The sequence below is a fragment of the Perca flavescens genome, chromosome 21 (genome assembly GCF_004354835.1).
Source record: "Perca flavescens isolate YP-PL-M2 chromosome 21, PFLA_1.0, whole genome shotgun sequence".
In the NCBI taxonomy this organism is placed as follows: domain Eukaryota; kingdom Metazoa; phylum Chordata; class Actinopteri; order Perciformes; family Percidae; genus Perca; species Perca flavescens.
This window is the reverse complement of record NC_041351.1, coordinates 13702893-13847071: the sequence shown is the minus strand read 5'-3', so window position 1 is coordinate 13847071 and position 144179 is coordinate 13702893. Positions and strand designations below refer to the sequence as shown.

The window sequence follows — 144179 nt, the reverse complement described above, 5'->3', positions numbered from 1 at the left end:
ATGAATGGAAATTACTAAACTGGGTTTTTTTTTTTTTTTTTTTTTTTTAATGGTGTAATATTTAGGTCTATTTGAACGGTGTATCTTATTATTTCTTTGAATATTATGGAAGTAGGCGGCCGTATAAATCATCAGCATGGTTCTGTGTTTGACCCGTTGGTATAAATCCCTCAATGGAAGGAAATGGCCTCTTATTTGTACTTGGGACAAACTGAGTGTATAGCATTTTGTGTGGTGGCCATGTACATATTTTTCTATTTGGAATATCTGCTTTGCTGACCTTCCAACACTTAAAAAAGATTAATTTATAACATCCAAATACGGCATTCATTTTACAATTCTGAAGCCATTTGACTCAAACCTCTAATAGCATTTGTGACCCAAGCCATTTGTTAGGTGGAGAACACACTTTTTTTAAATACATAATTATTTTGCTCTTTTGCACAAATTCATTTGGTAGTCATCGATGGTAATATGTATTTTCACATACAATGGGTGGATTTACAATACAATGAGAAGAGGAGAATATAAGTCATTAACCAACGGGCTGTTGACACTACTACTTAATTCAAAACTTAACTTAGAAATGGACTGATTATTCAATCCATACTGATGAGATTGTAAAAATACCTCAAGCAAATGGGCTGTGGTCACAGTTTAGCCCTCGTCAAGGTCTCTGTGAATAGAAGATGTTTTCTTCAACACAGAAAATTAACTGCAAAATCAAGTAAACGTACCTGTCGATCCCACCGACCAGGTGATGTTGAGGTTAAAGTTGTTGGATGCATTAATGGACATGTCCAAGTTCTTGTTAGCCTTCAGATGGAGAAACATAAATGTAGTTAAATATAAGACAAACTAATAATATCACACAAAAAAAAAAAAAGAGCATGAGCAAGAGCATCATTATAGTATAGTACATCATAAAAGCAGAGATATTATGAAGAGGTTATGCAATTCAACAAGGACTAAAGGAGCCTTAAACAAGGTTATGGGCTGTTCCAGACTCCTGGTGCAACTGTCTAGCGTCTTGATAAAAAAACGATCATCAACGTTAAATGTGGCAGCGTATGACTCGATCGTTACCTGCTCAGGTGAGGCCATAAAGTTGATGGCAGTGTAGTGATTATCATCTTCCTGGATGAGACTGAAGGTGAACTGGTAGTCGATCAGGAGATTGTCTATTTAAAAAAAAAAAAAAAAAAAAAAACAGTCATATCATTCGACAGCAAACTGAACATAAAGAGGAGTGGGAACTTTCTGAAGGATATACACCATCTAAGCTGCCAGCTGTGGACTACACTACTGGAGACTGCTATGACAGAATAAATATAGAGATGTACGCTATGTGATATGATCAAAAGAAACTTCCAAGTGATAGAATGATGGAGACAAGTGAAATCAAAATGTCTGTAATCAAATCCAATGACGGCAATCAGGGTGTACAATTTTCTCATCAAGCAGAGAACGAGTAGGAACACCTGACTGACAGTGAACTTGAAAATTTCCCGTGCAGGGATTAATAAAGTATCAAATTATTAATTAATAGTGGTCACATGGCTGCATGAATTCACAACATACTGGTATCCTCAATCACATTTGTACCATGGATGTTTGATTTTTTTTGTTTGCAAGTAATAGGGCAGTAGATTATTACATTTCCAGTTTTAGCAATACATAAAGACAGAATAATTGATCCGTCAACCTCTTTGTATAAATCCAACTACATGGATTAAAATGATTTCTTACGGATGCTCGGGCCAAAATGGGTGTACATCATTTTGTCTGGGTGTGACAAATCGTGCAGTAGAAAGGTGGGCCTAAAAATGATGTTCCTGTTCTAAACTTCAAATATTAGAGATCTAGTCTGACCTTTTAATGCTAAATATCATAATGGATATTTGTGTGTAAGAGGACATCAACAAACAAAATTGTCACATATAAATTTCAGGACCAAAACTAAACTTGTCGCCTGACAGTTTTCTGTTTGACTGCATGCGTGGTTAAGTATGCATGTGGTAGTCAAAGGTTTTTTTTTTTTTTTTGAGGCCTTTATTTTTCACAGGACAGATGAAGACATGAAAGGGGCAAGAGAGGGGGAATGACATGCAGCAAAGGGCCGCAGGTCGGAGTCGAACCTGCGGCCGCTGCGTCGAGGAGTAAACCTCTATATATGTGCGCCTGCTCTACCAACAGAGCTAACCCGGCAACAGTCAAAGGGTTTTAATTGAACAGTTTGGGAGATAGCAGAAGTGAGAAGTCAACGAATACACACTGTGAAGTAGCTGGATGACGTCACAATGAGTGGGGAATGTTAATCCTTGCTCAATGGCCTTTCAGACAGTCAGGGGTGTCATGTTTACAATACTGCGTAACAGAGCTAAGAGAAGGTCCCAGTGGTGTGCAGAGGTTAAAGCAAGCTCCAGGCTTTTAGTTCCTGTCTTCCCCTCATTGAGCACGGTGTCAGGCTGTGGCATTTCAAAAAAGGGACAAAAACCTTGGCAAAGGCTCTGTTGTCAGTGGCGGAGAGTTGAATGAGAGATGTACTGCAGCACCGTGAAGGACACCACGTCGTGCAAATAAACACACAAAGCACAGACACCGACATGTACAGTATACCGAAGAATACTGGGCGTAAACTTTGTCATTTTTTTATGCCATAATGCAGCCGGCTTGTCGATACGTTTTCATTGTACTGCAGTGCACACTCAAGTCCAACTAACATTTAGTCAACTTTCCAAATTAATGAAAAAGGTGGTGGCTGATTGAGGGAGTGAGTTGAGACAAGTGGAGAGTTTTTACTCCTCCGTCTCCTTGATTAGCTTAATCACTCACTCCTTCTGATGCACTTGACATTTTCACGACAAGTCATTCTATCACTGAACAAGCGCCCCTGGTGCCAAAGTGCTAAAATGCTCCATCTGCCCTGAGAGGAAGAGGGGGCAGGGAGAGAGAGAGAGAGAGAGAGAGAGAGAGAGAGAGAGAGAGAGAGAGAGAGAGAGAGAGAGAGAGAGAATAGCCCAAAATAATTGAGGTGTGTGCGTGTGTGCTTATGAGTCGTCTCTACAGCAAGTAGCCGTCCAGCGCAGAATTACTCACAGTAACAGGTTCCTCTGAGTGGATTGCCAAGGTAACGGTTTTCTGAGTCACATCTGCAGTGAAGACAACAGAGAGGAGAAAACAAGATGAAGAAGAGCGCTAACAGACTGAGAGCAAGAATGCTTCCTTATCAGGAGCAGTGTTTGCCAAGTGCCAGCGCATTAGCTCCTGCTGTTGGCACTTCATCAGGTCTCTAACTTCTGACGAAGAGGAAATAATCTGATAGTTTGCTAAAGTTAATTAGATTTTGTTTATCAAAGCAACACAGTGACATGCAACACATTGTATGTACCACCTGATCACACAGTGGCATCTAAAAGTAACGTACTAAATTTAGTCCCTTAACGTCCTTTGAGCAAACAGCCCAATTTATTTACAATAATTCCTACTTGATTATTTGAGATAAAAAAAAAACAAAATTGAGAATCAGAGTTTAAGGATTCAGACTTGATAATCAGGGCATAGGGTGAACATCTTCACAGCGCTCACAGCACATTACTTTGTTTACCTTACCAAAATGATCGTCTCATTACTTTTGATTCCCCCGTCGATTCACAGCCTTGTTACAGCTACATTTTTGGAGATAACCCACAAAAGATCAGGGATAACCTTGTTCTGGAGTGGAGTTTAGTATACACGGCACTAAAGTGCAGTATATTTCTTAACCAGCGTTAGAATCTCAAACAACAATTGACAACAAATGCAATGTTGAAAAAGAACTAAACTTAAACAAGAACATGAACTACTTCAAAATGCTACAAACAAAGTACCAAAATAATTCTTATCAAGACTACATTTGGTCAATGACTCTAGGTCATTTCTGGCATCGGTTTACATCTGCATGGACCAAAGCTCTTCAACAGAAAGCTTGTACAGCAGCGTGTGATCAAGATGTACACAGGAGGCATGACAAACATCAGGAGGAAATGAGACAGTCTGCTCTGTAGTACTCGGAGTACAATGATATGTCATGCCTTTCTTTCACTAAACTGCGCATCAAAATAATGCACCATTGCATTTCTTATTATGCTGTTCAGTCTGTTGGAGTTATAGACTCTTTTTTTTTTTTTTTTTTTTTTTTTTTTTTAAACACAAAACTAATTTAAAAGCATTTAGCAACCATTTTCCACTGTAACATTTATTAACGTATACATGAAGCACACAGTAATAAAGGGCACTGATGGTTTTCATGCGGAAAGAAATATACAGTTTAATTTCCCCTTTAAAGAGCCAGTGAAGCAAAAAATACTTTTTCTAATTCTTATGACAACACAACTATTAAACCACGAGAAATAAGAAGCAAACAAAAAGTAGTCATTTCCAGAAGAAGAAGAAAAAAAAAAAATATGAACTATAATTACCTCTGCCTACCCATGGTTTGTGTTTGTTGCAAGTGTGAAATGACTGTAAGCCCAGGGTCAATGAATCTATAACTCTAGCTAATGAGGGTCCAAACATGGTGTGAAAATTGGACAATTACTAGTTTCCATTTGCTTCCAATCCATTGTCGTTGTTAGTTGACAAACACTCTAATTTTGAAGGCTCGGACATCGCCACTGTCCTCACAAATGGCAAATACAAACATTAACTGTCTATTGACAATGATAAGCCACTTTAAACCTTTCCGCCATTCACTGCTAGACATTCTGTATGAACTTGATTCTCTAACAATTTAAGATGCAGTCTCTATACTGTCCTTCAGAGTTGGATTAATACATTTCTAAAGAAACCGTCAGACTTTTTCCTGTGCATTTATTAAATAGAAGAATGTACATGGGTTTCTTGGTGTCCTGTAAGGTCATGCAGTTTGCTTAAACCACTACAGTTTGACACTATACACAATTTTTACACAGATAGTGTGGCATGACATAAGCCAATATAGTCTTGACTTTCAAATGAAGTGCTGCCAAGCAAAACCATTTACCATCCATAGAGTGCAATCAACTGTTCCATTGGTTTTATCAGGCTCATGGCTTTCCAAAGGCCTGTAATGATGAGGAACATATGGCAGTGTTTATTGGATTAGTGTTCAGTGTTCTTTATCTCCTTTTTAATGCATCTCCCCGCTCTGTCTCGCAATCTTTAACACTCTACAATTCACGCAGAACTACTATGTCATCCCTCTGCTGTAAGAACTAGATATGCACCAATAAAGTAAAAACGGCGTTAAAACATACATGTTATCTATTATCACGCTGATTTTGTGTCACTGTTGTTTTTATCTCACAGACAACCAATTAGAGTTGTTAAAAGGTGAATATCAGAGGCGGTGTTGAGGAGTCAGAGAGGACACCCAGCAAAGAGGGAAACGGAGGAGTGGAGCAAACCAGCTGAGGGACACGAACGCTGCTGAGGAGGAGGTGGCCGATAGTGATGTTACAGTGAATGACTCTCCCTCTAAAAATAACGCAACACTGCTTGTTTTGTAGCATTTTGGATTCACAAGACAGACGGCATTACGCAAAAAAAAATGTCAGTCAGATGTGGGTAGAGATGTGTTCCAACACTCTAAATATCACCAGGAAGTGATACAGACAGGGTGTAGAATAAAAACGTTGTAATACTGTAATTTGAGTTTATATTAACAATATTAATTGGCCGGATGAAGAAGGATTCTGCCTCTATATCGAACCAGCAAGTCCTGAAGGACAAGCATCGGTGCTCTGACTGATCTAATGGGGGCAGGACACTGGGCTGGGGAGGAGCCAGCTCTGCTGCTCTCATGGTTTATATTAAATTGGCAAAGAAAGGAGTGCTTTTTTACCACGGTACAAAGGACCGAGGACAAATGCCGCCACAGGCTTTTGAACCTTGCAGAACATCACTCTTGGGGCATTTTAGCTGCCTGGCATTTGCAGATGGTAAAGCACAAACGCACCCACACGCTCATCTTGAAGTGTATAATACAACTGCCCTACGCTGTATCTTAATTTAATCTACACCTGCATGCATGCGTGCACACATCTGAACTTCAGGCAATCCCCCTCCACTGTATCTTAATTTGATCTACACTCAACTTGGAACCTTTGTCTGTGCTTGTGCACACACTGGGATTTAACAGGACACACACACACACACACACACACACACACACACACACACACACACACACACACACACACACACACACACACACACACACACACACACACACACACACACACACACACACACACACACACACACACACACACACACACACACACACACACACACACACACACACACACACACACACACACACGCTATGAACAATGTCCTTCACACATACGCAGGCCAGAGCAGGCACATACGTGTACACTCTCAGAGCTACTCTGTTACCTCCAGCACAAGAAGGATCCTGAATAATGAGCACTATCACAGAAAACATTTCCCTAACCGCTCTTGTTTGACTCATCAATGTAACGCAGTGTGGACCTCATCAATTGTTTTCAAAAACAATTCTATTTTGCACTGATGCACATTTCACTTCATTACTGCAGCTATTATTCGGAGGTACTAATGACGTCGGTGGTCGCGGTGCATGCATGTGTGAAAGAGTGCACGTGTGTACTGTTGTGCACATTGCGGAAAAGACAGAGTACCCTTGTGTGGAGGTCTTTGTGTAAGGGTTACTACTGGGGGCGGTAAAGAGTGAGTGGCAGACAGGGGTTGGGGGAGACACTGATTACGTGTAATGAGATACTAGAAATTACATTACAAAAAAGGGAACAGCAAACACCCCAACTGTTAGTCAATACATACACGCACTAATTAGATTACACTTGAATAAAATTGAATACTCTAAAATGTTTGAATGTGAAAATGCATCTTGAGTTTGAGATTAAAAACAGCACTGAAACAGCGGTTGTTGATAATGACAATCTAATTAAAGTGTAAATGGGACTGAATTAGCAACATATTCTGGTGGTTTATGTCGCTGGCTAAATTTGAAGCTGATAATCAGTAATGGGCTGCAGGAACCTTTCCCATTAACTGGATCCAGAGCTGTATGGGCACATCCACCCTCTAAATGGCTGATGATGATCAGCCTGCTGCTGCTTGGCCCGTTCTGATACGCCCCTCTGATTTCGTAGGGTAGAAACAGAGTCATTTGTGTCAACTGTTAGCCACCTGCTATCCGTGTGTTGCTCTGCATTGTACCGCACTGCATTCCATCTGGTGGCAGTGGCGTTTCCGTCATTTGTGCAAAGCGCCATTTATTTACTGTCAAAGTCAAGAGAAAAGCATTGAGGTCTCACTCTCCTCCAGCCTCTCCCTCCTTCTGAGCACTTCATGTGTTCTCTCACTCAATGGATTTTCTTGCACATTGTGAATATGTCTCCAAGGCTTTGACGTCAACTACCTTGTAGTGTCCAAGAAAAAAAACTTTGTTGAAAAACTTTGAGTCTCTATAGGTGACACGCTTTCTTTTTCGGTTCCAATACGGTGGTCGTCAGTACTTAGAATAACTACCACGTATTGGCTCCTGCAGGTATTGATCTGTGTGCACCTGATGATTTCTCTAAGAAAAAAAAACAACATTGCCAGATATTGGGTGTTTATGACACCTGAATACAGGTTGGACTACAGTTTAGATTGACCATCATAGTATAAAAGTAGAACAATGTACTGTACATGTAATCATATGAAAATGCTTCAGCTTATGTAACTATATATTTTCTAATCACATACACTTTTGTTCTACTTAACAGCTCATGCAAACACATGATTTACATACAGAGCACGATGCCTCTAACATGTTTAGCCACATGTGACCATGTATAAATTGTGTGAACATGTGCAGACTGCGAAAACTAATTTCCCCCTGGGAAAACAAAGCTTAACGATTGAACAACTTTGTTTGAGATTTCAACCCGAAAGATTAAAAGACACCAGTGGTGCTATGGAGTAATGTTTTTAGGAGTGGTCCTCCGTTTTGTTTTGCAGGAACATGCGGAGATGCCATTCCACAACAGCGTAGCCATATGTCAACAAAGGCCAAAAGGAAGCAGACTGGTAAAATAGGATGTAAACTACCCACGATTTTAAATGTTAAAAACCCTTGACAAATGTTTCATGAGGAAGGAAATTCATTCATTAGTTTGTTGTAGACCTCAGAGATACACCCAATGTGTTTTGGTGAGAAACTGATCATGCAAACAGAACTTTTGTTTGTTTTTAAGAAAACTCCACAGGGGGGCATCACGACTACTGTATGTGCTGACTTAACGGTTGTCATTGTATTCAGCGAGAAGATGTCTCAATAGAATCAGTATGACATGTGCAAAAACGGACTAAACTTTAAATGTTTTTTTTATTAACAAATCAGATTAATTTAAATATGGTTTGAAATGTGTGACGTAACACTGGAGATGACAAACCTAAACACAGACCTGAATATGCAATTTTGATCCAGTGATAGAGAGACTTTGAGGACATGCTTTTCGAGAGAGAGAGAGAGAGAGAGAGAGAGAGAGAGAGAGAGAGAGAGAGAGAGAGAGAGAGAGAGAGAGAGAGAGAGAGAGAGAGAGAGAGACTTCAAGGCATGTGTGTGGGTGTGTATGTGCATTAGTTTTTGCCAGTGACCCCTCGATAACTCTAACTGCATTAGGGGTATTAAAAGCATCAGAGTCCATTCTGCTTACAACTGGGAAAGCAGACAGCTAAGTGGAGATGGTCCTCCCACACTGGGGGGAATCCACTGTGTCAGCGGAAATCCTGCTGGAGGTGGAGTTTCTGGACAATAATGCCAACTGATGTTTTTTTTTTATACCGCCAAATCATTACAATATCCAATCCTCCACATGAGAAGGAAGATGGCTGCTCTCAGTGATCAGAAATCAATGCCCATGAACTGTGACCTCACAGTCTATGAAGCCCATCATATAATTAAAACAAAGGGGGGGGACTGAAAACCAAATCAATGTCCATTTAATGTGTATATACTTATTTTTGAGTGTCTTTCGGACTAATTCATGGCAGCACTAATCAAATATGTACAGTATTAAGGATTTGTTTAGTTAAAGTTAATCTTTAATATCTGCAGGGTGGGTTTTCATCTCCATTTCATAACAGAAGCTCTGTTCATAAATATGTGGAAATCGCTGAACCAATATTTAGTTTTTTTTAGGCAAAATATCACAAACAGCACATCACACCCTCCCATATGTATCTGTCTCGCTTGTCAAAATGAGTTTCCCTTAAAACAGCTGCGAGCATTTCGTCATGGCTAAATCCCGACTGATGACTGTCCCAGTAACAGGCAGCCCAGAGACTTGCTTTTGATTGGCATTACCTCAAATCAGAGGATTTCAGTCGGAACATCTCTCAGTTGACCTCTCGGTTGCTTGAACTTTTGGAAAAAGGGTATGTAGATGCTGAACTCATAAAACTAAACTCATGTGGTAGTAAACAGCTATACTATGAAATGCTGGAAAATGCAACCACTTACAAGGCACTTTGTTTTTGCATGTGTGTGTAAGCATGTGGTCGGAGTACTCACAGCTGGCACTGGTCTCCTTTGATCCCCTTGGTGGTACAGAAGCACTTGCCAGTTAACACCTGGCACACACTTGCATGACCATTACACTTACAGGCTGGAAGGGGCGACAAAACACAGATGGAAAATAATTGGGGGGGGCAGAGGGAACAGAGACATTGTTGATTGGCATCAAACAAAGCTGAAAATGTGCATAGAGTGAATATTTGGTTTGTATGTGCTTGCACGTTTAAAGCTTTGAGTTCAGGATCTCCTGAGGGCACAATAAAGCCTACACTTCTTGTCGTAACAGTTGTTTTCTCCCACTTTACAGCACTAGGCTAGCAGTTTCCCATTGCTTGCAGTGTTTGTGCTAAGCTAAGCTACATATATCTCTTGTGCTGTACTGAAAACTCTGAGATGAAATTGATATTGATCTGGGTAGGATGGTAAACAAGTGTATTTCCCAAAAGATTGGCTGAACTTCAAAGATCTGAGACATGATGGAGAAAATATGCCCCCCCCTTAGATAGGACATCACAATACCCACTGGGCATGTGTGTGTGGAATATAAAAAGTGCAGCAATAGATGTGTGAATTGGCTCCTTAAGTGCTACTCGTGGGGCAGCCTTTCAGGTTTGCACTTGCAAAAAACTAACCCATTCCTTTCAGTTGACTGAGCTTTAAAACACTGAGAAGGTGTTTTACAGAAGGGTCAGCGGACACAGTTCTAAACCTCCTTCATAGCACCCAAGATGGTAAATTAATATTTCAGGTGACAGGAGTGCTTTTAACTGCGTATCATAGCACTTTCTCCTACATTTCTTCTTATTGACAGCTGGTGATACAAGGATTTAGTTTACTGTGTGCAAGTCACGCTGGGTAGGAGGGAAATGCCTAATGTGCATAAAACAAACACTGAATATGCAATCTATTTGCATGCACTCATGGCACATAATGATTTTGAGTCATTTCGCAAAAGAATAAGCAGAATATTCCCTTCACAGATGATCACCTGTCTAGTTTCACTTTACAGGCTACAGCTATAGCCATAGCCTATGCATTAGCAGACGGTATTGGAGACCGTAAAGCTCCAAGGTGGGTGGGTGGGTGGGTGGGTGTGTGTGTGTGTGTGTGTGTGTGTGTGTGTGTGTGTGTGTGTGTGTGTGTGTGCGTGTGTGTGTGAGTCAGTGTGGCAATTCAAACAATAGTCTCCATGTAATTTCTCAGGAATGCTATTCCAGTCTTATAAAAGGGACAGGGAGCGTGGGTAAATCTCCTCTTGACAAGAAAGCTCTACCAGTCTTCAGTAAATCTCCAATTTATTTAATAACTGTTACCAAATTCACATAAAATCATTTTATATTCAGTTTAATGACCTATGCTAACATCCCAATGTTTACAGCCATTCTCTACATTAGATTCAGCAAACATTAAGTATGTTTGCTTTAAAAAAAAAAAAAAAAAAAAAAAAAAAAAGAATGCTGTATAAATTATGGCTTGCAGTCACTCCAGAAAATGTATTCTGCACGAGACACGGATAATAAATCTGCATCAAATGCGATATAAAAACTCAATCAAAAGGTTTTATTGAGTGTGTGTCAGTCTGTAATTCCAAAATCAAAATCAAGATAAATTACGCATTTCCATTTTCAAACCACAGAAACGCAAGAAGTCAGTATTTGGCCTTCAGCGTTACCTCCACTTCCCACAGTATACCACATCTGCTCTACACTCACTCTTATATCAGGGAAACCCAGTTGATCTTGACATTTCCTTGTCTTTAGTGAGAGTGGTATTTTCAACTCAGTTGCCACGGCAAAAAGAAACCAACAGAGACCAGATGTCTATTTTACCTTTAGTTGTTTTTCTGGGAACACTTTATGAAACCAACATGGAAGAATATTCTATCAAACTATTAATCAAACAGGACAGACAAATTGTCACCAATTCCTCTCAAATAGTGTCCTCTGTTAGTTAAGTTGCGTTATTACTGCATGTTTATCACGGAACATACTAATTAGAATTCAATAAGTAGATAATATTTCTCTAAGAGTTTAATTATCTTTTTTTAGTAGGTCTAGTCAAAATAAAATAAAATAGAGAATGTAATTTGTGTTGTATTTGTTTAAATTTAATGATTGTTAACTGAAATGAAATGTATACAGATGATTGGAGGAAAGATTAAGAGGGTTAGAGTTAAATCAATTGACTCCATCACCAAAATAATAAGCAAATTCATTATGCCGTATGTGTGCAGAATAACTCATTTCTGTGGCGATGCGGCACTCACCCTGGCATTTGCCGCCATTGGTTGGGTCTCCATGGTAACCCGGCATGCAGGTCTGGCAGTGAGGACCAGTGGTGAGGTTACGGCACTGTTCGCACACACTGCCGTTCACACATGTGCTGTGGCCATTACACTGGCATGCTGACAAAGAAACAGAGAGGTTATGGATTAATGCAACAGCAGTGTTGGAATACATTTCACTGCTTTAACTTTCTGTATTTCAACTAGATATATGTGAATATGAAATGTCAAATCTTAACACATTAAGCATCTCATGGCTACCACAGTTAATGTATCCTTATTGTGGGTTATACTGGGGGGGCAGAGAGCAAGCTAACACAAAGTGGAACGAACATGGATTTTTTTTATGATTAGGAACAGGAATGAATGAGTGAATTAACATGCTTGCAGTCACAATCATCTTCATCTGCCTACAAGTCAGATTTACAGATGCATTTTTGAATAGTTTGAATCCAAGCCACACAATCATGTTGATCATGCTCCCTGCAGCTAATTAAAAAGCTTGGATTTGACACCAGCCCAACAAAACGTACACTTAGGGGTTGTTGTTGTTATTGCTTCTTGGAAAAGCAACAGACCCATTAGAGCTGTCAGCAGCTCGTGTATGCCATGTCATATTAATTGCTATTTAATCAGACTTGACTTTTAAAATATTTTTAATGGCTGCAACTTTTAATGAAGCTGCATCTATGTGTCCAATTGGAAATAATTAGTTACATCTAATGGAAAAGTATATAAAATAACAAATAAGAAGAGTTTCTTTTATGTAAGACTGATTCGTAAATTCATCTTGTTTGCATTGGTTTTTCACACTGTAAATATGGACTGTTATAATTAATTCCATCACTGAGAATGAAAACATTAAAATGCCAAGCTTTACACCTAAAGGCTTACATAAAAACTACATGTTCCTTCAGATTTCTCAAGGTTTTTTATTAATATCACTGAGCCACTGAGCACACCGCACAGTCTCATATTACAACTAGCTCTGAGTAGATCATCGTCTTACATGACGTGGTTGTATGGACTGGGGCTTGATGACTGCATTAAATGGCATACTAGCATAAGATTGCATAAAGTCAGCAGGGAGGGATTAGTTGCATAGGGAAGCTGTAACAGGAACCCTTGACAAGAACATTTTTTTAAACTTAAGACGTGACAGTTAATAGGTACAGTAATAACATCCTCTCAAGAAGATACACTTATGACGCATGATCTGTAATTTCAGTAAGACAGGACAGGAAGTGGATTCCTTACCAGGGCAGTGAATGAAGGCCCACTCGTAGCCCTTGTCTTTGGGGCAGATGCCTGGCTCAAGGATCATGTCCTGGGACTGGACCTGCTGGCCCTGCTTTGCCAGTCTTTTCATCGGCCCCCGGTAAGAGCCCTCCATGCACAGGCCCTTCCCTGTGCTGCTGGGATCTCCACACCAGCCACACTCAGGCTGCTCCAAGCATTGGGAACATGTCCGCAGGCCTGAACAGTTCTGAGCTGAAGGAGAGATGAAGAGTGAGTGACTGGTATTTCTTAAAACTATCATATTGGAAAGTTTCCATTACTGTTGCACTCCTTTGCTCTCTTTTTTTATATAATTTAAACCCCAAATCACTTTTTGTCTGTGTTTATTATCCTTTGTTAGCCAGATTTGTCCATTTCTTTTCATTTTAACATGTATTTACCAGGATAGTAACCTTAAAACAAACAGCAGAAGGCAAATTGTAACGACTAGGCCCAATGTTGCCGCAAATAAAATCCTGAGGGATGTTGCTTTCAGGATTTTATTTTGTAGGATTTCAGGCTTTTAAACACACAAAATCAGTAATTTCCTAGCCTTTAGCAGGACATGCAGATTAAGGAGCATGAATGTGCTTTGCACTGAAAACACAAGCTCTAGTCTGCTGTCAGGACAACGGATTTGAGGGCGCATAAGAAGATAAGAAGCAAGTGTTGAGCATTTAACAGTTGATTGAGAGCTGAAAAGGCCAAAGAATGATAAAACAAAATGTATCAGCACACAAGGGCCAGTGAAAGGTTTGTTATTTGAGCAAAGTTCAATGAAAGGCTTAAATGTGATGTGTGAAGTGGCACCTCGCTCCAAACTCAGAAACCCAAGGGAGAGATGCTGTTTTGTCAGTTGGGGGACGAATTTTCGGGCCACTAAATTGCTTGACAAGTTCCAGCGCCGCCACTCGCCTACCAGACAGACACTTCAAATGGGGAAAATGCCACTGCTCTTTTAAGGAGACAAAAACTTAGTGCTTTTACCTCAGTTTGTGTCAAAAAATCTCCAGCTATTCTGCTAATGGATGTGAAACCATGACACAAGAACAATCAGCAAACAGTAAGGCCATTTAAGTTTGTTTTGACGACTGATTTCTAGTGACTGATTTGTTACTAGCATACCATTCTGAGAAAAGAAGCAGCTGAAGGAGGACTTCTGTCTTGCCACAACACAAAAGCATGTTGAAATAAAAATTCTGTGTGAACACGAACAACATAAATTGGATAGTGGTTGTGACTAGGTCTGTACAGCAAAATGTGTGTCGCTTCATCCAGTGTTAACAGTTTTCACCAGCCGAGCAAATATAACCTGTATTCCTGGCCCCTATTCTCTCGACAACACTGTCAAGTCTAAATTTATTTATGAAAGCTTTAAAGTGCATTTTAAAATGTAAACAAGTTTAACGTCATATTTAGTCACAAATGGCATCAAAATATGACTTTTGAGGAAAAACTCTAGAAGCTCAGATTTTATAACATCAGTTTATTGTGAATTCACTTTGCTGTCCAACGCCTCCTGTGTTACATTTACTTGAATCTGTGTCTGCAGGCTGTTCACTGCTTGCAAAGTGTTACAAAGATCATTGATCAAAATGACAACTTCACCACTTCAATATCTTTTCTGTACATTTCTTTTAATTCACTCTGCAATCAACAGATGACAAATGTTGCTTAATATCACCAAGTACCCTTATGAGTATGTGGAATTGTAGCCATATGCAAAGAATTTTACTTTTTTAATTGCCCTCCGCAGCTTAAGAAACGGAGGATGCAGTCACGGCACGGCCTCTTAAAATATGACGGAATCTAGTTTTTAATGACCAAAGCATACTTGTGAATATTGTGATGGCAGAGATACAGAATTATATTTTACCAGCACTACCTAATGGCTTCTTTTAATATAAATACAGTACAGAATAACAACTAATGACTATTTTCAAATCAGTTAATCTGCAGATTATTTTCTCAATTAATGATCCCTCCTTCCCCCTATAAACTGACAGAAGAGAAAATGTGAATTACAAATTATAAATTCCCAGAGCCCAAGGTGCGTATTCAAATAGCTTATTTTGTCCAACAACAGTCCAAACGCAGAGAAGCATTGCACTATCATATATGACACATAAAACTGGAGTCTGTGAATGTTTGCCATGTCTGCTTGAAAATTGACTGATACAATAAATCAATCATCAGAATAGTTGCCAATTACAGAAACAGTTTGCCATTTTAATCGACCCATTGTTTCAGCTCACCTATTGTACTGTGCATCTAGTCACTTACAGCGTAACTGCAGGACCTAAAACAGTGGAGTTGATGTAGTATGGAGCACACAGCCCAGTCCTACTATCAAAGATCAAATCAAGGAGCAAGCAAAATGCTGGGAGGAAAAAGGGAAAGTCAACTCCACCTTGCATCTTTTAAATTATATCTGAAGTAAATGCAGCTTCAAGGGATTCGCTTTTTCTGACCTATGTTGATGAAACGGATAGACAGAGTGTTCATAGCAGAGATGTGATGTTGATACATTTGGTCTGAATGTTTGATCTGGTAAGATAAGAAGCTGAAGAGGTATTTTGGATTACTACTTAACATGACAGATAGAAATCACTAGAACTGCTGTTGAAGGCCATGAATAAAGAGTGCTTCATACAGCAAAGCAACAAACTACTACCAAGTAGTAGTAACTCCCAAATAATAACTACTTGTGCAAGGTCAGAACTGCAAAATTAGACTTTCTACTGAGAGCAACACATACATCACAGTCTGCCCTTCCAAAGCCTCCCTGAAGGTAATGATACTACAGGGCATTTTATCCCAGGTCTATGGTTTTAAGTACATGTATGCAATGTACTCCGCATAAAGAAAGCCTCTCTATGCACTGAAAATGAGGAGGAAAGAAGTAAAGTAAGAGACGTAAGTGGTGTTTGAAACTTGAAGGAGCAAAGTTAGAGCAAACAGAAAGAGAATGTATAGGATACCCTTCTCTGTCATTCAAGCCAAAGGGGACAAATATCCACAGTGTACAGAAACGTCTCTGAGTTACCTAACACCAGCTGACACAAATGAATTTGAGACTGCACCCTTCAGCTCCCTAAATTTGTTACTTGCTAAACTGATCTGAGATGTTTTTACGATCTGACACAACTGTGGATATCATTCATACATCACGCAGCACAACCTTCAGGTGAGGGATCCCTCTGATCAACTTAGCAATGTGAAGTGAAAAATACTGTCAACAGTTTAACCTCCGTATGTGTCCAGTGCTTATGTTATTTACTTTTAGATATGATGACAAATAAGAATAACAAATGAAGCAGATGTGTTGTTGTTCCAAGATATCATTTCACATTTGAATCTAAGCCTATTATCCTATCTATCCAACTCTTGACAGATAATCACTTTTTCCTCGGGTGAATCTTTTCCTTAATCCTACTCCAAAAACTACAATAACGTTCATATTTACATTACTGTATATGCAGCTATTCCCATCATACTTATCTTCTCATTCGCAGAGGGAATTTATTTGTAGGCTTCTCTGTAATTGTTCCTTGATACGTGACTGTCTTTAAACCAAGTAAAGCGAGATACTGCTTAAGAGTCCATCAGTAGCATGGTCAACAGGGAAATCAGTTGGGGCGACTCTATGCGAGAGAGCAATTGGGGATTGCAACCCAAAAAAAACTTCCCAAGCGAATCAGAGGAAACTAATACCATTTTCCCTCTGACACAAACACCTTCCACTTTAAGCTGTTTTCCTCCCTTAACCTCCTTTCTGGCTGTGATGAATATTGATGGTTTACAGAAGGCAACCTGGGAAAGCTTATTGCCGGCCACCTTAATGCCAGACTATAGACTCAAAGAAGCCTCATCTAGATTACGGTAAGTAAAAGACACTTACCCACACAATCACCAGTCTGCCACTCCAGACACTGGCCATAGGGGAAAGAGATAACATAGGCAGTTGAGTCGACACAGCGCTGCGCACTGCCGCACCACATACACTCCATGGCCTGGCTGGTACAGTTGGCACAATTGGTGTGCATCGAGCAAGGCTTCTTACAGGATGGACGGGAACTCTGGTTGGGGTTTCCTGGACAGGAAAGGACAAGATAGAAGGAAAGGATAAGGAGTCATTTTCATACCATTCCTATGTAATGTTACACTGTTTGCCAACAGATAGATCATAGCCATGTAGTATACGCATGCATGCATGTGAGCGTGTCTTACCGGTAGCTTTTTCACAGATGAGTCCATGGGCAGTGGCAGTGCATGGATTGGCCCTCAGGCCTGACACCTGAGGCTCCTCCAGGTATGCACAGAAACCAGAGTCACTGGGCTCGCCGGGCAGCCAGCGCAGGCTGCCGTTGGTGAAGGGAGACATGTCCTCCCAACCCCAGTACGACACGTTGATTTTTCTCAGGCCCACCCAGGGAGACAGCCGCTGTGGAGACACGGAAAAAGGCCGGACGAGTCACTGGGTATTCAAATGTAGGACAAAATATCGCAACTCTGCCTCCCCTTTCTGCTCCATCATGCCATTTAAGAAATGAACGGCTACTGCAGTTACACCTGGGAACCAAGAATGACATTAAAAGTCTACTGAAAATAATTTCACAGATAAGAAGACTTATTTGCCTTCAGGATTCAACTTGTCAAGTAATGGGGAAATGGCATGTCAAGGTTCTGTTTGGAACAAACACACGAGTTTCAAATCCAGCAGACTGACAACAAATGATATCCTCATGAATACAGCAAGCATGACCAAACTAAAATCAGCAGTAGACTCCACAATTTTCTTTGCTTTGGTGAGATTAGAAGCTGAGTGTTTCACATTAAAAGATGAAGAGACTTGAATTATCATGTTAGGACAATTTATATTTCTTTCTATGAGCAAATCGTAATTTATGAGTTATATTTTATGAGCCGTTCTCAACTGTATTGCTGGGCATACTGGACATCTCAAGGCGCAGCATAACACAGTATGGGTCTAAAGCATTTGGAGCCTTGCTAGCTCAAACATGTAAACTCGAGGAGGGACAATCGCCACAAACTTATACACATTTTGAATTTGTGTCACCAATTTCCATTATTGTGTTGATATATTTGTGCATAAAAAGAATTGCTTAGAAAATAAAAGCAAAGGAATTTCGAAGCTATACTCTGACCAAAGTGAAAACTAAAAGCAAGGCTATGCCTTAGATAAGTGCTTATGATTGTTCCTACAGACAGTGAGTCATGTGGCCCTGGTGTGTTATATAAAGCAGAAAAAAGAAACTGTGACAGCGTATCTCAGAAACTAAAGCCGAGCATTGTTTTCTACTTGTAATTGCATCATAGTCAAAAATAAACCATACACGCTGTGGCACTGCCAAATGGAAAACAATGTGATGAAAAATGGTTGAAAAACATGAATTACACAAGCTAAAAGCAGGGCCGCAATCAGACAGAAAACCGAGCTGTGCACAAGTACAAAAGTGATCAGGAGAAAATCATCTCAGAATGTATAACTCATCAGAGTTACAGACAGATAATCTTTGTTCTCTTCTGTCAGCTAAACACCAAGTTGTAAGCCGAATACCCAATTACCCGGCATCTGAGGATAGCTGAAAATATTTCGGACTGAATTTGACATACCGTATTTACTGCAGGCTTTTACATTTACCTTGTCTTGTTGCTGGAGCTTGTTTAGTTCCTCAAGCACAAAGTCCACTTGTTTGGAGGTGGTGAGTGAGGCGATGTTTCCATTGAGGTTCTTGCAGTAGTGTTGGGCATTGTCATAACTCTCACGGCTGGAGTTGATCCTCAGACAGGCCTCCCCCACCTGGCTCCATCCCTCACTGCACTGCTGGGCTGGGAAAAAAGAAGTATGATAAGAAGATGTATGAGCCATGGGCTCAAGACATGTTAGATGGTAGTAAACAATATTGGTCTACTCTCCCCTAGCTTTTACATGTGAAACTAGCCATTTGGTGCTAAGAGGTTGTGTACAAAAGGGTTTTTAGGTTTTTATTGGCCTTCTGTCGGCGAAAACAACGCTATGAGAGCAGTGCGAGTGAACCAAAACAGTAAATGAGCAATGAGCTGAAAACCTGTTGTAAAGCTACGCAAAGCTGAGGGGAGTTGCAGATTCAGGTGATAATTCTGTGTAGGTTCATCACTGAGAGGGACCCATTTCACATTGTTTTCACCTTGTCATTTGATACATACACACACACATATACATACACACACACACACACACACACACACACACACACACACACACACACACACACACACACATATATATACACACACACACATACATACATACATACATACATACATACATATATTATATATATATATTTTATATATATTTATATATATACATATTATATATATATATACATATTATATATATACATATTATTCAATTATTTAAGCTTTAAATTCAATTACACTTTAAATCATTAGATAAATACTGCTCAACAACATTCTTCATGAAAAAAAGATTGCAAGTAGAGAACATAGCAGACTTCCTGCAATCTGCATTTATGACTATCTGCTTCCTTCCAAATCACAGCGGACTAAAGATTTAGGACTGTGTGTGTGTGTGTGTGTGTGTGTGTGTGTGTGTGTGTGTGTACTTGTATGCCTTAGAAAAAGGCTGTTAATTACTGCTTTTCGTAAAAAATACGGTGGGTGCTCATATAAATGTGTGCAAGTACATGCGGACGCATAGTGTGCAAATCGTGCCGAGACTCCCCTTCAGGCATCAGACATACACACAAACACACATATGAGTTGAAACTCCCACTACTGCAACAAGCCCTTGGGCGACAAGTTTTTACAAACTGAAAAATATGGATATAGTGACAGCAACAATTCTTGAGATTTAGCCAGTCAACAATTGGGAGGGGGAGTAGAGGGTGAGAGTTAAAGTAAATAAACTGCCAAGCCTGACAAACAACATCAGGATGACACCTTGAAAGTACATCTCTGCAAATAGCAGATGCTGTGTTGAAGTAAAATGTACAATACAATGTACAAATCCTAATAGCAAGGTTTAATGATTATTCGCTTCAGGTCTGAATGTGTGGAGTCATTCAATCCACTTAACACAACATGTCATCATTTCACAACACAAGTGACTGTTTTATGTTATGAACCGTAAACTCTCATCATATTTTATCCATGAGATTAAGAATAAGGTTCATGTACAATCGTAAGTTCTACACTTAAAGCAACAAAAAAACAAAAGAGTAAACCTGGACATCTTCTTATGCACGTGTATAAGTCCAAAGCCTTCAATAAGTGTTCGTATGTGCGTATGAAAATGTGTGTTGGGAGCCTAACGTCTATCTTACCAGGCAAAGCGTGGCACTCTGACTGATTCTGGTCCCACTGACAGTTGAGATTCAGCGAGCAGCTCTTGCAGTTGGCAAGCTTGCTGCACACATGCTCGTTCCGCACTGGACACTCAGTGAAGTTCCTCACGTTCTACAGAAAAAGAAAGAGGAGAGAATAGAAAACACAGAAGGACGGTTGACAGATGCTTTAAATTTAAGATAGATCCAAAAAGTGTGGAACTGTTGAGAGAGTGCATGAGAGTTAATATATTTCACCGCTAAAACACAGTCCTGTTTAAACTATTAGGAGTAAAAAACTAAAATGTACGACATGTGGACAGTATATACTCTTTCTAAACAGAGACACCATAATAACCTGAATTATCACTTGATTTCAACAGTGAAGATGACCAATATCCCAAGCTTACAAACACAAGTGTGTTTCTGTGTGTGTGTGTGTGTGTGTGTATATATATGTATATGTGTGTGCGCGTGCGTGTGTGTTTCAGGAGACCAGAAGTGCTCTGGCGCCCCCTGTTGGACGACTCACAGAGGTACAGTTGCTAGAGGCAGAGATGCACTTCTTGTCATCACACCACTGGCACCCGTTGGTGTTGGCTGTACAGCTGGCACAGTCTGAGAACCGGTAGCACCGCTCATCCACTGTGACTAAAAACATATAGGGAGAGGGACAACAGAGTGCAGTAATGAGTGTACTGTATATAGTCCAAAAATCATATATTTTCTGGAATACATAAGATGTATCTATATTTAAGTAGAGGGAAATAGTTCCTGAGGAATATAAAAAAAATACACATGAAACTAGTTGATAACCTAAAAGGAATAGCATTCTGTTGAAGTAATTAAAAGTTCATTATTATTGCTAGTCAGAGCTAAAACCACAACAGCAGTCATTTAGAATAGCAGAGAGCCTAAATGCCTGTGTTGTAAGTGTGGAAGAGCGGATAGGAAACATTCACTCTGCAAAAAAAAAAAAAAAAAAAAAAAATGTTCTCACCAGGTTTAGGGGGGCAGAACGAGGCAGGAGTGAGGCTTCCATTAACCATGCTGGGTTCCCAGGGAAGACAGCGGCCTCGACTCCAGATGCAGCGCACCCCCGGCCCAGCCTTCACACACCCTTCCTCTGCCAAGAAGGCCTGGCAGCTGGGGGGTCGGTAAACAAGCACATCGTTGAGCAGCACGCCGGAGAAGCCCCCAAACACATACATGGACCTGGCAAAAAAAACGTGAGAACAGAGTGTAAACAAGAAGGCACAAAATAAGAGACAATAAACTTGATTGTTCTATTTATTTCTACTTAATTCTCTTCAGAAGGGTAAAAATCACTCTACAAAATGCTCAACAAAGTAATAACTATAAAAGGCAGTCAAATGTAATGTGATGTCGTGACCTTGTTTAATAAGCAGCCACAAGATAAATGTACTAAAAACTTGTAGTTTGTTTGAAGCGTCTGTCCAGTGAGCTTTTAGTCAGACTGCAGATTCCATAAGCGAGACTCACCCGTTGCTGACCACAGCAGAGTGACCAAAGCGGTTGACATCCCTGTGCAGGTCTGGCTTAGGCAGGAGCCTCCACTCATCACACGCTGAGGAAAACACAAAACCATATGTAAACATCTGGTTTGTCTTCGTGCTTATGACATAAAGAGAAGTTTTTGACAATCGTTATTCAAGTTGCTAATAACACCACTGGAGAGGTCACCATTCAGGTGGCGTGATGTTGAGAATAATATGAGTCCTACCGATGTCATACGCAAGGAAGTCAGCAGAGAAACACTTGGCCCCGTTGCTGAGTGATGTGTCGTTGTGTGTGTTGCCGCCGAAGATGAGCAGGGTGCCGCTGAGGAGCACAGCTGAGTGCATGTACCGTGGAAAGCTACTCTCTCTCAAAATAAACCTAAAACATATGCATGACAAGTGTGTCAAGGGCAAGAGTAATGACAAAACACGTAACAAACAGATTTACATACACCGACGTGAATGCATAATGAGTAAGTGTTGATTTACCATGTCCGGGTGTTAACCTCATAGCGGTAAAGGTCATCAACAAGGCCGTACTTGTTGGCAGGCAGTGCCTTATAGCCTCCATGAATATACACACTACCGCTGGCGCTGTCATACGTGCTGCTGTGGCCGTAACCTCCCTGGGGAACGGCACCTTTGGTCTCAGGCACCAGCCACGTGTTGGACCCTGACAGGAACACATATACAGGAATCTTTTATTGCAGAGAAAAAAAAAAACTTACTCACTTAATCACTTGGAGACAGCTGGGCTCTTCTCCCTTAAAGTTTTGATATTATTTGGCAAAAAACAGACAATGCACTTTATAGGTTTTGATTTAAATGTCATAGATGGCATGCGATAGGGATAGAATATAAAATATAGAGCGCTCATAGAATGAGAAACAAGCAGTCTCTTTAAGCTGTGACTCACTCAGACTATACTCCTGAACGTTGCTGACATAGCTGTAGATGGGGGAGTAGCCAAAGATGACCAGCATAATGGCCTCGCCCCCGTCTAGCGAGACGCAGTGGGCCGAGTGACCCTCCACAGCGTAAATCTGGGCCGGTGGGCCAACCACAGGGTTTCTCCGCTGCCACGTCCGACTTGGTATGTTGAACACCCACAGCTCGTCTGTCACATTCGCCCAGCCCGCCTCCAGTTTCCCACCAAACATATAGATATCATCCTGAGAAAAAGAGAGTTAAGTGTTTATACACGCATGCAAAGAAGCTGATGCATGCAGTAATACAAGTGAAAGGAAAGTGTGTCAAAACATATGGATAGAAAATGTACCTTACAAACACGCCTGTTTCGTTGTAATTCCTTCATCTACTTTTCAGTTTATAGAGCCGTAAAGCTTGTTCATGATGAAAAACCAGAATGTTGCAGACGTACTGACAATACTAAGATTTTTTTCTAGTAATCATGGATATATGGTCATGAGAAAGAAAACATGTCTCTAAGCTTTGTGCTTGAAGACATGTAGTTATTTGAAGAGGACATACTGAAAATGAGCAACTTCCATTTGAAAGCGACAGCTGTGGTTTCCTTTTTGTGCGAGCAAACTTTTATTGCTCTTTCTCCCCATCTAATTCTCCCTCCCTCCTGTTAATATTAGCTTATTTTAAATTCCATCTGTACCCAGAGAGGTTGAGGCATATGTGCATGTGTGTTTACCTGGTAGGCAGCAAGTGAGTGGCCATATCTTGGCACAGGGCCACTATTGATGGGAACTGTGTTCCAGATGCCACTCTCCAGGTTGTAGCTGCAGAGCAAAGCAACAGAACATTACACTTTAATGCATGACCTTGTGCTGAACATTAAAACGCATTTATCAAACACTGCACACATGTAGTTTGTCCTTCCGTGACACATAAATCTAATTTTACCTCATGATCAGCTGATGTAATCACAAAAGGGAGCAGTTTCCTTCATGTCAAAAGGTACCGCTTCCAGTCACAAAAAGAACTTTTGTTTAGCAAGAGGTTTCGCACACTGATAAACACGGGAGAATTCCTGTTTGTAGCCATTCACTATACAACAGCTGGTCATGTCAACGCACACTGCTCATTAATTCAAAATACTTTTGGAGCCCAGGATCAATTTTCCTCAGAAATCACAGCACCTGATGTTGAACAAACAGATGGATCAGAAGGAGAGCACATGTCCAGGCAATTCAGATTATTTAAATCTGAACCAGGACATGACTCAGCACAGATGTCAGCCTTTTAATCAGCCAGTCTGCATTTTATCTTAGTACACTAAATACTAAATTCTCAATTTCTCAAGTAAATCACCACCTATACTTTCACAAAGCACAACATTGAAAGATTAACTCCCACACTTGCCAGTTTTGACAAAGCGAAACAGGTGGCCCTAACACTGGGTTGGGTTTTCTCAAAAGATTGGTGAGCGTTAGTATTCTGAGAAGCCACAAACTTTTCCGCACATCCTCCTTTAGTAGTTTTGCTTAGTGAGCATTCAAAGTGAGGGCATGGTCAGGACTTAATCTGAGAATGCAATGGACTGGACAAACTACCAAATACCTCTTTTTCATTTCATATTTTTTTCATTCAAAAACAAATAAACAGACATTTTGCTGTTGGAAAAATCTATACTCTGGAACTTACTTGAGAATCATCTGGAAGGAGCTGTAGTTGAAGGTGTATCCGCCCACCACCCACATGACCTTTTCTTGCACCACAGCCTTATGGGAAGCTCTGCCGAGTGATGTGCCAAACGGCTTGATGCTTGGTAGAACCCAGAAGGACTCAGTGGAAGGTACAGTTAGAGAGCAGTCTGGGCCTACAAGACAGGATGAGAAAGAAAGAAAGAACAGCTGATAGCTCATAGCTGCACTATTGTTTTTTAAAAGATAATTTTGTGGGGAGATTTTTAGGCCTTTATTGGATAGGACAGCTTAGACATTAAACGGGGAGTGAGAGAGGGGGGAATGACATACAGCAAAGGGCCACAGGTCGGAGTCGAACCCGGGCCCGATGCGTCAAGGACTGAGCTTCCGTATATGGGCGCGCGCTCCAACAGCTACACATGCGCCCCACTATTTTAAGACAAAGAACTACATTTATCGGATTCTGAATGGATGGAATTTTTCAGCAGCATCGGACACATTTTTTCAATCCTACTCAGTGAAATAGCAAACATGCCTCTCTCAAACCCAAACAAAAGCATAGCCTCTCCTTAACCGAACATGACAGACAGGGAGGTGTGAATATGTTTAACTGTGTGTGAATGAAGGCCGTGCTGAAAAAGCGCATGCTTTTGCTAATGATTCTGTCAAGTTTCATCACGTGAATGCATTTGGTTCCCTCCAGCTGGAGGCTGCATAATAACGCTCTGTCACAGGGCTTATCGGCACGGTACCAATCAGCATTAGACACAAAACAACACAGCTGTGCACCCTTGTCTGCTAACACAGTCTCTTCATTACATCTTCCAACATGATCATTTTTACAACCTGTGATTGCAAAAGTATGTTGCATATGATTCATCACTCAGTGTTTTGAATGTGGTGAAATGATTCAAAAATACTTCCAATTCACTATGTCTTTTTCTATCGTGTGTCAATGCTGAGAGTGTATGTTGACAGTGAAATAGCAGATACCAAAAAAAAAAAAAAAAAAAAAAAACACGTAATGCCAGAGCAATGAAATATTACTTGGTTTGGTTTAAGCCAATTCTTCGCGATCTGAAAGTTTGCAAACATCTGTTGGGTTTGGACAGAGCTGTTACCTTGCCAGCTGTCATTGCAGACGCACAACTTCTCCCCAGTGAGGTCGCAGTAGCCGTGGTCGGGGCTGCCGCAGTTGTTCCTGCAGTACGGGATGTCACAGGCCTCGCCTTTCCAGTACTTGTCACATTCACAGTACACTCTGCTGGCGGCCGAGTTACCAGGGGTGCACTTCCCATGGCCAGAGCAGTTATTTGGACAGGAGTTTATCCTAGACAGAAGGATGTTTTCATTTAGCCAAACACTGTATGCGCCATTTAGGCCACTCGCAGACCTTTACTTGGAGACTGAGGAAGATTAATGAGTACCATCTAGTGGTTGGCAAAGGTGCGGCGGATAAAATGATTAGTAATAAATGAAAAACTATCAAGCAGGTCATTGTTCATTAACAGTGATTGTTGCTGTGGGTTTTAGTCCAGCAGAAAAGCACTTGTACCAGCCTTCTTTTTTTTTTGTTGCTGAAATGTGGGATGCAGAAACAAGTTACCATCCATCAACTAGCTAGGAGAATTAAATGCACCACTGTAGTTTACAATAAATTAGACACATCAATGAAAACCTGAGAAATGTCTCTAACATAGGTAATGGCCTAAAACACAAGCTGAGCAGGAATTGGTCCCTGGTCAGGACTCCAAATCTAAAAATATAAACAATGTGAGGTTTTTATATGTTATGCTTTGCTTGTAGTTTAGGTTCAAATGGAGAGCCTGGATAACTTACGAGTAAAATATTTCAAATCCTGTCAGGTTATATGCAGCATCGCTGAAAAAGTGCAGTAGTGCATAGCCTGAAGTTGTCTCAACCTCAGGAACCGTCTCATTTCCTCGTATCTCTGGCACGATGAGGCCACTGTGGAGAAATGCAGACAATTCACTGGCATCACTTTCTTACAATCACAACTCTCAACAATTCTAAGTTACAGTTACAAACCAATAACTCTGCTAAGTCAAGATAACCAGACACATGCTACATTAAGTGAAGAGTAAATTAAAAACAGCTTGAAAATCACGTCTCGCTCCTGTCTTAAAAAAACATCCATCTAACCAATACCTATTTATGTATTAACCCTAAAGTGTCAATCCACTCTTTCGCTTTGGAGTTTCTTACCTGAAAACAGCAACCAGGGGGGCATATATCGAGTCTCCATCGTAGACGTACATATGGTCCCAACTACATTCTGTGGCAAAGTGGTTAAATCTTAACCGGAGAACTGCATTTGGACTGCAGAGGAAAGAATGAAATCATGGTTTAGGTTTCAAGGAGGGACATTTGAACAACATACACATTTGGTTTCCAAGTCACTGCAGGATTCATATGTTGTTGTTCCCAAACATTTTTTAAGGAACCCAGGATGATAGGGTGGCCTCCCTTTTCTTCCTGGCAATAACGTTTCCAAACAGCTGTCATTGCAGTGACTGTGGTTGCCATGACAAGTTAAAGCATCAACTGGTACAAAGATTCTTGCGCTCTGGAAGATTTCTAAAATGTAGTAGTCAAACCCAGCTCAACAGACAAACATTCAGAACCTACTACTTTGTAAGCAACAAAAGTACACTTCCTTCAACAGAGATGCTGATCTTTGTTTAATTGCATCAATCAGTTTACGCTGCATTATTAAATTTGCCCGTGCATGTTCAGCTTCAGTAGAATATACCAATTTAGAAAAAAAAATACTTACTAGCCCTCAATGAGCCAGGTGCACTTTGTTTTGTACTTGTAGTTGATTGGACCATCGGTGAGGTATCCTGAGGGCTCCGTCAACCTGAAAGATCACAGAGGCGGGACAGTTAGCACAGGAATATGTTGCCTCGAGTACAATGTGGAAATACATTTGAATCTAAAAAAACTGATTCTAATGGTCATTCCATGGATTGGTATATGTATACATGTAATTATTGGGCTACACATTAACTGTATTTTCTTGCTGGTCTGGATTTTATTTGCAGCTAGGAAAGTAGCATTTTAAGTTAGACCTAAAAGTAGAGGAAACAAGAGCATCTTTAACCACAAGTCATCTAATTTGCTGTGTTGCCTGTCTGAGACATCAAATACATGAATAAAAAACAAATGTTGCTATATTGTTGTTTGGAATCTCTTCTTTCAGAAATAGCATTTCATGAATTGAACACTGCTTTTTAAAAATAGGGAGTAAGTAGATCAGCCTAAGTATATGTTGCTTCTTAAAACCATCCTCACACTCAGCTTTAGAAATGACAATCCTTTTTTATGTCCCTAAAGCAGCCCTACAGCAGCATAACACCCAATCAGTGGTCAAACTGTCCACCTGGTAAAAAAAAAGAAAAAAGAAATTGCATTTTGTAGTTCAGAACCAGCAGCATGGAACAGACATCAATATGTTACTGTTAATGATTATTTGCATGTCCTTGTGAAACACCCAGTCTAAGGCAGCTCTGTTGTACTGGGGCAAAGTCTTCTATAAAAGGTGAACTCATGTGTCCAACTTTAGTGAGCCTAAGGTCAATCCCCGTCAACCAAAAAATTAAATCATCTGTGTCTTAAAAAGGTTCCCCTGCTCCGTTCTGGCCTTGCCTCAAGTCTGACACTGGAAATTATTTTCAACAAAGTATTCTTCACAGCAGTGGGTCACAATGATAAACAACTTCTGAATGGACATTCATCACTGTCCCATGTTACAAGAAATTTGTAGGTATCCCACCCACAAAACGATTGCGATGAGGAGACAGATTACCCAAAACTAGTTTCCCCACACAGTGATGCTTTTTTTTCTGGTTTGCAACAGATTGTATTTTGATAAAACTCATTACTTCATGAATCCACAAAATGAGAATCTGTCAGTTGATACCGTTCAGGCCTTGATATCACAGAAAGACAGAGTCCCTGGTTTCTTTATTTCTGACTTTGAAAGCTTCACAAATACATACTGGGCTCTCGTGGGTGGTCTGAGTAACACAGTAACTGAACTCTATTCCCTTTTTATGTCCCCGTCAGCTGTTTTGGATGCATAACATGAGTGTACAAGTATAACATTAATTTCGATTCAGAGGTTTTGAAAGATAATGGCCTAAAGACAGTTCTAATCTCATAAAGATACATATATGCATACTGATGAAGTATGCATAATGTATGGTATGATCCTGACACTTTTGTGTGTCAAACATTGTTTTGTATTTTGTTTACAACTCACATCAGGAAAGCGTATATTATAACAGATATGCTTGAGGTCTAAGATTGATAGTCTTTATGCAAAGTCTATTGATCGATATAAACACCCAGCTGCACGCAACAGCAATGAGTTAGGGCAGTGTAGACATCCAAGAATGAATAAATGTTTTATGGCGCACTTTGGACTTCCCAGGGAAATATTATCCTGTGCGGTCCCTGAACGTTTCAAGGCTCTGTGTGTTCCCGCAGTCCATGCCACTGTGATGTTTGGTCCTTCTCCATTTGAAATCAGACATTATAATGCATCATAGACAAGAAAAATTATCCGTGATGCCGAATTAAACTTTCAAGACAGGGTTTCACACTTGTTATGAGGGAAGCCACAACATGTTTTTGCAGCAATGTGTAATTGATCATGTATTAACCAGGGTGCATGCTTCCATTCCACTGACTACAGAGAAGCTAACAGTTAAATTCTCACATTTCAGTGGTTTATTTCTAGGTGATGGGAGGTTATTCCCTGACAACATGCCTAATGACAACCCATACAAAACCTCAGACACACATCAGGAGCAACGGTAATTACTGTGATCAAAGCACTTCTGTACCTGAGTGCGCTTCAGGTGTACTGAAAAGCCATTAGATGTTCCTGTCAAGTGCCACACTCAAGATTATCATTATATAGCAGTTTGATGTTTTTCTTCAGTCACTTTACATTATTTTTCTGCTTTCTCCTAACAATTACCATATGTACACACATTCCTTAACTCATTGCACCTATTAGGGGGTTGACATAGCATTTACCTGTGCTGATAAACACCCATATTTTTCCAGTTTAGGAACAATAGACATAACCACTATATAGGCTGCAAGGCATTTTCAAAATTAGTTGCAGATGTCTTCTCAAAGCCACTATAGGCTTGTTTCTCTGGCAAAAGCTTAAGCAATTTATGTCTTTATGGATTTTATGTGCAATCGCATCAGGCCGTAAGTCAAAATAACCGTGCACGTTAGAGGCTTGGTTTTCTGGTCTATGCTCACATGTGCAGATTGGATTGTGCAAGATAATTGCACTCATTCCTTTAATCAACATCAGACATGTGGGTAATAATGCATGTCTATATCTCCAGGGAACAGGGATAAATCACAAACAACTAATTAAAGGACTGATGGAGGCTACAGGCAAAGTGAGAAATTTTCACCAAACAATTCGTTGAATCAAATTAATCAATCCACCAAAATCTAATCTGCAACTTTTTTGGACTAATTGTTTAAGTCAACGTTAAAACAGTGTTCCAGTTTCTTAACTGTGAAGATGTGCTGATTTTCTTTGCCTTTTGTGGTAATAAACTAAATATGTTGTAGTTTTCGACTACTGCTAGTCGAAAGCAACAGTGTTGAGCCCAACAGGTCTGTTGAGGCTGCTAGCTCATTAAAAACTATAGTTAGGAGTTTGGCTGGTTACTGAGCACGTAAGTGTGTAAAGGGGTTTTGTCTTGGACATGTGAGACCGTTATTAACTGCAAGCCATCTCCCCAAAAACTAGGTGCACTCAGGTCTGTTTGCTGAGTACCAGTGACGTAAAACAGCCACTTCTGGATCATATTTGATCTTGACTTACTTTAGGTGGCTCAGATGATTTTAAATCTAAATATGATGAGAATTACTAAAACAAAGACACTGCATCAATCTGATGTTGATCACAGATTACATGAGATGTAGTGCATGGCCACTTACTTGAACCTTCCTTGGCAATGCTGGCACTGGTCTCCAACCCATCCACGATCACAGATGCAAGATCCGTTGATACATTTTCCAGATAGACAATTCTTGTCACACGGTTTTGCCGGGGAGGCGTGAGTGAACAGTACAAAGTAAAACAAAACATAGACCACCAAGTATCTGTTGATGCCCCGCAGATCGCTGTGGGTGGCTAATTTGGGTCCAAAAAGAAGGAGTTCAGTCTTACATTTCCCCCCAGGATCCATTTTTCTGCCAGGACGACCAAGCCGAGTAAAAGACCGGGGCCTTTAGGTCTGCTGGAGAAAGCCTCGGCTATTCAGGTGGTTTGAATTATGACAAAGAAGTCCTGCATATTTGTTGAGCGTTATGCATACCCACATTAAGGCTTAGCTACGCCTGTTTACAAAGCAAAACGGCTAAGAAAATGTAATGTTATCAAAGTGTTAATAAAGGCTGCTTGTTTAACCGCATGCATACATTTGGAGTGGGAGGAATTCCCTTCACCCTACCTCTTGTTGGAAGAACCTACCAAAAAAGCCGACCATCGATTAAAGCTAATTAAGCAGCTAACTCGTTGAAAACTGTTACTAGCCAATACATCATTTGTTAGCATATGTAGCTTATTTGTAGTTTGGCCTCTGCTAGGTATAGTAACGTTACAGCACTGATTCAAGACCCCTCTCTTCCAAATGCCATTTCAGCAGCCATTTTAACGCGTAAACAATCCTTCAAACTGAAACAAGGATGTACATTTTAACATGCGATGGTCCTTCCTCAAACCGCTGCAATTTAGCTGAATCTTTGCCACAGAAGAACAAAGGGGTTGTGGTGTTTGTAGCCCTGGACCTAGTGCGAAGGCTGCCGCAGTCAACATGGATGTGGTGTGGGAACTGGAAACCTATTCTTGCCGACCGGGGGGCACTGAGCAAATACTTTGCACTGTTGTAAATCCTACTGGTCTATTCCCACAGCAATGTAGGCACCTTCAAAAGTAGACTTCATTGACAGCAGTGTGTTGTGGCGTCTCCTTGTATTCCAGTGGGGAAAAACACCGCTGTTACTCTCAAAACATCACAAGAACTGCCTGGCAGCGATGGATTTGCTAGCGCAGCGACACTAGACAGTTCATCAGGTTGGAAAAAACTAAACACATCATGCGCATGCGTACTGGAAATGGGTTTTATTTAAAGGTACAGTGTCAAAAAACAAAAAAACACCAATTCTATGCGGCATTTAAACGCAGGATGAGTTTTTAAGTTACTCAGGTCAAGGATGTCCACTCCAATACACTCCAAGCATACATTCGGCGACATTGTGTCCTTTTACTTTTATCTTGAAATGGAAAAAATCTCACAAGCAGAGAGAGCACTTTCTTTTTTGATAAGATAAGTTACAGTGGTAATGGAACTGACTCATTTGGTTACATCTTCCTTAAAGTCATACAGAGAATATTTTATGATTTTACGCTCTGTGTAATGGTTTTGTGTTCATATATCATAACATTTCATTTTGTTTTTAATTAAGTAATCAATAAGACCAGCTTTTTACTCTTCCTGCACATAAATTTCCATTCATTTTGTAGGCTATATAATTAGTTTGATTTCAGCCTGTGCAAATAAACAAAACTGATTTAGCCTCTATTGTTAAAATGTACAGCCTATTACCAATACATGAAAAGTAGCAGTAGGTGGTATCTTGCAAATATTGAACCTATAACCTATTAAAACAATACATTGCAAATAGCCTATATGTAACAGTAGATGTAAATATCAGATACGGGCTCTGCTGTTTAAGACACTCTGTGCATTCCGGGTTGTCAGTCCAGCCAAACAGTAAAAAATAAAAAATAAAATAAAAAAAAGATCACACCAGTTATGCTATTAAGTGAAATAAATAAATAAACAAAACAAAATAAAAATCTGTATATATCTTACATTCATACTTTTTGCATTCTTGGCTCTTAATGGCACATCATTGAACACTGTAACAGGGAAGTGATAGTGAGGATGATAAAAATTGTCAACAAATAATAATAATAATAATAATAAAACCATCACCTTATCGTGGTGGAGAGGTTTGTGTGTCTCTGTGAACCTGAGGGCTGTGTTGTCTGGAGCTTTGTGCTCCTGGTAGGGTCTCCCAAGGCAAAGTGGTCTCAGGTGAGGGGCCAGACAAAGAATGGTTCAAAAACCCCAATGAAAAAGCTAAGCAGAGATGGAGTGACCCTGCCCGGAGGAAGCCCGGGGCCCCCGTCTGGAGCCAGGCCCAGACGGTGGGCTCGTCGGCGAGCGCCTGGTGGCCGGGTTTGCCACGGAGCCCGGCCGGGCACAGCCCGAACAAGCTACGTGGCAACTCCCTCTCCATTCCATGGGCCCACCACCTGTGGGAGGAACCGTTGGGGTCGGGTGCGATGCCACATGGGTGGCAGTGAAGGTCAGGGGCCTCGACGGACCAGACCCGGGCAGCAGACGCTGGCTCTGGGGACGTGGAACGTCACCTCTGTGTGGGGAAGGAGCCGGAACTGGTGCGGGAGGTGGAGCGCTACCGGTTAGATCTGGTGGGGCTTACCTCTACGCACAGTCTTGGTTCTGGAACCATACTCCTGGATAGGGGTTGGACTCTTTTCTTCTCCGGAGTTGCCCAGGGTGTGAGGCGCCGGGCGGGTGTGGGGATACTCACAAGCCCCGGCTGAGCGGCCGCTGTGTTGGAGTTTACCCCGGTGGACGAGAGGGTCGCCTCCCCACGCCTGCGGGTTGTGGGGGAAAACTCTGACTGTTGTTTGTGCATATGCACCAAACAGGAGTTCGGAGTATTCGGCCTTCTTGAGACCTTGACTGGAGTCCTGCATGGGGCTCCAGTGGGGGACTCCATTGTTCTGCTGGGGGACTTCAACGCACACGTGGGCAATGATGGAGACACCTGAGAGGCGTGATTGGGAGGAACGGCCTCCCTGATCTAAACCAGAGTGGTTGTTTGTTGTTGGACTTCTGTGCTAGTCATGGATTGTCTATAACGAACACCATGTTCGAACATAGGGATGCTCATAAGTGTACCTGGTACCAGAGCACCCTAGGCCGAAGGTCAATGATCGATTTCATAATCGTTTCATCTGATCTGAGGCCGTATGTTTTGGACACTCGGGTGAAGAGAGGGGCAGAGCTGTCAACCGATCACCATCTGGTGGTGAGTTGGGTCAGAGGGTGGGGAAGACTCTGGACAGACCTGGTAAGCCCAAACGTGTAGTGCGGGTAAATTGGGAACGTCTGGAGGAGGCCCCTGTCCAACAGACTTTCAACTCACACCTCCGGGCGGAGCTTTTCGTGCATCCCTGTGGAGGCTGGGGGCATTGAACCCGAGTGGACAATGTTCAAAGTTTCCATTGCTGAAGCTGCAGCGAGGAGCTGTGGTCTTAGGGTCTTAGGTGCCTCAAGGGGCGGTAACCCACGAACACCGTGGTGGACAACGGTGGTCAGGGAAGCCGTCCGACTGAAGAAGGAGTCTTTCCGGGATATGTTATCCCGGAGGACTCGGAGGCAGTTGCAGGGTACCGAAGGGCCCGAAGGGCTGCAGCCTCTGCCGTGAAAGAGGCAAAGCAGCGGGTGTGGGAGAAGTTTGGAGAAGACATGGAGAAGGACTTTCGGTCGGCACCAAAGTGCTTCTGGAAAACTGTTCGCCACCTCAGGAGGGGAAGCGGGGAACCATCCAAGCTGTGTACAGTAAGGATGGGACACTGTTGACCTCAACTGAGGAGGTAATAGGGCGGTGGAAGGAGCACTTTGAGGAACTCCTGAATCCGACTAATACGCCCTCTATGTTAGAGGCAGAGCTGGAGGATAATGGGGGATTGTCGCCGATTTCCCAGGCGGAAGTCACTGATGTAGTCAAACAACTACACAGTGGAAAAGCCCCGGGATTGATGAGATCCGTCCAGAAATGCTCAAGGCTCTGGGTGTGGAGGGGCTGTCCTGGTTGACACGCCTTTTCAACATTGCGTGGAAGTCTGGGACGGTGCCAAAGGAGTGGCAGACTGGGGTGGTGGTTCCCCTTTTAAAAAGGGGGACCAGAGGGTGTGTGCCAATTATAGGGGTATCACACTTCTCAGCCTCCCTGGTAAAGTCTACTCCAAGGTGCTGGAAAGGAGGGTTCGCCAATAGTCGAACCTCGGGTTGAGGAGGAACAATGCGGATTCCGTCCTGGTCGTGGAACAACGGACCAGCTCTTCACTCGCGCAAGGATCCTGGAGGGAGCCTGGGAGTATGCCCAACCGGTCTACATGTGTTTTGTGGATTTGGAGAAGGCGTATGACCGGGTCCCCGGGAGATACTGTGGGAGGTGCTGCGGGAGTATGGGGTGAGGGGGGTCTCTTCTCAGGGCCATCCAATCTCTGTACAACCAAAGTGAGAGCTGTGTCCGGGTTCTCGGTAGTAAGTCGGACTCTTTTCAGGTGAGGGTTGGCCTCCGCCAGGGCTGCGCTTTGTCACCAATCCTGTTTGTAGTATTTATGGACAGGATATCGAGGCGTAGTCGGGGTGGGGAGGGTTGCAGTTTGGTGGGCTGGGGATCTCATCGCTGCTCTTTGCAGATGATGTGGTCCTGATGGCATCATCGGCCTGCGACCTTCAGCACTCACTGGATCGGTTCGCAACCGAGTGTGAAGCGGTTGGGATGAGGATCAGCACCTCTAAATCTGAGGCCATGGTTCTCAGCAGGAAACCGATGGAATGCCTTCTCCAGGTAGGGAATGAGTCCTTACCCCAAGTGAAGGAGTTCAAGTACCTTGGGGTTGTGTTCGCGAGTGAGGGGACAATGGAGCGGGAGATTGGTCGGAGAATCGGGCGCAGCGGGTGCGGTATTGCATTCAATCTATCGCACCGTTGGACGAAAAGAGAGCTTAGCCAGAAGGCAAAGCTCTCGATCTACCGGTCAGTTTTCGTTCCTACCCTCACCTATGGTCATGAAGGCTGGGTCATGACCGAAAGAACGAGATCCAGGGTACAAGCGGCTGAAATGGGTTTCCTCAGGAGGGTGGCTGGCGTCTCCCTTAGAGATAGGGTGAGAAGCTCAGTCATCCGTGAGGAGCTCGGAGAGAGCCGCTGCTCCTGCGTCGAAAGGAGCCAGTTGAGGTGGTTCGGGCATCTGGTAAGGATGCCCCCTGGGCGCCTCCCTAGGGAGGTGTTCCAGGCACGTCCAGCTGGGAGGAGGCCTCGGGGAAGACCCAGGACTAGGTGGAGGGATTATATCTCCAACCTGGCCTGGGAACGCCTCGGGATCCCCCAGTCGGAGCTGGTTAATGTTGCTCGGGAAAGGGAAGTTTGGGGTCCCCTGCTGGAGCTGCTCCCCCCGCGACCCGACACCGGATAAGCGGACGAAGATGGATGGATGGATGGATGGATAATAATAGTAATAATAACAATAATAATAATATTAAAGATGTCACAAAATAGTCAGGACAACTTGTGTTTGGGATCCAAAGAGGTAATTTTCACAGCTACAATTGCCTTGAACTTAACCAAAGCAGAGAGGCTGAACTGCATCTGCATTTGAATTGTATAAGATTTACATTTCAATATGTCTGGTAAAATGATGCTCTTATCCTACTTGAGGTCCTGACACATCTCAGGAAATTTCAATAACTGACACTAATGGTTGGAGAAAGAAATCAGAAACAAGGTCAAGGCAGGCACTTTTCAATAAATCTCTTATCATTCATGTGTTTGAGGAGGCTCTATTGTGGCTCTACGGTACCCTAACATCAGATGCAGTACATCTCTCTGAGAGAGCACTTATATCTTTGTTTGAGATGAGGCTTGGGTGCTGCCTGCTGCCAGCTGCCAAGCTGAGGAGTCTGACAGATTGGGACGTTGGTGGAGTATGCAGTAATATAAAGCAGCAGAGAAATGTGAGATGTGCTTCAGTTTGTGTGTATCATGCTGCCGATTCAATGGCAGATGGAGCACGGCATAGTGTTGGGAATGAAAAAAAGGCTTAATTCTTCTACTGCATTTTCACATAATAGTTCATGTTTTACTCAATACAACAGACAAGCCATCAACAACTTTCAAGTATGCACAAAGTCAACATTAATATTCTTAATTTTTTGGTTAAAAATATTTTTTAAAGATTAATTTATCTGGAGCTGTCCACACTTCTACATAAACGCCTGCAGGTGGCAATGTTGCAACATACAGGCATGGAGCCACAAATGCAAGACAGTGGGGAACTACAGCGTTATGGTTTATATTCATGCACAGAGGTTACTAATAACATTAGTGATGGCTCTGTTGTATCCAAGTGTCACAGTATGCCATAACATGGGAGACAGTCCTTGAAACTGAAGCAACTAAATTGAATTATGCCATTGTTGTTTGTACTATTTACAGACAGTACAGGCCAAAAGTTTGGACACACCTTCTCATTCAATGTGTTTCTTTATTTTCATGACTATTTACATTGTAGATTCTCACTGAAGGCATCAAAACTATGAATGAACACATATGGAATTATGTACTTAACAAAAAAGGGTGAAATAACTGAAAAAATGTCTTATATTTTAGATTCTTCAAAGTATTTTGTACTTTGCTTTTTTTGATAACTCTACAAACCCTTGGTGTTCTCTGAATGAGCTTCATGAGGTAGTCACCTGAAATGGTTTTCACTTCACAGGTGTGCTTTGTCAGGGTTAATTAGTGGAATTTTTTCCCTTATTAATAAAAAAGCAAAGGGTGGCTACTTTGAAGAATCTAAAATATAAGCCATGTTTTCAGTTATTTCACACTTTTTTGTTAAGTACATAATTCCATATGTGTTCATTCATAGTTTTGATGCCTTCAGTGAGAATCTACAATGTAAATAGTCATGAAAATAAAATGGAAACACATTGAATGAGAAGGTGTGGCCAAACTTTTGGCCTGTACAGTACACCTCTGCTTTTTCTGTGACATGTTGAAATGTGTTCTCAGGAAAAGGCCTTTGACTTTAACCACTGTTTTTTCCATATCTATGCAAAAGTTATGCCAAAATAATATTCCACCACGGCTACAAATCTTGTCAAGAATTTCCATCTAATAGCAATATTTATAGCCTACTAGAAGGGATTTTTGTTTTTCTTTGTTTATTCAATCTTTCTTTACAGTAGATCGTCTATTGAGATACAAGTCTCTTGAGAGAGTCGAAAATGGCAGCACAGTTATGTTATGAGCCAACACAGACACTATAGGATGAAGTGTAAGGAAAATAGGATGGGAGGAAAGAAATAAAACTTTAAAAAGAATTGTTGATTCAAAGGAATAGTTTACATTATTACATTATTTCATTAATGTCAATTGTACAGCTCAGCTCCTTTTGTAAATTTAAAACAGTCGCTCAATTAGCTAAAGACGATCTAGAAATAAATCTTGTAGCTGCGTTCCAGACACAGTAAAAACAACTAATGGAACAACTGCTAGGGCACCGTGACACACGGTGTCACATGTTGTCATCTCACCCACAGTGATTTTGCTGAGATATAGAGACTTTTCTGTTCACAGCTGGAAGACTTGTGATTTTTATAGAGATAATTCCAGGGAGTACTGGATTGTACTGTACCTCAAAAGTCATTGGAATTGTGCAGCATACATCCTGTTTGACAGACTTGATTAATCTTTAAGAAAAAATAACTTTAACACAGTATTGGTTACAAACAAGTAAAGCAACAAGTGAATCATCTAAATACCTGTCCTCTCCTAGATCTTATTTAAGGCATGACTGTTAGGACATTTGACTTCTAAACTCTCTCTCTCTCTCTCTCTCTCTCTCTCTCTCTCTCTCTCTCTCTCTGTGTGTTCCCCAAACAAAACCCAAGATTTAAGCTGTCACAACAAGTATCACCTTGATTTTAACGAGTCATCCGCACACTTTGAAACCTGAAGAACCCTTGTTTATTTTCCACAGAGGTTACCATGAACCTGGGCACACATAAACTAAAAACAATATTATGGTGCTATGACTTAACACTCTTCTACTTAAGCCACGGGAGAGCCTCTTGACGTTTAGTCAGGTGCACGCACCTCGGTGGTGCAGGGAAACAAGCACCATCGCTACAAGGTGTAGTGTGTCTAAAGCCAGTGCCCTCTGCATTCTTGGTCAAAATGTTCTTAAAACAACAGGGAGGTACAGCAGAGTCAGTGGATTCAACTTTCTTTGGAAATTCCCAGACGTAACAGTAAGAGGTTTGGACTAGAATTAGATGAAAATACCTAAATAAATGGGGGGTCTCTTTTCAGGGGACCGGTGGTGCATTATGTGTCTGTGTATATGTGTGCAAACATGAGAAAGGGCCCTGAATCAAAGAGGGTCCAGTGTTAATTTGGAGTTGAGTCAGTGACCCTTGTCCTCTGATTCACAGCTGAGGAATGCTCTTTGTGCTCCAATCCACAGCAGAAAAGAGGAGGGAAGCCCACTCTGCAGTTGCACCTCTGACTCAAAAATGTAATCTTGTAAAGTTCAAGTGTGTCTGACCCACTCAGAAACACCTACACACACATACCTCACATACACAGGCAAGCATGATGACCGTAAATCATTCGAATCTGAATGTTCAAGACCTTGAACCACCCGTAAAGCCAGGGGCTTCCAAAGGTCTGCTACACAATAGGAATTCCCCTGCTGGATTAAAAAAAGACAGTTATTCTGCTGTGGACAGACAGACAAAAGAAAGACCACCCTTATTGCACTCATGCTGAGCCATCATGCCTGACTCACATTCACACTTTCACCATTTGCTCAAGGCTATACGATGAAGTGTAAAAAAACTGTGACATCACCCCTTGGCTTTTAGCTGACCTGTGAAGTCTGAACAGAGATTCAGACTAATAAACACACTTCCAAGGCTAAGAACTGAATAATTATTGTACATTGTAGAAGGTGAACATATTTGTTCAAGTACAAATTGTCTTTTGTATTTGTGCATAACAACAAAAACAAATTATTGAGCAAGGAAGTTCCATTCTTGACCTTAGAAAGTAGTTTGACACACACTGTATTTGATACATATGGTATCAGCCATGGTTACAATAAATGAAGACACAAAAGCAAGCAATTTCTTCAGATTGAAAACTAGCTGTGCCAACTTTTTGAGGCAGCTTACCATCCTGAAAACAGACCCTGTGGAGTTTAACATTTAGCTGAAAAGAGGTGTGAGGTATGAGGACTTTAGGAAGATTATTCAAAATGCATCTTTGAGACCTTCACAAAGAACCCAGAGCAGGCTCACATTATCGGCTTCAGTGGCTACCAATGAATTTAAGAATGTTCTTATTACTAAAGCTTTTTATAAATTGATGTATTGTTGATCCACATAAGGCCACAAGATTATATAAGGGTTTCTGTTTGTCATCAAGTCTGTTTTGTCTCTGATTCTGAATTATAGTAACTTTGTTGCTGTTTAAGTATTATTATTATTATTAGGTCTACCATTAATGCACAAAAATAATTAAGGCTACATGATAGGTCTCATTTTATATATATATATATATATATATATATATATATATATATCAAGTATATACAGTGTTATATGACATTACAATGTTTTGGCAGGTTTTAAAGTAGACAATTTACAGTATAATGTTAATATGATTGCAAAGATGGATACAAACTTGCATCCTAATAGGTTTACACTAATAACACTTCCCATATGAACACTTTTTTTCTCAGGCACCGAGTTTAAGCTACCACATAGAGAAAAATCATGCCAATGCACAAATCACAGTGAGTTTAGTTTGACTCACAACATTGTATTTTCACATGAGAAAATGTCCAGAGGACAATGCTGCTTTTGTAGCTCATATTCACACGCAGAGGCACGCACATACACTGCTAAGAAATTGCCATCAATGCTCATAAATAAAATTGTATCAATAAGCAAAGCAAAAGATATATCCCCCAGTGGCAATGTTTGTATCTTTGGAGAAACTGGGATTTGACGTACAAGTTGAAATCAAAGCAGGGAAAATATATAGCACTAGATTTAAACAAGACCCTCTCTGAAGTTCAGACAAACTAGTCATGGGAAAGGACAGGGATTCTCATAGGATTGTCGGCAGTGTGTGCATTACTGAAAAATAGCAATGACGCTAAATAATAGCTGTTAGGTTTTTTTAAATGGCATGAGTTCAAAAGTCTTTTCAGAGATCTTTAAATCTTGGCACAGAGAGAAGGGCAAAGAGACATCCCCTCAGATGAATATACTATTTACGATAATTCCTCATCAAACTCATGAGGCTAGAAAGGCAGGTTTTGCATTTGGAAATATTAAAGGTCTAGGGAAGAACCTCCATTTGTCACAATTTATTGCAAAATGTCAGCAGCAAGCACTCACAATACTGTACAGCAGGGAAGTCCTCATTTCTGATCTCAGCCTCTGCTGTGTTGAGTTTGGATCTTGGCTTGGCTTGTCTGACCCTGATGACTGGTGACTGGCCAGTTCTGACCATTGAGCTAGGAACCGAAGCACCCTGTGACCCTGACTATAAAAAGAAACAAAAACAAGAGGATAGATGAATATGTAAGATGTTGTTGAAAAACTGAACCCTCTTTCATGACTAAAAAATTACACTTTTTTTGTGATTAACAATTTTTTATTATATTAAAATACATTAATATATTAAAATATATATATATTATCATACAACTTGGCTGAGTCTTGCAGCTGTGCGGGTTCGATTCCGACCTGCTGCCCTTTGCTGCGTGTCATCCCCCATCTCTTTCCCCCTTTCATGTCTATCCACTTTCACTGTTTAAATAAAGGGAAAAGACCCCAAAAAGTAATCAAAAACAAAACAAAAAAGCATACAACTTGCAACAGGACCCCAAGTGGAGGCTTTATACAAAACACTCGCATGCACGTCATGCGTTCATCTTCTGGAGCATGTTGCGTTTCTCTGCGTCACATTCCCCTCATACCTCCACACGGTTCTCCCACGGAGGTGCGTGAAAGAACAGTAGGCTATGTAGGCTATACTCTCCCAGTGTTTTTAAGAAAGCCACTAACTGTACATGGGTAATGCTATCTGTAGCCTGCCATGTACAAAGTGTTGTCCTCAGACACCATTTCGTCTGTTACTGTCTGATCTGGCGGTCATTACCCCTAACTTTCGGATGAACTGTGTTATAAATGACAAAAATGCAAAAAAATGTGACTAATCCTTACTTGTGACAGAAATCGCGCAATTATTTAGTACCATCAATCAAAGATGTGTTTGTTTTTAAACCAATATTTAAGGGTTCATACATAGCAGGAAACAAACATAATCGAACCTGATTAGAAGATAACAAAAGTAGACAGACGTCCTAGTGAAAAGTGAAAACTCTTCCTCACTTTGTTCTGGGACCCATGGGAGTCTCTGAATGACCGAGCTGCAGTGTGGATGCTGCATACGGGAGGAGGTGCGGCCAAACTGGATTAGGAAGACGAGGAGAGCGCTGTTGTTGCGTCAAACCTCAGTGTGTCTGGTCTAAAGCCAGCAGCCAGCCACTCAGCGGGTATTGGTGAAAACGGGAGCGACTTGTCGGCAAACTTTTGGCATTGTTTGTTTTTATGAGAGGAGGAAAGCAAGGGACAAGAAGGTGAAACAGCAAGGGAATGGAGAAGCACAAAGGTAAAAGGAGGATTTTTAATTTTTTTTAAACTGGGTCAAAAACATGAACTGCTGACTTCTCGAGTGTCTCCATGTCCTCGCTGACAATGCATCTTTATGAGAATGACTTTACAACTAATGCAACCGTATTTAAAGATATATGTTTGTTTTGATTTGTTTTTTTAAATACACCAAATTAGGACATATAGATGTTGGCTGCATTACAGTGATTTGCATGTTGCCAGAGCCGGGTAGAAAGACACCTAATCTGATGTTTTGGCTTCCAAAAACAAAAAAGGTTTGGGATACCACCATGGACATATAGGCATCTACTGTACATCTTGATTTTAGCTGTGTTTGGTCAATGCTGAAAGGAAACATTGTTTCACACATTGGCTTGGACATGGTCACCTGCCATTAATACTGATGATTCAATTTCCTGTGTGGGTGGGAAATAGGTAGCCTACCAAAATAGACAGACTGTTTTAAGAAACTAGTAAGCTGCCTTTGGGCAATCAGTCAGTTGAACGCACCCTCTGAATATGAAGAACTGCCTTGCCATCCAAGTGGGCTCTATAAAATAGTTACACTGTGGCCACTGATGAATTGCAATAGCAGCAACATTGTTCTCGCAGCATTCCTCATATTCCTGTGGTTATTTGCTCACGAGGGATGAGCAAGGCCGTTTAATACTTCCTGATTGACATAAACAAAGAGTTTGAAAGTAGTCATTGGAATGATGCAGTTCACCTCACATTGCTGTCAGAAAGAAAACTATTTTGCTATTAGATTTATTATCAATACTGTTATTATTATTTTATAATTTGCTTATACTGTACTCCATTAAAATAAACCCAGATTATGTTTAGCTAACTTTCCTGATATTCTGATTGCTCTTATTAATGTGGCAAGGTGTTTGAAAAATATTTTCTGCAATAATTGCTTTAGATGGGATAAAACTGGGAGGCCTTGTTGCCACTACGGCAGGGCCACTGTGTGTTGGACGTTCCCCTTGTTGAGCTGCTCAATTTGATAACAGTAAGTCGACATATCAGAACGACAATCATAACAACACACTAAAACGCCATATAACAACGACAGAGTGAAACGACACAAAGCAACGACACACAGTCATGACACAGTCAGCATCGACACAGCAAGACGACACAGTCAAATGACAAGGAGGGCAACAGACGACAGGAATAAGTTTAGTTGACAGACACATGTTTTGTCTTGTGAGTGAACAGTAAGCATAGACATAGACATAGACACATTGACACATAGACAGTAGACATTGACATAGATATTGGCACATAGACATAGACAGTAAGCATGTTGACTTAATTTTGGCACAAATGGAACCCTATATTGGATCACCACAATTTGAAATTCTTGCTGCAGCATTCCTGTTCTCCAGCTGACCAGACAGTCAAGTCTGTTCACTCCCACACTCTGTCAAAATAAATGATAGCCAGTGTTGCAATTTGTTTATTCATCTATCCGTCACGCGTTGAGCTGACACAATAAATCGATGAATTAATTAGAGATCTGCATGTTTGAGTCATTTTCAAGCAAAAATGTCAAATATTCTCTGGTTCCAGCTTCTTAAATGTGAAGACGTGTAGCTTTCTCTCTGTGTTATATGATTGTAAATTGAATATCTCTGCGTCTTGGTTATTGTAATGGACTTGTTCTTCTTTCTGACATTTTATAGGCTAGATTAAACCCTTAGTCGACTGAAAAAGTAAGATTAATCGATAACAAAAAGTTGCAGCCCTAATCACATGTAATATATCAGTATACATCGATTGATGCATTTTACGTAATGTCATGTTTCAGAATTTATGAGATTACATTGATTGTCCACCAGGGGAGCTACATTGTTCACTTGACTGTCTCCTTAAAGGTCCCATGGCATGAAAATTTCACTTTATGAGATTTTTAACATTAATATGCATTCCTCCAGCCTGCCTATGGTTCCCCAGTGGCTAGAAATGGCGATAGGTGTAAACCGAGCCCTGGGTATCCTGCTCTGCCTTTGAGAAAATGAAAGCTCAGATGGGCCGATCTGGAATCTTGCTCCTTATGAGGTCATAAGGAGCAAGGTTACCTCCCCTTTCTCTGCTTTGCCTGCCCAGAGAATTTGGCCGACCCATAAGAGAGAGACATCATGGCTTTCAAACGAGCAAAGTGGCTGTTGGTCAAGGCCACACCCCACTCTCCACCTTGCCCCCCCCACCCACCCTCCTCTCCTCCTCAATAGCTACAGACACAGAAATGGCACATACTAAGTAAAGCTCACTGTGGGACTGGCTCTAGTGGCTGTAATTCTGCACCAAGGCTGAATTTCGGGAAAGAGACTTCAGATATGGTATTAGGGGACCACTAAGGCCTATATAAAAGCATCCAAAGATCACCATGTCATGGGACCTTTAACACTTTTGATTGTTGAAGCTAAATTGGAATGGACTGCCTATACGGCATGTTACTGTATTTTAAAAGAAAGGTTATCATCACAACATTAATTTGTTTCTAATCAACTCATTAGGCTTTGAAAGCTTAGAGAATGGTTGCACTTTTTAAATCTATTGGTTTTAGATAGGAGCTCCAATTATAAGCCCCAGACATTTTTGCAGGGCATGTAGAGACCTGAGTAATGAGGATGTAATTCATAAAAGAAAGGGAGAGGGCAGGTGGAGTGATGAAGGGAAGGATCCCACACCTGGTAGTTACATTGTGCAGAGAATGAGCCGGTGTGTGGGGCTGAAATAAGGACCAGAGTGTACTCTTTTGGCAGCTGTAAGCAGCAGCACCAGGCCACTAAATTAGATATACTGTAACAGCCACAGGCAGCCAGTGGAGGAAGTACAGTGAAGGGAAACCTGGGAAAATTCAGGGAAACCAATGACAAGGAGACGCATTGTTTAGTATCCTGGGCATGCTCCGTTTTTCCTCAAACCTGATTTATGCAGGTTTCATTCCAAAGAAACAACTTTCAGCAGCTCATGTCACAGATTCTCACACCTTCTGCCAGAGATAGGGATCAAATTACTGAAACCACCTGGAGCTGTGTATGGTTTGAAAGACCTTTGGGCTGGGATAGGACATGTTTAAGGATCATTGTTGCAGCAGAGGACTTAAAGCAGCTCAGCAAAGAGATAATAGGAGCATTTTTCTATGCAATTATTGGCTCACTGGCTACTTTCAACCGTAATACATATATAATAATTAAAAGTGTAATTTCCCTAAATATTCGCATAAAGGGAATGGAAATATTTGTTTATTGTTTTAGCAAGATCCTTTCCAGTATTTATCTTCCTTTACTTGTCAATCAGTGCCTTCCATCTCATGGCCATTGCTTGTTTTGCTTTCCGTGTTATCATTGATCCCCACAGTTTCTGGGTTAAACATGTCTATGTTGAATTCACTGTGCGTGTTCTTTGCAGTTGGGTTTCACCCAGATAAGCAGCAATGCGGTCTGTGATGACGGCTCCTTTTCTTTCCTCCAGCGTCAGTCGTCTTCTCCAATAATAATCAGATTCTGTGATCACTGCCAAAATAAAATGTAAGACAAATGGAGACAGACTGACATATGTATTGAAGGACATTTTTGAAGTGGATTGTTAATTGACCCACAAGCAACTACACAAAAGTCGACTGACTTAGAATATATATATATATATTTTTTACAATAAAAATAAAAGTGTATTGGATTCAAACAGCCTCTCAACACAATATAGTTCAAATACAGCTTTCAACCATCAGCAGCACCATTTTTATGGTTACGGGTTTAAACCATAAAATGTTTGTGTGCGCTGTATCATTTGATGTAGTGTCAAAAAACAGTTGCTGAAAAGTTATTTCAATTTTATTAGCATGTGTATTCCATACTGGCAGCGCTTTCAGAGCTGGTGTTTTAAAAAGCCTACGCTCTGTGAACTGAATATCAATCAAAATGACTCTCAGTCAAAATAAAGTGTGCAGTTTGAGTATTTAGTTGAAATTTAGAGTTTCAAATGTGCTTTTCTGTGCAGTATGACAGCGTGTGACAGAGTCAGTGGGTTAAGTGGGTTTGACCTCCCATAAGCTCAGAAGAGGCAGGCTAGGATGTAGGCCATCGGGGCTGGCATGGGGTCTCCCACTTCATGTGTGTTTGTGTGTGTGTGTGTGTGTGTGTGTCATGGGCTGTACTTGCCAATGGGGAAGTGAGTCGAGTGTGGGTGATTCAGGAAGCTGGACTGGGCTATAAAAATGATGAAAAGAAAGACGGTCTTCCTGATCTGTGGCAGTGCAGCGCTCCATGTGAGTTTGGCCCTTTTTCACCCTCTGGGTCTCGCTCCTGTTCATTTACAACACATCAAACGTGGCTTTGTTTATTGGATACAGGAGCTCTGGATCAGACCTGTATTGTGTTTTTATTTCCTCACCAGGTACTCTTTTGAAGAAAATGGTACTTAGAACAGGAGCTTACTCTCTTGTAATCACACACATGTGCACACTCACTAGTTCTTACTTTCCCTGCAGCCCTCCTGGCCACTTATCTGTGGGATAATAACTAGCAGAGAAGCTTTTATGTGGATGACTCGGAGGCGACATTGCTAGTTAGGTTTTTATTTGTCAGCATCTGCTTCTAGTCTGTCGCTTTTTTTCTCATCAAGCCAAGACTGTGGAGCCTTGTAAAGTTTCACTTTTCCTTAAAAAATAATCTGCATGGTATACACATGCATATACACCCCGCCCCACACACACACTTCAGAATATCTAGAGGACGATGCCTTTGACTGTTGGTGGGGTACTGTTGCGCGAGAGGACATAAGGACAGAAGAAGATTGAGGGAGAGATGTAGTCATGGCGCTGCATTAAGAGGATGAGGTGCAACCACACTGAGCCTCTTCTGCACCATAGCCCAGGGCTGACCGGTTATTCATCTCTGTGTGTTTGTGAGGAAACCCAGTGGGAGTGAAAGAGTTACAGAGTTGTGTGATTTTAGAACAAGTAGTCTGGAATCACAATATTACTGTCATTTCCTGGCAAAACAGGCATTGAGTTTTCTGCATGTTCTACTGCACAGATCAGTCAATGTGATTTGATATTAACTTGTTTTAGATGCAATAAGAAAAAGGCTAAAACGCTTCTTAGAGCTGAGAAAAACTGCAGTGATATTTCCCTGTGGGTTTGTCACCACATTCATTTTACACATAGTAATTTGATCCATTGTTAATATATGAATATTAGAGCAGCTGATGACATTTTAGCATTATTAACATTCCAGTCCATTAAAACTGTAATACAAACTGTCTTGCTTGTTTAATTTGTCTTTATAATAACTCATATTTAATTTGCCATTAAATTAAGGCTACAGAAATTCAAGAGGAAAGAACTTGTTAAAGAAATGCAATTTGTTAAAATATTAAGACCAGCATAAATGGCAGATTATGGCATAATCTTTCAAACTTTATTTTCATTCCGCTCTTTTTCTCACTTCCCACATCTTTGACTTTGCTCTATACACTCTATACACACACACACACACACGCACGAACGCATGAAAGCACGAAAGCACAAACACTTCCTGTCATCAACTAAGCCAGAATGTTGATCCTTCAGCTCAGGCCTTCATCTGCAGTAACATACTGTACACTGCATCCTAATCAAGTTTCTCAAGTACACCATGGTCCCTTTCTATATAAAAAAAGATTTACTTGGAGCCTATTAGCATGTTTCAGCTATGAAAACTGCCTGATTTCTCTAAGGGCAGAGCAGCTGTAAGCCTCAATATCACCGAGACAGCAAAGACTGGAAGAAAGAAAAGGGTGTTGGGAAAGATAAAGTGTGAGATGAATAAAGGCAAGATTCAATAGTTGGGGCAGAGGGAAGATGAAAGAGGAGAAACTTAAAAAAGAAAGAACTATGTTTTATAAGTGACTCCTTTACCACTGGACAACCTTGAGCTCCTCCTACGTCACATTTTTTCCCACAGTGTAAAAAGCACTTCCTGTCACTAGTATTTGGCCTACTTTATGACCTCAATTGACGACTGACACAGATTTTATTTTTTACTACATTTTAACCATGCCATACCAGATAGAAGCTAAACATGCAATCAATAAATTAGAACCATGCGGAATTTTACTTAGGTTGCCACTCACTCTGCAGAGTCTGTTGTGTTGCTGGAGTGTGAGAAACTTCCCAGTGGTTTTCAGACACAGCAACACACTAAGACAGGAACTTGTAAACACTGATGACCGTGCACCTTAACATAAGATTCAGAAGTCCTCCTAAGGCCCAGCAAAACAAATAACGAAGACAAAATGTCCTCAACTTATTAGACAACAGCCTACAATATACATCTATTGCATATGAATTCAATTTAAACAGAGAATGAAAAGTGACAAAGACAGGGAAACACAGAGGCTCGCCTTTGATCAGATGAATACTGCAGAGCAGAGGGACTGACGAGCAGAGTTTATCACAGTGTTGCATGAGGCATGGAATCTGAAATGACGCACTTGCTTTGCTGTGAATGTATCTTGCAACCAGAATTTGAACAATGTTGCATGGCCTTTTTCGACACTTAATGACTGTAAATACAATTCATGAGAAATCCTCTTCATCCTCCATCAATCTGTATTCTATACTATCTTACTTAGATTCAGGGGTCATGGTGAGAGACATTTCTAAAGAAGTCACAGAACGATGCTTAGTTTTTCTCATTGACTGGTAAACGTAAAAGATGTTCTCGGCATTGTGACAAGGACCTGTTAAAACAATAACCTAAAGTGAAATGTAATGCTGAAGACACTGAAGATTTTTTAGGTAGATCACCATTTTAATATTCCTTGCTTTTTATGTTTTCTTTATGTTAGAATGTTGACTTAATGCTGCGAGAAAGGGACTTATGTGCCTTTACCAGTAACATTTAATGTTCCATCTTGCTTTTAGCTTCAGTTTATTCTTTCACTTTTCACTTCTCTCTTGTGTCACTTTGTCCACTTCTTTCCAAAGTTCCTTCAGTGCTACTATCAGACACAGACGGCCCCTTCCCTGAAGTCATGAAGTTGACACCCGCTTTTTAATTTAGGTTTCTACGGCAATAACACCAAAACACAGCTTGGATTAATCCAGCCATGTCCACGCAGTCCCTGCCTCACAGCTGAACCCAGCATGTTGCAGGGAGACAGACCCGTGCCTGCCAATAGCATCAAACACCATTTAAATCAGTGTTTTATCCTTTATTCGGCTCTTCCCATCAGCCAGTTATCTGCCCCACTGGCCAGAGCCAGGCCAGGCTGGAACAAACCAATCATACGTGGCTCCTTCTCCCAGTTGTATTGCATTGAAACTGACTCAAAGGTCAGTGCCATTTGGGTGTTTTTCCTCTAGACATTTTGGTGTGTAAAAATCAAGTGATAAGAAACAAATCTGCTCTGCTTCCGTCAGTTTCTTTCCTGTCTGCTGAAGCAGAAACAGCTTGAATCTGTTGTGTATCTGTGTACAAACCAAACATTTTACTGTAGTAGTTGGTCACTGGTTCCAATTCTCCTTCTTTCCACCACTTCCCTTTCTGGTAAAGTTGTAGCTCTGCCATTGTCAGCCACAATATGGCACTAGATATCAGCTCGGTGCTGTGTATCATATCACGTAACTTTGTTTGACTACATCTACCAATCATTGGTTTCTTTAAAAATTGAATTATGAAAGTTTCTTTTCTTATTCATAATAATTGGTCTCCTTTATGTTTTTTTCATAGCAGGAATATTAATGATGAATTGTGTAATTCAACTTTTAATTGAATCTACTTACAAATAGACAACATACAAGTACAGTTTACCAACTTAACACAGACTGGGACAATGTAGCACAAATGCTTTACCCAGCAACAATGGGTAGAAAGCCAAGCAAGATAATGGGTTGTTTGTCTTATTTTTCATATTATTGTTATTTATTTACCCAAAACTAAAATATGGTATGGTCGCAAACCGTTATAATGTACTCTAGCTCTTTTTACATTTACATGTTTGTTGCTGATTGTCAATAATGTAACGTGAGGGTTCGATATGTGATGGTATTGTTTTTTTTTGTAAAGATACATTTTTGGGGCTTTTCCCTTTATTACATAGAGACAGTGGATAGGTATGAAAGGGGGACGATTCCAACCCGCCCTGCGGCAAGACTCAGCCAACATGGGGCGAAGGCTCTTACTGGGTGAGCTAGAGGCCACCCCGATGGTATTGTTTGTTGAACTAGCAGTAAATCTGTGACAGTTTTTTACTTATTTTTTTAAGATTATTTTTTGGGCTTTTCCGCCTTTATTTGATAGGACAGCTAGGTGAGAAAGGGGAGAGATAGAGAGGGGGAAGACATGCAGGAAATCGTCACTGGTCGGATTCAAACCCTGGACCTTTGCGTCGAGGCGTAAACCTCCAAGTATATGTGCGCCTGCTCTACCCACTGTGCCAACCTGGACACAATCTGTGACAGTTTTATGATAAAACTTGAGATTGTTGTTGTGTCTGACACTGGGTCACTATAACCATATTTTAGTTTGGGTGAACAAACCAACCATAATATAAATATTACATTGCTGAGCATGTTTGCAAATCAAAATTACAATAAAGCACAATGGCCTAAAACAGCTGTCTCGTCTGTAGAGGATACTGGGGCAGCTGCTCAACTGGGGTGCCAAACAGATGAAATCACATTCAAATAAACTGCCAGTTAATCTCCTAACATGAGTAATGGTGCTAGCTGTGTTGTAAACAAGTTTTATGAGTTTAGAAAATGCTTGCTCAGGAAAGAGAAAGATGGTTTTGCAGTTAGCTAAGCTAGTTGATTCTGATTTAATGTCCCTTCATTACTTAATCATGTTAAACAAGTAAACACTGAGGGGGTTTCTTGGTTGCCTGTGCAAAGTCAGCATTGTTTTCAGATTGATTAAGGTTCTGCGTCATTTGTTACAGTAGGCTATAAGAAAAACATTTGATACACTGTACTGTAAGAAAGAGTTTGACTTTTTTCACCATTGACATATTGACACAAAGACATAAACTTGCGTGAAAGCGGCACAAATATTGCATCATATTTCCTGGAGCATGAATTGATATGCTAGAGTTGTTTTGAAAGTAAGACAGATGGAAGAAGATGATGTAAAGATGAGAGGAAACATAAAAATGGGGCCAGTTTGATTTTAGAAAGGAGAAAAGAAGACAGAAGGTAGAACACACCAGTCACACGTGCGATCACGGAAGGCTTGTATCATGTGGACGAGCTGACAGTGTTGTTGTCATTGCTTAGAATTCCTCATGGGGGTGACAGAAACTACGCACTATAGCTTTTAAAAAGATGTGAGTTTGTTTTGGCTATTTAGAGGACATGGATGACAACTTAAGGGTTTTGTAAACATGCTATTGATGTGAAATTCTCACTGTGATGTCCCAAGTCACGAATTCAAAACTCAACTTAGCACAATAGAAATAGTGCATTTGTGTTTGAGATATCCCTACCGGAGATGGAACAAAGCACAACGTTTTTCATATTCTCTTAGGTCTCCCACACATGACATGGGTTTTAGTATAACATGTTTTACTACTACAAAAGTGGTTCAACTGACCTAGAATATTGTGACACACCACATAAACAAAACAAGTAAGATACCTGAAGAGCCTGCTCCTGCAGCCTCCACCTGCTCTGCTTTTTCTAATATCTTGTCCTTAGTCCTTGTTGTTATTGTTGGTGGGACTTTACATAATCCTGCATATCCAGCAGTAGAATGTAGTATCCTGGAGTCCATGTTGAGCCTCCTCTGCCTGCAAAGGAACTCATTACTTTTTAGATGAAGACACAAAAATATGATCATCTTAAAACCTATGATGCATTGTTACAGATTTAACCACCAAGCAGTATATAAAGCAGTTAAGATTAGCTACACCTCGAGCAACTACAACATTACAATTATTTTTACACGTGAATGCAATGCATCAATAATACTGATCCAATAAAACAGGAAAACAGGGATAGGGGCATTCTGCTGTCTATCTACTGTTATTTTGAGTTTTACTTGTATTTTTTAGTGAAATTTTCAATGCAGGATTTTACTCCTGTGCTGCGCACACACCTCTCTTCATGTCCCTGAACTCGGCACACATAGGCGAGAGAAAGAAGCGCTGAAAGTGCTTTAGTTTTCGAGATATTCCCTACTGGAAATACAGGATTATGTAAAGTCCCACCGATATTATAACAACAAAGACAAGAACAAAGACCCTCCAGGATAAACAGGGGCAGGCTCTTCAGGTATCTCACCGAAATGTTGAGGCGCTCATGTTAAACAAATCTGTTTTTAACCAGAGCAGCACAGATCTGTTGATCATCCAATTGCAGAAGTGGAAAAAGTACTCAATTCTTTTACTAAATTAACCAATACCACAGCGTGGAAATACTCCATTACGTGTAAGTCCCGTATTCAAAATTTTAAGTATTCAGTATTTCTTACTGTTGTGGGAGATTTTAAGGGGACTTTTAAAGGCACACCTAATTAGATTCTTGTCAGATAATATTAACCCAGGATGTTTCGAGATCAAGCAGCATATCAGCAACGCGGAAGCAGTCTGATTGAAATGAGAGGCCATGTCTGCCTCGTTCATTTAATCAAAGGAAATGGCTGCACCCGTCTCTGCTGAGATGTGGCCCGTCAGTGTTGATGCAGGACCTATAGCCTCTCAATATAAGAAATGCTACCAGGATCCTGACAAGACCTTCTTGTTCAGCAGATTTGTTCAAATTAAACAAGGAGAATGGTGGTACAGACCTAAGTTCAGTTCCTTCTCTTCCTTGAATGAAAAGCCCTTATACAGAAAAAGATTTTGACTTTTTGAACTGAGGAGTCCTATTTTTGTATATTTCATTCCTTAGCTGACCAATTTTAGGGGTTGTTTCAGTTAGTTTTGGTTTTTAGTAAGATCTTGTTGTCATCTTCCTACTCACAGGACAGACTGGAGGTTAGCAGCTGGGCTGGAAATCTGTTAAAGAATGCTATCATTTGTAGGGTTGGGTTCCTACCCAATCGGTAGGATTAGAACGCAAATTTCGGTTCCTCATTTCGGTTCCACTTTGTGTCGACTGAAATATTTTCCCTCTGTCACTCCGAAACAGACGTAAAAATATCCCACTTTCTTTGTAGTCTACCGTTAGATAGCTAACGTAAATGTAGGCTACTTTTAAAATGCCATATTTTCCCTCTGGGCTCACCAAAACGGACGTAAAAGCATATTACAGCTACCACATCTATAAAAGAGCCTTTCTTTTATCTAATTTTTCAGTTTTTCAAGAATCGGTTTAGGAATGGGAATCATTTTAAAAGTACTGGTTCGGCATCAGAATCGTAAAAATCCAAACGATACCCGACCCTAATCATTTGTCCTGATGCACATATAGGCATGCATGCAAAGACATTCTTAGATTCAGTTTGCTATTTTTGAAGGGTTAAATAAAAAGATTGTAGCCAAATTGAAAGAATGTCAAACACAATTTGAGTGGATTTTTTTTAAGTGTTTCAGAAATCAAACAAAAGCTTAATTATGTTTCTTGTCAATGAAGCAAACCAGGAAGTACAACCTCAGGCATGAGGAAGAGAAATTCCCCTGATGCATGCTGTACGTGTTTGAAAAACTCAAATCAACTGATTACTGACGCAAACTTTATGCAAAGTGTTCACTTTGTTTTATTGTTAACTTCCTTTTTTACTGTGTTCTAATTGCATCACGCAAATATATATATTTTTAGCTGAAAACATTATAGCACTCTGGCTGGCTGATGGTCTCTCAGATTCCTTTTGGCCATTCTACAGAAGTGAATTGTTAATGCTGTGGAGGCTGCGGTCACTCACTGGATGTGCAGTTGGCGTCTGGCCAACCCGTGGACCACAGAGACAGCCTGCTACAGACCTCCCTGTCCTGTCAGCTGACTCCGTTTCCCAGGGTCCTCCAATCCAAAAGGCCATCAGAGTCAATCTCTGCAAACACACAAGGAGGAGAAGCTGGAAAAATGTTTAGAGTCATACTGAACAGCCAAACATCAGCAGCTAAACAACTATTGAAATGTAATGAAAAGTTTTAATCATTATAGTAACATTTAATTTTAATTACTTTATCCATATGTACATGTATGTGTGTGTGCGCGTGTGTGTGTCCAAACCAGTGATGTTTTTTTTTCATGGTGCGGGTCCTTCTACCACAGGGCTTCTCAGCAGACGTTGACTCAGCTTGAGCAGGAGTCATTAAAAACAACCCAGCTTGCCGTAGCTTTTCGTCATCTCCGAAAGGCAAAGCTTACCGGTGTCTGACACCTTATTTTGCAGAAATTTCCCCCACTATGCAGACGTCCTTTGATGTGTGGGAGTGTAGGAAGGAGGGGAGAGGGCATTAATGTACTCCCCCACCCAACCCCCCCAAGGCCCGGTTAGCGATCAGTTTGAGCCGGAAGGAGCCACTAAAACAAACAAGCTGACAGTTTTAAAAGAGTTCAGACTGAGAGCAGCAGTTCACTCTCCTTATAATAGTTTGAATAGAATATTTTATATTAAGTAGAGTTCAATTCTTGAGTAGAGTCAGATGTTTTTGACATATATAATGATATAATTTCAGATTTAGTTATAGCAGTTTGGTTGATATGGGTACAAAGACTCCTGCCCTGGCTAACTTTTGGTGTGTCCAGTGTCTCAGTAAAAATCCAGTCACCTCATTAGTATGTATGTGGTAATGAAACAAAAATGACTGTACAGTATAGTGCTATTAACAGACATGATTAAACAGTGTGTGTGTATCTGCTCCAATATGAGCTGCAAACGTTAGCGTGTACAGCTAACTAGCTTCAAGCAGTAGTTAGCTAACTCTGCATTACAGTTCCTAGGCCAAGAAGCATTTTGTTACATTAAAAGGCTTATGTTGGATAAATTTCTCTTGTAACATTAAAAATCATTATTTTAATTATTTGATTTAGAAAATATGAACAATAAAGTATAAATATCTAACCTCGTCTAAGTGTGTAAGCGAAGGTTTAGTCAATTCAGCCAAAATACCAGCACCTCTAAAGCTCAGGAATGAACATGTACATTGTTTGTTTAATCTTACACCAACAGAAATGAAGGCGTCATTTTAACCCTTGGAGAGAGCTAGGCTAACTGTTTCCACCTGTTTCCAGTCTTTATGCTAAGCTAAGCTATTCGCCTCCTCACCAACTCCATACTCAATGCACGACATGAGAGTGGTATCGATCTTCTCATCTAACTCTCAGCAAGCAAATACTATTCTCATGACATGTCATCTGGGGTTAAATTTGTGTCTATTTTTAACATTAGCCAAGTAGAAGCAATGCTAAAGCTAAAACAAAATAACAAAAGTTAGCGCTGTACATTCTGTGGGTGATTTCATACATTTTAGTATCTAAGAACAGTATGACATCGCCTCTGATATTAGCCCCACCTTTTCCTTTAATAAACGTCTCTTTTCTTTATCCCCCTTCTGTCTGGTCTTTTGGTGAAGTGCTCACACACTGAGGCCCAGTGTAGCAAGGGGTCTATTCATGAGGCCAAGAGACAGTGAAGGGAAACACAAAGAACTCCCTACACAGTGGAGAGGGCTGTGAGCTCAGCGCTGACCCCTGAAGGATGTGTGTGGGCTGCACCCAGACACAGAGGCCCCGCCAACTCCAGGCCCAGGCTTCTCCCTGCTCTGGACTCGACCTTTCACTATACCCCTGCAACTCCCAAAACAACTTCAAACAGACTTGTAACTGTCAATAGCAACTGGATCAGAGTAATGACTGAATGACATAAAGTCTGCATGGTTATCGACTTGTTGCCAGCTAAAAACCTCTGAAGAATCTCTCCCATGTTGGCATACAGCACAGCCTGAAGCATAAAAGCCAAGCAGTGAGAATAAAATAGCTAACAAATGTGCAGCTGAATTCAGTGTTAAAAGACAAGTCACTGAGTTTAACTCCCTGTTCTCAATCTCAGCCATAAATTAAAGTATAATAGCCTAAATATTTCTGCCTGGAAACTTCACAGGGTTTATGTTGCTTGTAGCTCTTCTCTTTCTTGCTGATGGGAACTGTCACAGTTCTGGTCTGGAGCCATTATTTTAACACTCGCTCCAAGAAACATGTAACACCATTTAGCATAAAGGAATTTTTATTATGCCATACCTTTGAGACCCTCTTGTCTGTCTGTCTGTGCTCCCAGTGCTGGACCAGCTCCTGATGGAGCTCCACCACTTCCTGCTCGTCCTGGACAAGGAGACACTGAGTGGGAGTGCCACCATCCAGAAGGGCTTGCTCTCCGATCTCCTCCAGTCCTACAGAACCTCCAATGGTATGAACAAAAATCTCCTTTCTGAGTTTTCAAAGTGTAGTGGCTACACATACAGCTGAGCACTTATTTGCATTTAAAAAAGTAGATTAATAGGCTCACTGGCTTAGTTTTTTAAACATTTTAGTCAGGAAAATAGCCTGAGCTGAAAAGACCACTCAGTAAACTAAGTCAGGAGTGCATACCAGTAGATGATAACATCTCACCCCTAACTTAATTAACATATATTAAAACTCTGCAGTAATAGTAGATATATAAGGAAATACAATTATCATGCTGCATGATCTAGTTCTCACTTTAAATGTATTGAGGAACCTATTTTGATGGATATTTTTGTGGAAATTGGTCAACCTGTTGACACGTGGAACTAAAAACAAAGACAAGTAGGAAGTGAAAGGTTGGAAACATCGTCAATGTGATAGTACCTCATGTAACATAATAGTTGTATTTGGAAAATTACAGTAGAGGAAGAGAAAGTTGCTCTGCCTGGTTAGGAGTGGCAAGAGTCTGCAAGAGAGTAGCTGTAGCAATGCACGCTATGTTACTGTATTGCAAATACCCGAGAATTAGAAATAACACGGGAAATGAGAAAAGATTTGTATTTCTAGCCCAAAATGTTGTTTGATTGCGTAAACCACAGTGGATTTTCCTTGTTGGTCTTTACTGTAAGACCATCATTCATTCCTTGTCTGCACTGTGTTATGAGTTGTCATTTACCTCCCACGAAGGCTGCTGAATGTCTAACAGTTGCTGTAGACTTCCAGCTCCAAGAAATATAAGATACTAAAACACTTTTTACTAATTAAGGCAGGCTCATTTAAAAGGTCAACGCAATTTCCAACGAGCTTGGTCATTTCTAAAATAATTAAAAGAAATTGTCTCAAACATTTCCTCAGTCTTCCTTATTTATATTTCTTAATGTTGTGGTATTTGGAATTACATGAAAGTTACATTAGTTGAGGTTTAACCACAAATCTTTAAATATGGGTCACTAGAAGTTAATCTACCTTTATGCAAAGCACCTTATGTAGCATGTGGTCATACCCTGCGTTTCCCACAATTCAGTGGGCTTACATTGTCGACTATCAAGCAACCCACTCTGGTATTATGTTGCTAGTATAAACTCTGAGTAACCACCGTGTAATAATTATACTCTTGCAGGCTTCTATTAACAAATACATTTGGGGTCTTTTATCCCATTTTTGTGGCTAAAAACCACACTGTGGCAGCTGAATTAAATACTTTTGCCTGCATTTCTACTTTCCTTGCAAAATTATTTTTTTCACGTTGTGGATGTTTGAGGTTATTATTTTTACGCTTACAAGCAAAATATAATCAAAGTGCCACTTGCTTCATCATAAAATGATGCATGGGTCGTTAATGTATCCTGTCAAACAGCTAAAGACAAGTTTGTTGTTCTTGCTCACTGGCTCTGACACTCAACATGAAAATGTGGCAACTGCTGGCGGTGCTGATGATGTGATTTATGGCGCCTGGAAGTCAGTAAGTTACGATGTGAACCAGTGCCACACAAGCCTCAGTCCCTAGGTGTGTGATTAATTGGGAATAATAAATGACACTGCTGCTCCTTCAGAAATCTTAGCTCTGTGTCATGTAGGGAAAAGTTGCGAACTATTAAAAACAGACATCTTTATGCTGATCTTTATAACAATTTTCTGGCAATTTCTTTTACATTCTCTGTCACTTTTGATTTGAAAAAGCCAACATAAGTTGTGCTACTACTCCTTCTTTGTCTTTCTCTGTCTCTCACACACAACTCCCCACACACACACACACACACACACACACACACACACACACACACACACACACACACACACACACACAGCAGTCATGCTTTTCCATGTTCAGGTCCTGGACTCGTCTCTCTGTACTTCCTCTCCTGGCTCCAAGCTGTATCATTTTTCCGAAGCTACTTTTATCCTCTGGGGACGCTCACTTCCTTTGAGCAGCAGCTTATTAATAGCAGTTCAACTCTGTTCCCCGAAAATCTGTTTTCACTGTACAGGCAAAACATAGTTTGTATCTGCTGTTGTTTGGTTTCACCTCGCAATATCTATTTCAAAGGAGAAAGCTTCTCCAGAGTATCACCCAAGGTTAGAGTTTTGTTTGATTTCCTCTCAGGGTATAATCTCAAGTCAGCTAAAATATTTAATTCAATGACTTTCCTTGAAACTCCAGAACAAATTCCCATAACAGGTTATATTAACCAGCTGGAGCCTGCTGCGCTGAAATTGCAGGGTTTATTGTTGAGAAAAGACATTCATTCAAACTGTTTGTGTGGCAATTTTATGGCGATGTCTTCGTCAACTTGTAATTACTACACCATGCTAGAAACAGCGTTCAACCAAACACAGCCCTTTTCTCACTCAGCTGAGTTCAGCATTAGTGTATGACATGAGGTTTCATCATCTCTGCTTATTGACCAAATGATACCAATACTCACACTGACCCGTAAATATTTACGTTTGAATGCAAAGAGAAGTCAAGTTCAGTCTCTATGTTTAACTCCTCTCACCATGTGAAGCATTTCCTGTGCTTCTATTGTTGTCACAGGAAACTACATTAGATTTTATTGTTTTCTTATTTTTACTTTAATCAAATACTACTCTTTCTGGCTTTCTGGCTTTTATGCCTATACAACTAAAAACTGATTGCATAGAAATAAACTGTTGTCCTAATTCTTGTTGGGGTATTCTTGATGTGGATATAAATTCCTGCAGATATTGAGTGGAAGTATGATTTAAAACTAAACCACAGTCATACTTTTGGTTATACACACTCTTTTGGACTGGTCTTAGCAGATGGACCAAGTTCGGGAGCTTCATCATGTACTGTATATTAGCTGTATGAGCTTCAAACCTTCAAGGATAGAATTGACACAGTGCTCTATCTGTGCAGGCAAGGAGTTTTCTGACTAATGTCCGATGAATGCCAGTCACGGTGAGAGTGGGTGTCAATAATGGGCCCATCTGTCCACACAATAGGCCACTTGTTTGGATCAAGTTCCCCCTTTTAATCTTGGACTTTTGACAAATATGCTTAAAGTTTGTTTGGCACTAAGTGGAGCCAGATTTTTTTTTCATCAGCGCTACAATATGCATGCTCTTCTTACATATACGTTACGTATACAGTTAAACGTACAATATGTAACTTTCTGCCGCTAGGGGTCTCTCAACCAAAACAATGGACGGTAAAACTGGACTTTTGATGACGTTGGGAAGTTGCGTGGAATTATGGGAGTTTTTAGTGTTAAACACCTTCGCTGCCGGTTAGAATCGTTAGAATGCTTCAGTTCACGGACGAGTTTACCCGTTCAAGTTTATTCACGTTACGTTTAGTAACGTTTATTCATGTTATTGTAATAAAATAGCTGCAGTTTCCCCAACATAATTACGTTTTTCTTGATTAGATTTTTATATGTAGCTGACCAGTTAGCTAGTGAGCCAGCAAGCTAACAGTAGCCAGCAGCTAAAAGACAAAATATTTCACATATCAATGTCACCTTTTGGATGGTTTCAACACCGGGGCGGACGGGGTTTGTTGTAACACTAGCTAGCTACTAAACGAGGCTGAGAGACGGGTGTGGGTGGGCGATTGTCGGGGAAATCTCCGCGATAGCGAGCCAGGACGTTTGATGCCTGTTGTGCAGCAGCAGAACATCTCCCAGCTGCCCGGAATTATCTCCCCTTCACTTTTCAGTAATCTTAACTTTTCGTTTTGGTGCTTAACCTACCTTTTGTCTGGTTAATTAAGCTAACAGTAAAGACAGCTAAACGCGAAGGGGGGCGAAATTCGGCAGGGAGGAGATTTTCGGCACATGCACCAGTAGCGCTATGGAGATGTAGCTACCGCTATGGATGTTGCCGCTGTTGTGACTCGGTGCTGGGTCTGATATAGTCTGTTTCCCGACGTTTAATTAAACTGCCGTTAGCGTCGTAAGCACCAGGCACTGGAGATAAGTTCTGGCCGGGGGGTTGCTGTAATGAAAGTTGCTGGCTGATAGCTGACTGGGGGCTAACGGTAACTAGCTAGCTATATGTACCGGGGCTGTTGTCAGCTATCATCCCGACTGAGTCTCTCTGCGCCGGGGGAGTGAGGCAGACAGACCGGGGTGTGCTACTTTGGCTAAATTAGCATTAGATTAATCGTCTATCTACAGCTAACGTTAACATTACTAGTGAAGTTATTCGTGGGTTAGCTCAGTCCTGTTAGCTGTGGTCGAAACAGTCATACTAAAAATAACTGTATTAGTGTGTTGAACGATGTTGTAACCTCATAATGTTACCCACAAAGCTTTAGCATCAACATTAGCACATTGTAGTAACGTCAAGCTGGTATTGATATTGAACTTTCAAAATAGATAAGATTTCTGTTGTATTACTGTGATAAAAAGTGGGATGTAATTAATCACAAAATGATGCTGAATGGCAAAAACAGCAGTATTACGGTTACAAGCATTTTTTTTCTGCGACATTGTATGATTTACAATTACTCCTGAACGTAGCATCTTGGTGCCAGTGTTCTGACGGAAGTTAGAGCAACTGGAGGGTGAAAGGTTATATGACGCCACTGACGGGCAACTAAAGGAAACGTGCCGTGTCTGAAAATAAAATAACCGATTTCACTGGGTTTGACATTTGGTGGAAACATTTGGGATAGTGTAAGAACACAACTCATAAAAATATATAACATAGGTATGGTCATTTTTAGACATTTTAAAGCAGAAATGTTACATATTGTACCTTTAAAGCTTTAGTGCGTAACTTTTTGATATTAATAAACGTCCGTTACATTCAAGCCATTGCCAAATGAGTTGATGCAAAGCTAATTAAGACTATCAGTTCTACACAACTCCGTCTGTATTTCTCAGTATTGCTATGTTCAGAAGATTGTGGCGTCTGGTGACTTTCCCCGTGCAGAAACTTGAGTGAAGATAATTACCTCTTCTGAAGAGTCCATCATGTTTTTTAATCCTCAGTGTCCTCCTTAGCTGCTAGCAACTGCATCGAGGAAGGGTGGGGGCGCGTGCGCGATCACGTAAGGCTTGTATCATGTGGACGCGCCGACAGTGTTGTTGTCATTACTTAGAATTCCTCATGGGGGTGACAGAAACTACGCACTATAGCTTTAAGTTACTTTGTGCACATTATACTGAGAGGTATCTCAAGACTATTCACTATAGTGCAAATAATAACAATATAGGAGGAGTGAACAAACCTGAGTCTTTGCAACAATGCACTAGCCTGAAAAAGTTTCCCACCTATACTGCACTAATAAGTGGGCAACTTTTTACAATGGAATCCAGAGGGCTCTTGGAGTCAATGATTCAATCTACAATGTAATGATTCCTAGGTTGGAGAAGCATGCGTGGACCTCTGTCCTGTAGATTAACTGTGCATGGGTTACTTTGGACAGTTCCATTCATTCTCCACCCAGTCACCTTCCTTCTTTTATTATCATTATCAAATTTTGTAAGTAAATTTGTAAGAATACTGTAACTGTTTACCACAGATGCAAAACATGCATGTATACATATTTGTCTGGTGTTTTGTTGATTGGTATTCAAATTGCTTCTTCTAGTTTCTTCAGTTCAACACAATGTTAGTGTTTGTGGTAACTAGCCACAATGAAAATTTCCAGAAGTATGCTGATGTCAACTGTTAACCACCAACACTTACTGTTTTCATGCAGGTGCTGATGAGGAGTATATCTACATGAACAAAGTCATTGTTACTGGGAAGGACAAAGGCGGCAAAGGTGTGAGTTTCAAAAGGTTCCTCTACAAAGTGTGATACTAATACTGGGTGATGATTTTTTTCTTCTTCTAAAAAGTAGCTGAAATATAATCTATAAAGAAAAGGATTTTATCTTTGCAATTGGATACTGTCACAATATAGCTTTTTTAGCCTTGGTAGTGACGTGGCTCTGTGGATGGTAACGACAGTCGGACCACTACTTTGGTCCAAACTGAAATAATTCAACTACTGTCGCATGGATTGCCATGACATTTTATACACAAATTATTAAAAAATATTATTAATGTTCTCCAGAGGACATGTATGTGTGACTTTGGTGATCCTCTGACTTTTTCTCTAGTGCCAACATGGCGTTGAGATTTTTGTCTTTGTCTCAACAGCTTATTGGATGGATTGACATACATTTTAGTAGGTCTACAGATATTCATGGTGCAGACACGGTTAATCCTAATGACTGGTGATCCCTTATCTTCATCGTGCCACCAGCAGGTCATAATGTAACCCCATCAGCCTCAGCTGTATTTTGTTTGGTGCTGTTAATTAGCAAATGTTAGCATGCTAACACACCAAAATAAGAGGGTGAACATGTTATGCCTGCTACATTTTTAGCATGTTAGCATTGTCATTGTGAGCATGCCGATGTTAGCATTTAGCGCAAAGCAACGCTTTGCCAAAGTACAGCCTCACAGAGCAGCATGGTTGTCGACTCTTAGTAGCAGACATTAATCCATTTAGGTCGCATTACATTTTCATTAAATTATGGTGTAGGTTAGGGCCATATTTTCAAATCAGTCATCATAGTTCACAAACAGAATTCAACCCGAAAATATTAAAATAGTTCTGTGGCAAAGCTCCTTGACTTTCTATCTAAGTATATGATACTTGAAATATCCAAGTACATGTTTAATTTGACACTTTTTATGTTAATCGTTTTACGAGTCCATCTAATCGTTTCAAATTTAGCTGCAGGATGTTTGTTGTGAAATGGTATGCAACCTAGAACTAAACTTTCGGTCAATTCAGTCAAACACCAGTGCATACTTGCTATGTTTTATACTCCTTAATTTGACATGATTCAAGTGAATAGTAGATATGAGCATAAGCTGCTACAAGCAGCACGTGTCCACCCCCACCCCTGCTCTTACCCACCATTTCCTGTATGTTTCTTCATTGCTCCTCAACATCTGAGACTGACCTGTTTTGTTTGGACAGCGTTGAAGAATGTGGTTTCCTCGACCACCAGACTTAACACACATATTTTCAGCAGTGACGCTAGCAAAGCCACAAGTTCTTCTCTGACAGACACTGAAAGAAAGTCGGGGACGATGTGAGAGAATTGAAAGTTCTTACTGAAATCATTGAATTCACACCCCCAACCGGCCCCGTCAGACACCGCCTACCAAGAGTCTGGGTCTGATGAGGTTTCTTCCTAAAAGGGAGTTTTTCCTCGCCACTGCTAATGCTTGCTCTTGGGGGAATTACTGGAATTGTTGGGGTTTTGTAAATTATAGAGTGTGGTCTAGACCTACTCTATCTGTAAAGTGTCTCGAGATAACTCTTGTTATGATTTGATACTATAAATAAAATTGAATTGAATTGAACTGAATTGAAATTAAAAAATTGATTGTTTGGTAAACCTAAACTTTGTCTTTCAGATGAAGTGCAAGAGAAAAACATTTTGGACTTAAATATTAGTGTAAAACATTTTGAATAAAAAAATACAGTTAAACGCATAACTGAAAATGTTGATGCTCATATCAGTATTCAAGTAGAAACTAGGTGAAAGGTCTGAGGAGAGAGGAAGTAGTAGTGGCCTAGTATTGGCAGAGATATCATCCCAACCTGGGGGTCTGAGCTACAGTCTAAACCAGCAGAACGTTAGCTTAGCTTAGCGTAGCAGACAGATTGACAGCAGGGGAAACAACTTTCCTGACTTTCAACAAAATCTGCTTAACAGCACCTCTGAAGCTTAATGATTAACATGTTATATCTATGTCGCATCTGGACGTCTGGAAATAGTGCTGAATAAAAAAACGGACAGAATTGTGACTCACCAGTTGTTTCATTTATCCCAAATTCCTGTACATTCATTTCAAAACAGCCAATATACATTTCTGTTATTCGCTGACCTCCCTCTCTGTACTTTCATGACCTAGATGACAGATCAGATGCCCTGCTCAATGGAAAAGCAGCTAAATATGTCCCTGTCCCACAGAAGAGCCTTCCCGACCTGCCGCCCCCCAGAGCAGTAAGTGCTTTATTGCATCAGAGTGGATGAACATGTGAAATTATTTGTTTATTTGAGCCACTGCCACTGTGGTGGGAATGATAATGGTGTAATTGACCCCAGTAGGACTGCTGAACTCAACAAAGTACATGGGAAAGTTCAGAGGAAATCATGATTTTCAAAAGTATACCAAAGGAGCCCAAAGACAAATTTGAACCTTAAATGTAATTGGCATTATTTTGGTCTTTTGTTACATTAAGAACATTACTATCCATAGTAAGCACCAACTTATTTAAAATAAAGTACTATGGATTGAAATCACATGTTGCCAGAGAATTCCATGGGTTTTTATATACCAAAACAAATGCAGTCTGTGGTCATACAAGCCAAAAACATTTCCCACAACCCTCAGAGTCACAAGCTTGAGGCTATGTGTAATGTATTCTCCCACAGAAAGGTATTATAATCAGTCATGGGGGCAGCAAACCTGGGAAAGTGAGTATGCAAGAGTGTGTGTGTGAGAGCTGTGGTGTGTTTTATGTCGACTGGGAGGCCGGTGGCTCCTGAATTGGCCCAGTGTGACTTCAGGAAAAACGTAGAGAATGAGAGGTTTAGAACATCCCGTCAGTGCCTTTGAACTTTGCACACAAACACACACACACACACACTCACACACACACACACACACATGCACAGTGGCCTCCCCTAAAATAAACTACTGTAGCAGCTGTTGCTAATCAGAACAAATGTGTAGTGTCAGCACGTGTGCATGTGTGTGTGCAGTGTTGAAACACAGTGTTGAAACGAAGAACATTTGTGTCATATGCAATCAGAATCGTCTAGTATGAGATAAATCTCAGACTTTCAGAACCCCTAAAAGCAAAACATTGTTTTTCCGTTTTGTAGTAATTTCAATGTTGCGGTACAGCTTCCACAAATCCTTCAGATGTGTCTGGCAAAGACATCTCTTCGTCCTCCCCATCTGCATCCAGCTGTGGTATAACGGGTCCTGTCTTGGGAAGCCTGAGTAAACACGTCCACAGTGAACCACTTTTTGGAAACCCCTTCATCTGCCTGCGGGGCTTCCATCCATCTCCCGTGATGGTGTATTCAAGAGTTAGCATGTGTTTCACAGTGAACACAGAGTCCCCCCTTATCATTGCAGAGAACAGCGCCCCCTTGCTGTTGATGTAGTGTCCGGGCATGGCTGTCCACTGGCCTGTCGTGATGTTGTAGCTGTCCATTAGACAGCGCAGGAAGTCGTCACACGGCCCGTTGCGCATCACATATAAATTATCTCTGTGGGCTACCATGCAGTGGCCATAGCTTTGAGGTTTGATCATGGTGGTTGCAAGTTTCCACTCGTCTTTCACTTTTATATATTCATATATGTCTGTGGTGTCTGGTGGTTTCCAGAAGCAAACAAACATCCGTCGTCTTGCAACAGCACATGCTGCAGATAGTACAGGTCTTGGTGCATGTTGTATAAATGTCCACTCCCCTTTCTCAACGTTGTAACTCTCGGCTGTGGAAATAGTCCGTTTTTGGAATTCGCCGCCAATGGCGTAGAGTCGGCCCTCATACCCTAGCAGGGTGAAGTCATATCTTAGTTGCTGGGGACCTGGAAGAACAGTCCAAACCCCTGACTCAGGGTTGTAGCAGAAGCTGCTGTCCACTGTGTCCTTACCGTAACCGTAAACTCCCCCCACGATGTACAATCGATTGTCAAGCACTGCCACTCCAGCCATGGATGTGCTGCAGAGAGTTGGGAGGTTTGTCAGATGCTTCCAATCTCCCTCTTTTTCATCAAGGTAGCAAACAACCCTAAAGGAGTCCTGTAGCAGTTCCATTGAAGGAGAGTGTGTGCCTAAAGCAATATAAGAAGCAGGAGACAATGACTGAGAATATTGAAGAAGGTCTTCAGGAATACAACTCTCTGCTGCATCCTTCAAATCATCAAAAGCGTCACGAAGGAAAAGAGCAGCATTGTGAAAGAGTGCATGCACCCCGAAGATGGAGGCTGCATGGTAAAGCAAGAGGCAGTTGTCTGAGTCAATAATGTCACAAAGGTGCTGCACCAAACATGCAACCTGCAGGAATGCAGCACACTCTACAGCTTCTACAAGCTCATCTGGGTCACTGATAGCGGGGACCTCTCCCCTGCAGACACCAAGGGCAATGAGGAAACCCCTTGCATGCACTCCTCCCTTCAGGTAGAGCTCGTCCTGGTGACATTCCGTCATCCCAGAGTGAAAGAGGGCAGAGAAGTAGTTGCTGTATCTCACGAGCAAGGCTCGCTCCACAGTGAACCAGCTCTCCTCCACCCTCACTCTCACCCAGCCCGTCTGGTGCTCTCTGTCCTCCAGATCAAGGGTCACATTCTCTGCACGAATATCCGGGTTGACTCCCAGGCCTTCAGGCACTTCCATGATCTCTTAAACCCAAGTCTGTTCTCTTCCTAAATCAGGCTCTCAAGTGACAACGCAGCGTGTATCTCGACTGTTTCGCCACTTTTTTCCGCTGAACTGGATGGTAAATAAAGGTTTGTGAGACTTCCATTGCGCCCTGTCTGCATGGTTTGAAAATAGAGTTGTACTATAGATAGCAGCTATGCCACTCGCAAGTGCCAGGCAGGGAAAGGAAAACTGTTGACATGCACACCAAGCGGTACTGTGGCTGCCGGCAACTGGCGATTATCATAGCCGCGATTTAATTGGCGAGCATAAGTATTTGCTGAATTATTCATGATTACATTACCTGCCAGCACTGCCCCTTTGAATTTTTTTCTGCCTCCCCAACTGGCTTTTTCCCTATTTTCATTCAGGCTTCAAATATAATTAGAACAGGTTTCATTTTAGTGTTTCTAACCAATAATATACTATGTTACAAGTGCTGGAGTGATAGCAGAGGCCACAAGAGTTCCCCTGAATCTGGCTGTCCAAAGCCGATTATTTTTATCACTACCTTCTCCTCTGCCCCAGTCTCCCAGCAGGCTTTCGGATACACTGTGTGTGTGTGTGTGTGTGTGTGTGTGTGTGTGTGTGTGTGTGTGTGTGTGTGTGTGTGTGTGTGTGTGTGTGTGTGTGTGTGTGTGTGTGTGTGTGTGTGTGTGCGCGTGTGTGCGCGTGTGTGCGTGTGTGCGTGCTTTTGCTGTGTCGGATTCTTGGCATGGGAACCAGGGATTTTCCATGTTGCTCTGACTGTTCGTTTTTTGGGCTCTTTTTCCCACTCTTTACTCAAAGCCCCTCCACCACACCCCTATTCCTCCTTCGCTGCCCCTGTCTTTGCTTTGTTATTTATGCTTTGACTCCTCGATCCACTCCTTCTACCCAATGTTTCTGTGGTGAGGATGTGTGTGAATGTGTGTGTGAGAAGTGAAAGGAAAGGGCTAAAGTGACTATTAAGAGAGCTGGAGTGATTGCAGTCTTCTGGGACAAAAAAAAACATACACTTACAGACACACACACACACACCTGTCGGCATGTTCTTTTCCCTTCTAGGTTTAATATCAGTCCAGCTGGTCTGAGGAATGGCTCGCTATACTCCTCTTTAACCTTGGCCCAAAGAACAGGCAAATTTAGTTTTTTGGAGATGAGGGAAACGGAGAGAGAAAAAGAAAGAAGATAGAGATACGGGTGGGTGGGTGGTTGGGTGGTTGTTGCTGCTGCTCTGGAATGCCTGGCTCTTTGTTTTAATTAACAACAGATGCCTGAACTGCTGTTGTTTCACTGTGGAGCAGTTTACACTGTAAGTGCTGTTGTGTGTCTATGTGTGTGTACTTTTCTCAGAGGAAACACTTTTTCTTATGAAATTCCTGTCAGCTTTTGTTGCTGTTTCTCTTACTTTTGGGGTCATGTAATCTCAAAACTCTCTTTAATGCTCATTCAAATAAATGACGTCTAGTTTTTGGCCATATACAAACCACAAGATGACACAACATATCCTCTTTTTTGTTGAGATTTTGTTTCAAGGTTTTTAATAGATTATCATTTAATTTAACTAATTCATCATTAAAAAAACGTATATTAATCAGCAAGCACAGTGCTGTGGAGATAGGTCTGGCAATGCAAGACTAATCAGCAAGTAATATATTAAAGTCAGTGACACATATTTTATTGGATCCCTTGATCCGAAGGCTTATTTATTTCCATCATTGTGAAACTGGCTTAATTCTGTTCCTCTGTGATTGGTGGCATAATCCATCTTGTTCTGTATAGACCAGGGGCCTGTTTCACAAAAGCAGAATATATAAATCCAGGATAACTGATAAAGCGAGGCTTGACCTAGTCTAATCTGTGCATCCTGGCTTAGTGCGTTTCACGAAGGCGAAGCCAGGCTGAGGAGGAGCGACTAGGTTGAGCCAGGCTGAACTAATTCAGATAGATGCGCGTCCACGGCTTTCCTCAAAAGACCGCGAGGTCGATCACAGATTTACTGATGCCAAAATGAGAATACACATTGTACATACTTTATACAGAGTGAGCAGCAGCTTCTTGTGGAAGTGAAATGATGACGTGAAACACATTATTTGAATAAAAAGAAAATAACACGGCCGCTGTACTGAAACAGCGAGAGAAAGCGTAGCAGGCGATCACGGATCGACTCAATTCAATGTTACTCAGGAAATTTACCATGAAGATCCATTTTCTATAACGCTAGAATATGAAGCGTAAATATCTCTTTCACTCTTTTCCTCCCTCTCTCTCATTGGCTAAAATATTAATTTCCTGAGTCATATTAACTTCCACTACTCGCTTTTAATGCAAAGTGTACAGGTGTTCGTTTTTGCAAATGACAAGTGACACATTGAATGGTTTCATTTAAGAGCAGTAGTTCATAAATGTATATTTTTAGACTATCATTTAGTCTGTCCGCTATTATCTGTCACGCTTTTTCTCGCGTTTTTTTATTTTTTATAGAGGACGAGTTTCCTTCTCTACATATTATATGCCTTGCTCCCTGGTATATATGGACATAGAAAATAAAGACACTGAAGAAATTGCACTGTAAAATCTAGAAACTATAAAGATGATAAAGTGATAAATTCCATGCACACTATAAACATGAATGGAACAGAGTATATTCATCAGTTATTTCCCCCCAGGCAAAATATAAGGTCAAAAACCATTGAGGTGTCCTCTCCCTGTTGTTACATGAATGTACAGTAGCCTACATCACTATATAGTTACTGGTCCAGTGAACTAAGTCTATAATTTGGGAGGATTGTACAGTTAGGATATGTTCTTAAAATTGTACAATCCTCCCAAATTATAGTCCCAGTTTACTGGACAACACAAATTGTGTGCTAAGAATGCCAAATACAATACACATGGAAGCAGAACAAACATGATCCTTATTGTTAAAGAATAAAAAAAGAAATTATAAACTAAAATAATTTAAGGTGCATTGGGGAACTATAGAAATGTACAGCACTGTATGTATTGCCCGTAGTAACAGACTTCATTTAAAACACATTTGAAATGTTATCAGCCTTTTCTAATTATCCCAACAACTGCCATAATATATTCATCAAACTTCTTATGAACAGCAGTCTTCATACAGCAACAGTAACAATGACAAATTTGTAATTATAAAAAAAATAATGGTCACAACTTTAAATAATAACAGTACTTAAATGAACAGCAATATGCACCTGTTGTATTTTAATCCAGGCTGATAACAATAGGTTAAACCACTACTGAGTGAACAGAAAAGGTTCCAGGATTAAATAAATCCTGGCTGTTAGCCTGGTCATGACCAGGCTAGCTGCACAGAATAAATCTCCATGGTGATTTATGTGCCTCTGCTTTCGTGACACCGAGTCAAGGCTAAATTCATCCAGGATAACCAGGAAATTTAATCCCTTATCTTGGTTTTGTGAAACAGGCCCCAGGCCTGCGTCTGATAAAAACAATTAAGCGTTGTCCCTTCTAACTTATTTACAGTATTTATGGGGCTCAGTCATGTTGGCTTCTTTGTTTTGTGATGCTTAAAGGGTTTATCTATGCATACCAATGTTCAAAGCTAATAAATAATAAGCATTTTAGCTGAGCAGCTTGGATGTAAATACAGTAGTTATTAGCAAATCAATTAGTAACAGTATAGACTTTTTCCATGACAGACATTCTGGCTTGTTATCGGTGTAACTGATATCATTAATGATGGTTCTGTTCCACTTCACTGTTGAGCCACTATGCACAAAACTACTAGCGTACCTAAATGAGTAATTAGTTACACTTAAAGTATGTTTGACAAGCCATGGACATAAGTTTAACCTTCTCAGTTTATTTGGTCATATTATGTTTATTAAAATTTATATTTTCTCAGCATTGCAATCATTTTGATAAGATAAACCTGTCAAAGTCATATTATATTCTTAGATTTGTATTTGCTGACACTTGCATTATGAAAAATCTTCAACAGCTCCAACTGATGTTACTCTCCTTAAACCGCAGTAATAATACTCCCACTCATTTCTTTGTGGATCCTTTCCCGCACTCTCTGGCACAGGCTAATCACAGAAAAACAAGTATTTGTCACTGTGACTGTATGCTTACCGTGACATGACGCCTGTTATTATGACAGATTATTGCATCTGCTATGTATTACTGTCTGACAGCCCACATCAGAAATGATTATTTTTATCCAAACAGATTTGTTTTTCCGTATTTTGTTGGTCTGTAAATCTAAACTTAACCAGTATACCACCAACACAATATATTATCGCCTCTTTTGTCTTTAATTTGATTCATTTTTCTTTTATAGAGAGTAAGCATTGCTACACACCAAACATCATCAAACTCCCAAAGTTGATTTCAGAGTCATATTACAGGAAGGGAATAGCTTTTGCTGTACCAAACATTGAAGGGAAGCAGTTTTGACCAGCTGATTTCCACCCTTGATTAAACAAACTCTAATCGTATGAGATACTTTAAGATGTTCATACACAGAAGTCACAGAGCCAGCCTCCCTCAGGCATGGTTTGCATGATATATGCAGCTCCTCTGCTTAAGGGTTATATTTTATTTTTCTATGATCTTGCAGAGAATGTGACAGCCTTGGGAAGAAGTAAAATGAATATGAAGTAATACAGACAGCGTGCTCAGATCATTGGCTGGAGGAAACATTAGACGTAGTTAAGAAATCGTTTTTTTGTCATTCAACTCGTAGGGTTTCACAGAGTTCACTTGAGAAAGTTGCTTCATGATGTTTTTCTCTTTACACTGGAAATACTACACTGATTAAATCTTCACTGGCAGCTTGTGAATTTTTAGAGCTGGTATGTCATCTTAGTTGTAGTATGTACCAAGGCAAAACTTGCATATCGCCCATCTTCTGCTTGCTGCCATGGATATGTGATAGCTTGAGACATGTGGTCACAGGTTGAGAAGATAAAGAAGAAATTCATACTGGTGGGAAGTTTGTGTTTCAACATACTGTTTCAGCATGAGTCAGAAAGTCAGCTTTCAGTGCCAAGAGGGACAGTTCCCCCCCCCAAAATCAAAAATACATATTTTTTTTCCTCTTACCTGTAGTGCTATTTATCAATCTAGATTGTTTTGGTGTGAGTTGCCCAGTGTTGGAGATATCAACCATAGGGATGTCTGCCAAAAAATTTAACAGCAATTTTTCTTTCCAGAAATCATGACCCAGTTACTCAGACCAGGGGGGTATTGCATAAAAGTAGAATTTATAAATCCAGGATAACTGGAATATCCCGGCTTAATCCCTTATCCTGGTTTTGTGCAATAGCCCTCAGATGGTAAGTAGTTTCACGTAGGAACTATTTTCTTTCTACCAAGCTACACCCATCAACCACATCACCACTTGGTTGTGCTCCTGACAGCACAAGATGTAAACATTAATGGCATCCTCCTTGGCTGAGCTGTAGCGGTAGTTAGCTCAGGTGAACTAGCAGTATTGAACTACTATTGCACAGCAAGTTGGGTGCCATCTAGTTCCATTATATTTGAGAGAAGGCACGGCCGATATCTCACAACACTAACACTAACACTCACACCGAATATTTCCAAAACTCACACCAAAACAATCTAGATTGATAAATAGTACTCCAGGTAAGAGGAAAAAGTTGTATTTTTGATTTAGGGGTAAACTGTCCCTTCAAATATAAGCACCTAACGATGTAATTCCAGTGTAACCTTTAAATAAACTGCAAACCAGGAACATAAGTAAAACTTAAACTTGAACTTGATAAGTAAGCTGTTTAAAGACTGGCTGCAAAATAGCCATTGTGCACAATTTCACAATTCCACAGAGAGTAAATCTGTGTTTATCTACCAAATAACTGACTGTATCCCTGAAAAATTCCTTTATAGTGAGTGTGATGGGGTTTTCTCCTAAATTTCTCCAGAATTTGCAGCAATTGTGCACCAGATGTGTGGATGTATGACACCCTACAATATGAAGATCAGCAAAATTGTTGCCAAGTGATAGATGATGATACACAAACCTTCAAGTTTAATAGTCTAGCTCATGGCATGTCATCCTACATGCTAAGAAATGCCAATTTGGCATTTTTTACATTCATATTTGACAAATTGAATTCAAACATACAGTTTGTTTAACGGTTTAAAGGTTGTATTCAATGAAATACTTCAAGATTCACAACTTAAGGAAAGCTAAATAAGAAAAGTAATGACAGATGTCTCCAAAAATGTATTTTGGATCATGTAGCTGATCATAACAGTAATGAAGATATTCTAAATGAATTGAGACACACAGCAGAGAGTCTGGTGGTTTCCAGCAGTATGGGGAGGAGCAGACAGACTGTCTTTACCACACAGGAGATATGAAGAAAGACAGAAGTAAAGCCAGACTGCGCTACGCACGCAAGCAAGCAAGCGGGCGTGCGCACGCACACACACACACACACACACACACACACACACACACACACACACACACACATTAAAATACATGCTCTCCCTCTTTTTTCCATGCTTACAGACATATACTCCTCCCTGAAGACAAACATGTAACTCTTTATTGCAGAGGTTCAGCCGAGGATTGGTTACATGAGGAATTCCCTACTTACTCCTGAAGTGACAGCTGAATTAGCCACATGTTCAGCCTGGTCGAAGAACACATGTTAATAATGTGCGTGTGGATGTGCGAGAATGTGTATTGTTGTTTTCATGACCTGGCTCAAAGGTATGACAAAAGGTGCAGAACACACGTTTGCTCAATTAAATTAAATGAACTCAAATAAACAAAGTTAAACGTGCTATTGGTTTATCAGTAATGTGTGTCGTGTATAGATGTGTGAAGGTGTAGTGATGTAAGAGAGCAAAAGTAACTCAACCAAAGTCCAAACAAACCAAGCAACCTTGGTGAGGGAGAGAGAGCGAGTGACTGCCCAGGCACTCCTATTCATGGACATGTGAGCAATCAACTCATCCAGTTGTCAATCATCAGTCCTATGCTAGCCAATCCCCAGATCCCAGCAACCAAAGGGACTTGGAATAGGTCTTGAGGCCTATGAGCCGTCACATTGTTAACCTGGACATTTTCCTCTTCAGGGCATTCATTAAACATACTTATATGGAGGCTGCCATGTCCCTTAAGTTGATAGATAAAAACGCCAAATCTTAAATTCCTTCACCCCTCTCTCATCCTCCTTTTATCCGTCAGGGTGTGGTGGGTCGGGAGCCGTTCCCCTTACCTGCAGTCCCTGCTCCAGCCTGTATAGACACTTCAGAGAGTTACTACGAGGAGGCTCAGCCCTATGAGGAAGCTTTCAATGGTAAGAACTCTTTCTTCTCACCCATACCTGTTTCACAGGAACACATCTTGGTATACTCTCAGTGAAGCCAAGCTGAAGGATTGCCAGATTATCTCGATTGCTACACTACTCCTGCAACGGATGCTGTATCTAAAAGCTCACCGTCGTGAGGCCAATACCAGAACCCCTGCTTAAAATAGAATATGCTTTTCACGTCTATTGTAGCTGTATTTTCAGACCCAAACCAATGACTTGCGTGCATTTTTTGTCAGGACAGTCATCCGCTCTGTTGTGTTTCTTGTTATGATGTTAACCATGATAGAAAAAGCCAGACACAATAGTGACACTTGTTTCTGTACATATTCTCATCAGAACAGAGTCTGGTGTTGAGAAAGCGGTTTCATGCACTGCAACATGTACACCGTGATAAAAACACAAGCTGTGAAACACCATGACCACATTCTATGAGAAGCGTTGTTCCGCTGTAACGGTGCAGTAGCATGTGAGGCTGTGGTAGGTTAATAGGTTAACTTAATTGCTCATATATATATATATATATATATATATATATATATATATATAACACAATAAGACAGCACATTTTTGTGCAGTGCTGAAAGCTAAAATACCTTCTGTAGTATTTCCTAATTGCTGCATTGGTTAAATATGATTATATGACAGCCGTGGAGTTGTGGATTGGCCAGAGGATGCATGTTATTGTTCACACAACCTCATCATGAGCAATAAACAATATTTTTAATTATAGGCAAGTTTTGATATTTTATGATATACCCAAAAAGGTTCATTAGGCCTACACAGTTTAATTTTACTTTTTTTTATATTTATCTTTTCTATAAATATTTTTAAAGGCACTTTTCCCTTGGATTTTTCCCTATCTTGCCTTCTTCTTCTTCTTCTTCTTCTTCTTCTTCTTCTTCTTCTTCTGTCTTTCTGTTTCTTTTGGTGTTGTGTAGATCTGGACTGTTTCGGCCTCCGCTCGGGGCCCTGGATGCGAGTGCAGAGCTCTGACAGTGTGGTCTATGCTGTTATCAACAGGGGTAGCTACCCTTCTATCACTGGAAGCGCGTGTTTATGTATGGCAGGCATGTGCACGGGCCAGTCAGCATGCCTCCTCAGCCCTTATTGTCCAGCATGACCAAGCGTCTTGCATGTAGAGAAACAACTTCATGACTTGCTGACAAAAGTCATCAATCAGTCCCATCTTATCATTTTGCTCCATTTGTTGTTTTCCTTTTCATCGTATTTTTTTACCTGTCACCATCTTTCATCAATACTTTAACAGCTCATTTGCAGCCTGCCTGTTGCAAGGAAATCCTCTTCCATTGAAGAAGGTCATCGTGGTCAAGAAGTCAGCCTCCAGCTCATTTAACAGTGTGTGTTGCTGCTACTCATGCCCTCTCCACCTCTTTGTTTTAGTTTCTTATCAGTGTCTGATTTTTGTTTCCTAGATGACGGGGACGCAGTTAGCAGTTCGTACGAGTCCTACGATGAGGAGGAAGTGATCACCAGAGAAAAGTCACCGTCACTGTCAGCACAGCACCAGTGGCCGTCAGCAGAGGCGTCCATTGAGCTCATGAAGGACGCTCAGATCTGTGCCTTCCTGTGGAGGAAGAAGTGGCTGGGCCAGTGGGCCAAACAGCTGTGTGTCATCAAAGACCATCGCCTGCTGGTAGGTAGAAGATTACGTGAAAATCGAAATTAAAGCCCTGCTGAGGTTTAGTGTACAACAATTAAGGTCATGACCAAAGAAGGTTTTATAAACGTGGTTTGCTTATTACAGTTCATTGTAACTCAACATGGAAAAAGACTAAAATAAGCAAAACCTCAAAATATATTTAAAACTCACTGAGACTTAGCTGTCACATGCTGTCCTTGTTTTGCCACTTATTTTTAGAATGGAAAATATGAATCCAATAAATCAACCTTTAGACAAATGTACTAGTAGAACAGTCAGTATTATGGTTCTCTCCTCGTTTGGTCTTAGAATGATGTGAAAGGCCCTCATAACAAGCCTAAATGCACAATACCAGGGGCCTGGACCTGGGACATTTTGGGAAATAATTATTCCGAGTGTCCAAGAATTCAATTAATGCAGATTCAAGCACAGAGCTGGAGCTCTGAGGTGATTAGCCTAGCTTAGCATAAAGACAAGAGGCAGGGTAAAACAGAGTCAAAAATATGCCTTAAAAATAACAAAATACCTCTAAACCTCACTAATTAACAACTTATATCCTATTTGTATGTATTGCTGTAACTATTTCTTGATAAACATTCCCTGGGCTTAGTTACTTCCCTTCTCTTTTGGAAAAACAACACGGATAGTATCTGCCCATACGTGTTAAACTGTTCAGCGTGTGCCTGCAGTCAGAACTTGTACAATCATAACGTGCAGTGTTACCTCTGCCTCTCTCAGTGCTATAAGAGCTCCAAGGAGCAGACGCCTCTGCTGGATGTGAGTCTGCTGGGATGCAGCGTGGTCTACAAGGAGAAGCAGCTGAAGAGGAAAGAGCACAAATTGAAGATTATTCCGGTGGGAGGGGAGGCCATTGTGCTGGGCCTACAGAGCAAGGAGCAGACTGAGCAGTGGCTGAGGGTAAGACTCACAAACCGTGTGAGGCTGTGTTTTACAATTATGTTTTAATCATATGTTAATTAAAAGGAATCGGTCGACACTAATCAGCCTCTTGTACATTAGGTAATTCAAGAGATCAGTCCCAAGCCGGCTGAAAACTGTGACTCCCAGCCCTCGGTGTCCGACTCCCCAAGGCTCATTTGTTCAAGGGTACACTTGCTTCAAACTTCTGCACTTTAGAGTACTTGTCGTTCTATAATTAGACAATCTCTGGAAGAGGTCGAAGGAGCTTTTGATTGGCTCTACTTAAACCATAGGGCTCAGTAACAGTTTTTGTCATAATTTGTATCTCTGATGAACATGCCTCCTAAATAACCTAAAATGTTAATCTGAACTTTCAGGGAGAACTGAGTGAGAGATACTCAGTGGCTTCAGAGAGCGGCAGCAGCACTGACAGCCATGCTGAGACTCCCGAAAACAAAGATGGTGAGTCACTCCTCAGCGTTATTTCAATCAGTCCAAAATATTGTCCAGCTGCGAGTGTCTTATAACGAAAATGTCGAGAACTGTTCTCTTCCCCTCCACAGTGAAGAAAAAATCTGGTGCAGGTTTGAAGTTTAGCAACCTCATGAACATTGGCAAGAAGAAAACCTCCTCGTTGGAAAGCCAAGAGAAATGTGTGGACACCTCAGGTGAGCAGAGATCTACTGTACATGTCAGGCCAGATTATAAAATCCCAAAGCATGTACCGATTGGCCCTCAGGTGCGGTTTCTATCCTTTGACACAGTTACTTTCTTGGTATTCGTGCCAGCGGGGGCCGTCTGGTGAAGGTCTCTATGTGTATTTTATACCAGACTAAACATGTCAATATTCTCCCTTATGTAGCCTTCTGATGAAAAAATAGTTATTAGACACTCTTGTAAGAAAACTCTGGCGTCCTTAGCACTTTACATTTAATCTGGAGAATTAGCCTCGTAGCTTTAAACGAAAAAGCTACACACTTTTGACACAGAACATTTGATCATTTTCAGCCAACAAACAATAAACAATAATAGTCAATGAGTTTATGACAATACTCATAGATAACCATTGTTAAGGTCTAATGGCCATGGAACTAGTTTTGGTTAACATAAACATCACAGGTACCCCATGATTAAGTTACCTCCTCTTTTCTCCATCAGGCTACCTCAACGTGTTGGTGAACAGCCAATGGCGGACCTGCTGGTGTCTTATAAAGAACGGGCAGCTATGGTTTTACCAGGACAAGGGCAAGAACAAAGTGAGCCAGCCAGCTGTGACCCTGGGGGGCTGCAGTGTTTTGACAGACCCCAGCCCCGAGCACCTGTACTCCTTTAGGATCGACATGGACGGCACACAGCTGGCGACCCTAGAGGTAGACACCCACTGTCTTTTCTGCTGCTTTGCAACATCGCTGGATCTGAATAAACGATTTGACACTTTAACGCACAATGGTTTGACACCCTGATGTCTTTGACCGGTGACGGGTGTCAGTTGGTTGGGGGTGGTTTGGTGGGTTACAAGTACTGTGCGTTTCCTGTCTTCCTGTTTGCCTCAGATAAGAGCTCACTTCAGCGTTACTCTGTAGGAGAGGACGGGCTGCTGGTAATCTGAGAAATAACCAGAAATCTAACATGTTTGGAGAAAAAACAAATGTCAGCATCTCTAAAAAAGAGAAATGGTGTACAGCTTCTTATAGGAAACTCTAACATGTCCTCATTTGAAAATCACTTTCTGCTGACATCTAACTTAGCATGTGTAATATACACAAGGGTGGTCTGCGTGTTTGTGTGCATATGTGTGTGTGTGTGTGTGTGTGTGAAGGGTGTGGATGTACTGGGATTTTGGGGACTAATGCTACGCCCTTTTCCATTAGGTTTACAGTACCACCCTGCTACAGTGCATATTTGGTCATGGAATTCAATGTTTAGTCTTGAGGTCTCTGATACATTTATAGGTGTTTTTTATGTTGTGTGTTTTTTTTAATTTATATTTGACAAATTGAAACTTCCCCAGTCAAGTATTTACCAAAACAAACACAATTCAACAAGGTTATCACATATAAAGTATGTGCCAAAGCATCCTCTGTTGCTTGCCTGAATCTCCCCAGATAATAATAGGCTGTGAACATGTTGTGCCTCTTTATTATGGGTGTAATTTAGTCTGGTTATTGTAAAGAGACGTTTTATATGTATCAGTCACACTGAATAGTTGTCTGTTCTCAAACTGCAAATTGCTATTGCTTTTTAGATGAGTAGAACTGGTCAGTTGAAGATATTAGACATTTCAAGTCTTTAAAAGGTTTTGCATATTGAAATACTGCTGGGAACAAATGCGTTGGAAATAACTGTATTAATACAAAGTGACAGATGGCATGCAACATAAACCATGAGCTGTTTTTAAACTCATGATGTTGCAAGTGCATGATATATACTGAATGAACTTTGATCCACTCTTTATTTTCCGTCTCCTTTCTTCTTTTAGGCTAAGACGTCTGCAGACATGGGCCACTGGCTGGGCCTCTTGCTGTCACAGACAGGGAGCAAGATGGACCCCGAGGAGCTGACGTACGACTATGTCAACGCTGAGAGGATCTCCAGCATCGTCAATGCTGCCAAAGCTTCCTTATAGTAAGATCCTCACTTCTGTCCACTTAAAGTGCTCATATTATGCTTTTTGGGTTTCTCCCTTTCCTTTATTATGTGTCATATATCTTTTTTGTGCCCGTTATACGTTTACAAAGTGAAAAAGCCCAAAGTCCACCCAAAGGGACTTACCATCTCCAACAGAAAACACTGTTAGCAAACGGCTCCAAACAGCTCTATTGTAGTCCAGCCTTTACTTCTGTGACAAACGTGCGTCACTTTGTAACACGTTATAATTCTCGCCTAGCTGCTAGCGTGGCACGCCCTCATACTCTGCTTCTGACTGGCTAGTAGTCCTTACCTAGCTACTGAGCATGTGCGACTCCCAACAAAGATGGAACAGAAGTGTGATGCCTCACTCGGTAGCTGAAACAGAGAGCTCAACACACAGGGTGAAAAGAGGAGCTGCAGCAATGTGCAGTACAACAAAAATAATGTTTTTTTTAAATTAAACCATGTAAACCTATTCTGATATAACCTCTAAATACAATTATGAACCTGAAAATGAGCATAATATGAGCACTTTAAACACTGGTCCCACTGCTGTATGCATGCTTTGGCACATTATTCAAGTGGTACCTCTCTGTGTATTTGTGTGTCTCTCTAGCTTGATGCAGAGGAGGTATTCAGAGCCAAACACCTACATAGACACCCTACCATCCATCGCTCACAACTCTGATGAACTGTATGATGATGTGGCGTCTCTAGCTGATCCAGAGGTATGTTAATCTAGAGCCAAAACAACGGAGACATAAAACCCCGCAGCCTCTCTGCCTGGTTTTGTTTTCGAATCAATTTTCTATTTCGGTTTCATTTTTACATGGACTCACTCAATCTGGCCACTTTCCATCTCATAACTTCCTCCCGTGTAATACAGGATGCAGAAGAGGGCAACCTGCCAGACAGTGAGGACAACAATCCTCAGGAACATAATGAAACATGCACGCAGGACATCAAGGAGTCAGTGGGAGCAGAACAGGACATTGAAAACAGGGTTTACCTGGACCTAGTCCCTCTACGCTCTTTCCTCCATACGTCCAGTGGGGTTAAATCCCCGCCTGCCAAAGAAACTTCTAGACATTCCCTAGTCCCAGAAGACCAGAAGGACACCTCATCTCAAATGAAAGAGGTAGGCTCAGTAGTAGTGATTTATTTGCTGCATTTGGAGCAAATAGCTTTTTATTTTCTACTTGCATGACATTTAAATTATATATTTTGTGCTTTAATTCTATATTTTATGCATTCATTTCCAGGTCATTTCAAGTAATCGTACTGAGCCAGATTCAACACCTGTGTTCAATGGAACAAGTTCGACCTCTGTCAGCAAACCAGAACAAGAGCAACCCCCGACTCCCACTCCACAGCAGCCACAACCAGTCAAGACCTCATCCCAAAGCCAGGATACCCCCAAGAGGACCAGTCTGGGAATCCCACAGGTCTTCAGCTCCTCCGGGATACAGATCCATAAAGGCCCAACAGTTTCTGCTGGGCTTCCTCACAGTCCTCAACCCCTGCGGCCCAAGGCACATACCATAGGTGAAGACAAAAAAACCAAACCTTGGGTTTGCTGGGTCATGTGTGAAAAGACCCATCGGTATCACTATCACCACGTCCGCGCACACTTTTAAGATATTTGTAAAGAACATTTTTAACATTAAGTGAAAAATTGTCTAAAACTATTTACATTTTAGTGAGTAAATGTAGCCATTTATTGTTTGCTGCTTCCCTTTCTCTGTAATCTTACATTACTACAGCTCCCTCTAGTGAAAAGCTGCATCCTCTACAGTTAAAGGCACAGCTTCACAGTGGAATGCAGATTCATATTACAACAGAAATGAACTTTTTAATAACGAATGCATCTTTTTTTGTTTCTATTTTTGGGCAAATTTAATGATAAACACTGGATGTTATTTTAATTGCGTATGAGCTCAAATTTACACAATCTCAATCTTTTATTCCCAGGGTGTCCCAGTGCAGTCGAAGGAAAACTGGGCAAGAACCGCACAGAGGCAGACATGCGCCGCTACATCGATGAGCGCGACCGACTGGAGAGAGAGAGGGAGGAGATGAGAAGCAGTCTGGCAAACCTGAAGAAGGAGAGGAGGGAGGCCAAAGAGGAGCTTAGTGTCTGCCAAGGTACATCTACACTTCCTGTGACACATTACTACTACTATTGAAGGTTTACAGTGATCTGTGTGACTGATGGCTGTCTGTCACCCTCAGATCCCAAGCAGCGGGCCTCATTAGAAGGCGGTTTGAAACAGAAGGAGGAGGCGTGTCGGGAAGCAGAGCAACGCAGGGTAGAGGTGGAGCTACTATTGATGGAAGTGAAGGAAAGTCTGAAGAAGTTGGAGTCAGGGGCTTTCACACTGGGGACCACACTGGACAGCAGCCTCCAGGACACATCCACGGTTAGTGTACAGGTCATCCATCTGAACACAGGAAACTGATTCCAAGCCTTCCACTCTCTAGCAGAGCTGCTGTTTTCTTCACTCCCTAACTACCCTCTCTACCATTTTACCCTCAGCCTAAAGCAGTAACCCTGCCTGCTCCCCAGACATCATCATCATCATCCCCCCAACCCTACAACAGTAACGCCAATGCAGACCCATCCTCCCCAGTCAACTCCGCCACTGCGCTAAAGAACAGACCCGCCTCCATCATGGCCACCAAAGGAAAAGTCTTGCAGAAAGCTAAGGTGAGACTGTAGATTTCTACGTATGTACTGAAAGCATGATGCTTCAGTGGAACAAGATTTTTGAGTTCCACACAGCACAATAATGTGTTTAATTTATATTTGTGTACACTGTCAAAATACCTAACGGTCATCCCTTTTTGTATTGACAGGAGTGGGAGAAAAAAAACCACCACCTAAAGGGGAACCTGAATGCCCTTTCACTTCTCAAATGCACAAGTTTCTCTTGGTCTGGTCTGGTCTGGACATTCATATCAACACCCTTCATCCTCATCACCTCCTTGCCCAGACTATAAAGAGCCAATCAGAGAGATGCACAAGCTGTCTTCTCAAACACCACTGGATCAGCTTAGTTTCAATGACTTTTCAACTAGTTGTTCTCAATTTGCTAAAGGAAAGACATTGATCTAGTAGCATTTTGGCCAGTCTGACAATTGTTCTTAATGATGGAAAACAGCCAAACATTTGAAACCACTGAGACAGAAAGACATCCCTCTACTAATTGGCCATTTTGTAAACTAGATGTAGCTTGGTTCATATATGCTGGTAGCCAAGATGTAAATATATTTACATCTTTATTCAGCCTGATTTGGCTTGTATTGCTAGCTAAAAAATGCACTTTTTATTCAAATAAAAATGTACTGACAACAATACTGGCAATGACATGTGTTTATGCAAAGGTCTCCTTTTGCCTTTAACGTTACATCTGTCCGTCCAGCTTGTCTGATGAAACTGGACCAAAAGTTCACTTCAGTAACAATACTTTGAAATTTGCAAAGGACAATGGAAGCGTGCAGCATTAGAAATTGAGCATGATAATTAGAGTCAACTCAGTCAATTCTCACTGATGGAAGTAATAAAGCATTCATGATGGGGAGTCATTTAATAACAGGATGTTTACTGGGAAAATATTGAAGTGCTCATATTATGCTTTTTGGCTTTTCCCCTTTCCTTTATTGTGTTATATATCGTTTTGTACCCGTTATAGGTTTACAAAGGGAAAAAGCCCAAAATCCACCCCAAAGGGACTTACCATCTCCAACAGAAAACACTGTTCACAAACTGCTCGAAACAGCTCTATTGTAGTCCAGCCTTTACTTATGTGACAAAGGTGCGTCACTTTGTAACTCACATTATAATGCTCGCCTAGCTGCTAGCGTGGCACGCCCTCATACTCTGCAACTGACGAGCTAGCAGTACTTACTGCGCATGTGCGACTCCCAACAAAGATGGAACAGAAGTGTGATGTCTCACTCTGTAGCTAAAACAGAGAGCTCAACACACAGGGTGAAAAGAGGAGTTGCAGCAATGTGCAGTACAACAACCATTTGAAAATTAAACCACATAAACCTATTCTGGTACAACCTCTAAATACAATTATGAACCTGAAAATGAGCATAAAATGAGCACTTTAAAATTGTACTTTAGGTTAATAATTGAAATGACTTGCCATTTCAAATATATCATTTTAGGCCTTGTTGGGTGTTGTACAAGTGGAAAAATTCTACTGGATTGGCAATCATGTATTATGGAAGTTTGTTTCTCTTTTCCGCAAAAGAGATAATAGTAAAGGGTAAGTTAAAGTACAAAACCAGCCTTATTTTCTAAATTACAGTTAGTTACATGGCACTAATATAACATATGAAATACATATATAAATATATTTAAACAACAATGTTGTGAGAGCAAACAATCTTTTTACCTTCTAAAAAAACTCAATGAGTTGAGTGAATTCAGGAGGGGCCTTTTGTAAAATATGTTGAAACAAAAATAGATCACTTGGTATAAAGCTTTTTTTTGGCACAAATTACAAATTTTGTCTTGTTTGGAAGAAGGAAAGGCGGTTGTGGTGATTATACAGTATAATAAAAATAAAATCATGACACAGATATACACTCTAATATGATATAAAAGTTTACATCTTTGAATAGACAAGAGAACCATGTTGAGACAAATGCACAACAGTGAGCACAGTGACAAACTAGGACACAGATAGACACTGCAGTAGTAGTACACACAGTTAGAAGGCACTCGTTGAAGTTTGTGTGCAAGTTTAAATATTGAAACAGTAACATTAGTTTTCCCTTTACTCCATTGTGTACCCGCAAACATCCTTGGTTCTTATGTGTCCATAGGTGACTCGTTTCTATGTGTGTTTATGTATGTATCAGGTAGCATGTGTCCTACGGTGCAGTTTATAGTGATGCAGGAGCTCCTGGTGACTCTTCTTCTGTCTGCTCTTCTTCCTGAGACCAGCAGGCCTCGGGAGATCTCCTCTGGATGAATTCCTGCTGCTTCCTATGAACAAACCAAAGAAAAAAGTCACACAAATGCAAATGATGCTGTTGCTGCAAGGACTTTTTGGTCGCTGTGAACATGGCGATCACAACATTAAAACAAAGTTAAGTTGTGCAAGTAACAAGAGTGGAAAACCAGATCTAACCGAATGAATTAAAAGCTTTGATTAGATAGACAGACAGATAAGAGGAACGGTTTCTTTAGGAAGGAGTAAGGACAGTGAAATTATGGATGGCACGAAGGTGGAAGCAAAGAATGGAGTAAGAAAATGAGGAAAGAAGACTCCTTAATGCCACTGACTTGTTTCACAGTGTGGTCCTTCATAGCCTTGGCACTGACAGCGGAAGCTCCCTCCGGACAGGATACAGGTCCCATCATTCATACATGGGTTGGGCTTGCACAGGTTAACTGGCTTTTTAACCTCTAATAGAAAGAAATGTATCATAAATGAGCTGGCTACTACAACAATAAGTTCATATCTCGTATAGGTCCCTGAGCCTTTTGTATCTTAATTCCTCCTATCCATAGAAAAGGAGAGAACAAGCTATCCTGCTTTGTAACAGATCCTTTCCTGCATTCTCACCTGAACACAGCATCTGCACCAGCACGTCCTCAAAATACTTGAGATCTTCATAAGACGACACCGCGATCATGTGCTCCTCTGAACCAGCAATCTGCAGCAGCCTCTCTCTCTGTATGTCTCCGATACCGATCACAAACACTGAAACTCCGTTATCTCTAATCTTTTGAGCTGGGACAACAGCGTCATCCCCGCCTGAACCGTCCGTCACCAACACCACAGCCTTGTTGACTCCGGGCCGTGCACCTTTGGCCACCGTCAGGACGTTGGAGTGGATGTGAAGTAGAGCCGCGCCCGTTGAAGCCACTCCACCCAAGTAGCTGGCGTCATCAACAGCCTTGAGGATGGCAGAACCGCTCTCATGGGCGTCCAGGTTAAAGACGGTGGTGGCTCGCCGACCGTAGGCCACAAGTGCCACTTGAGCCACGTCACGGTTGATGTCGAACTGGACGGTGAGAATGCGCACAAAGTCGCGCGTGGTGGCAAAGTTATTGGGGCTGACACCACCTGAGGCATCCAGGGCAAACACCAGGTCTACTGCTTGGCCAAGGCAACCTAAAAAAAAAAAAAAAAAAAAAGACAAAGAAATATGTTGTCTAAATATACAGACAATTAATACTAGTTGAAACATGATTTAGAAGTGGTATTTCAAGACCCTAGAAATGTTTTTTTCATGCATTTCATGGATGAAAATGCCCCTCAAAAGGAATGACCATAAAATAACATTGTTATTCACATTCGGAATAGCTGGATCCTAATGGCAATTTGGATATTTTATAGGGTATTAAGTAGTCAGTCAATCAGTCAGTACCTTGTGTATCCACACTGCAGATCTTAGCCTTGAGCTCAGGGATCTTGGCACTGAAATCATGTGGTGTGTAGGTGATAGTCCTCTGGGGATTTCCTGTAACATTATTCAGTTGTCCCCTTAAGAAGTCTGGTCCCACCCCTATCAGAAAGATTTCTCTGTCTCGTGCATATTTAGAGGGCTCTACCACCTCGTCCACAGCAGGAGTGGCGGTGAGCAGCACCACCACGCGGGGCAGGTCGTCTGTAACGTCCGCAAAGACTGGCGCGCTCACGAAGCCGTGACGTGTGACGTAGCGAAGTGCCTGGCCTGTCCGGGTCTCGCCGCCGATTGGTCGAAGTGCCTCCACAGTCTTAACCAGACCCCTCAGGTCCCCTTTGAACTTATCCACCGGGGCCTCGACTCTGGTCTCTCCACCAAACACCGCCAGGCCGACTTTACTGGGGCTGTCAGACCCGATCACAGTGTGCAGGAAGCGCTTTAAGAAGGACTTAAGGCGGAGGAAGCCTTCCAAGGTGAGCGTGGCAGAGCCCTCCACCAGGAACAGCAGGTCTACGGCGCAGTCCAGTGATAATGCGGGAGCTGAGGAGGGATGGAGGATCAAGTTAGTTCATTTGAGTTAGTATGCAGCCATTAAATATATCTCAGTAAGTCTGAAGACAGTGTTCGGACCACAGTGTGGGTCTCCTCCATAGCCAGGTGGGCATACGCAGTGGTAACCCTCTGGACCTTCTGATACACATGTGCCACCATTCAGACAGGGCTGAGAGTCGCAGGGATCTACAGCATAGTAGAGAGAGAGAATAGCAGGGTGTCCCACAAATCCACATCATCTCAAAAAAAGAAAGAAAGAGGAAGAGCAGTGTTGTTACCTGGACAGATAGTCCGATGGCAGACTGTCTGGTGTCTCTTGTACACCTTGTTGTACCTGCAACACACATATATGGACAAACACAAAATTCACTTGTTTTGTCAGGTTGAAAATGAATAAAAAATGTATATTTTTCTTCTCTAAAGTAAATTAAGTTTTACTTTTCAAATTGGCAAACATTGAGCCTTGACTATCAGCTAATTCACTATAAAATTTAATAAGCATACACATTATATATTTACATTTATTTATGTTGAAAATAATGTACAAATTTGGTATCTCACTTGGATTGCAACTGTAATTTATGTGAACCTTTATTTATATGGATATTATATAGACCCAGTTTACAGTATTGAACAAGCAGCAGTCCTAGTTTGTGTGGTACCAACAAGTGCTTAAATTTAGCTTTTAACTAAATTGATGGGCAGTTAAATGGATTTGTGAGAAAAAAAGATTTGGAAGATCAATTGAAAAGTTGTGATGGTTCTTTAAACTTAAGCTCTATTTGGTTTTGGCCATTTCACTGTGGTAAAGTTGCAATGTGCTGTGAAATGAATATAGTCAAAGGCTATTTTAATTTGCCCTGGGAGGGTCTGAGAGAAGTTCACTTGTTTTTATTAACACACTCACAATGACACATTAGCGGATGGGAGTCGCCCTGTTGAACAACCACAGTCTAATGGTTCATTGAGCAATGAAAAACAAGTGTTACATATTTGGTTCCACTGCACAGATTGTTCTCCCCAGTTTGACCCAGAATGACACCAGCACCCTTCTTTATCATCAATCAATTTCTGTGGCTTCTTCAATACCTGCCAGACATTGCTGTGGGTCCACCATTCCCACCAAACATCGCCTGGTGATTTACAGGAAAGTTTGTATTAGAGAGGGCCCGATACCATTTTTTGCTTCCCGATACTGATTCTGATACCTGATACCTGAACTTGCGTATCGGCCAATACCGAGTACCGATCCAATACCAGTGTGTCATATATTTTATTATGTTTTAACAACTGTATACTACTATCCCTGTATGGATGTGATTTTTGTTTTGTCGGTCTGGCTCAGGTTAAACTCTTTGTGAAACATGAACAAACACAAACAATGAATGCCACAGAACTTTCTTTTATTCTCCAGTTTGACAGTCAGTTATAACGGAAAAAGAACATAAATAAACTACTTTAACGTAGATTTTCTTTAGGGCTCTATTACGTGGTATCGGATCGGTGCATAAACCCCAGTACTTCCCGATACCAGCGTTTTAGGCAGTATAGGAATATCTCTAGTTTGTATTGTACAATTGTAAAGAAATTGTCAGGAATTTTGGTTTTGAGGTGATGTTGTAGCTATTACACACAGTCTCCAGTTTTAGTGAATAGGGGTTTTCTCTTGTAAAAGTGCAAAAGTTCATCTTCTTATAAAGACTGTATTTTTGACTTCAGATAAGGAAGACGACAAGAAAATTTGCATTATTTATGAAATCATGTAAACTTGCCTGTAGTATGGACAGAGAGACGTGTATGGGGAATACCCCTTGGAGCCTTTCCAACACATGTAATTCCCCTGCAGCTCTTTCACTGTCTCCAGTGTTTTCCTCTCACAGGCAAACAACTCCACCTGACAGCCTGGGGAACAGGATGAGAGGATTGTGGAGGGACAGGTGGGGATATGAGGGAAGTTACATAGGGACAAGAGTTGGAAGGCGTTAGGGAGAGAAACACAAAACAAGGAATTTTGCGACGGACAGGGAAGTTATAATTGAAAAAGTGTTAAAGAATCCCACCTGCAGGTGTGGCATTGCAGACAGAGAAGGTGCTCAGTGTGGTGTACAGGCCATTGACAGCATCGTAGAAATGCTCTGCAAAGAAAACGTGGCTCTCCATCGGCTCACTGGCCAAAGCATGTAGCTCTTCCCACCTAAGAACAAAACCATTTTTAGAGACTGCACTGCAATCAAAAAGTAGTATTATTATTATTGGCAATGATCATTAACAAACCTGGGGTAGCGAACGCCCACCGCAAACAAGACAACACCCATCTCTTTGAGCTGCGCAGCCGCCTGAACGGCGTTGCCCTGAGACCTCCCATCTGATAAGAGGATGGCGATCTGGGCCGCAGTGGAGGAGTTACGGCCTCCTGGGAAACCCTTCCTCAGCACGTACTTCAGAGCCAGGCCTGTCTGGGTGCTGCCTCCTCTGGGAGTTCAGAGATTGGAATAGTGTTTTTTTATGTTATTGCTAGAACAATACTGAAACAGAACAATTAGGGAATGTGTACTGTACTACAGAAGACAGCAGCATTAATAATCTACCGCATATCACTGCCAAAGTAAACCACAGACCAATTTCGGTTGGATTCCTCTTTCACTTCTTGGAATGAATTGTCTGAGTGTTAGCTGAAGTTTTATCAACCCAGGGCTCAAGAAACCCATTCTTTTTTTCTCTTCAGTTTTTACCCATCTCACCACTAGACACAAAGAAACAGATTCACAGTATCTTGTGATTGTTGAGAGACAGAACTGCTAGTAGTTTAGGTAGTGAGGTGCTTGGATGCCATCCTAACATATCTCCCATTTTGATCCTTTTCTTCCAGCTGTAAAAAACAATACTATGTCTGCTTGGAGTGCTGAAACTACAAAACAATACAGTGAAAAGTTCAAAGGCCTTCAGGCATGATTAAAAGATCTTAGTTACCTTGAACAACACAGGGTATTGGTTTCTTAGCTTAGTTACATAACACAAACTGTAGACACATGTAGGACAAGTTATAACTTAGACACTTGCTTGAATTGCAGTGGGTTATCTTACACAATAATGCTGGATACAGAAGTAAGTAATATTTTTTGCATTTGATAATTAGCTTTTGCAGCTGTTGTTTACAGTTTTTATCCCAGTTGAGACTTGCTGTTACAATATATCTTTTCTCCATGCTTACAAACTAAATCCTTGAAAAGGCAAGTTAAACACAGACAACTATTTCCACAGAGTGGATTCAGCCACTAAATTAAAAACAAAGTGGTTATTTGGTAGCCTGGTTGACACCAGACCCTTCTCAGTTGTAACTGAGAGTGGGAGTCTCTTGCACACTTTTTATGTTAAACTGTTTACTGCAGTGCTGCCATATGTAACCATGCACACAATTCTGATTTTTGGTCATATCAGGAGTAGAGAGGAATATTGCAAAGTAAAAGTTTTATAGTATAGAATTGTGTTTGTAATGTCAAATATACAAAATGTAACTAAAACAGTGGAGTCCCAATAATGCATGAATAAACATGTGCTTACATTATACTGCTACACTTGAACTCTCTAAGGTACTAGTTGGATTTAAGGCGATATCACACACACACACACACACACACACACACACACACACACACACACACACACACACACACACACACACACACACACACACACACACACACACACACACACACACACACACACACACACACACACACACACACACACACACACACACCAATATCCAGTGACCACCTGTGGTGCACCCCTCTAATCTGAAATTAATTTGTTTTCCTTTCCAGGGAGCATTAGCAAAAAACTACTACACTAGACAGACAATTGTGACAAGTTGCAGCATGCCAAAAAAGTTGACCATAAAATGTTCTCATCACTACAAACAACTTGTTTGTATATACAGTAAATACATATACTGTACATTAATAGGGTAATAACTGTGATTTCTGTCCATGTAAAACCCAATTCCCTCTCATCTCTGACAGAGGGTCATATAAAAATTAACACTTTTTTTCAGGAAAGTGGGAGAGAGAGGGGGATGACATGCAGCAAAGGGCCGCAGGTCGGAACAGAACCCACGGTCGCTGCGACAAGGACTGAACCTCTCTACATGGGGCGCACACTCAACTAGGTGAGCTAACCAGGCTGCAGCCTCTGCCGTGAAAGAGGCAAAGCAGCGGGTGTGGGAGAAGTTTGGAGAAGACATGGAGAAGGACTTTCGGTCAGCACCAAAGTGCTTCTGGAAAACTGTTTCAGGAGGGGGGGGGAACCATTAAGGATGGGAAAACTGAGGAGGTATAGGGCGGTGGAAGGAGCACTTTGAGGAACTCCTGAACAGATCTATCTTAGAGGCAGAGCTGGAGGATAATGGGGGATTGGAAGGCTCATTCTTAATCATGGGAACAAATACCTAGGATACTATATCCTCTTCTATTCTCTTACTAGCTTTTTTATAGGCTTCCAACCACATCTCACGGCCTTCTTGAGTGAATGTAACTTGCTCAGGTGTCATCAACATAAAACAAGAGGTTGAGATGAGAGGAGAAACACACCTGTGAGAGATCTTCTTCATGTGCTTCTTGAGCTCCTGTTTGGTGGTGTATGTGTCCAGGGCGAACTCCAGCCGAGGAGTGGAACCAAACTGAATCAAGCCGACTCTCACCTGGACAAGGGTGGGATCAAGTGAATATTGATTGTCATGTGACAAAGACAGGTAGGAAGACTCAAAAGAAAACAAACCTTGTCTGGTCCGATGTCCAGTGCTTGACAGAGCTTGATAGCGTAGTGTTTGCACCTCTCAAAACTGCCCTTCCCCACGCTGTAGGAGCCATCCATGAGGAAGAGGATATCCATGGCTGCTGAGCACTGCATCACTTCCCATGAAAAACCCACACACACACACACACACACACACACACACACACACACACACACACACACACACACACACACACACACACACACACACACACACACACACACACACACACACACACACACACACACACACACGATATCTAGATAAAGACGTAGGTCTAATCTCATTCATTGCATTTCTGGCAGCAAGTTCCTATTCTATTGTTCTACAGTTTATGGGCATTATGGGATTATCCTGGTTAGTGATCTAATGGGCTGGAGCAGATGAAAATAATACCTTGACAGAATAAGAGAAAAACAGCTTAGCATGCCAGAGCTCATTTATTTCCCAAGGCGCACACTCAGGGCCATTAGAGACGGCGAGAGTGTGCCGTCTGTCTGCGTATTCACCTCCAAACACTTTCCTCTGTGACACAGACACCGGGCTAATAAGACCACCCACCACCTCGAAGGATTCTTCCAAAGTCTTGTCACTCTGCTTCACAATTTATTAGCTAATTACTACACTATTTAATGGCATTATACTTTAACATGTTTGTGTAACTCTGTCAACAGATTTATTCTCCCAGCAGAATCTTTACTCTACTCACTTTCTCCTGCCGAGTTGATCTTTACGATGTTTTCATGGCTGGTTTGGAGCTCCTGCACTGAGGTGCCCTGCTGGACTAGGAGGGACAAACAACAGTCAGGTCAGTCAAATGTCTAATACATCTAACTTCACAGTATTATGCACATAACATTTTTTTTTTTCAAGAATAACATTAAAGAAACATACTTCATTACCAGTGGTGGAATGCAACTAAGTACATTTACTCAAGTACTGTACTTATGTACAAATTTAAGGTACTTTTCTTTTCAAGCCACTTTCTACTTTTACTCCACTACATTTCAGAGGGAAATATTGTACTTTTTACTCCACTACATTCATCTGGCAGCTTTAGTTACTAGTTACTTTACAAATTAAGGTTTTTGCACACAAAAGACATGTAGTTCATAAACACAAGGTTTTATTATAAATGAAACTACCCAACAATATACAGGCCTACAAGTACAGCTGAAACAATTAGCAGATTAAACACTTAGTTGATTAACAGAACTATTTTTAAAAAGCTAAGCAGAGATGGAGTGACCCTGCCCGGAGGAAGCCCGGGGCCCCCGTCTGGAGCCAGGCCCAGACGGCGGGCTCGTCGGCGAGCGCCTGGTGGCCGGGTTTGCCACGGAGCCCGGCCAGGCACAGCCCGAACAAGCTACGTGGCAACTCCCTCTCCATCCCATGGGCCCACCACCTGTGGGAGGAACCGTTGGGGTCGGGTGCAATGCCACATGGGTGGCAGTGAAGGTCAGGGGCCTCGACGGACCAGACCCGGGCGGCAGACGCTGGCTCTGGGGACGTGGAACGTCACCTCTCTGTGGGGGAAGGAGCCGGAACTGGTGCGGGAGGTGGAGCGCTACCGGTTAGATCTGGTGGGGCTTACCTCTACGCACAGTCTTGGTTCTGGAACCATACTCCTGGATAGGGGTTGGACTCTTTTCTTCTCCGGAGTTGCCCAGGGTGTGAGGCGCCGGGCGGGTGTGGGGATACTCACAAGCCCCCAGCTGAGCGCCGCTGTGTTGGAGTTTACCCCGGTGGACGAGAGGGTCGCCTCCCTACGCCTGCGGGTTGTGGGGGGGAAAACTCTGACTGTTGTTTGTGCATATGCACCAAACAGGAGTTCGGAGTATTCGGCCTTCTTGAGACCTTGACTGGAGTCCTGCATGGGGCTCCAGTGGGGGACTCCATTGTTCTGCTGGGGGACTTCAACGCACACGTGGGCAATGATGGAGACACCTGAGAGGCGTGATTGGGAGGAACGGCCTCCCTGATCTAAACCAGAGTGGTTGTTTGTTGTTGGACTTCTGTGCTAGTCATGGATTGTCTATAACAAACACCATGTTCGAACATAGGGATGCTCATAAGTGTACCTGGTACCAGAGCACCCTAGGCCAAGGTCAATGATCGATTTTATAATCGTTTCATCTGATCTGAGGCCGTATGTTTTGGACACTCGGGTGAAGAGAGGGGCAGAGCTGTCAACTGATCACCATCTGGTGGTGAGTTGGGTCAGAGGGTGGGGAAGACTCTGGACAGACCTGGTAAGCCCAAACGTGTAGTGCGGGTAAATTGGGAACGTCTGGAGGAGGCCCCTGTCCAACAGACTTTCAACTCACACCTCCGGGCGGAGCTTTTCGGCATCCCTGTGGAGGCTGGGGGCATTGAACCCGAGTGGACAATGTTCAAAGTTTCCATTGCTGAAGCTGCGGCGAGGAGCTGTGGTCTTAGGGTCTTAGGTGCCTCAAGGGGCGGTAACCCACGAACACCGTGGTGGACACGGTGGTCAGGGAAGCCGTCCGACTGAAGAAGGAGTCTTTCCGGGATATGTTATCCCGGAGGACTCGGAGGCAGTGCAGGGGTACCGAAGGGCCCGAAGGGCCCGAAGGGCTGCAGCCTCTGCCGTGAAAGAGGCAAAGCAGCGGGTGTGGGAGAAGTTTGGAGAAGACATGGAGAAGGACTTTCGGTCAGCACCAAAGTGCTTCTGGAAAACTGTTCGCCACCTCAGGAGGGGGAAGCGGGGAACCATCCAAGCTGTGTACAGTAAGGATGGGACACTGTTGACCTCAACTGAGGAGGTAATAGGGGCGGTGGAAGGAGCACTTTGAGGAACTCCTGAATCCGACTAATACGCCCTCTATCTTAGAGGCAGAGCTGGAGGATAATGGGGGATTGTCGTCGATTTCCCAGGCGGAAGTCACTGATGTAGTCAAACAACTACACAGTGGCAAAGCCCCGGGGATTGATGAGATCCGTCCAGAAAGGCTCAAGGCTCTGGGTGTGGAGGGGCTGTCCTGGTTGACACGCCTTTTCAACATTGCGTGGAAGTCTGGGACGGTGCCAAAGGAGTGGCAGACTGGGGTGGTGGTTCCCCTTTTAAAAAGGGGGACCAGAGGGTGTGTGCCAATTATAGGGGTATCACACTTCTCAGCCTCCCTGGTAAAGTCTACTCCAAGGTGCTGGAAAGGAGGGTTCGGCCGATAGTCGAACCTCGGGTTGAGGAGGAACAATGCGGATTCCGTCCTGGTCGTGGAACAACGGACCAGCTCTTTCTCTCGCAAGGATCCTGGAGGGAGCCTGGGAGTATGCCCAACCGGTCTACATGTGTTTTGTAGATTTGGAGAAGGCGTATGACCGGGTCCCCCGGGAGATACTGTGGGAGGTGCTGCGGGAGTATGGGGTGAGGGGGTCTCTACTCAGAGCCATTCAATCTCTGTATGACCAAAGTGAGAGCTGTGTCCGGGTTCTGGGTAGTAAGTCGGACTCGTTTCAGGTGAGGGTTGGCCTCCGCCAGGGCTGCGCTTTGTCACCAATCCTGTTTGTAATATTTATGGACAGGATATCGAGGCGTAGTCGGGGTGGGGACGGGTTGCAGTTTGGTGGGCTGGGGATCTCATCGCTGCTCTTTGCAGATGATGTGGTCCTGATGGCATCATCGGCCTGCGACCTTCAGCACTCACTGGATCGGTTCGCAACCGAGTGTGAAGCGGTTGGGATGAGGATCAGCACCTCTAAATCTGAGGCCATGGTTCTCAGCAGGAAACCGATGGAATGCCTTCTCCAGGTAGGGAATGAGTCCTTACCCCAAGTGAAGGAGTTCAAGTACCTTGGGGTTGTGTTCGCGAGTGAGGGGACAATGGAGCGGGAGATTGGTCGGAGAATCGGGCGCAGCGGGTGCGGTATTGCATTCAATCTATCGCACCGTTGACGTAAAAGAGAGCTGAGCCAGAAGGCAAAGCTCTCGATCTACCGGTCAGTTTTCGTTCCTACCCTCACCTATGGTCATGAAGGCTGGGTCATGACCGAAAGAACGAGATCCAGGGTACAAGCGGCGAAATGGGTTTCCTCAGGAGGGTGGCTGGCGTCTCCCTTAGAGATAGGGTGAGAAGCTCAGTCATCCGTGAGGAGCTCGGAGTAGAGCCGCTGCTCTTTGCGTCGAAAGGAGCCAGTTGAGGTGGTTCGGGCATCTGGTAAGGATGCCCCCTGGGCGCCTCCCTAGGGAGGTGTTCCAGGCACGTCCAGCTGGGAGGAGGCCTCGGGGAAGACCCAGGACTAGGTGGAGGGATTATATCTCCAACCTGGCCTGGGAACGCCTCGGGATCCCCCAGTTGGAGCTGGTTAATGTTGCTCGGGAAAGGGAAGTTTGGGGTCCCCTGCTGGAGCTGCTCCCCCCGCGACCCGACACCGGATAAGCGGACGAAGATGGATGGATGGATGGATTTTTAACGTTTCTAGTGAGTGTGAGGATTTTTCTACATTGAGTACTTTTAATACTTTAAGTACATTTTCCTGATGATACTTACATACTTTTACTTAAGTAACATTTCCATGAGGGACTTTTACTTGTAGCGGAGTATTTTTACAGTGTGGTATTAATACTTTTACTTAAGTAAAAAGGATCTGAATACTTCTTCCACCACTGTTCATTACAACCTGCTACCTGTACTCCAATATAAGTTAAAGCAGTGGGTCCCATGCTAAGGGGTTGAAAGATGATCAGGAGGAAAGGAAGTTTGACAAAAATGTCACAAATCTATACTTATTTTAACTTTTCTCTCAGCTTTAAGAGCAAGAACTAAGCAAGAAAAATAATCACACTGATCTATAAATCTCAACTCTTTTCCATGTTAGCTGTGTCTATTTAGTGCCGTTTAAAAAGCAATCATTAGAGCCTTCAGAAGTACAAGAAAATAACATGCTGTCCCTGAAGCCAATACAGTCCGCTGTATCCAACTTGACCCCTTCTGGAATGGATAATTAAGTATTCAGAGCTAATGTGAGTGGACAAGTAAAGAAAACCATTCTTTGGCTCCATTCACTGAAGGGACGTAGCTCTATTCAGGCACACGTACGGCCCAGAGAAGAGCATGTGATGCCCTGTTCAGAACCCCATTTGAACACGCCGTCTTGTTGTCCCTGGTAACCCCAACAGGTCACAGAGGCATTTGTTCAGCGCAGAGACCGAGCGCTCGAGTGGTTTTACATGCATCTCCACATTAAACAGATTCCACTCTCTGAATAGCAAAACGGAAAGAAAATGTGAGTTTGTTCCCGTCAACTTTGCTGTAATGCCTCAGGCTGTCCGCCTCATGTTGATTTAGTGCCTGCTAATCAGGTGAAATAGGTGAAGGTGAAGAAAGACAGATACATCAAAGAAAGGTTCCATGTCCTGCATGAGAGGATTTAGTGTTAACACTGACTTTGTCCTCCTCCTCTGCTCATCTTTCTGTCGCTAAAGTTGTGCAGTGAGAATTTGGGAGAAGAAAAATATGACAATGATGTTTTTGGGGGGAGAAATGCAATCCATTTTATCAGTATCAAAAGTAAATGATTTATTCTGAAAAACATCAGCTGCAACTTAACAAAGACTACTTTAATAGTAAACTTTAGGAGAGTAGTGGTTCATGGTATCCTAAAGAATAAGTATTTTTCATGGTACAAAGACCAACAAAAAGATTATTTCACTACAATTACAATCACCTAGAACTAAATATATGATTATGAATCAAAACCTGAAAGAGGTATTAAGAGTTTCATTGTTACTAAAATATGATGCTGTAATTTCTACCGAAATACTTTAATGTCAGAGAAAAAATAGCCACTGACTTCACACTCCTCTTTAACTGTTGCTCATTAAATCCAATACTGTACACAAAGTCTTCCATCATCAATTCATTAAAGAAGGAGCAAACTGCATTAGGTCACAGAACATTAAAGTGTAGCCCAATGTCCACCAGTAATCCTTAAATAGAAGTACCACCTGCAACTCAGAGGCCTCAGCTCTCATCTTTTTCTCATTCCTGACCATTTCATCTGCCCCTAATTCCAACGTCAGTCCAGCCCCAAGGTCCTCCTGATAGTGAAAGTTTCAGGTCTTGGCAAGCTGCATTCTCATGGTCTGCGGGGCCCCACTGCGCTGAACAAAAAGTCTGTCTGTTCAGCCAAATGCCTCTAGCAAAATGACAGTATCTTTTAATGTCTGTGTATGAAAACATAGCTGAAAAAAATCAGAACCAAGATAATGAGCAAGAATCCTCAGGCTGAGGAGTTTATTTCTAATTGCCGTTAATCCCAGTAGTCTGGAAGATACAAGGAATACTCGCTTGAAATCAAAGATAAAAACTAGGATCCACTCCTACCTATCTGAGAAATTTACCTTGACAGGCCGGATTACATGGATATCTAGCTGGTGAAGCACTGCAACATGTTATCTGTGTTGTCAGTACAGGAGGAAAAGGGGGCGTCTCGACAAGATGAAACAGTCTGGTTTGCTCAAGTTCAAAGTCTTAAAACGGCCAGTAATAAAAACCTCAGATGGTGCTAAAGCTGTCATTTTTGAAAACAACTCAAAGATTATACAGCCCCACAACTCTCGCCTCTCCCCTCAGGCAAATACCGACACTCCCAGGTCCGAGAGAACAACTGACCATACCCTATAAAAACAATGCAAAATTTGACTTGCCGGAAAATAGGCAGCATTTTAAGCACAGGAGGAAATTACTTTGAAGAGAATATAATGGGAATTCTTCAGCACTGACAGGGTTAAGCAACGAAACATCTTGTAAAGAATCTCAGGTTGACCAGAAGAGCATCGGCGAAGCATCATTCATTTTCCACCATGCATTCGACGTAGACCTCAAATATGCTCACACATGCAAACACACTGAACATTTGAATCCCTGTATTTGTTAAAAAATTACAATGACTTCAGTCTTTCTTTTCGTAAACACTTGTACCTATCAATATATGACTAATATTAACATTAATTAATCCAGAAACGGCCCATTTTAAAATCCTGAGGTTCATAAACACAAACTAGCACCTTTGGACAGAGCCAGGCTGTTTCCAACTTTAAGCTAGGCTAAGCTAACTGGCTGCTAGCTGTAGGGTCATATACAGAGTGGCATGAATCGTATCATCTAACTGGACAAAAAAAGACAGGCAAGCTCATTACCCAATTTCTTTAGATAACTAAAGAACATTTTAATTAGTGAGTTTAAGAGGTGTTGGTAAGCGGACTTTGTTACCTTTGGACAAAGCCAGGCTAGCTGTTTCCACCTGTTCAAAGTATTTATGCTATGTATAAATGTGGATATACAAAAGGTATAAACACGTAACAGGGTCTCAGCCAACATCATACTTTGTAAAGATGACTCAAAGGTTGTGTACGGTCACATTTAGTATATTTGCTGTATGCACCAAATGATTTTTAAGTGACCAAACATTAGTAATGATATGGTAGGCTACATTAAAACCTTCCAAAACTGTGCTTTGATCTAAATGAATGAATACCAGAGAGGTACAGAAGGCACTCCCCAAGTAAAACTGAACGCAAACAGTAATAAAACCAGTCAACCAACCTTGAAGAAGCAGCAGCGTTAAGAGGAGGGAGAGATAGATCTCAGGGTGCATGTCGAGAGATCTGGAATGATAAACAAGGGCACAATCTTAGAAAAAAAGGAAGCAACATGATACACCAAAGAGCAGAGGAGAGATTGGATGAAAGTTAAAAAGAAAAATATGTACAGAAGTCATGGCGTTAGTGTGGACATAAGTTTGTATTTTGTGACCCTAAAATGACAGGGGAGAAGTGAAGGGAGGTCAGTGTAGTAGTCAGCTGCCTCAAGGACCCTGAGTACACCCTCAACGTGTTTTCACAGCTAAGTGTGGATCGAACCCTGACCTTTCAAAGTGGACTGACAGCTGCCATAGATATCGTTAAAACAGCTGTATCTGTTAAGAGTTCTGCACATCAGAATGATTTGGTTATTATTCCCCATGGACCAATCAAATTGAGGGGAGAAAATTGTTCAACAGCAAGTTTCACAAATTTTACCACAATGCACACGTCAGCGTTTGTAAGACAGTATACATAAAAAGGACTGGTGTGTACCAAAACACACTAAACTGTACAAAGCTGTCCATGACACCCAACATGTGGACCATTCTGTATGGTGTCTGGGTCAGAAAGATAAGCAATATCAAAACATCTTCCTTTAATGTGTGTGTATGCTAAAGGAAGCTTAGAAGAAAGCATGTTTTAACAGGAATGTGTTGGACCTCGTGAATGCGATGAGGGCTGTACGAGTGTGCGAGGACTCTATGTCCTCTATGTTGACGGTGTCATCATCAGTGTGTTCACCTGGGAAGTGGGTTGTCAGCAGTGTGTAGGCTTATCATACAAGGTGTGCGGATAAATGGTAAAGGTGCCACCCTTTTATTTTAATTTATGAATTTATTCTGAATCCCTATCACGAAGGTGTATATAAAAACACCTAACAGTCCAATACATACATAAGTATGAAAGATTCTGGCAGTGGCAACAAACTATTAAAACTAAACCATATAAGTGTCACAAGTGTACCTAATTAATGCAAGGTTATATTCGTTTAATCACACAGGTGTACCTGATTAACAGTTAATTGAGTGAACAAACCCGACCTGCCTTATTCTGTATGGTCATTGCTGGGCACACATAAGAAGTTGATGGGCTGCAGATAAGGTTTGATTAACTCTAGCCGCTGATAAGCTTGGCCATATTATCCTCTCTGCGTGTGTGTGTTGGGGTGGGCTAAAGAGGACAGACGTGCCAGAGAAACCTTACAGCTGTGTGTATTTCTGAGACAGAGATAGAATTGTGTGCAGGACGGAGTCCCTCTTTAAGAGGAGTCTGTGTGTCTCTGATACAGATCTGCAGAGCTGTCATGCAGTGGCTGTTTGAGCAGCCGCGGGCTGATAAACATCACCAGGCGCTACTGATGCTCTATTTGTGCACTCACTGGTACGTCGCGAGGACAAGAGATTTCATTACTACCAGGACACACACGAACACACACACACACACACACACACACACACACACACACACACACACACACACACAAACACACAAACACACACACTTGTAGGAGGAAGCAGTCATGCTTGCACATTACACACACCTGTCTCAAAATTGGCTCCCTCTTCACAAGCATTCTTCTGGAACCCTCCACCCCTCATCTTTCGGTCTTCCTCACTTTTTTCCGGTCTGTGAACACCTTTCTTGTATTCTTGGCTGAAAGTTTAGTCCTAGCTAAACTAAAAGTCCCCTCTTGCTTTCGGGACTCAAACTGTGTCACTGAAAATCTAAATCAGCAATGACAATAAATGCCAAAGCAGGGTCATTTTGTGAGGTACAATTTCAATGATTTCTGACTTGGGATGGTTAAACTAATGGGCTATCAGTCCTTATCTAATAGAAACATTAAGATTCCAAATTGGGACATACATAAAAATGTTACCACCTTAAAAAAAACAGGAAGGCCTAAGCCATGGATGTGTCATCTGCTCTGAATTGGTTGGCAGGTAGGAAAGTGCTGCCTCTGTAGTCTATAATTAGAAAGGAGTGCTAGTTTTTGGACCAACTTCAGACAAAAATCCCAAGATTTGCTAACCTTGGAGGTGTGAAACATCCTAACAGTTAAAATTATTCCAGGGTGAGTCACCTGAAATAGCCACTTTTAAAAACAACTGAAGAACAAATGTGGAAACTTTTTTTTTCCACAATGTGACATCTGTCTGATTAAAAGCCACAACCAACTATAATTCGAAATGTCCTGGTATGCATTTAAGCATAGGAATTGGGTTGCACGAGCAAGCTGGCACCCCACAGAGGATGTAAATTCCTTCAGTCTTCAAAGGGGAATTACATTTCTCAAACTACTAGGAAACAATTAAAAATAGGGCTGGGCGATATGGAGAAAATCAAATATCCCAATATTTTTGACCAAATGCCTCAATATCAATACCGCAACGATATTGTAGTGTTGACTATTGGTGCTTTCACAAAATATTTACACAATGACATTTTTGATAAATAATCATTAGTAATGTGGATATAATGACTAAGTGGGTAAAGGCAAATAATAGAACAGCTAGAACAGTCTAAGTTCAGAAAAATGACATCACTTTACTGTAATGCAGCCTTTAAAACCAGGAAAAGACATTTACCATATTACGATATCCAAAAACTAAGACGATATCTCGTCTCATATCACAATATCGATATATCATCGATATATTGCCTAGCCCTAATTAAAAACCCAGTCTAGTAGAATAAAACTTTATGTGGTGGCTCATTCTCACTTGATCAATTAACTGTCTGCAATGTAGATCACACCTCAAATTAAAAGACCCGTGTGCAGATATTGAAGACAAAGTCATGCAGCCTTGAACACACAGCTATGCTCCTACAACAGGTAAACCTGAGCTACCATTTTAAGATGAAATATCTCAAAAATCTACCAACATCTGGCCACTCTTAAATGTGTCAAGGGTCAAGGCAGGTCTAAGATGGTGCCAGAGGTCATGACCCTCACATGCAACAAAGCAGAAGAGGTTTACTGAAGAAGCCAAACAAAGTGATGCCTGTCAGCCTACTTAAGTAGTAAGTAGGTAGAATGAGTTGTTGGTCTAGTTAGCTTCAGCTTTACTTTAGACTTGTATTTTAGACTAGCCTGATGTAACAACGTCTCTTATTGCCTACTGCTAATCTTATAAGAGCATGGTAATAGTGTGACGTTTTCGTGCAATGCATCACACCGACGGACTTAACATTCCTTTCAATTTAGAAATTGTACGTTAATCTGTCGATGCTCGGCTACTTTGTTAAAAATGTAAAAGCAAAGTCCATCCAAAACTGAAATGCTGCGCTACAGCAGGTTCCGCACTGTAGTAAAATATACGCTCTCCAGCTTTCCTCTGTGAGCGAAAAAAACGTTTCACTTACCATGCGCTGTTCAGGGTTCACAATCCTTAGTTACTCTTATAGGCAGTAGTCCTAACCGGCTCCCCTCACCTCTTCGTTTCCGCACTGGCGTGTTCTGCTGGAGCCTTGTGGTCCCGACAGGAGGAGAGCAGCGACCCCACCTACTCGCCATGCCCACCTCTGATGTACCTGCACCGGTAGGGTCTAATATCCTCCTCTCATCCTGCACACGATAGGTATGGAGACTGGGAGTGACCAAGCCACACTGTAAACACTACCCACTTATGTTAGTTAGAATTGTCTTCATCCAAGATAATTGACCATTTTAATTTAATATATAGACGGGTTTCCTGTTTACAAACATTACAGGGTGCGTGCGCATACCAGGGGCAGAAAGACAGATTGGTGAGCTGGTCAGATAATGCAAACGCATTTTTGTCTCCGTGCACATTGTCTTAGTCCCTTCATTTTCGTCATTTATATACATACTCTATGGTCTTACAAAGCTAACTTGGACCAATAACTGGAAACGTGCCATATCTTACCCAAGAAATACGACTCTAATCGGCCAGATGTTGGCGCTGTAATTAACGCCTAAAAATACAATTTTGGAAAGGCCACGCCCTTTACACCGTGAGTCAGATTGACTTGAAATGTAAGGTGTTCCACAAAAAAACCTAAAATAAAAGTCCATCATGATGGATTTTTTTTGCTAATTTGCATAATATGAAAACAGTAATGTGAGTAGATTTTTCAATTTCAATAGCACCAACTTTGGTATAATTGGCTGAAGTAGATGCACATTTATACTATAAATTAGCTAATTAGTACAAAAAAACATGGCAACCATCAATCAAAAACAATTTGCAAAGGTCGAGGCGTGGCTGACTTTGCTCACCTTTGTGAAGCCTGAAAGCAGCTATAGCTGCTCGCGGGTTCAATTTTGGCATTTGAGCCGCGTCCTTCTGTTGACTGAGAAAGGGTTTGAATCCTGTATTGCTGCTATATTTATTCATTTGCTTTAAAGCAAAAATGTCCACAGAAATTCCCTCAAAAACATCACAAAATAAAAAGGACTTATGTTAATCATAGAACCTTTATGTAAAAACTGAAACATGTCAAACATAAATCAATCAAGCTGGACAACCCACCTGAACAGGCGATTAGGACTGAACAAAGAAAAAGATGGCAGCACAGCATGCTACAGCACACTTATAGGAGACAAACACTTGGATAATTGAGGTTGATCTTTTGTTACAGTTTTCTGCCAACTTACACAAACCTAAAGTGTTTCTTATGAAAACCTCCAGAAATATAAAAAAATAAGTCACTGGAATTTAACCACAGGTTAAAAACCTAAAAGTCCTGGTTAAGGACACAACATTAAAGCTAGAAAGCAAAATTAAAAGCTGGATGGCAATAAGGTGACAAAATTAAAATTACAAACTGTGTGGCTGCGTCTGGAAACCACATTCAGAGTTAACCTGTTTTAAATAAACAGGGTTTGAAGAATAAACAACATGCTTGATTTTAACAAGTTGGCAAACAAGACTATAAAGTTATGTAATTAGTAAATCTTATTTTGTCTGTCCCACTAACTGCTTGATGAGAGAAAGCTGCAGCTGCATCAACTGTTCCAGGTGGTCAATCTGTGAAAGGTAACAAAAACCATGTTATCCATTTGCACTTCAAATTTCAACTGCTTAAGCCAGTTCTTACCATGTATGACATAACAATGTAAGTCAAAGTTGGCCATTAACACCTAGCTTAACAAACTAAAAAACAATGTTCTATAAAATTGAAGTTCAAAGATGCTTTCCAAAAAACAGTGAAACCAGCTTTGACCTTAGTCGTCAGGTTCAGACAGCAGCAGCCAGAGGCCTGAGGATCTGGGATTCAAACAGAAAGCCAAGTCAACGCTATACCATCCAACTCATTGTAGAATGAAAGTGTGATAAAAAGTTTTAAAACATTTTAAGTTAGGCAGTCGCAGATCATTGTTCTCGTTTTAAAGCATACATACCGTGAGTTTTAGTATCAATTTTGCATGGAGGCTCCATTTGCGCAATTATCTTCTGAACGGGATCTTCTGAAAAAAGCAAGATGTCAGTACAAATGCTACTTGGCTTCAGCACTTACCATACCTCGCAAGCCATTATGGATACTTTTTGTATTAATTTTTTAATTAAGATTCAATGATTAAATCAGTAAAAATGAATAGATTAAACCAATGATGTAAATAATCATTACTTGCTGCACTTCTTTCCAGTATTGAAATGTATTTGAACCTAATTAAGCAATTAAATTAAAGCAATATGAGGCATACCACAAATTGTGAATATAAAAAAAATACTGGGTTAGCCAGGATATTTTGTTGAATTTATAATGCAAAAGTAAAGACAAGCAACAAACCATTGACTGACACAGCAGAGGTGTTTTTCTTCTGCTGGGGAGTCTGGGGTTCCGGCTCTGGGATTATGGTTAGGCCGGAGGTAGCCGTTGTATGTTTCAGCCCCTTTTGGGTTTCAGGTATGACCATGGGCTGGGGGGGGCAGTCAGGTACAACTGGAGTGCTGGCAGCAGATGTGCTGCTGGCAGTTTGGTCAGCCTTCTGGGTGGTGGATGAGCAAGGATTACTATTTGCCTGGTCCTGTAGTGCATCTAATATCATGGTGGTGAGGTGCCCCCCACCCCTCTCAGTGGGCAGAGTGAGTGAGAGCACGTTAACAGAGCCATTGAAGGACTGGACAGTGGCGAGGACACCATTCAACAGCTGGCTTTGAAACATCTGCAGCACTTCCTCTGGCAATTCTGCAGGGAAGTGTTCTTTACCTAGAAACAGAGAGCGGGGCGAGGTGGGGTGGGGCGGGGGGTGGGGACATGATTACAAATAATCAAATCAATAAAATAATTTCAGAGAACAGAAATAACATCCCCTTTGTCTTACCAGTGAGGGTGCAGCGAGTGATCTGAAAGGGGAGCTGCAGCAGGTGCTTGGTGATAGGCAAGATACGGGAGAATGGCACCTTCTCACTGTTGCCGTAATCTGCATAGATGACACTCATCTCATTGTCACCGACCTCCAGGACCACCGCACGGTACCAGTTATTGTCAGCTGGAGGAAAGAAAAAAAAAAAAAAAAAAAAAAAAAAAGGTCAGGGTTTTTAAATTCCATTTTTTGGCAGTTTTGTGAGCACCGATAGATGCTTATTAGATTTTGACAGGGATAGCCGTTTACCTTCATGTCACAACCTCCAGAAGTATTTTTTTGTGTATTTTACTGCCTTGATTGGCTTGTGTATTCATGTATCTACGAAATGGGTTAAATAAGAATACATATTTTCTATTCACTTAGAGGCAATGTCTAAAGTCAACAACATGCATAAAATGTCTTAAGTTCAGATTCAAATAGCCTTGAATCCTGCCTTTAAGAGATAACAAAGATGACTTTACCAAAACTGCCCTTAAAAATAGATGAGCCTTTACCAGCTACAAACCTACAGACAGCACTGAAAAATCCATTAAAACAGACCCTGTTGTTAACTGAGCTGCGGAATGTATCCACGCTATAGTCTCCTTCTTGCATGCTGTGTTTACAGAGGAGCCACTCCTACGCTCTGCAGCACAAACGCTGTATAATTATATCTACTAGCAGACACCAAATTACCAGCTTAGGTCTGCAGGGGCAACAACTGCAGGTGGGGTCTCAAGAACAGAGTGTGAACATAAAAACTGGATGTAAGAATGAGATAATTGAATTCATGGTGGCAGATTGTGTCTGTGTTTCCTCTGAGTGATAGCTCAATGATGGATCAGCTGGTGTGTCCTAATACGGTCTCTTGCCTGTAATCATTAAACGATGTGTGGGAATGATACTGCCTTAGCAACGGGGCTTTCCCCTGCTGACAGTATCTATCAAACTCTGGATGCAATTTCCTTATGAACCATCATGTTGACTAATCCACCTATCAAAACTCAACTGTAATCTTTTGTCACATAAATTTTCTCAAATAAGATTACATTGTTTTGGCATAAAAGCAACAAAAACTTCTTTGTTTACCAAAAGTCTAGATATATCAATATAATTTTTCAACACTAATATTGTTAGCCATTATGCATGGCTAGATTTGAAGTTGCATTTACTGACTTTTTTTGTCATCCATTGTAAAAATGTCACTTAAAATCATGTTAGGATGTGAAGCACCATGAATTCAGAAGCTTGCTCACAGTTACTCACTCGTAATTACCTGTCTGACACCTAGTGGTTTTAAGGGTCATGACAATGCTCACAAACACTGAACTAGTTGTACTCACTCAATTTGTGTCTACACAGTAGTGCAGAGAGCTTTGCATCTACTGTCTGTGTCCTTGTTACTGTTCGCTACCTGCCTCTTCAAAAGCTTTGATGGTTTTACAAATGCCAGTTAAGTCTACACAACTCATTATATTTTGGTGGGGGGAAATTGAGCAGTTAAGGGGATAGAGGCCAGGACTAACAATGTACGTTGTTGCTTTAAGAAGAGCTGCATGCTATAGCAGTGTGTGTTACAGTTTGGACATACATTTTATGTCCATCTGGCATTGTGATAGAAGGACCACAAATTAAAAGTTAATCTCTGGACCTATTCTTTTATGATGTACAGAATGTATTTATGGAATATTAAGTGTTCCTCACCAGAGAACTGGGCACAGCAGGCAGCCCCAGGAACTGGTCTGCTCAGGACAGTGGAGGATAAAGAAGCACGAATGTTGCTGCAATAGGCAACCAGCTCCATCATCACATCCTGAAGCTTCTGCTGGTCCACTGCACAACAACACACAGAAATTACAACAGGAAGGTGTATTACATTTTCACCATTTGTGCAAGCCGAGTGTTCTGACCCTGGCTGGGAACAAGCAGGTAGAAGAGGGAAGGACTAGGGACGGCTGCAACGCAAGGCTGAAAGGTGTCGTTGAGAGGCAGCTCCACTGTCTTCCAGTCCACTGGAAAAGATGGGGCTGAAACAAGATCACAACACACAATTTCAACCGGGCTCCTTAAAAACATAAACCATTGCATTTCATGTTAAGAACACCTGTATTCTAGCTGACCTTCTGATGGCACTGCAGATTGACCCTCTGTTGGCATCTTTTTAGAACTGGTTCCTGTCTGGTTTGAGGCTTGCACATGCATTTGGCTGTTTTCATTTTCCTGTATGTTCTCTTGGTGTTTGTGTTCAGAGCCTGTGGTTGTATGCGTCTCTTTGGGAACCGCTCCAGGAACTTTGGCTAGTTGCGCAGAAATGAGGGCAGCTGCCACATTCTGCCCTTTGCTCTCCAGTTCCACACCATAGCCTTGTTCAGTGGCACAAATGACACGTGCAGAGAGCTGCTCGCCATCCACCAGACTCTGGAACCACAGCAGGGCTTCACTGCTCCACTCTGATCCCAGGGGCTCCACACCTGATTCCAAACATACACACTTTGTAAGACGCATAATGTTGAATGCCCCTTTTATTCAACTATCCAAGAAAAATTATAACAATAAGTCTTTTACACACCCACCCACCCCCACACCTGTGAGCCAGCAGCGAATTGCCTGGAAAGGTAGAGTCAGGAGTCGGGGTGTAATGGATCGAATGTGGTCCTTTTCCACTTTCATGCTATAACCATAGTCCACGAAGTTTACACACACAACTTCAGACAGCTCGTTTACTAAAGCCCGATACCACTCTTTATCACCTGGGGAGCAAAAAGCAAATAATCCTGAATGTCATCTGATCAAGGCTGTTAGGAAACAGTTCCATGTGTCAGTGTTTATAACAACCAGCGGTACGTTAAATAATCTCACCTGGAAACATGGCACAACAGGGCTCCCCCATTTTGGGCACAAAAGGTGAGGCCTCTGCCGCACAATGCTGTTTCAACTCAGCCCCGAGCTCTATCAGCCGTTGATGGTCTGACAAACACATGAAATGAGAAAAGGTCACATTAAAGTATTAAAATAGAAAAATCAAGTCTTATGTGGACATCTGAAATTGCCATAACCTTATTAATATAAGTCAAACACAATTATAAAATAGAATAAAAAAAAAAAAAAAATAGAACCTATAATATACACACTGCAGTGTTTCCCATAGCTTTTCAAGTTACTTGCATTATTGTGGAAGTGCAAAGAATTAAATACTTAATCTAGGCAGAAGAAACAACTATACCTATAGGATTGTTGATGCGGCAGTAAAACTCTTGAGGGTTCTCCACAACACTGGCTAGCAGTGCCACTGTCTGGCCGTCACAAGGAAGCTCACTACAAGACCACACCAGAGGCTCACAAGCTGGGGCCGGCACTGAAAAGCATTATATAAGATTTAGGCTTTACTATCTGCCCGCTTCAAAATTATAAAGTTAGTCATAAAATTCTCTAATTAAGACTATGGTAGGTACATTTGATAGAATGACTCAAGTGACACTGCAGTTAAACTAACATTACCCTAACATACAATATCCTGAAAAGGTAGAGGCAGTCATCATCATGGTTAAACACCCAAAAGGGTCAATCATTGCTTCGATTTGAGAATTTTCTCTCATGCTATGTTTTAGATAGAGAACTGGATATCATTTTCATAATTTAATGTTAGTCGTTTACAACCATGTGGTTCCGCAGCAACAGTTGCTGTCTCGTCAGCCTGCTGGTCACTACTGATGGGAACAGGAGAAGGAGCAGGTGCAGCAAAACCAGCAGAGATCAACAGCTCGGCTACATTGGCCTGAGGATCACTGGCCTCATCAATCATGGCCACCAAAGCCTTGCCCTCATGTGCTCCCTGGATCTCAAGGCGCAGTATTCGGTTCGATACCCTTCGCTGCAGGGCCAACAGGCAGTCCTCTGACCAGCTCTCCCCAACAGGCTGCACCCCTGGAACAGCCCAACGACAGATGCTTGAGAGAATGTGAGACAACGCGTTTCAGAAAGACACATGCATTTTCAAAGGTTTATTATAAAAGTTAACATCATTTTTCAGGTACCTAAATAGAAGAAGTTACTTTATATACTATAGAGTGAAGGCAAGACAACCTCCTGGTGACATACGGTCCTAAATAACCAATAAGGTAAAGCGTTTTTTGAGTAACTTTCTTTTGAAAAGTTGGGTGACACTACAAAATAAAGCAGCGAAAAACAATTGAAGAATATTTAGCTCTCAAAGCAGATCCGTCAAACACACTTTGGTAAAGTTCTAACCATTTAAAATTTGCTTTACAACGCATATACTACCTGCAAGACCACAAGCCATAGCCTGCATGGGCAGGGCCAGTAGTGAAGTGCTGATAGGCTGCAGGTAGCCTAAATCCACCTCCTCAGTGTTGCCAAAATCAAGGTAGCCGACACAGACACGTTCCTCTGATGAATAAGCCAGAACTTTAGCCCTGTACCACTGCTTGTCCTCTAGAAGAAACACAGAGGTCAGAGCTAGATTAGGTTCACAATGCAGGTCAACAAAGGGAAACTACTAATTTGATATTATACTGTATGACACCATGTTTTAAAAGCTGAATGTAGAAATGTAGACACACAGAATCTGTGAATTTGTCAGCTGGAGCACCTCAGGCCTGAAGCATTTACAAATCATGAAAACACATTTATAAAAAGGAATACACTAATCTTTTGGCTCTTTTTGTGCATCATGTATTCACTTGTTAGGCTACAATAAAAACACACTTTTACTTTAGTAAATGGCATAACCAATTGCGCATATTCTCGATAACCCAACTGTCACATACTGGAATGTGTTAAAGGGTGATATATTCTCAATATGCACGTATGTGTTGTACCTGAGAACTGGGCACAGCAAACTGTGCTGGGGGCTGGCCTGAAGTTCTGGGGGGCTGGGGCCTGGCAGCAGTGTTCCCTCAGCTTCAGCTGCAACTCCTGAATCACTCCTGTAAACCATAAGTTCTCAAGTTAAAGATACATGTCAAAGTCCAGAGGTTTTAGTTGCGTGTACCAGATGAAAAGCTACTTACCAGCGTTCTCCACCTTCTGTACGATAATTTCATTGGGCGACTGAAGATGAGTAACCACAACAGAGAAGGAGTCACCTACTGCCAGTGTCAGTGGGTCTGGTGGCTGAGCCCATGTGTTGTCATCCTTCCCATCGGAGAGACGCCTGAAGTTATCCAAGGATGCACTTATCATGGCATCTGAGGAAAAAAGAAATATATATATATATAGATAGATATACATATATAGAGATATCTTGCATTGCTCTAAATATTGGTTGCAAATCAGATGCTGAAAAATTCCATTACGTGTTGCCAGGGTTCCTGTAAAATCTTTGGGTAGAAATTAAATTACCTTCATGACTTTCAATACCTGAAAACAGGCACCTGTGTAATACATATTTCAGCAAACTGTGCATTGAAACACTGTCGTCCCCAGCTTACTGTTTGTCGCAGCCCTGGTCTGCAGTCTGATTTCAGTTGGGATGGTTAAGTACTGGATGGCTAACAATTTTCCTCAGTTTAATGATAACAAACCTGAAGTTCTTGTCTTTGGTCCATCAAAATCCAAAACTGCCATCCCTGCCGACCTTAGTCCCCTTACCCCCTATGTTAAACTCCATGCACGTAACTTGGGTTATTTTAGACTCCCATCTTAACCTGGAGAAACAAATATCTTCTGTTGTAAAGACTAATAATAATTTCCAAACTCAAGTCTGTTTTGTCATACAATGATCTGGAAAAAAGTAATCCATGCCTTCATAACCTCCCGCTTAGACTATTGTAACTCTCTCTACTTTGGTCTCCCTCTGACTCTGGTGGCACGGCTTCAGATGGTCCAAAATGCAGCGTATGGGCTGCTCACAAATACAAAAAAGTGTGAACACATTACACCTGTCCTAGCCACCTTGCACTGGCTTCCAGTCCAGTCTAGGATACAATTTAAAATACGGTTGATGGTTTTTAAAAAGGTCTTCCAAGTCCTGGCCCCCAGCTACATAGCTGATATCATTCATCTTCACGTAGCTCCCAGGTCCCTCACATCCTCCAGCCAAGGCCTCCTCCATGTCCCACGGTCCCAGCTTAAGCAAAAAGGTGACGGAGCCTTTTCTGTTGCTGGCCCTCAGCTGTGAAACCGACTGCCACCTGACATCAGAAATGCCCCTTCAATGGTGATATTCAAAGCCAGGCTCAAAACTCACCTTTTTACATTGGCCTTCCTGGCATTTTAATTGTCTTATCCTGCTATGTTTGTAATTAAGGGTTTGTCTTTTGATGTTGTTTTTAGCCTAAATCACTGATTTGTAAGTGTGTTTTATTTTTATTTTATCACCATGTGGTTAATGCGCTATGTACAGCACTATGGTCAGCGCAAACTGTATTTAAATGTGCTATAGAAATAAACTTTACTTACTTACTTACTATATGGCTTACTTATTTCTTGCTGAGTTGGTGTTTCGTTGACTGTTTCCTCTGCTGCATAACCGAGCTCAAGGAGGAATGTGCTCAACTTCTTTCCTAAAAGACAGGTAGAGAGTTGTCTTTATGGCTTTAAACTTCACATCACAAATTACACATTTCCCATCATAAACATGTTTTTCAGCATTCCCAACTCAAGATAACATACCCATGGAAAGCAGGATATCCACAGCATGGATGCGGCCATTTTCTAGGGATTCCACCAGTCTAACAGTCACAATCTTGCCTGCCAACAGCTGTTTCACTGATATACGGCACTCGCCTGACCAGTTTCCAGTCACTGGGACCACCCCAGCAATATGGCACTCCATTGCCTGGAAGTAATAGATGCAAGTGCTAGTGTCATCATGCAAAAGACTACAAACTGTCAGCTTGAATGTTATGTAGTGGGAGTGTGTTATCATTACCATGCTTAAAAAAAATAAGATGAGTGGTGTGAATATGCACTCACGCATGGACAAAATGGCTGGATATTAGCAGCCAGGGGCTTGATCCTATCCACAGGTACATCCTCTTCATTGCCAAAGTCAATGTAAAGGATATTAGCCATCTTCTGGTCAGCAGTTAAAGTCTGGACCAGGCCTCGGTACCAGTTCTAAACATAAAATAAAGGCAAACACACAAGTGTCACAGTGCACAGTCAAGAACTGAGCCAATGTGCATATTAAAACATGCGTCTCTTATCAAATTGCTTGAGAAGGCCTCTGCTCACCAGATCACAGGAGAACTGAACCGCGCAAACCTCACCAACATGTGGTACATATGTCCTCAGTGAGGGGCAGCTGTTAGTTTTCTGAAGCTCTGTGCTGATATATTGCAGAGCTTCCAGCAGCTCAGGACTTTGTGCAACAAGAAAAAACCTGCCAGGGCTGTAGAACTCTACAACAGATGCCTAAAAGCCACACACAATTACAACAAAAAGACAATGCATGTTCGTATTAAATAACGTTGGCTAGATCAGTCTTTACAGTTGAGGCAATCTGAGAATGTTGTACCTGGATGTCTGTTCCCTTAATGATTTTAGTCATATGCAAGTCCTTCAAATAGACCCTCTGGAGGCTGGATGCATTACCGTGCTTCAATAAACAGAGGTTAAACGTAGATGACAAAACACTGACCACAAATCCTTTACATTGCATTATTTCAAACTTGAACAAACGTTAGCTTGACTTTTTACTTGCATAAGAAGATCTCCAAATCACTGCAATTACCTTGGACTCAACCAGGCCGGCTCCGTCTCCTGTCGCCAGCGACGCTGTTTCCTTAGTTGTCTCTCTTAAATTAAAAGGAACAAGTGAGTGCACTTTATCTATTGAACTCTTGACTGGTGAATCACAAGGATTGTTTTTTGTTGGCATTAAATATCATCACAGCTGACCGTTAATGGTAGTCAGGGTCTACGCATCTTACTTTTCCGGTTCTAGATCAATGGACTTGCACATGTGTCTGTGCGCCTTCCAGTCTTCTGTCTGACATGCCACAGAACAGTAAGGAGTCTTCTTGCAGCGCTTGCACCGAAAATTTCCTGTCAAGTGAATACACTTTTTACTGCTTCAAACATTACATGATGGCCAAGCAAACTTGTCTTCATTTTCCTGGAGCACGAGCAGATAGCTGACAGGAACATCATGATGAAAAAGGTTGAGAGAAAAAGAAAAAAAAGGCGTACTATAACGCTGGCTCTTCTGTGTCTACCCTTCACAATAAAAACCCAGCTTAAATTCCTTTAGAGCATTTCACTAAGAGGAAACTCAATAAAAAGCCATTTTGCCAACACTAAATATCAAACAAAAGCCAGACACTATATCGTATTAAGTTGCTGTGAGCTGTAAACGCGAGACTATCTTGGAAAGACAGCAGTTTTCATCAGACTCACCCTGGGTCCGTTAATTTAGTGTACTGCTAATAACATTACCGTCGGCAAAATACAACCGCAATTAAATCTATTCTTCAACGTTAACCATCAAGCCACTAAGCCTGCTTGGAAATGAATACCTCTGCTGAAGTATTAAATTTGTTAACGATATTAATGACTAGACGACACAGCACCGCCGTCATTAAACACAGACTGTGGCGATATTAGCATGCAATATCGTTGACGATAAAGACATCACTAAAATGTAGTTGAACAAAAACCCTCTTCTAGAGTGAAGTTGCGTATTAAGTGGTTTGGGGTCTTGCTGTAAGTCATTTTGGAGTACAATTTGGTAGAAATACCACAGGCCAAGCAACGGCCCATTCCAGGCATATTTTGAACGGGCACTGTACTAGTTTAAAATCATTACATAAAAGAAATGGCACACGCCATGATCTTTTTCACTTTTATAAATGTTTATTTATCTAACAGGGTCTTAAATATTGCAATTGATTTGCCTCCTCATTTGCATGTTATCATTATCAATAGGACTTTCCCCAGAAAACATCTTGCCATAGCTAATATAACACACACAATCTGAAGACAATCTTAACAGCTAGTCAGCAATATGTCCACCATGAGTCTATAATGTGTTAATTTTATAAAGTAGGATTTTTTGGAGAATGGAATGCTCCAAAACTGTATCTTAGCAAAGCCACTTTGATGTGGGACCAGTTTTGGTAAGGCAAAAAAAAACTAAAATATACATTTGACATGAATTTGCTCATTAATACTCATAATGTAAATGTTTCAATATTTGCCTCCCAGGCTGATTCTCATCAGTTATTTAATGGCAGGTGGATAAATACTTGTATACTGTTGGCACTCCATGGTGCAAGGCTGCAGGAACTTTATACACCCTTCACATTGAGTTGATGCAACTTTAATGGTGACAATATTACCTTGCTGACCACAGAAGTTGCAGAAGTATACAGTCAGCGCTGGTGGTATGGATCCTAACACCTATGAAGACAGAAAATACTTGAAAAACGGCAATGTTCAGCAGAACACATTGGTTTTCCAATTATGAATAACTGCAAGTTTGTTACATACTGCAGATTGATCCCTGCTGATTCCTGCAAAAAATAAAAGTGGAGGAATGAACATGGTAGAATGTAGCTAAGGTCTGAGGTAGTGGCTAATAATATTGCCATGTTCTAGAATTAAAATTGTATTGCGGTTTAGTTACTAGTCGCATTGTACAAAAACAACGGGTATGCCAGGCAGGTGTGTCCGGTAATGGACGATCATCGAATGATTGCATTGATTTACCATCTCCAATGGCGCCTGACGCGGGGCGCACAGATGTTGCATTGGGCATGGTGGGATGTCTTGGAGAAGGCAATGCGGTAATAAGAGCCACGGGGGTCGATGATGGTTTCCTCAAGGGCTGGTTAGGTCGAACCAGGTTTGGAGAAAATGAGCGGTACATGGCGGCAGCTGTGAATGTTATAAATATCATGTATAGTCAGATTTAGTCAGAGTTCAACGAAATATATTGAGTGCACAAAAAGTCGTTTTACAAATAAAAGTACTACATTCTTAGCTAGCTTATAAGCGCCGAAGCAGCTAACGATTACGTTAGCTGGCTAGCTACACTTCACGGTGATTGATGCTAGCTGGCTTAGTTAACGTTAACTTAAGTTAGCAAGCCAAAGCAAACGGCGACAAATACAAAACTTACAACAACATACTTAAACAATGTCATATTACGAGACAACTGAATAAATAAACCCAAACAAATAAATATATCTGTACTTTATGGTTTAATATTGCAGAGTAAATATTTTACCTGAATGCACGTGTTGGTGGTAGAGATAAAGTGTGTTGCACATGCGCAGTAGCCTCAATTGCGGATAGGTCAAGGGCAGAATGAAATTACCGTAATTCTCATCTTCTGCTTCTTTCCTAAGAATAAAGACACATTCATTAAGACTAATTATATGTAGTGGGTTTCAATCATAGACTGTTAATATACAGTCTATGGTTTCAATATTGACCTGGGATATTAGCATCATAATTGCCTTTCATTTTCCAGAGCTGTGTTCATGTCTGTCTGTGCATTGGATGCTGGCTCACTGTCTTGGTTATTGCACAATGGACGCTGACTGATTAATTGCATTTGACTCAAATATGACATTGTGTGGATGCCATATACAGTAGGAAAATGCTTTTCCCCCTTTTTTTTCTTTCTTTATTTCAACAAAACACAAAGTCTGCTAACAAGGTATCAGCTAAAGGGCCTGTGGTGTTCAAAAGGCAGAATGCAGCAATCACTGTCAATAACAAGCATATTGCAACACAATAATCATGGGCTACACTATCTCATATTAATACGAGACATGTGTGTGATGTTTAATGTAGTTTACTCATGTATTTGTGTTCATGTTTGGTATAAAATTCCATTTAGGTGAAGGTGTATATGGGTGAAAGTGTACCTGTCGTGTGTTAACGTTACACTGACGTCATTTCTTACCGGCCCGTCATTGGTTTATATCGCTTCATCGTTTCTCCCCTCTCGCAGTGGCCATATTTGTTGATGTGTCATATCAAAGTGACTTGTTGGGGCTATCAGCTGGTAAAGCAGGGAGCCCAAAGTTATCTCTTGTCTGGGTTCGCTCCGAATTTAACTACACCATGGGCTTTCCGCATTCGGTGGGTGAAAATCTAACCATGTTTATTAAGCTTTATTTGTCATTTATGTTAGATGCTAACGTTGGCGTTAGCTACGCTAGCTAACGTTACAGTGTGCGGACTTTACTTGTGGCTAGCTAACGCCTCTCCTATCAACGTTAGCTTAGCTAGCTAGCTAGCTAAAGAAAGCAGTGCCTCCATAGTACAAAATGTCAGTCTGCAGTTATGCTCTTAATCTATTTGAACCATTTATTTTTAGTTTGTTGTGTGTTACGTTATGTAAGGTGCGATCCTAATGCCATGCCGTGGTTAACTAGGCAGCTAGCACGATTAAGTCAGCGTTGGTAGGGCTAGTGTTCAATGGCCCAAAGTGTTAATAAAACTGCAGTAAATACAGATGGCACATCGGCGTGCTTCTTGCTAACTACACATTAACCAACCCGATGCATGCTCCAGCTAAAGGCTGTCTTTTAATAAGACTCGCTACTGCCATTACGTTAACCAGCTACTTTTGACACCTGTCGTAGAGCATCATCGCCATGGTGTGTGTTTTATCTGTTTGTGCTTTCACTGTTTAACACGAGAAGCTTGATTGTGTTGCTGTATGTGACTATGATTCATTTATCACAATAGGATGGTGGAAAGCACAAGTCTTCCAGGTTTTATTTTAAGTAAAATTACGATCCCCAAGTGTGTAATATGGCAGACGTGGGACAACGCTAGTGAGTACGGATAAGATGGTATAGAAAGAGACATGGCAAATGGTGCTGGGGGGATTTTGGGTCAGGAAACATGGTCTAACATATCCTCTTTCAACAACTCAGAGAGCTGTACTAAAGATTGCATCGCTTCCAGCTATTCTCAATCATCTGTCAGTGATTAACAACACATTAGATGCTGACAAAGCACTTCTCAGTCCAAGGGAATAATGTTTAACTGCTGAATATTTAATTTTAAGAGGTTCAAGCCATGACTGAATGTTTCAGACTGAGACAGGGCCTACTTTGTTCATTACCCTTTTACCTAGCTTAAGTGAGCAGTGGTTGGTTCATTTTCAAGAAAAGTGTCATCAAGCTGATCCAAAAAGGTTGTATTTCTTATTCTCAAAAGTAAACGCGAGAACTGAACTGATCCACGTGTTCACCATGTACCAGCCCTTAGATGTCGTATTGTGTTTTTATATTTCTTAATATTAGACACAGTTATAAAAGTTGTACACTTTAAATTAAATTTATTTAATTTAAATTCAAACATTGTACAGTCTTTAATTGTCATAAGTGTGTTTTACCATCACTTCTAAATGGATCGATGATACACTTTTAAGATCAATGCAGTGAATCTGTGTAATAATCTTGAATACCTATGTTAGTCATATGACGTACTTTGCCACACGCCCACAAGTGTAACAATGTAACGGGTATTGAGAGGGCCACACCTCTTAGTGTGTCTGTTGGGCATGTCTTTGAGTTATGTGATCCTTTTGGTAACAGGTATTAAGCTTATACCTCGGCATTGGCAGGGTTTTTCTTGGCTCAACACAAAGTCAAGATTGTACCTAATGACCAGACAGGAACAACATGCAAAAAGCACAGGGCTGCTGTATTGGTAACATCCAGGAATTATAGGCTGTTCACAGAAAAGCTGTTGTCAGACAACGTATGAAAACCCAAACCATTTGTTTTGTCTGTGCCCCAACTCAGTCTGCCTCTCTTCTCTGTGTCTGCTTCTCCATCTATCTCTGCCAGATTTAAACCAGAGGGACCATGGAACAGCCTGGTCCTGCCTCAGATACACATGTGATGGAAGGATCGGAGGTTGAATCTGTGTTGGAGCGATTGCAACTGGTGAATCAACCTCACAACCGCACTTCTAACATAGAAGAGGAGGAACAAACCTCTCACGACATTGCAGATGAGGCAGAAAAGGGCAGTCAGGCAAAGGATGAATCAGAGCTTGACAGTAAATTAATCAAGACTACGACAGATGTCCAGACAGAGATAAAGACAAAGTCGGAAGCTCAAACATGCAGTCAGGAACATGTAGAGGGGAGAGAGCTGGATGCTGATGACGGCTGTTATAGCAGTACAGTTTCAAAGGAAGGCGGGATCCCTTCACTTTCAAATGAGGCTGGCCCAATCACCCCTTTGGATGATGTGGTAGAAAGCTCTCCTTCTGTTCTTGAAGGGACAATAGAAACCTTATTGACTTTTGATAAAGGGAAGGATTCTCACGCCACCACTCTAAACAGCAATGAGCTGCCATCAGTCTTGGTTACAAATTGTCCCACAGAGCCATCGCCTGCTGATGATAGTGGTTCAGCTGAGAGTCCATCATCCACTTCCATCCAAAGCACTTCCAAAAACTCCCCCACCGACTCGACAACCTCCTCTGGATTCTGTAATGGACCTTCTACCCCCAGTTCAGAGACTGTTGGCTCCTCCCTTGCTTCCAGCCCACAAACCAGTGCTAACACGTCAGCCCCCTCACATGACTTGTCAAGTCCGTATGACACTGATTGCAGCCGAAAGCTCATCTCCCAGATCCAGCGCTCCCTGTCACAGGAGTCACTGCTGGATGAGCTAGAGTCAGAGCTGTTGGCTTTTCAGCTGCCTGAGGGGGGACGTGGAGGTGAGAGGAAAGGGAGCCCCCCTGTCAATGGTCTCCCTACAGACCAAGAGGGCTGCATGGTGGTCTTGGAGAAGTGTGTGCAATTCAAGTATGCACAGCAGGAGAAATCTATTCAGAGGTAAACTGCTAGTTCATCAGTTAAAATGGATGCAGTATTGTGTCCGTTTTATTAGATGAATCAATGTCGCTGCTTTATCTGCTGCCTAGACTAGCTGATGGTGTACTAGGCCACTCTAATTGTATCATTTTAAACTGCTATTTGTACAGTACTTAGCTTCCATTGTAGTGGGTCAGTTTAGCAAGAGATTAACATACTTTCTAATTATTTTTTTTTCACCTTAGTTGTTAAATCTGTCTTGATTAAAACTGGTACATAAGAATAATTGTTTTAAATTCCAAGCGTTTTTTTTGTGGTAGTGAAACTGGAATTTTTTGCTAAATGACACACACATTTTCTTATTTTGCTCTTTCTTCTAGCCTCAATAACAACAGTCTAAATTCTTCAGTACTTTGTGTGGACTTGACCTGAAGTGTGTGTGTGTTGCTTTTGTGTGTGTGTGTTGCTTGTGTGTGGGGGTGGGGGTGGGGTGTGTGTGTGTGTGTGTGTGTGGGGTGTATGTGTGTATATAGGCTGCTTGAGGAGAACAAGAGGCATCAGGAGCTGATCCTGGGTATCTGTTCAGAGAAGGACAACATGAGAGAAGAGCTGAAAAAGAGGGCAGAAACAGAAAAGCAGCACATGGCCACTATTAAAAAGGTTGGTTTCATCATCTATGGTCTAATGTTCATGGTTAAGTGGCACGGACTGTTTTGGAGCACAAACCCAAGTTATGTTGTCTGTATCTATCCTTTGGTCCAAAACAAGCATATTGTTTGTCCTGCATGTCTCTCCGAGCTATTTTTAATCTGTTTTTTGAAAACACTGGAAGCCTATTTACCATATGTTTGTCATCAACAAGGAAGTGTTCCTCTGCAATGTCTTGTTGTCTGACTTCCTGCCTGTGGCGGACATTGGCTTCTGCTAATTGTGATCAAATTTTTGCAAATATTTCAATTTTTGCAAATATTTTAATTTTTGCTGTATAATGTTTTGTGTTAGGTACTGTCACATCTTAAAAGGAAAAAAAAGTTGCTCCACAGCAGCCTTAAACACTGATGGCTTATCATAGTATTGCTATTGACCAACTTTTTCAACGTCCGGTGTCCTTTTTGTATTTGTCCTACGCTTTGATTTACAAAGCTTACCATCCATCTAACATACCAAAACACAAGTACTGTAGTTCTCTCTTCATTGGATCTGGTCTAGCATTGCTGTTACCATAGAAGGAACAACAATTGATGCATTCTTTCTTGGTAACAGCGTTTGTTTAGGCATTGTGTAGGCGGAAGGGTGTGGGAGGGATTTTTATGACATGCACACAATGCATGCTTTTCTCTCCAACCATCATATGTAATTAGTTTAGGCTTATCTTTTTTTGTCCTGTCTTTCCAGTAAACGTCTCTGATTTTGAGGACTGGAACAAAGGCAAACTGCCTTCCTCTTAATGTGCTGTATATTTTGCCTCCCAACATTTTGTGTCAGGTGTCCTCCTGTGAAGCAGGTTAGCCCAGTTTTGGCCCCAGGCTTACATGTTGCTTACCCTGTATACTCCCTGTTTCTGCAGTTGGAGGGCAGGGTGGAGGAGCTGCTGAAAGAACTTAAGGAGTCGCGGGATAAACTAATTCACCAGGACCAGGCAGCTAAGGCTGCCCTCCAGCACATGCATAAGGATATGTCCTACAGGCTTGAACAGGTATAACTGGTACCCAAATACTGTGAGGGTCTTTGATAAGCTTGTCACACAACTTGGTTTTGCCCCAGTCTGACTCTTATTTACATGTCTGCTCCATTTTAGGCTGCTACAGTACCTTATTTTGTGAACTAAGATCGAGGCTGCGTTTAATTAGTGTTTTAACTTGAGAGCAGAGGGAAAGTGGGCGGGGCAGGAGCGGGGGATTGAAATGGAAAGCACCTGCCCTTGTTCACTTTCAGCGCAAACTATACGAATCAACCGCCCGTTGTAGGCTTAGTGCTACTGCTTCAAGTGTGTTTTATTTTCGATCTTATTTTCTATTAATTATCGCATTCTATCCCTGTTTTTATGTTCATTTTATGTCTGCTTATGTCATGCAATTTCCTTATTGTGAAGTATTTCATGTATGAAAGGTGCTTTATTTATAAAATAGTATTACTCCTTTTTACATGTCATAAATACCTGCAGACTCATTTCAATGAGGCTTGTTAATCAGCTGCATGAGATTATTCTGATTTAGAAAGTTTGTGTAACATGATTAATCATATTAATGCTTAGGCTATATTTCACAAAAACAGAATTTCTTCCATGCATTTACAGATAATGTTGGAAATAATGAAATCACACATACAACTATCTAGTAAATAAAAAAAGTTTAAAGTAGGCTACATATTAATTGACGGTTATATTAGATGTTTCAGTAAAATATCAAGCTATCGATGAGGAAACAGAAAAATCAAAATGTATTTATCCAATTTATTCATCGTCCCCTTTGGAGGTCAGCAACAGGAGTTTTAGCGGTTGTACATGACTGACCCCCTAACCTTAGGATGTATTTTCTTGTACCAAATGCATAACTGCAATACATTGTGGCTGATATCCACCTCTGGAGTGACCATCATTGTTCGCTCGCTCCTTTAGCCAAGGGTCGACCTCACCAAGTTCGCTTCAGTTTTTCAGACAAATGGAATGACACTAAAGATGGCGGTGGGGATTCTCCTAAGGACAAGTGCTTGGGGGAAATGAACTAGGGCATGTTGAAACACTAATGGAACCCAGCCCGAGTTTGTCACTTAACTCAAAATGAAAAAATGCTACAGGTAGTTTTTTCTAGTTTTTCTGTTGTTGCAGAAATGACAACCAAACAGTTGAGGGATACTTGGGGATGTACTGTACATTTGACATGAGATGGTATGGGATACTCAGTGTGAGTATTATTGATGTATCGACATGAGCTCAGACTACAGCTCCTGTGGTCACAGATGTCCCACCGAGGCGTAAGCTTGTCAGAGAGAAATGAACAGCAGACAGTTAATGAAGACATTTTAAACCACAATACAGCACTTAACACTCAATCATCAACATACAAAACAATAAGTGTATTCGTACATACATTATGTATACAAGATAATGGATTTTCAATGTTTAACTGAGCGAGTTCAGAGACAAGAATCAGTCGTCGAAATGTACTAAAAGATTTGCATTTACACGCACATTTTTTGTTTGTGTTGTAATGTAACTATCGGACAAAACTGCAGCCTGAGTATCTCCTTCTACAGCATCTTGAGTATCTCCAATCTATGAACTGAGTTTATGCATCAATGTCGCGGCCGTTGAGTAACTTGTACTACCTTACACAAGGAAATGTTTTCATCTTTTGATTTAAATTATTGCTAAAGTAACTGATTACTTTTTTTGTGATTGTTGCGGGCAAAAATCCTTGATTATGCGGCACGTTTTCTTAAAAAATGCGATGGAATATGCGGGATATTTATGCAGTTTTATGCGATGAAATTGCAGGAACTTGCAAAAATTGCGGGAACTTGCAAAAATTGCGGGAACTTGCAGAAACTGCGGTTTGATGAAAAATAGGGAAAAAAAAGTGATTCCCCCAACACCCTGCTTTTCAATGATGATCACGTTGCATAATTACGTCAATTCATAACGTTCCCATGCCAACAGGGGAAAATGGCTGCTCTTGTGTGAAGTAAATGCAACATTTTTCAACTTTCTGCTAAGATATATGTGACTTTTTTGCAACGAAAATGCGGGGATTATGAAATCATGCAAGCCCCGCATATTTTGCGCGGAAATCTGCAACTTATGCGGCGAAAGTGTGGGAAAAAATGCGCCCCCCCCCCATACCCCCACACCCTGCATAAATATGCAGACTTTGGCTGATTATGCATTGAGGTATAAAGGTAACTCACAACTGGCCAAAAATACAGTACACTAGTTTTTGCCAGACATGTTTCTTTGACGATGTTTGCACAAAACAGTCAAGGTCTTTGCACACCAAACTGTTGTTATTGCAGATGTAATCACTTGTTAAGCGAATAGAGCAGGAGAGCACATTTTTCATCTAATAGTTTCCACACTTGGTTGAAACCATGTAGGGCACTTTTCTCTTGACAGTTTTGTTATACTTCACAATTTTTAATTTCACTGTTCAGTGAACAATAAGAGGTAGTTGTGTCTTTTAAGCCTTTCCCTTATATCAGTCCTCCCTTGTATTAAGATGGTGACCCAGTTATTTTATGGAAACTCTGTGCCACCTAACTAATCATTGCTTTAATCTTTTAACTTGATCTTTTTTTTTTTTTTTTTTTTAAAGTTATGATGCCTTATGCACAAAATGTGCTATACCTGTTTTTTTTATTAAGTTATATTGTTAAAAACATAACTACACACAACAACTCTTATACAGTTTCTCCCTCCTTCTCTTACTCTCCTAAAAGTCCAGCTTGTAAGCGCATGCAGTGAAGATTGTACATAAAAACTGTCAACTGACAAGCTAAGAAATGGCACATGAGCATCTCATTGGCATGAGGAATGAACACACAGGTGTGAGAGCAGTAGTTTGTACCACCAGGTGCCCTGGTTTTTAAAGTGCTAGGGTAATCAAAGGAGGATCGATAATGCACATAATTTTTAGTTTCAGCCCTAATAAGCAAAATATGGGATTAAGAAAGTATGTTTTTAACATTGCTGACAAGGGGGAAGCTTTATTTGTAAAATGTTGACAAGCTGATGGTCGTACAGTCAGTCAGCAGTTTTGTTTTCCATCTACACTGCAATGCGGGATTGTCCTTCTATCTAGCCAACTGACCATCTTTTATTACTTGTGCCAGTCCAGGCTGAAATTGCAGCAGGCTAAGTAGAGAAGCCCCCATGTTTTTCTCCCCAGCCATCTCCCTTTTAGGTATTCCTGAAAGGAAACCTCACTTTCTTCTGATCCTCTTAGGCACATGTGTCAAACTCAAGGCCCGCGGGCCAAATCCGGCCCGTTGCAGATTTACATCTGGCCCATATATCAATTTGGGTTCACAATAGATTTTGGCCCGCCTAGTTGTGCGCCAAACCAAAAACACAGGAAAGTGTTTTTTAAATTGCAGTTACCTGACATTCAAAGCAGAATATGGCAAAGATTTGGCAACTCTGAGAATCAGAAATTCCTTCAGAAGCAGAGAGTTGTCATTTTCAGGCTGTGAAACAGGTTGTTTTGCTTGATTTGCTAAATTCTATGATGGCTGAGGAACTCTTTTGCTGACTTTTGTAGGACTTCATGGAAAAAAAAAAAAAAATCCTATAAAAATGTCGGAAAAAGCAACAAATTTACAAAAAGGTGTCAAATGTCTGAGAAAGCCACAAAAAAGTCAGAACAAATACAAACAAAAATGAGGAAAAAAACTTCCAAAATGTAAAAAAAAAAAAAGGGACATGCAGTAACAAAAGCACGTCAATAAACTCTATACATGTCTGGCCCTTGGTGTGATGCTCTTTTTCCAGTGTGGCCCTTAGTGAAAATGAGTTTGACACCCCTGCTCTTAGGGATCAGTACAAGCCGCAGCTCAGTGACTGAAATGTAGAAAATTATTTTAACCTATTTAATGACATAAACAACCATCTCAGGTGAACAAGAAGTGTGATGAGGCACGCCAAGAGAAGGAGTCCATGGTGATGAAATATGTGCGGGGGGAGAAAGAGGCCCTGGACCTGAGGCGGGATAAGGAGAGTTTGGAGAAGAGTCTGAGGGAAGCCACCAAGGAGGTAGACCGCCAGGCCCTCCGAGGAAACCAGCTGGCTCAGGAGAAAGGTCGGCTGCAACAGCTGTATGATGCTAAGGTAGATATACTACTACTACTACTACTACTACTACTACTACTACTACTGTCAGTTTTAGGTGCCTTGTTAAAGAGTTCTTATGTTCCAAACTTTTAATATCAGCACATAAAGGCTCAATAACATCTCTGCTTACTGTTTTATTTGCATTTATCTTCAAAAGAAATTAACCTGACAAAACATTTTCTACGTGGTACATTGTTTTGATATATCCATTTGAACCTATTGCGTTTCGCTTTATGTGGTAAATTGATTGACTTTAATATAATTTGCCACTGGACACCTCATAAATGTGTTGGATGTCCAACTTGGAACTTATATGCTTCATAAACATATTGGGGAATTAGCAGGGAAGAAGATCAGGACTAGTTAATTAACAAGTATCTCAGCTTAGCCAAAGATCTGTTTTCTGTCCTATCCTCTGATATTGTTCCTGATTCATCCATCTCTCTCTGTTCTCAGGAAGGCGAGGTTAGCAGGTTGACTCGAGAGGTGGAAAAGTTGAAGGAGGAGATCAACTCTCATCTTATCAAGGTCAAATGGGCCCAGAACAAGCTAAAGAGTGAGGCAGATGCACACAAGGTAATGTTAACTGCTATTTTGTGTTAAACTTTTTACTTATCAAACAATCCTGTTTGAACTGTTGAACTTTTGGTATTTTCTTATTTTTGGTCCACTACTATAAACTTAACAAAATACAAAAGAGTTCACCATATTTTTAATTACTTGTTCATAATATCCTTGGGCTTTAGATGCTATTGTGGTGGGTATGAACCTGAACATGCTGCAGTTCAAGTTTAATCAAATGATACAAATAGCATGATTTACATATTTACATTCTAATAGAGTAAGTAAGGTTGAAACATACATTTGTTGAAGCTCCAGTATACATTACCTATATCAATTTAAAAAACATACTTTAATTTCTGGTTAATGTTGAGTTTCTTAATTTAGTCTATAAACCACGCCTGTTGTTTGTCAAAGATGTGCGACAGAATACAAATAGCATCCCCTTCAGTCATTTCATCTGCAGCCGGTCCATAAAAACATGATTAGATGTGTCATTTAATTCAGGGGCGAAATGGGCTGAAAATGGTACAGTAATGATCCTGCAAGGAAATCATCATTAACACTGTTGCTATTTTTGGAAATGTCTATTACGAAGTAATGCTTTTATTTTGAACTGCCTCCAAGCAAATACACAACAATAAACCGAGGGAAAAGCAGAAAGTCAGGTGTGTGTGTCTGTGTGTAAGAAGTCACAAAACAGGAACCTTTTGCAAATCATTGCATGGCTTTATACATTACAGGCTTTGATTTGAAGTGAAATGCTGTTTTTGTAGCGTCCTAATTACAAAAGCATGTTTATGTTGATCGGTGTGCAGGAAACTAAAGACAAACTGAGAGAGACCACTTCCAAACTGGCCCAGGCCAAAGAAGAGACCGAACAGATCCGCAAGAACTGCCAGGACATGATCCGAACATACCAGGTCTGTGATATTTATCACATAGAAGTATTAGTTTGCTCACGACCAACAATGTGAGCAAATGTAAAATATCTGTATGTGTGTAAAACATGGTCTATGTCTGGATTTGTTGGATGTAGTTAGAGATTGTTAGTTTTATTTTTTTTTTTGGCAGCGTCGCAATTTGCGTGCTTATCAAAATCTGCTATCAAAATCAGTCAGCCTACTCCCTGAATTATATTAATCAAATCTAAAGTCAGTGACACATGAGGTGAGAAAACATTCAGCCTGTATCACATACTATGCTCTCACATACATGGACTGAATGACACTTTTTGCATGTTAATACAAAAATATGCTTTTCAGTGATTAAAATTGAACTTGATTGATTCTGCATTAGTAGAAAGGCAGTTTTCATGTATACCTTGTGATGGTAGTAGAGAGCTGCCTAAAATTTCTCTCTGTGCTGAAGAAATTAGTTATTGTATTCATCAGTAGTGTGTAATCAGAGCATACACAGAAAGCATATAGGAGAACAGGAGCTTTTTTGTGAAGTGAAAGATCCCAAAAAAAGTAAAGCATATGATGAATTTTTGTATGTTTTATATATAATTATCACATTTCAAAAAAAAAAGTAACTTACAACATATAGTTAATAAGACCAGAAAAGGAGTTGAACTAAAACCAGATATCTTTACATCATGTTTTGGTGTCTCATTGTCATTATCAGTGGCTTTCTTTTCCCCATGCCCTGTATTTCACCCATCTCTCTTTCTTCCAGGATTGCCTGACTTTATGTCAGCCCCTCTTTCACCCTGCTAACTGTCTTCTTTTTGAATCTTCTTCCCCTCTCTCCTCTAGGAATCGGAGGAACTCAAGTCGAACGAGCTGGATGCTAAACTAAGGAAGACCAAAGTAGAGCTGGAGAAACACAAGCAGGAACAAATGGACCAATTAGAGGTGCCAACCACAGTGTGCACACATACAAACACTTTCTCACACACATGTATACACAAGAACTCATTAATGTGTACACATTAATGTGTACACAGTAATGTAACACAAAGTAACACAAGCTAATTAGCTTAAGGTGACCAGTGAGTGGGCACTTAAAATCCTGGACAAAATGTGAAGCTAAGCAGCTTTACCACAAACATTAGTAGTTTATATGCTTGCTGCATACATAAATACAATTATGTTTCTACTGTGTGACAATCCACCAAAAATACAAAATGAACACTAATGCAGGTTTACTATTAATTCCAAATCACATATACATTCTGCTCCGCCAGGCCTTTTATTGATGGTGTTGATGCCAGCCCTTCTAGTAAAATTTATTTTTTTCAGCTGTTTTCATCAGTTTGAGAGGTGTAATTGCCTTAAGTAGGAATGAGTAACAAACTGGCACATGGGCTCTACAGACAGACACCCATGCATGCACACATGGGCACAGACGTGGACTTAATCCAAACACAATGGCCTGTTTTTCTCTCTGCCTCATTCTGAGGAGATCACACTTTAAAAATAAATGGCCTAGAAATAATCAATCGAAGCTGTGGGTTTCAACAACAACCCAGAAGACATCACGCAATTCTTGGCATCATTCCACTGCCTGGTTTGTTTATCCAGGCTGTTTACAAGTCATAAATATCAGGATTTAGAAGTCATTAAATTGTCTTAAATGTTGATGTATTAAGGTTGGCAGAAACGTTTAATTTAATTATATTTATTTTTATAAATATTTTTTTGTCTGATAGTTGGTCATAAAAAATATGAATACAATGACCTTTAACACTGTGGTGATATACAGTATGTTGTGGGCCTATCGCTGTGTGCATATTGTGTTTAGGACCTCAGCAGATATCGCTGCCCTGCTGGTGGATAAATTGGGGCAAATCTGTTTATTTTAGTATTATGTGTTATGCTCAAGTTATGATGCAGCTCAGTCATAAATAATGCAAACAAAGTGGTTGGGTTTCCATTACTGTGTGGGTGTTACCATTAAAATGGGATGGGAAGGGATGAATGGAAGAAAATAGACTCTAAATTTGCTGGCACCTCCATTACTGGCATGTTGTCTTGGATCCCACAGGCTACTAAAAGCTTCTTCGAATAGTTGACTAGCAGTCGTACTACTAATGGCCTTGTTCAAAAGATGAGACCAAACGTTATTAAGCTTTGCGTTCAAATGCATAATGACTGCATAAGCATAATAATGTTAATGAATGCCACACTTGGATCGCCAAGAAATGCATCTGCAATGAAATGATGCCACAGACTTTGATTTTTGTTTTTCAGAACAAAATGTGTTCCATTAAGTGTGAGTGAGGGTTAAGTTGATGGGTAAAACTATTGAACTGAATTGGTGATGTGGGGTAAATCTTTGTGATCACAATCGGAATTGGCATTTCGAATAAGGATTCTGAGGTTTAGAAACCGAAATTGCTTTTATGAGCAGATTCAAAAAGCCACAACAGTGGATACATATCTAATGTAGAACTTAATGCATCTGGCAGGTGCACCAAGTGAAGGCCAAAGAGCTGGATGACCTGAAAAGGAGTTACAAAGAGGGCATGGATGAGCTCATTACTCTACGAACCAAGGTTTGTCATACAGATAAGTGCTTGAACATCTGTGTGTGTGCGCATTATATCAGCAGGTATTCGGGTTAATTAAGGGCATGTTGTTTTGCAGTTAAAGTGTCTAGAGGACGAGCGTCCACGCTGGGAGGACGAGCTGAGCAAGTACAGGGAGATTATCAACCGGCAGAAAGCGGAGATCGGACGCCAGAGAGAAAAGCTGGAAGAGATCACTGCGCTCCAGGACCAGCATCAACGGTACAAACGCACACTGACACAGTACTTACACTGCCAAACATAATTGGTTTTGATAAAACAGTGCAGGCTGTGATATAGTTGTCGTCCATTTTTTAAAATATTTTTTGCAAGTACCTTATTGCTGGATTTAAAGATAGGCCAGGGACAGATATAGCACACAGGGCAGGAATGGGCTCAGGTCCCTCTGTGGGTGTGTGGCTCTGCCAGCCCTGTGCAGATGACTTGATGGTGAAACTTTTCCACTTAATTGAAATGCTGCTTTCTGTGTGTGCCAGAGTGCCATAAGTAGGTGGCGCCAACCCAAATAGATTTATGCAAAAGCTTCTCTATTTTTTTTCTTTCTGGCTGTCATTTTGAGCAGCAGAAAGTTTTTCACCACTCGCTCCAACATTCAACAATCAACATTTTTAGTTGTTGGCAAGAAAAAAGAATGTTGATGTCACCAGTTCTTCTTTAGTCTATAGATAGTCTATATCCTTGACGTTCCACTTCTGGGATTGCTCCGGGGCTACAGGAAATTCCATTGGAAGCATGTGTTTTCGCCAATGTCAGTTTCCTTTTTAAACTCCGGTGGATTTATGAGGACTATGGTTGACTGCTCCTCAGATCTCTGCATGGTAAATCCAGACAGCTAGCTAGACTATCTGTCCAATCTGAGTTTTCTCTCGATTATTTTACAGCAGCTCCATGCGGAGCTTAGCACCGCCCATGAGATTGTGATTTGTTTTAAAGAAATGCCAATAAACCAGAACACGTTTTTCTCCTATCCCGGAATGCCGTGTGGAGTAGCCAGACCCTCCTGACACATTATGTATGGCTCATATTTGCCAGTTACTTTGTAAATCAGAATCAAACTGCTTAAGCTGTTTGAATGCTGATGAAAAAAATTGTCTTGTTTTTTGTTCTTGTATTACACATAATTTGAAATGACAGTAAACGGTTAAATGTTTACCTAAAATTACTAAAAAGGGCTCATGTTTCATGCATTTATGTCCTTCAAGTCAGTAGTTTGCATCTTAATCTTATGTAAATTATTTTTGTATTGGATTTTTGTGTCAACAATCTGTCTTACTTAATTTCCTGTTTGTCATACAATGCTCCTATATATTTGTATCACTATATTACGCAATTCACACACATGCACAAGAAGGGAAGTTCATAGTAATTGCCCATTTAATGTGAGTTGCAGTCTTTAACACCAGGTCAATAATTATTTTGCCAGTGATAAACAGGAGATCACGGCTCTTCGTGAGGAAATGGACAGCCTGACCAACCAGATGGCAGACCTTCAGCGTGATGTACAAGGCAGCAGGGAGCGGGAGGCCGAGTTACTGGGCTTCACCGAGAAGCTGAGCAGCAAGAACGCCCAGCTCCAGTCAGAGAGCAACTCACTGCAGTCTCAGCTGGACCAGCTCAACAGCAGCTTCACAGAGCTCCAAGCAAAGCTGGAGGAGACCAACAGGCTGCTAGATGACAAGGTCGGGGAGGATTGATGGAGATAAGATGTAGAAGTGGTACATAACCGCTGAGTTGTCTGACATTGTCTTACAGTGTCCTTTTTAAAATCTTAAAATAAGTTGTGCCATATTTTTTCTATTCAATTACGGATTGCTAGCCTGTGAATGTTGTTTTTGGAACAAGCAGCCGTTGTCACAATATTTTTCCACTGTATCATGGCTGTTATTGCATCATTACCCTAATAATTTCCCTGTCCCCATTAATCCTGTAGTCACGGCAGCTAAAACAGGAAGAGGTGCTGAGGCAGCAGGAGGTGCAGGGCCTGCAGGAGGAGCGGGCAGCACTGCAGACAGAGATGGCTCAACTAAAAACCCGAGTTGAAGAGCTGAGGGATGAGCTGGTTACTCAGAAAAGGAAACAAGCTGCCAACATCAAGGACCTGACGAAGCAACTAACACAAGGTTAGGAAACCGGCTTTAAGTATATTTCTGCAGCTCCTTCATGGTACAGCACCCAACGTAATGTAACTATTTCATCAGCAGATAAGGAGGATTACACTTATGAGAGCCATGTAGTGTGATGTTACTTTCAGATATTTTCAGCCAAGGCTCTAATACCTACCATACTTAACAAATAGACACATCATATGATTCTTCACTGCAGTGTGTTTGCTATTTGGAAGCATAATGGCTGATATTCAGGGCCAGGCAATATTTAAAGCACGTCACCTTTTTAAATTGATACCACTGTATATGAAGATAATAAAATATAGGATATAAAAATAAAGTGTTACATAAAGCATAATACACTTTAAAACCCTTTTTTTCTTAAGTCAGTTTTGTTATTGCTGGCAAACAAAATCCATTCAAAAGTGTCTGATTCATAGAAAAACAGGTGATGTGTACAATTTTTTTTAATAAAAAGTAGCATACCCTGTGTCACAATTACTGTAAATAAGATTGTATTTAGATTGTATCATTGCCAGCCCTGCTAACATAGCCACTGTGTTGATGTATCTAAAACCATCATAATGTAATAAGTGAAATGATAGATTTCCTATTTCCCATCCTCTAATTTCACTTCACTGTGATATTTATCTTTTACTATATAATGTCTCGCCTGAGAGACTGTCCATACTCGGATTTAATGTCAGGTCACACATGCAGACTAAGAGGAGAAAGTGCTTAGTGATTAGAAACAAGGGAGATGGGAGTGTGCAGATAGGTGCAGTGTATTAGAGCTAATGTTCTTCTAATTATACAGTACTTCATAGAGTGAGCCAGCTTCCCCTTCTTGCGTCTCCAGGCACACACAGTGATCTAAAAGTCCAGCGCTATGATTTTGTAAACACAAGCTTTTTACTTTTGGAACAGAAGGACATTTTTTATAAGTAGCGTTTGTGGTTATTCTTCAGTGTTGTAGTTTTGAGTTTCTGACTGCAGCACGGTACTTTTAAGCCTTTTGTTTATGCATGGAAGGTTTGCTGAGCGTGCACTCGTCTTCAAAAGCAGCCTGCATCACCTTTCATTCAGGTAGAGACCTTCACAGAGGAAAACTCAGTTCAGTCAAGAAATAATGGTTAGCTTTGACATTTTAATTGTGCCTGTTTGTGGTCTTCTGTCTCTAATAATTTGGAAGATTTTATACTCTGCTCATTGTTGCACGGCATTAATACATTGTTTAAGTCACACTACCGTTTCTTTGCTCACACAAAGCTAGTGTAGAAATGATTCTGGCAGTTTTATAATCAATTAAGTTATTTGTAAAGTGAAAATGCCAAGTACTTCCTCATTATAGCCTGTCAAATGTAAATATTTGCTCACTTGATTTTATTTATATGATTAAATTGAATATATTGTGACTGTTGTTCAGACAAGCACGGAGCCTTTTTTTTTTTTTTTTTTTTGGACACAATTTTGGAATGTCCTAAATGGCAGTGTGAAACTAGTCTGAAGCACACAGCGCAAAATGTTTTGTAAAGAATTTGCTTACTGGAATATTCAGCAGTTAGCAAAACTAACAACATTTTTGTCAAAGCATGTATCATAACTTTAAAATTGTGTCTATTCCACAGACTTTTTGGTATTAATCTCTCTGTTTGACAGTTCCTTACTTTCTCTTCTTCTACAGCCCGTAAGAGACTGGACCACGTTGAGAATGGAGGCTGCGAACGGGATGCCAGCAGTATGGGCAGTCGCTCAAGTTCCTCAGGTACTGCTCCTGGATTTGGTTAGTATTTAACACATACGGAAGTAATATTATAAAAGACTTTTTGTTTTTCCAATATTTGTCCTGTTAAGTTTTTTTTTTTTTTTTTTTTTTTTTTTTTTTTTTTTTTTTTCTTTCCCTCTGGTGGTATAAATGTCCCTCCAAAAAAAGGGCAATAATAGCTCACAGCTAGCTGATACATGACCAAAGTCACAAGAAAAAACAGTTTTCTAAGTTCATCTCAATCTCCTCTATTCCCCAGGCTCCTTGAATGCACGCCATGGTGGGAGCAGTGGTGTTGAAGAGCGGTCACCAGAGAGCCAGTCGGGTCCTTCAGTGGTGGCCGTGGACAGCTTCCCAGAGGTCGACAAGACCATGCTTGTGGAGCGCATTGTCCGTCTGCAGAAGGCCCTGGCTCGCAAGCAGGAAAAAATTGAGTTCATGGAGGATCACATTAAGCAACTGGTGGAGGAGATCCGCAAAAAGACCAAGTGAGTTGCATGGACTGAATTACAGGGAGCAGAGAAAGAGAGATACAATGCAGATTTTTTTGGGGGGGGAGCAGTTTGACAGAGTGCAGGGTGTTCAGATTTTACTAGTGTTGTGGATGGTTTATTGTGCTCAAACAATACTGATGGATGGATAAAGTCATAAAAGTTAGTTTCAGTAGCCCCTACTGCAGTTTTAATGTAACCGTAGTGCGGTAATGATACGGTTTTGTTGTCAACCTCTCAGCACTGTGACTTTACATTTAATAGAAACAAAAGAACAAGCTACAACCAGCAGCCATTAAATTATACAAGAGGAGTCAGCTAAATATAAAAAGTTGCTCTCTAAAGTGAATAGAACGCTCCAAGGAAGATTCCGGATGCTTCACCACCACCCATTGATTACTCATACTTTGAAACATCCTGTGGAAACTTGTACGGCCACAATTTGTTTGACCTGCCTTAAAGAATAGTAGCTTCACCTCATGTGCTACCATCAATAGTCACTCATTTTCACTTAGACATGTTGAACACATTTGGTTTTAGTATTGCAGATATATATACTGAGCAATAAGTAACACAAATTGTCTTTACATTTGGACCAAATGTTTAGGCACACCATACCTCACTCCCAGGTGTACTGCTGCTTCAACTCACCTTCACAAGACAGCATATGCTTACACACACAGTTTATGGCCCCCTACCGCCATCTGCGTCTCTCTCTCTCTCATCTTTAGATTCTAACTCATGCTCCACACTTCTGAATCGTGACAAACTTCACTCAAAGCTATTTATAGTCGAGCCGATTAAGGGGGGAAGAATGCGTAAGTATGGATCCTTAATGATGTTTCATGGCCATCACCTATACTGAAGAGACAGTGTGAAGGACGTTGGAGCTATTTTAAGTACATCACTTCTTTATGTATAGGTTAGTCCTTCAAAGTGGACCAATGTCGGGATAAAATGGGGTTTGCATATGAGATTTTCACAACACAGAATCTCAGAGGTTGAACCAAACCGACTTAAGACATGGAAAGGTTTTTATTTACTGAGTAGAATAAGTGAAATCTTTTTAGTATAGATCACTCCAAACAATCATTAAGGTTCTGCATCACGCTGGCTCTTGTTGCCATATCAGAGGTATTCAACCATCCCTACTTAATTCTACTTGTGTAATCTCATTTCTCATTTGTTTCTCAGCTATACACTTGTATTGAATCCATTAGCCTCAACCTACATTCAGGAGTTAAAATTGAGGATGAATCCCAAGGTTGCCAAGCTAAATTTAGCTCTGCAAAATCTTAGCTAAGTGGAGGGAGGAAGGTTTTGCACAACTTAGAATGTGGATGTGAGTTTGTCCTTTTTTCCTTTTTCTGTCCCTATTCCTCCAGGACAGCCTGGTGAACACTGATGAGCTAACTGTAAGCCTGAAGCAGGTGATCAATAAAGAGACAAGAGATGTGGAAGCAGAAGCATAGTGGCTCTCTGACAAAGGACAGTTAGTTTAAGAAAGACTAATGTTTTATTTACATTTCCACATCCATAGCATTCTGTTGTATGATCATAACAGTGTTTTTGCATCTTTAACCTCATTTACTATTAACGATTGTAACTAGGGCTGCACAATATATCATTTTTTATCGTCATCGCGATGTTAGCTCTGCGATAAACTCATTGCGATAGACTGCCATATTGCACTTTGAATATACTAACAACATATTAAATTACATTCTGTCTTTAGCCACTATTCTGTCTGGTACACGCTATGCTATTATCTCTCTAGCCAATCAGACAGAGCCCCCCTTGATTGGTCAGAATCTGCACGCATGTGAGCGAGGTTTATTAGACCAGTGTGACAAGATGAGTGCAGACGAAAGTGCGAATACCAGAGAGGAACTGGTGCACTGGCAATATTTTGGATATAGAGGTGACATGGCACAAGCACATGTAGTTTACGAGTCAAAAACTGAGTACACTTTAGTATATGTTTATTTATCACAAGTAATATTGTTATTGTGATACTCAACAACGTAATCGCATATATTCCCTTATGTCGTGCAGTCCTAATTGTAACCATTTACTACTCATGTGTACCAACTATTTTCCAAAAAGTTGTGAAGTGGGGGGAGCTATTTCAGCTACCCCTGGTTTAGGAAGTAAAAGTTCCATGGTACATTTTGGTAAGAAACGTCCAATCACAGAGCTTAAAACTCTGTTGCGTGCAGCGCTTGCCGTAAGCAAAACTTAAAGTCTACGCAGTTGAGAAAACTCATGCTACAGTCTGCATCTGGGTCAATTTTGGAAGAATTCGGCAACTATGGCGCCGTGTTTTGTTCCTAGCTGCAACTGCAATGTCATAGTGTTTTGAATGTGCTGAAGTTTTGATCTGCGCCTCTGGCATCAACAGCGGCTGAGGCTCATGGGTATTGCAGTATTTAGAGCAGTTTTCCATGCCATACTGATGAAAAAACATGATGTTGAAATAATTAAAACTGGTGGCCACAAGAGAAACCCATTGTGGGGGAAATACTCAAACTTTGTATCTGTATTGCTACATGATTGTTTTAAGATTTTATTTTCACCTATCATGTAGCTTTTCATTATGTTTTCCGAGTGGCATATTCATGTGCTGCAAGAAGTCAAACATGGGTCATTGGCTGCAATGTTCATATAGTATATGTGATTTGTAGTAAATGAGCTAAAACATGCAGAAACAGCCACGTCATCCAAGTGCAATGATGTCTGTCCTTCAGTACCCACACCTGGTTATTAGGACCATTAAGTCTAAATGGGCCATTCGTGTGACTTGAATTAAAATGATGCTGATATAAACTAAATGAGCACAAAGCAGAAGGCGGCCTTCAGTTCAGAATATGTAGATGGCTGTTTATCTAAAGAGCATCCCTTTTACTTTGTTGTAATCAATGCTAAGCAATACAAGCTCTGTAGTAGGCTATTATGGATCCACACCTGCTGAATGTGTTACATTATAGTGGATCCTTTCAAGGTTATCTGGGAGTTCTGTCCTCCACTAGTAAGGCTTAGATTTTTTTATGCTTTTAAATATTGGTTGATAGGCAAGCCAGTGCCTGTGATTTATTTTGTGTATAATACAGAGAACACATTTAGATTTGATCATTTATCAAGCATGTACGGCTGTACATGTTGCAACAAAAAGCTTTTAAACCTGAAACTGATAATTGGCTTTTTGAAATTCATGGTTTTTGCCTGCATAGTTCTAGATCCGATAAAGATAAAACATACAAACAACCACAGGCATATCGTTCTTTCTCTGCATCTTCGCTTTTTGTCTTTCCGCTTTTTGGGAACAAGGTTTAGTCACCAAGATCTGGGCTGTTTAGTGTGGTCTGACTGTACCTAGAATTGTCACCTTCACTTCATGCATGCTTGACTTGCCGCCCTCATTGCTTCCACTCTCTCAACTTGGAAAAAAAGGACGTATTACTCACAAATTCAAAAAGAAGTCTTGCTTACATCCCTGCCCCCCGCCGAACTGTGCATGCCATTCAGCACACCGTGTGGCCACATCTTTAATTTCTGTCACTTTTTTGTTTTTACTAAACACTGTCGAGATGGAACTGGGGTCCAAATATGGACCCTTGCAAGTCTAGTCAGAGGTAAGTCTCATTTTATGTCTGTGCAAGCCCAGGTGTTGTGTGTGTGTGTGTGTGTGTGTGTGTGTGTGTGTGTGGATGGGGAAGATTTATGATAGTGGCTTTTTTTGTAGTGCTTACATAGCTGTTTCAGTTGTTTTGCACCATAGACGTATTTTTGTTAGTGTGTATTGCATACACTGTAATATACAGTGTTAGGGTTTATGTAGTGCACATATATCAAAAAAAATTATATATATATATATATATATTTTTTTTTTTTTTTTTTTTTGGTTGACTTCTGTGAAAGACTTAATACAATAAAGACAATACCAAGACAGAAAATACATTCATGTGTGTGTCCCAGGCTGCTGCATGTATGCTGCAACAGAATTCAGTTTTTATCTTAGTAATGGACACCATCATTAATGCATGGTAAATGTCTTAAACAGAAGTCACTGGCATGTTTTCAACCTTTTTTTCATGTAAAATCTTGGCGCTTAACATTTTAAAGAGACTAGACTAGCTCCATTAAGTTATTGACTTGTTAGACCTTAATAGTGTATCTGCGCAGAGCTGTTGGGTTCGCCACACATGAAGAATTAAGGCTATCACAGCATAGAAAGGGAATATCCTTAAGGACGTAGTACGTAAACTTCTCCTTTTCATTTGTGGTATTTATGGTTATAATTCCGGTTTCATTTTTGAGTGCTAGATAATGATCAGTAGTAGTAGTTATAGTAGAAAGAAAATCTTCACCTCCAATCTATACTCCAGTTATCTTCTTGAATCCTCTACTAAGAAACTCAGGCAGTCTCTGTAGAGAGATGCTGATTTTTACGGAGTGGAAATCTTACTGCACAATCTCTCTTACGGTCACGAACATCCCGTTGCTCATCCTGCACTTACCCACCTTCAAAAAGTCACTCTCAGACACGCACTGAATTTGAACAAAACAATGCCAGTATGGGGCTAAATATTGTTGACATTTCAAGTCAGTGCTTAAGGTATATAGCTGGGTTGAGAGCAGGTTTAGAATATTGAATACTGACCTTTTCTGTAGGGCATTACCCAAACCTCTCCATCTGCCCGCACTCCTAAGTCTTAGGAGAAAATTAAGAATACTGTTGTAATTGCAAAAGCTTTGCAGTTCCAGCCTTGTACGCGTTTCCTTTCTTTGATGCCTGGAGTCTAGCCCGAGCATCCTCTTTCTCATGGCACTAGACCTGCACAGAAGACCTTTTATGAATGTGCTTCACAAGCTAATTTCCTTCTTCCATCTTCATCATGAATATTGCTTTGTATTATCTTCCATTCTCTTTGGTGGCATAGGAAAAAGATAATGATGTAGGACGCAGTAATGAATGGCATTTACAATGGCGGCTCTCTGTTGTTCTCTTAATAGAAACACACTTGCTTGTCAGTGTTCTTTGTGCTGTGCTGGGGAAATTAGACAACAGGAAGATTAGAGCTGTTAGGCTAATGAATTCTCCTCTCCCCCTTTCTCTGACACAGACAGCTTAACCTTGACTATTGTTATTGAGATGAAAATGTATTATGAACAAAGATTTGTGTGTATGTGGTTAATTGAATCCTGGCAGCTTATTCTAATGTTGTCCTCCTCTGACTGGCACAATAATCATTTTTTGAAACTATGACTGAATGTATCCCGTGCACATACATAAGTACAACAAGCCATCCCACTGGAATTGCTATTCCAGAAACGTCCACTGCTTTTGCTGCTGGAAATGGTTTTATTGCTCTGTAGGAGCTCCCCATGCTCTCACCTTTTAAATCCCAATTTTCTTCAGCAAACTGTATTCACTTCGTTCCCCCTCCTTTTGAAGATCACTGACTCATCTCCTCGCCCACTTCCTCCCCACAGAATTATCCAGAGCTACGTGCTAAGAGAGGAGTCAGGGGCCTTCTCATCAGAGGCGTCGGACATTAACAAGGCCAACCTTAGCCGGCGGGGAGGCATCATGGCTTCGCTTTACTCCTCCCACCCGGCGGACAGCGGGCTGACCCTGGACCTGTCGCTGGAGATCAACAGGAAGCTGCAGGCTGTGTTGGAGGACACACTGCTGAAGAACATTACTCTGAAGGTAAGTTCTCCCCCAGAAGGCATCATACTCAAAAGTATTTTGCTCTAAATGCAACAACAACAAAAATGATTGTGTGCAGTTTCCTTGAAACCACTCAATTTGCATTGAGAGATTAATTAAATTTAGATGACCTGAGTGGAAAAATTATTGGCTGTGTCATGCTCCACCTTTGGAGCCACACAGCCTGATGTAACTTAGTCTCGCTTTGTGCGAGAGAGAAAACTGGACAGATTGGACAGATAGTCTAGCTAGTTGTCTGAATTTACCCTGCAGAGATCTGAGGAGCAGTCAACCATAGTCATTATAAATCCATTGGAGTTTAAAATTCTAACGCGAAGAAAGCAGAAGGAAATAGAAATCGGCGAAAAATACACGCATCCGGCAGAATTTCCTGGGGCACCGGAGCAATTGCGGAAGTGGAACGTCGTGGATATATGCTAAATGTGACTTGACTATCAACGTGTGAAGTTCATATCCGGTTGTGGATTCACAGTTTGGTTTGATTACACACAGATTAGAAACACAATGTACAACAGTATTTCTTTATTCATTTATATGGCTCTCATTATAGCATTTCTTTGTGTTAGCAGTGCAGTTGATTTGCTCTTATTGCACAGATTTCATGTTCATGTGTTCATGTTTGTAAAGTTGTATTCTGCTCTTTTTAAGTGTTTCTAAATACTTTCTACTTCACCGTATCTTAATCAAGAACTTCCATCAATATTTTTTGCCTATCCGGATTTTTTTTATGCATGAATCTAAAATAAACTGATAATTTGATGTTTGCTCACATCCTCTAAAGCCGTGTTTCCATCAACCACTTTCGGTATAGTACCTTTACAACCGTACGTAACCCGTATGGACATATACCAAATCACTGGAGACGCAAAAATAACCGCTCTAATGCGTAACGAACTGCACTTTTCAAGCCTACACCAGCCCAGAAGGCTGTAGGATCCCTGGATGCCTCTACTATAGCACTTTTAAAGTGCTCATGCAGAATACTGATGGGGAGCCTCATTTAGTTCGTAGGTCCTGCCAACTAAGTGATCATGCCCAGGCATCTCAGCCAACCTAGCCCTGTGCAGAAGCAGTTGCTATTCTTGGGTACCTTTTTTTTAGCATTATGTTTTCAACCACTCTCCTTTCACTGGACTCAAAATTATTTCACAGCTTCATACATTAACTACAACAAATCCTGATGCAAACAATCATTGTCTTTTGTCGTTTTTGCTCTATATTTTTCAAAAGATTGACACCATTGCTTAAATGCTTTTCAGAGAAACGTATTTGAATGAATTTTAAATACATCATTTTGATTGATGGTGTATATTGTTGTTGATTTAAGTCTCAAAGGGCTTAATAAAAAAGCATTAAATAATCAAGTTTACGAAGAGGGACTTGTTTTGCTTATATAAATCAGGCCCAGTCTGCACAACAGAAATATCACAAAAAATATGAAATCCATATTAATATTGTCAATTCATATGTCTCAACGGCTTTACTTTAACAACAACACTACAGCGACGGTAATAAAATACTATATCAACAATATGACCGTGTAGGGGTAGATTAATCGGAGCACAGGGAATGTCAAGCCAGCTTCTACTTTTTGTCCAGTGAGGTTGTCTGATATTTGGGTTGTATCTCCCAAATCTTTCAAGTCAGCCACAGCATGTATCAAATTGTCTGTATGTGACTTTTTGTTTTATTTGACAGGCTGATGGTCCTGTCATCACAGTGTGCTCGCCAGGTTGTCTATCAACGTTCTCAGTTTTTTTTTTATAGAGATGACATTGGAAATCGTGGTCTAATCCAGAACTTGTATTATTGATGCTTATGCTAAGAAAGGAAACGGTGTCCCACAATAACTGCTTATTGGTTCATGTCCTGAAATTGTTGATTTAAGTATTCATCCTCATTCAGCCCTTGTGTTTGTGAGCTTTGTCCTGCTTCTGCACGTGAGGGTCTTATGATAATTGAATTGAATTAGGCTTTCAACTGAACCAATTTTCTGATGCGTTTAGTGTTAAAGCGTAACTCTTGCCAAAATGCATCCATGGGTATTTTTGTGAATGTACAGGAGTCAAACTTTAGTTTAAAAGCATAAGTAGGACCGAATCGCCACTTTTAAGAATCACCGTATTCTCGTTTTTGGGTCAAATGGCCTTTTGAATGGGAGTGCTAGGAGCACTCTCATGCTAGTCTCAAAATAGCTATTTTTGAAATACTAAGAAGGCTCGACACAACATGAAACTTTGCTTCAAGTATCACCAGGAGCTCTACACCTTAACGCAAGCGTTGACAACATTCTTTGTTTTACTAAAAGTTTTTGAGCAACTCACCGCAGCTGTTGTTGTTTCCGGCCACTACCACCTCGGCAGTCAAAACGAGTAGATATCTGAATGCGAATGAACAGACTCCATATGAGGCTCCTTTTTCAACTACAAGGTCAATATTGTTTTTCAATAACGACAAAACAACGACTTATCCGTGCATTTATATGGAACTAAGCTTTAGGAGCTTTCCGTCTTTACTCTCCTCCCTGTTACGTTGCATTCGGAAATCGATTGTTTTTGACTGAATTTGAACTAAAATGTCTGCGGCCAGAAACAACAGCAGGTGCGGTGAGTTGCTCAAACTTTCTTTTTAGTAAATCTGTGTACACAAAGAATGTTGTCAATGCTTGCGTTAAGGTGTAGAGCCCCTGGTGATACTTGAAGCAAAGTTTCATGTTGTGTCGAGCCTTCTTACTATTTCGAAAATAGCTATTTTGAGACTAGCATGAGAGTGCCCCTAGCACTCCCATTCAAAAGGCCATTTGACCCAAAAATGAGAATACAGCGATTCGGTTTAAATAAATGAATCCGTTCTACCTCTCAGCTCTCGTTTTAAAACAGCAGTCTATCTGAAGTGATGATGTAGCCAGATGATGTACCCATAAGGACATGTAGTGCCAGGACAGCGGCAACCTGTTAGGACTAGTTTCCACTAAAATGCTCCAAAGAGCTGAGTGAAATGTATATGCGGATTCATCACTACAAGCGACCCCTTTCACATTACAGTCATTTTATCCATTAAAACCTTATTGATTAGTGCAGCTTTAAGTTTGTGCATTTAATAAAGGGAAAATCAATTTGTGTTGTAATTTTCTTACGGATTACTCGCTGATCCATTGCATGTAGATTAGTCATCAGATTAGATGGTGTGTTTACTTCAGGATGAGTTAATAATAATAATAATAATAATAATAATAATAATAATAATAATAGTGAGTTGCAACCCATTTACCGCTATGCCGGTTTGCACAGTCGCCGTGCAATACATATGCTGCAATGTAACTGATTTTATTTTTCACCATTTATACATACTGGAAAGTGTCAAAGGTATCTTGAATCCACGTCCTATAACTATTATTGCTGATACAGTATACAGCCTCTCATGTATTGTTACTTAAATGTAGTATTTGAGTCAGAAAGTCTTCACTCTCTTTAACAGGAGAATCTACAGACTCTGGGGGCCGAGATCGAGAGGCTCATAAAACCGCAGCGAGATCCTGAGGACGGAGTAAGGAGGAAGTGACAAAACCATGTCACAGGGCAGAGGAAATAAAGGACCAAGAACTACTTAAGGAATCTCCAACCAAAGGGTTTTAAAGGAACAGCAGAATTGTAGATGTACACACAGTCATGATCTCAACATATAAAGGAGCAAATTGAATGTTATAAGTGCCAGTAGCACCTCAGGCTGCTTTTTGGAAGGACCTCTTGTACTGGAGAATGTGTGAACTTACTTGAACTGTCATTATTCCATCCACTATGTACCACCTCCTCCAACACAACAAATCTTCCTCTGGCTAACGTCCGTCTCCCCTGAGCTTTGCCCAGATAAATCTCCTCGGACCAGTTGCTTCAAGTTGGAAAGTCTGACTGCCTTGGAAACTAATTGACTGAAATGCCATAATTATGAATGTATAGCAAATTCTACCTAAGAAATAGTCTTTTAAAAAAAAAAAAAAAAAAAAAAAATGACAAACTGATTTGCCAATGAATACATCCTATAAAAAAGACATTTGTTTCCTCACAGCTCTTTTCACCTTACAGTAAGTAAACTGAAATGAGATGCTCATTGCCCAGCATGCTTGCTCTGCTGGTCTCCTGATGTCTGTCTGCCAATAAGCCAAATGTATTTTTGAAAAGCTGCTTCTTCAGCTTGACTACACACAGCATTCCGAGAAGCAAAAGTGAAGAAAAAAAACCCAGATCAGCCCTGGCTTGTTGGGGACCTTGTGTGCCACCTGCGCATTTTTCATTAAACTTTTGCTCTGCACAGCACTTAAACGTCCGAGCTGGTGAAGCAAGGTGCCTCGGATCAGCAGACCCACCCATCTGTGTGACACCGGTGCTAGACTGAACGAAGCAGACTGTCTTTGATATGTTTCATGCAGCCAACAGCACAATGCCATCAGATTGGATGTATCCTCATGTCAAGCTGTGTAAAACTGAAGAAAATATAAAGTATAATATGTTACGGTTGAAATGTAGAGCTGGTCTTGAGTTTGCCCATTTTTGAATGTGATTTTTTTTTTTTTTTTTTTTTTTTTTTTTTGCTTAAAATTTAAGTTTTATTTGGCTGGTTGTCCATTTTTATTTTTATTATGCGTTGTCACTTAAAGCTTTCTTTCAGAATTTGTGTTCTTTGTTTTTAATTTAAAATAACGAATACCTTGAATATTGTTGCCTTTCCTTCACCAATCTGTCGGTTTACCAACTGGAAACAACTTCTCTTAATCAGACACAAGCATCTAAAGCTGTTTATGTTTCAGCTTCCCTAAAAGTGGATTGTAAGCATCATTAGCATTCCTCATTCCAAACCGTGGACACAGAAATGCTAACAGCTTGTACAAATGTTCGTTGCACCCTGTGCACAATATGATCTGGTAAGGGGGAAAGACCAACATGTTAAGGTTTGTCTATCACACTCCTTTATTTTATTTTTTTGTCACTGAGTCCATTGAAGTAAATAAAGTGTAGAAGAATCAGAGGGATGGAAAATCTGTAGCTGTAGCTCAGGAAAGCCAATGGAACCTATATATCCAGGGACA

The 144179-nt window shown here is 41.1% G+C and overlaps 6 protein-coding genes across 13 annotated transcripts in view; 2 read left to right on the top strand and 4 right to left on the bottom strand.

Annotated features, from left to right (window-relative positions):
* atrnl1b (attractin-like 1b) overlaps positions 1 to 31782 on the bottom strand; it is a 63708-nt gene extending 31926 nt beyond the window's left edge. The window contains exons 1-23 of the mRNA XM_028568098.1: positions 30639 to 31782; positions 27436 to 27519; positions 26865 to 26978; positions 26478 to 26606; positions 25760 to 25968; positions 24637 to 24811; positions 23684 to 23771; positions 22937 to 23192; positions 22510 to 22693; positions 22245 to 22399; positions 22004 to 22088; positions 21501 to 21715; positions 21033 to 21151; positions 20501 to 20633; positions 18814 to 19001; positions 17379 to 17592; positions 17050 to 17241; positions 13128 to 13361; positions 11853 to 11990; positions 9584 to 9677; positions 3100 to 3152; positions 1087 to 1181; positions 738 to 816 (exon numbers count right to left, since the gene is read on the bottom strand). Coding sequence (XP_028423899.1) covers positions 738 to 816; positions 1087 to 1181; positions 3100 to 3152; positions 9584 to 9677; positions 11853 to 11990; positions 13128 to 13361; positions 17050 to 17241; positions 17379 to 17592; positions 18814 to 19001; positions 20501 to 20633; positions 21033 to 21151; positions 21501 to 21715; positions 22004 to 22088; positions 22245 to 22399; positions 22510 to 22693; positions 22937 to 23192; positions 23684 to 23771; positions 24637 to 24811; positions 25760 to 25968; positions 26478 to 26606; positions 26865 to 26978; positions 27436 to 27519; positions 30639 to 30889 — 3484 coding nt within the window. The 5' untranslated portion in view covers positions 30890 to 31782. The remainder of the gene's footprint in view (positions 1 to 737; positions 817 to 1086; positions 1182 to 3099; positions 3153 to 9583; positions 9678 to 11852; positions 11991 to 13127; positions 13362 to 17049; positions 17242 to 17378; positions 17593 to 18813; positions 19002 to 20500; positions 20634 to 21032; positions 21152 to 21500; positions 21716 to 22003; positions 22089 to 22244; positions 22400 to 22509; positions 22694 to 22936; positions 23193 to 23683; positions 23772 to 24636; positions 24812 to 25759; positions 25969 to 26477; positions 26607 to 26864; positions 26979 to 27435; positions 27520 to 30638) is intronic.
* A 10265-nt stretch (positions 31783 to 42047) lies between these two features.
* afap1l2 (actin filament associated protein 1-like 2) lies at positions 42048 to 82975 on the top strand. Of its 3 annotated transcripts, XM_028567232.1 has the most exons (19): positions 42048 to 42280; positions 56496 to 56624; positions 62337 to 62402; positions 64558 to 64649; positions 74280 to 74391; positions 75840 to 76060; positions 76805 to 76984; positions 77087 to 77173; positions 77365 to 77449; positions 77551 to 77655; positions 78146 to 78357; positions 79467 to 79612; positions 80235 to 80346; positions 80505 to 80756; positions 80881 to 81163; positions 81590 to 81763; positions 81851 to 82038; positions 82155 to 82325; positions 82475 to 82975. In XM_028567232.1, the coding sequence occupies exons 1-19, from the start codon at positions 42265 to 42267 to the stop codon at positions 82616 to 82618; spliced, it is 2775 nt and encodes a 924-aa protein (XP_028423033.1). In that variant the 5' UTR covers positions 42048 to 42264; the 3' UTR covers positions 82619 to 82975. The 3 variants fall into 3 exon arrangements, with proteins under 3 accessions (XP_028423033.1, XP_028423034.1, XP_028423035.1); XM_028567233.1 differs by lacking the exons at positions 42048 to 42280; positions 56496 to 56624 and adding an exon at positions 62032 to 62116; XM_028567234.1 differs by lacking the exons at positions 42048 to 42280; positions 56496 to 56624; positions 62337 to 62402; positions 64558 to 64649; positions 74280 to 74391 and adding an exon at positions 75355 to 75428.
* On the bottom strand, positions 64461 to 67355 carry LOC114547808 (kelch repeat and BTB domain-containing protein 13). Its single transcript, XM_028567235.1, has one exon. It carries the CDS (start codon positions 67055 to 67057, stop codon positions 65540 to 65542), a length of 1518 nt encoding a protein of 505 aa, XP_028423036.1. The 5' UTR covers positions 67058 to 67355; the 3' UTR covers positions 64461 to 65539.
* Positions 82976 to 84169: 1194 nt separating the features above from the next.
* On the bottom strand, positions 84170 to 103356 carry vwa2 (von Willebrand factor A domain containing 2). Of its 3 annotated transcripts, none has more exons than XM_028567326.1 (15): positions 103250 to 103356; positions 102373 to 102574; positions 98966 to 99027; positions 92107 to 92181; positions 91379 to 91512; positions 91192 to 91301; positions 88877 to 89074; positions 88663 to 88796; positions 88375 to 88504; positions 86881 to 86936; positions 86681 to 86788; positions 86012 to 86590; positions 85204 to 85755; positions 84921 to 85043; positions 84170 to 84620 (listed from the first exon to the last, which is right to left on the bottom strand). In XM_028567326.1, exons 3-15 carry the CDS (start codon positions 99015 to 99017, stop codon positions 84490 to 84492), a joined length of 2382 nt encoding a protein of 793 aa, XP_028423127.1. In that variant the 5' UTR covers positions 99018 to 99027; positions 102373 to 102574; positions 103250 to 103356; the 3' UTR covers positions 84170 to 84489. The 3 variants fall into 3 exon arrangements, with proteins under 3 accessions (XP_028423127.1, XP_028423129.1, XP_028423128.1); XM_028567328.1 differs by having other exon boundaries at positions 102442 to 102574; XM_028567327.1 differs by lacking the exon at positions 103250 to 103356 and adding an exon at positions 102897 to 102922.
* Positions 103357 to 103433: 77 nt separating this feature from the next.
* On the bottom strand, positions 103434 to 115625 carry tdrd1 (tudor domain containing 1). Of its 3 annotated transcripts, none has more exons than XM_028567323.1 (26): positions 115515 to 115625; positions 114995 to 115162; positions 114776 to 114798; positions 114625 to 114685; positions 113218 to 113332; positions 113019 to 113082; positions 112803 to 112883; positions 112520 to 112699; positions 112259 to 112402; positions 111956 to 112121; positions 111751 to 111846; positions 110353 to 110529; positions 110161 to 110268; positions 109604 to 109774; positions 108980 to 109246; positions 108546 to 108677; positions 108182 to 108289; positions 107908 to 108072; positions 107443 to 107793; positions 107233 to 107349; positions 107027 to 107155; positions 105299 to 105466; positions 104764 to 105183; positions 104375 to 104440; positions 104197 to 104240; positions 103434 to 104000 (listed from the first exon to the last, which is right to left on the bottom strand). In XM_028567323.1, the coding sequence occupies exons 1-26, from the start codon at positions 115555 to 115557 to the stop codon at positions 103929 to 103931; spliced, it is 3636 nt and encodes a 1211-aa protein (XP_028423124.1). In that variant the 5' UTR covers positions 115558 to 115625; the 3' UTR covers positions 103434 to 103928. The 3 variants fall into 3 exon arrangements, with proteins under 3 accessions (XP_028423124.1, XP_028423125.1, XP_028423126.1); XM_028567324.1 differs by having other exon boundaries at positions 104375 to 104437; XM_028567325.1 differs by having other exon boundaries at positions 111763 to 111846.
* Positions 115626 to 116260: 635 nt separating this feature from the next.
* ccdc186 (coiled-coil domain-containing protein 186) lies at positions 116261 to 143677 on the top strand. 2 transcript variants are annotated; one of them, XM_028568568.1, is made up of 16 exons: positions 116261 to 116377; positions 118102 to 119102; positions 119615 to 119741; positions 120649 to 120777; positions 124690 to 124902; positions 125362 to 125481; positions 126285 to 126389; positions 127227 to 127325; positions 128882 to 128968; positions 129060 to 129202; positions 130425 to 130680; positions 130932 to 131121; positions 132791 to 132871; positions 133131 to 133359; positions 138856 to 139075; positions 142574 to 143677. In XM_028568568.1, exons 2-16 carry the CDS (start codon positions 118120 to 118122, stop codon positions 142655 to 142657), a joined length of 3066 nt encoding a protein of 1021 aa, XP_028424369.1. In that variant the 5' UTR covers positions 116261 to 116377; positions 118102 to 118119; the 3' UTR covers positions 142658 to 143677. The 2 variants fall into 2 exon arrangements, with proteins under 2 accessions (XP_028424369.1, XP_028424368.1); XM_028568567.1 differs by having other exon boundaries at positions 132791 to 132889.
* Positions 143678 to 144179: the final 502 nt, after the last annotated feature.

Bases quoted from the DNA above. Each gene is read 5' to 3' on its own strand.
- afap1l2 (XM_028567232.1), top strand. The intron at 62,403-64,557 runs GTGTGAGTTTCA...TTCATGACCTAG, and splicing joins GAAGGACAAAGGCGGCAAAG to ATGACAGATCAGATGCCCTG. The intron at 79,613-80,234 runs GTAAGATCCTCA...GTGTCTCTCTAG, and splicing joins GCTGCCAAAGCTTCCTTATA to CTTGATGCAGAGGAGGTATT.
- LOC114547808 (XM_028567235.1), bottom strand. From the start codon at position 67,057: ATGGAAGTGCCTGAAGGCCTGGGAGTCAACCCGGATATTCGTGCAGAG.
- vwa2 (XM_028567326.1), bottom strand. From the start codon at position 99,017: ATGCACCCTGAGATCTATCTCTCCCTCCTCTTAACGCTGCTGCTTCTT. The intron at 91,302-91,378 runs GTTTGTTTTCTT...ACCCTTGTCCAG, and splicing joins TGGACATCGGACCAGACAAG to GTGAGAGTCGGCTTGATTCA. The intron at 86,591-86,680 runs GTCCGAACACTG...ATCCCTCCTCAG, and splicing joins TGGAGGAGACCCACACTGTG to CTCCCGCATTATCACTGGAC.
- tdrd1 (XM_028567323.1), bottom strand. From the start codon at position 115,557: ATGTGCAACACACTTTATCTCTACCACCAACACGTGCATTCAG. The intron at 114,799-114,994 runs GTAAATCAATGC...TATTTTTTGCAG, and splicing joins GTCAGGCGCCATTGGAGATG to GAATCAGCAGGGATCAATCT. The intron at 112,403-112,519 runs GTGAGCAGAGGC...TTTTATGTTTAG, and splicing joins TTCAGTTCTCCTGTGATCTG to AACTGGTACCGAGGCCTGGT.
- ccdc186 (XM_028568567.1), top strand. From the start codon at position 118,120: ATGGAACAGCCTGGTCCTGCCTCAGATACACATGTGATGGAAGGATCG. The intron at 120,778-124,689 runs GTATAACTGGTA...CAACCATCTCAG, and splicing joins TGTCCTACAGGCTTGAACAG to GTGAACAAGAAGTGTGATGA. The intron at 127,326-128,881 runs GTGCCAACCACA...TGCATCTGGCAG, and splicing joins AACAAATGGACCAATTAGAG to GTGCACCAAGTGAAGGCCAA.